General features: G+C 40.9%; 6 protein-coding genes and 1 pseudogene across 7 annotated transcripts; 6 read left to right on the top strand and 1 right to left on the bottom strand.

Moving 5' to 3' along the window:
• The first annotated feature begins 12,497 nt into the window (after positions 1-12,497).
• LOC131820836 (olfactory receptor 52M1) lies at positions 12,498-13,451 on the top strand. Its single transcript, XM_059156659.1, has one exon. It carries the CDS (start codon positions 12,498-12,500, stop codon positions 13,449-13,451), a length of 954 nt encoding a protein of 317 aa, XP_059012642.1.
• Positions 13,452-37,021: 23,570 nt separating this feature from the next.
• On the bottom strand, positions 37,022-67,080 carry TRIM68 (tripartite motif containing 68). 2 transcript variants are annotated; one of them, XM_059134254.1, is made up of 8 exons: positions 66,925-67,080; positions 63,637-64,110; positions 61,913-62,008; positions 60,820-61,080; positions 60,407-60,429; positions 59,740-59,840; positions 59,350-59,542; positions 37,022-37,913 (listed from the first exon to the last, which is right to left on the bottom strand). In XM_059134254.1, exons 2-8 carry the CDS (start codon positions 64,060-64,062, stop codon positions 37,835-37,837), a joined length of 1,179 nt encoding a protein of 392 aa, XP_058990237.1. In that variant the 5' UTR covers positions 64,063-64,110; positions 66,925-67,080; the 3' UTR covers positions 37,022-37,834. The 2 variants fall into 2 exon arrangements, with proteins under 2 accessions (XP_058990237.1, XP_058990228.1); XM_059134245.1 differs by lacking the exon at positions 37,022-37,913 and having other exon boundaries at positions 55,053-59,542; positions 66,925-67,079.
• Positions 39,289-39,806, top strand: LOC131808301 (large ribosomal subunit protein uL23-like). Its single transcript, XM_059134278.1, has one exon. It carries the CDS (start codon positions 39,289-39,291, stop codon positions 39,757-39,759), a length of 471 nt encoding a protein of 156 aa, XP_058990261.1. The 3' UTR covers positions 39,760-39,806.
• Positions 52,950-54,029, top strand: LOC131808295 (olfactory receptor 52I2-like). Its single transcript, XM_059134268.1, has one exon. The coding sequence runs from the start codon at positions 53,055-53,057 to the stop codon at positions 54,027-54,029; it is 975 nt and encodes a 324-aa protein (XP_058990251.1). The 5' UTR covers positions 52,950-53,054.
• Positions 67,081-79,180: 12,100 nt separating the features above from the next.
• Positions 79,181-80,223, top strand: LOC131820840 (AN1-type zinc finger protein 6-like; annotated as a pseudogene).
• Positions 80,224-99,728: 19,505 nt separating this feature from the next.
• Positions 99,729-100,703, top strand: LOC131820844 (olfactory receptor 51D1). The gene has a single exon (XM_059156686.1). It carries the CDS (start codon positions 99,729-99,731, stop codon positions 100,701-100,703), a length of 975 nt encoding a protein of 324 aa, XP_059012669.1.
• A 13,514-nt stretch (positions 100,704-114,217) lies between these two features.
• On the top strand, positions 114,218-115,327 carry LOC131820849 (olfactory receptor 51E1). The gene has a single exon (XM_059156697.1). It carries the CDS (start codon positions 114,229-114,231, stop codon positions 115,180-115,182), a length of 954 nt encoding a protein of 317 aa, XP_059012680.1. The 5' UTR covers positions 114,218-114,228; the 3' UTR covers positions 115,183-115,327.
• The last annotated feature ends 11,734 nt before the right edge of the window (positions 115,328-127,061 follow it).

A 127,061-nucleotide genomic window follows, 5' to 3' on the forward strand; every position in this document is an offset into this window, starting at 1 on the left:
GTACCCCTGGGGCTAATAATACATTATATGTTAATAAAAAAATAAAATAAAAAAAATTCAGTTCTAGGGGGCGCCTGGGTGGCTCAGTGGGTTAAACATCTGCCTTCAGTTCAGGTCATGATCCCAGGGTCTTCTCCCTCTGCCATTCCCCCTGCTTGTGCATACTCTGTCAAATAAATAAAATCATAAGTTCTCAGTTCTACAGGTTGGAAGTCTGATCGTGGTATCAGCATGGTTGATCTACAGTAAGGGCTCTCCTGGATCGTAGTCCACCAGTTCTTTGCTATGTCCTCATATGGCCTTTCCTCGGTTGTGCATACATGAAGAGAAAGTGAGAGCTCTCTAGTGTTTAATTCCATGAGACTAGGGCCCTACCTTTATAACCTCACTTAACCGTCATAAATTCTTAGAGGACCCACGTCCAAGTAGCCATGCTGGGGCTTTATGATATTTGGGGTGGGGTGGGGGAAGGTGGGGAAACACACATTCAATCCACAAGTTACTCCATGGATGCCTACAAGACTTTTTGCCCATTTACCTGATAAAAGAACTAATTCTATTACCTGGAAAGTCATTTGTCAATTAGTTGAAAGATTGCATACACTAGGAGATCTATCCTTGAACTTTGTCTTTTTTAAAAAATAAAATAAAATTTAATTATTTTTTCATTGTTCCAGGATTGTTTATGAACTTTGTATTTCAATGCCATCCCTAACAATGACCCTGAAAGGAGTCCCCTCCTGGGGGTATATGGCCTCAGTACAATTCTTATTTAGTGGTGGATGGAGAGAAACTTCGGGATTGCCTCAGATACTGAGTAATCACAGTGCTCCCATTTCTCCACACTCTGGTTTTGCATTTTAGTAACAATTTAACTCCTTTAAAGCCCAAATTGAAGTTGGCAGTCTATCAATTTATAAGGACCACTTTGGTTAACAATTATAGAAGTTATGTTGAATCATGATCTCTGTACAAATCAGTGTTCTGAAGGAATGCACTGCCTCCACACGCTTATTAATAGACAAAAGGTTGATATCCAGGATCTATAAAGAACTCCTCAAACTCAACACACACAAAACAGACAATCATGTCAAAAAATGGGCAGAAGATATGAACAGACACTTCTCCAAATGGCTATCAGACACATGAAAAAATGTTCATCATCACTAGCCATCAGGGAGATTCAAATTAAAACCACATTGAGATACTACCTTCCACCAGTTAGAATGGCCAAAATTAGCAAGACAGGAAACAACATGTGTTGGAGAGGATGCGGAGAAAGGGGAACCCTCTTACACTGTTGGTGGGAATGCAAGTTGGTGCAGCCACTTTGGAAAACAGTGTGGAGATTTCTCAAGAAATTAAAAATAGAGCTTCCCTAATACCCTGCAATTGCACTACTGGGTATTTACCCCAAAGATACAGATGGAGTGAAAAGAAGGGCCATCTGTACCCCAATGTTTATAGCAGCAATGGCCATGGTTGCCAAACTATGGAAAGAACCAAGATGCCCTTCAAGGGATGAATGGATAAGGAAGATGTGGTCCATATACACTATGGAGTATTATGCCTTCATCAGAAAGGATGAATACCCAACTTTTGTAGCAACATGGACGGGACTGGAAGAGATTATGCTGAGTGAAATAAGTCAAGCAGAGAGTCAATTATCATATGGTTTCACTTATTTGTGGAGCATAACAAATAGCATGGAGGACATGGGGAGATGGAGAGGAGAAGGGAACTGAGGGAAATTGGAAGGGGAGGTGAACCATGAGAGATCATGGACTCTGAAAAACAATCTGAGGGTTTTGAAGGGGCGGGGGGTGGGAGGTTGCGGGAACCAGGTGGTGGGTATTAGAGAGGGCACGGATTGCATGGAGCACTGGGTGTGGTGCAAAAACAATGAATACTGTTACACTGAAAAGAAATAAAAAATTAAAAAATTAAAAAAAATCTTGGAAATTTTAAAAAAAGGCATAAAAAAAAGAACTCAGTAAAGCTTCAAATTGTTAAAAAAAAAGAGAGAGAGAGAGAGAGGCAGAGAGACACACACACACACACACACCCTGGTCGTGATACTGGTTTTCAAAGTCAATAGTAGACTGGAGTAGTGAGGCAGGAAGAGTGGTTTTGTTTCTATAGGTCATATTTTCAGTTTGGTGGGGTTTATGGCTGGCAGAGTTTACTTGGGATATAGCAGCTAAAAATCAACTACAAATAAAGTCAGCAGAGAACACTTTGATCCCTACTCACATTCTCCAACATTTTACATTGCTCTTTTTTTTTTTGAATATAGATTTCTCCCTTTCTGTGCTTTCACCTAGTAAGTCTTCCTTACCCTAACTTTATTCATGGGAGGAAGAATCTGGCCTACTCCTCAAATTTTGGATTTACCACCTTCCTTAGTTATATAAACCAATTTCTTAAGATTACTCCTACACACACACACACACACACACACCCCTCTGGTTCTGTTCTAGAAATCCCTAAACTCAGCTTTTGGAAACTAGAAGAACAGACTTGTAAAAGTCAGTTTTCTAAATTGATTCTAGTGTCTAGAATTGGTTCTCTGATCTGATTATATTTAAAAACACTACTATTTTCAGCAGTAAAGAGTAAAGAATGAACAGTTCATGGCATGATAGGGCAATAGAGACACATGAAGTATTACCATGGATACTTGTAATCGAATACTTTTAGGAGGCAAGGTTATAAGTGACCCTGTAGGACAGCATCAAACATTTATCAAGGTAACAAGTAGAATGGAATTGGCTAGTTATTCCTAATGTTGCTGGACAAAGTGGGGGGGAAATAGATGAGCTCCGACATTTGAATTTCTAGTTCAAGAACTATATAAATGACCTGAAATTGTCTATGTGTGCCCTGTGGCCACAGGCCTGAGACTGCTGGGGGAAAACAAATAGAAACGACCACAGATTATCCTGGGACTGGCTCAATTACAGTGCACGTTGAACTCAGTCTTGCAGGGTCTCTAAGAAAGTAAGGGTCTTGACTGGGAAGAAATGGGATCCTGAAAGTTGGAATGGGGATATAGAAGAGCCTGATAATGCTGGGACATTGAGCCCTTTCATTCTGATGAATCTTCTTTGCCAGTGAAAGTGGCCTGTCTGAAGGGGATTAATCCTAAATTGGCCGAGGAACCTGTAGTGACTTCCCCTAAGGCAGTTGTCATACAGGATAATGCAGGCTCTCCTTGGGATCCACTTCCACTTTACTTTTAGGCCTATTACTATGCTCAAGTTCCAGGAAGAGCTCTAAAGATGGGGTATAAAGTGTCACCTATGAGAAAAAGCATTATACTCCAAGAGAACTCAACTTTTCTATTCATACAGACAAATCCAGAGAATATGTGTGGGAATGGACACTAAATGTGTTGGTTAATAGTGGAAGGAAGGTAAAATGGGATCTGGTTAAGTTTAATGAGGGGAGTCCAATAAGCAGAGATTCCAGATTTAATGTTGCAACTCAAGGAGTTAGAAAAGGTCTAACAGTATGGTTTATTGGATAAAACATGGACCAAAACATGGCCCACAATAAATTAACTTGAAATGCCAAATCTGCCTTGGAAAACTGTACAGAAAGGAATTCAGTGACTGGAAATGGAAAGTTAAGGTAGATTTGTCATTTAAGTTCTGTTTGCCCACCCTTACAGGGTCCAGAGAACATATATTTCACCACAACTGTGACAAATGAGTTTGTCAGGGGAACCCCAGTGTCTTTGAAGAGCTCTGTGATTGCTCTTTTCTGCAGGTCAGACCTTGGAGTCTACATGCAATGGGAGTAATCCTGCCATCCCAGTATCCAAGTGGCAGCACTTTGTCGTATTTTCTGTCTCCTGGTGTTAGCTCTAGGCCTCAGCGCTCAGCTCCACCTCATAAAAGCCATTTGTGAAAAGCCCACAGCAAATATTCTCAATGGAGAAAAACAGAGCTTCTCTCTTAAGGTCATGAACACAATAGGGATGCCCAGTCTCACTGTTGTTCAACATAGTACTAGAAGTCCTAGCATCAGCAATCAGACAACAAAAAGAAATATAGGCATTCAAACTGGCAAAGAAGTCAAACTCTAGTCAAACACTTTGTCTCCACCTCCAAATTACTAGAACTCATTAAGCAATTCAGCATTGTGGCAGGATACAAAAATCAATGCATTGAAATCAGTTGCTTTTCTATACACTAACAATGTAACTATAGAAAGAAGCTAGGGAATTGATTCCATTTACAACAGCACCAAAAACCGTAACATGCCCAGGAGTAAACCCAACGAAAGAGGTAAAGGATCTATACTCTAGAAACAAGAGAACACTTATGAAAGAAATTGAGGAAGACACTAAAAGATGGAAAAACATTCCACGCTCATGGATTGGAAGAATAAACATTGTTAAGTTGTCTATACTGCCCAGAGCAATCAACACTTTCAATGCCATCCCTATTAAAATATCATTGACATTTTCCAAAGAGCTGGAACAAATAATCCTAAAATTTATATGGAACCAGAAAAGACCCTGAGTCACTAAGGGAATACTGAAAAAGAAAAACAAAGCTGGGGCATCACACTGCCTGATTTCAAGCTATATTACAAAGCTATGATCACAAGACAGCATGGTATTGGCACAAAAACAGACACATAAATCAATGGAACAGAATAATATTTCCAGAAATGGACTCTCAACTCTATGGTCAATTAATCTTTGACAAATCATGGAAAAATATCTAATGGGAAAAAAGACACTCTAGTATATGGTGCCGGGAAAACTGGACAGGTACATACAGAATGAAACTGGACCATTTCCTTACATCATACACAAAGGAACTCAAAATGGATGAAAGACCTCAAGGTCAGATGGGAATCTATCAAAATCCTAGAGAAGAACATAGGCAGTAACCTCTTGGACATTGGCCACAGCAACTTCTTTCAAGATATATCTCTAAAGGCAAGGGAAACAAAAATGAACTTTTGGGACTTCATCAAGATAAAGAGCTTCTGCACAGCAAAGGAAACAGTCAACAAAACTAAGATACAACCTATGGAATGGGAGAAGATATTTGCAAATGAGAGTACAGACAAAGGGTTGGTATCCAAGATCTATAAAGAACTTCTCCAACTCAACATCCCCCAAAACAAATAATCCAGTCAAAAAAATGGGCAGAAGACATGAACAGACACTTCTCCAAAGACATATATTTGGCTAACAGATACATGAAAAATGCTCAATATCACTTGGCATCAAGGAAATTCAGATCAAAATCACACTGAGATACCACCAGTTAGAATGGCAAAAATTAACAAGACAGGAAACAACAAATGTTGGAGAGGATGTGGAGGAAAGGGAACACTCTTACACTGTTAGTGGGAATGCAAGGTATAGAGCCACTTTGGAAAACCTTATGGAGGTTCCTCAAGATGTTGAAAATAGAGCTATCATATGACCCAGCAGTTGCACTATTTGGTATTTACCTCAAAGATACAGATGTAATGAAAAGAAGGGGCACCTTACCCCAACATCCACAGCAACAATGCCCACAATATCCAAAATGTGGAAGGAACAGATATATCCTTCAACAGATGAATGGATAAAGAAGATATGGCTTATATATACAGAATATTACCTACCTCTTACATTAAGGTGGATGGAACTGGAGACTATTATGCTAAGTGAAATCAGAGAAAGAAGATGATCATATGGTTTCACTCACTGTAGAATATAAGAAGTAGCACAGAGGATCATAAAGGAAGGGGGGAAAACTGAATGGGAATTAATCAGAGGGAGACAAACCATGACAGACTCTCTACTATGGGAAACTGAAGGTTGCTGAAGGGAAGGTGGGTAGGGGGATGGTGTGACTGGGTGATGGGCATTAAGGAGGGCATGTGATGTGAGCACTGACGGTTATATGCAATTGATGAATTATTGAACACTACATCTGAAACTAGTGATGTACTATATGTTGGCTAATTGGATTTTTTAAAAAGATTTTATTTATTTATTTGTCAGAGAGAGAGGGAGAGAAAGCGAGCGAGCACAGGCAGACAGAGTGGCAGGCAGAGGCAGAGGGAGAAGCAGGCTCCCTGCCAAGCAAGGAGCCCGATGTGGGACTCGATCCCAGGATGCTGGGATCTTGACCTGAACCGAAGGCAGCCGCTTAACCAACTGAGCCACCCAGGTGTCTTGGCTAATTGGATTTAAATAATTAAAAGAAATCAATGAAGTTGAAATCAGGAAATCAATGGAGAACATCAACAAAACCAAGAGCTGGTTCTTTTAAAGAATCAGTATAAGTGATAAACCTATAGCCAGGTCAAGGAAGAAAGAAAAATTACTAATAACAGAAATAGAAGAAGGACCACAACCAGTGATCCCGTGTAGGATTAATAGTATTTTGAACCACTCTATGCTCATACATTCGGTAACCTAATGAAAGAGATCAGTTCCTTGAAAGACAGGCTACCAAACTCAAATAAGGAAAGTAATTAATAACCTTCCATAATGAGACACCTGGTCCAGATGGGTTCCCTGGGAAATGTCTCAGAAACAAAAAATCCGCTGCAAAAGGCTAGCAAACAAAATCTGACAATGCATAAGTATATGCTCTGTGACCAATGGATTTATTGTGTATGCATGGCTGACTCAACATTTCAAAATATTGTTGTAATTTATCTCAATTGTCTAAAGAAAAAAATCACGTTATCAATAGATGCAGAAAAAGAATCTGGCATTCATAAACTACTAGCAAACTAGGACTAAAAATGTAAAATTTAAGCCTACCCAAACTTTTGTTTTTCATTGCTACCTATGTAAGATTCAGGCAAATTAGTTAGCTTCTTTGTGCCTCAGTATCTTGATCTGAGAAGTGAGGACTCTAAGTAGAGCTCATATCTCAGAGTGTTGTTTAGGTGAGAAGAAGAAGGATTTGGGAATTGATAGCCAGAGGACCCAAAGTATAGCAGCACAGTAAGTAAGGGGATGAGAACATGAGACAGAAGAACAGTACTTGATACTGGCATAGCAATTTCATTTAATGAGTTAAACATTAAAAGAGCTTCTAATTCTCATTGGTATATTACAACCTATCATTTGTCAAATCATTCTGACACCTGAAGGAGCAGAGATTTCAAGTGGTATCTAGACTAATCTCATTGTCTATGAGGACATAGATCTGAAGGGGATTCCCTCATCCAGCTGTACATCCATAGTTGCTTCAGGCTCTAAGAGAAGCCTTCTACATACTGGAAAACATAGAAAAGAGGAGATTATTAATGGCCCTGTGTAGGGACTGGTTGAGGGAGGCTAGAGATTGGATGGTCCAAGCTGAGAAAATTTATTGGAATAAGGGATATACAGGGGGGGTGGTTCAAGACAAGGAAGAATGTGGGGAAGCTTAGAGTGAACCAGGTTTAAGGATAACTTCATCAAGGGCATAGATCTCGTTAGTGTCAGTACTGGCAATTCACTAGACAGATGTGGGCTCAGGTTATGCTCCTAACCACTATGGTAGACCAGTTCCCCCAGAAGTGAGCAGGAGATCAAATTTGATCCCAGATTCTAAATCGTGGTTCTACCACTTGTAAGAAGATTTGGCAAAATTCTTTATATTGAGCATCAGCATTCCCATTTATATATAAGAAAATTCACCTTTAGACTTCAGAGATGTATTCATGGTACCCAAATATTTATTCCTACATATTCTAATACAGCAGCTAGCCTAACAAGCTTAAGAGTTCTTTTCTAGAATTGCACATGAAGGATGGCTTATTTCAGAGCAAGAATAGTACAACTCATTGATAAAATTATAAACCAGAAATCTAGGTACTCTGGTAGCCTTAGGCCAGCCTGACCTCTACATTTCACACCTTTGACCTCCATGGTAAACCAAATTGTAATAAGACAAGGCTCACTGAATGAAAACAAGCCAAGTCAGCGCATTCAAATGAAGGATTATGGTATCTAATAAAGCTTGAAGTTTTCCTTTGTGTTGTGGAGCCCAGACTGTCCTGGTATCTCATCCTTGGGCCAGGATGCCCTCTCCTGGACAGTGCTAGAATCAATAGGGACCATTTTTTAAAAAAAATATTTTATTTATTTATTTGACAGAGATCACAAGTAGGCAGAGAGGCAGGCAGAGAGACAGGAGGAAGCAGGCTCCCTGCTGAGCAGAGAGCCTAATGCGGGGCTTGATCCCAGAACCCTGGGATCATGACCGGAGCCGAAGGCAGAGGCCTTAACCCACTGAGCCACCCAGGTGCCCCAAGACCATGTATATTCTTGATTCACCTCTGCTTCCAAGGCTGAATAGACACCGGACACATTTAACATAGATTTAAGATACTAAATTATGGGGGAAGTTAATACCTTTAATGTTTTTATACAGCCCATAGGCATACCTCTCACAATGTGAGTGGGGAGAGAAAATTGCACAGTATCTAATTTTTAGGGAATAGGCATTCATTTGTCTTAAAGTTAGAGAAATTATTATCCCCTCCACATACTGTAAGATATCAAACTTCATTAGAGATTTATAGCCAGGCTGAGCTCTAATTCTAAGGAGATTCCTCGTCCTTTCTCTAGAAAGACCTTTCTGATTTCTATTCAGTGTCCTCAGAATACCTGCAGACACCAGGGAGGCCGGATACAACCAGCAAGAGGACTTGGACCCTACCCAAGGGATCATGACTCAGTTAGAAAGTCTATTTTCCCTAGACCTCTCTGGATGAACTCTGACATGCTAAGCATAGCTGTGCTTAAGTTTAGATTTTACATTCATTCTTCTGGGAAAAAGCCTGCTATTTCCCATGTCCACTGAGGGAAGTGGGAAGGTTACCAGTCAAGATGGAATTCCCTTGGCCCCTAAACAGAATGATTATAAGTGCCAGGCCTCAGAGACATTTGCAGAGCCCTAGGCTCTTGCTCTGACACTACCCAGCCCAGGTAAGAGCATCTTGTAAAGGGGAATCTGAAAGAACAGAGATCATCAGGAAGGGTTCCAAGCCTTTTAGGATGAACAGCCTTGGGACCCTTAGGCATTCTACTTCTGATTATATTCCTGTAGAACTCTCCAAGACCAGACTCCAAGGGAAGGAATGCTCTTGCAAGGGGATGTGAAGTGTGGAATTTTCAGAGTCCCACTCAGGAAGTCTGAAGCAGCCTCTAGTTCAATGCCAATACAAGGCCCTCCAAAACACCTCCAGGTGCTTTAAATAAGCAGTAGTTTATTCTTATTTGACATATCCAGGTGCTGGGCTCTCACTAGAGAATAAGATAGGCATACTCTCTATTAAATATAGATTCTGTTTCAGGAATCATGCATGAGAGCAGGCAGCTCAGAACACTGTGTATATAGTACAAAGATAGGCACTGAGCACAGAGGGAGGGTTAGAGCAGGTTTAAGGGGACATCTAGACTATGGCAAGGAGCAATCATAAGGATTAGCTAGGTGAGGAAGAGGAGTATACCATCACAACACCAGGAGAAATCCTGGGTAATTCTCAGGCAAAAAACATGCTACAGTTGGGAAGTGGGAAAATTCAGCCTTGTTGGAAGGTTGTGGGCAGCGTGAAGAACAGTAAGAGCCATGGCTGGTGTTTTTGCATAGAGCTCAGGTGGCACGTTGTGACTCATACCCTCACAATCATTCTGAGCAGGAGCAGCAGTAGCCCTTTTCTATTGTATTTAAAGTGTGAAGGTTGATTCTGACTAGGGAGGCATAAGCTAAGGAAAGTTAGGATCTTAGGGATCGAATGGGGGTTGGCAGAGTTAACCAAGGCTCAGTCCAATCCCATTTCACATCTCTCCAGTCATGTGTAGCTTCTTGTTGTGATGGGATGCTCCTGGAGATGGATAAGAAGAGGAAGCTGCCATTGGGAAAACAGCTCTGTATGTTGTCAGGTATAGGATGAGGGGAAGAAACCAAATCTATCTTCAGGGCTTGAAACTAGTCTAGAGGAATGAAGACTTGTGGGTTGGCTTTAAGAAGGTCTATGATGTAGTAGAGGCTGGCTTGCTGGCTTTCAAGAGAAATTTCTCCCCATTTCTAGAGTTCTCTTGGTATATTTAGCCTTGTATGTACCTTGGGTTGTGAGATCCTCCTAAAACAGGAGGATCCTGCCCAAACTCAGAAGAAAACTGTTGATCCAGGTGTGACTCCGTAGGGCTGGGACTCAAATGGCATCAAAGCAATAAGATTGCTGAAACCACTTCACAGGAGAAGGGTAACTACTATGATGGGGGAGGAGCATGGGAAGAGAAGACAAATTTGCTTGGCAAGTCCTGCCAACTTTTCCATTCAAAGACTTTCCCTTTCTGGAGTAAAGCTTACTGTCCACTTGAATATAACTTTGCTTAGTATAACATCAGGTTATGAAGTCCAGTCAAGTAGAGGCAGGGGTGAAGGAGCCAAGTCCTCTCTTATTTTCAGTTTATAAGTCCTGTAGAGGTCATTTAGCCCTTGACTACCAGGAAATTGTTTTGCCTTTAGAACCAATTCAGTAAAGTTGACAACTTTTAGATTATGTGTCCTGCTGAGGACGCAGACTGCTTTGCAAAGACAATACTGAGTAAAGATTGTGCACTATTGGGATCTGGTCTGACCCAAACTAGTGGCTTGGTGAAGGGAGCAAATGAAGGGACTGTTTGCTGAGGCCTGGGAAGAGTTAAGGAAACTAAATAAGCGATGGCGAAGCACCAGAACAAACTTTGCACAGCATTACCTAACTCAGGCCTGATGACAAAAGGGAAGACACATTTGGTAGAACACCATGTCAGTGCCGTGTTTGGCAGGAAGGGAACTGGGGGAACAGATTCCTAATCTCTAGTCTCATTTTCCTATCTCCTAGTGGTCTCATTTTGGTGAGCCCACCCAGAAACCACAAGAGAAGGGAACCTGAGTGATGCAATCCATAAATATCAGTTTCTAGGGACCTAGGACAGAGCTTCAGATGGACAAATGGAGAATAACTAGCACACAGGGTGAGAAGACCAGGAAAGGCTTCCTTTATCCGAGCTCACCTGGTTTCTTCAATCATGGACTGATTCCTGTGTGCTTGTCTTGCCCAGCCCCACTGACTCAGCCTTCTTACCTTGCCTTACCAACACTGTTCACATTTGTACTGACCTAGGAGAATCTTGGGTTGGAGAGGAAACCCAGCTCATGAAGACTTTTGTGGGATCAAGTCACTAGTATGGTTGTCATCCTCCCTGTTCCATGGCTCCCTGCAGAGATAGGCATTCCAAAGTCTGAGCTTTCCTGGATGTATTTTTGGTTTTGAACATTATTCAACAACTAGAAAGAGCTAATAATGTTTAGTGTTAATGTGTCACACATTGCTTTCTCCTTTAATCCTCATGCCTCCTCTACGCCACAACGGTTTAAGTTTGTTTTCATATGAAGTCACTCATGTAACTGATAGGATAATAGCACTTGTGTCAGCTCCTACTGCCACAAGCTGAAACCAGATCTGGAAAATCCCAAAGCCCAGACTACTAACCCTGCTACACTCAACCCTACAACACCCAAGATCTAGGAGACAAAGCTTCTTATATGCTTTTCCATGTCCTTGACATTCCTCTAATATGATAGGAAACATTCCAGTATGATCCTTTAGATCCTAGAAAACAAAACTCCGAAACTGTTCCCACGTATTCTTTTCATACTAATCTGAAGCTGGTTGCCTTGGACTCTGAGTATGGTACTTTTTCTCTGACCAAATACTATCCTCTAGGCTTCTTGCCGCTAGAGCTTAATGTGTTTTCTTTCTTCCTAGGGATGGCCCTCTTCTCTTCTGCAATCTTCTCTATTCAGCCTCCATGAAGGGAGAAGGCCCTTACAAGGATCTGCCTTTGGGCAGACGCACAGACTGTGCTACATTCAGCAGCTTTCACCTTTCAGGAATCCCTTTGTTTCCATCCTCTGAAGTCCTTTATTGGCCCATGCCTCTGCTTTGTGATTTTTGGCCTGCAGGCTAAATGTTTCAACTCATGTATTAGCAAATGCTGGCCTCTAGCTTAAACTTCAAATTTACCATAGAGCCTAGACAGTCCCAGGAGTCTCTCACTGTATCTTTCAGCATCAACTATTTCTTCTTTTCAAGGAGCTTGCATTTTAAGACCTTCTAATATAATCCTGGGAGATGTCACATAGCCTACCTGCAGAGTTAAAAGAGTAAAAACTAGTACTAGTCTGTCTCATGTAATTTTATTATATTGATGCAAGTACATTATTCTGAGAGTCCTATTATAAAGAAATACTCCTACATTCATTTGAATATGTGTTTAGCTTTTACTTGGCAATTTTTCAATACTATGAAAGCATGAACACGACACTTAAACTAGGACATTGTTCTATAGTTTCTTCTAAGAAAGTCTGTGGCATCAATGATCTTATTCTTTATTATAGAACTTAATAAAATATTCTTGTTTTTTATTTCTAGAAAAAGTTTCTTCTGCATTTTGGGCCACAGGTGAGAAGGTTCATTTATGAATCATGCTCCCTTCTCACAATGTCTGTTCAATACCTAGCTCCTTCCAGCTCACCGGCATCCCAGGGCTGGAGTCGCTGTATATGTGGCTTTCCATCCCCTTTGGCTCAATGTACTTGGTTGCTGTGGTGGGGAATGTCACCATTCTGACTATGGTAAAGGTGGAACATAGCCTGCACCAACCCATGTACTTCTTCCTGTGTATGTTGGCTGTCATCGACCTGGTTCTGTCCACTTCTACTATGCCCAAACTGCTGGGAATCTTCTGGTTTGGTGCTGGGGACATTGGCCTAGATGCCTGCCTGGCTCAAATGTTCCTCATCCACTGCTTTGCCACAGTCGAGTCAGGCATCTTCCTTGCCATGGCTTTTGACCGCTATGTGGCCATTTGCAACCCACTCCGTCACACTACAGTGCTCACTCATAATGTGGTGGGACGCTTGGGGCTGGCTGCCCTCCTCCGAGGTGTACTATACATTGGACCTCTGCCTTTGATGATCCGCCTGCGGCTACCCCTTTATAAAGCTCGTGTCATCTCCCACTCCTACTGTGAGCACATGGCGGTGGTCACCTTGGCATGTGGTGACAGCAGGGCAAACAATGTCTATGGGCTGAGCATTGGCTTTCTGGTCCTGATCCTGGATTCCATGGCCATCGCTGCCTCTTATGTGATGATTTTCCGGGCTGTGATGGGGCTGGCCACACCTGAGGCCCGGCTTAAAACCCTCGGGACATGTGGTTCTCACATCTGTGCCATTCTGATCTTTTATGTTCCTATTGCTGTTTCTTCTCTCATTCATCGATTTGGTCACCAAGTGCCTCCTCCAGTCCACACTCTACTAGCCAACTTCTACCTCCTCATTCCTCCAATCCTCAATCCCATTGTCTATGCTGTCCGTACCAAGCAGATCCGTGAGCGGCTTCTTCAAATCCTAAAGACAGAAACTAAGATTAAATGACTTACTTTCTTTTCTTTCAAATAAGCACAGAGAGAAGGAATTGTAATACGGTAGGTAGCTTGCCAAATGGGAATTTCAACCAGTCTGAGATGTTGGGCCCAGTATTCTCTAGTTTGTGTGATTCCAAAGGAATGCCAAGACAGGACAACTCTAAATTCTAAGGGTAGTTGTTTTTACTTTTCTTTTCTTTCTTTCTTTTTTTTTTTTTAAAGACTAAAGGCTATTTGAGCTTTCAAGGTGAAATCATGATGACATCAGTAATATAAATAGCACTTAGTGTCTAGTCATCACTTATGCAAGTCTTACAGATATCCTAACATCTTTAGGAGGTAGCTAGTTTTGTTCACATTTTACACATTGGAAACAGGACAGAATAATCTTACTTTATAAACTGCATATGAGGTTTCTAAGATGCATAGATCAAGGGGCACCTGGGTGGATCAGTGAGTTAAAGCCTCTGCCTTTGGCTCAGGTCATTATCCCAGGGTCCTGGGATCTATCTCTGCATTGGGCTCTCTGCTCAGCGGGGAGCCTGCTTCCCACCCCCCCCCCCCCGCCTCTCTGCCTACTTGTGATCTCTGTCTGTCAAATAAATAAAATCTTTTAAAAAATGCATAGATCAAGTGCTTTGGTTGATAACACTGTTATATAATATATTCTACTCAGTCCGTTTTTATGTATGTTTTTAAAATAAATCCTAAAAACCTGGAATCATTTCATTTAGGTGGCCTTAGCAACAAGCAAAGTCGTTTTGATTTAAGCCTTTAGCAGATGCTACTAAAAACCACTTGTACTAAGAAAGCATGGAGTGTTCTAAAAGAACACGGCCTAGGAGAATGTCAGAGTAATGAGACAAGACCACCAGGTCTTAACACAACACTTGTACTTCCCCTGCAGGCCCACTCCCGTCAAGTAGCCTGAAGCATGGGAAGGGTCCATGAAGAAGAGAGCCTCCTCTTCATGGACAGGAAACAGGAGGTTTCTGTGGGTCTATCTGTAGGATCCCTGATCATGAGGTCTGTTCTTTTGACTCAATCACAAAATAAGGTGAAGTTATGGATTCTAGCCTGTCTAGGAACATTAATCTTACCTTCCAAACTATTAGTTCAGTATCTACAAGGTGACTACAAAGCACTTTGCTAGTTAAGTAGCTGCTGAAAGTTACTAATGGAATCCTTACAACCACCTTGTACAGGCAGAAATTATCTCTGGTTTGCAGAGGAGAAAAATTGACATTCCCAGAACTGATAGGATTGTCCAAGGTTACTCAGTTAAAATCAGGAATTTGGCAGTTTATGTATTTATTTATTTATTTTATTTATTTATTTTTTTTTTTATTTTTTATAAACATATATTTTTATCCCCAGGGGTACAGGTCTGTGAATCACCAGGTTTACACAACGCCAAAGCTTCTAATCCTTCTAACCTGCATTTTACTCTGCCATGGAAAAGCTGACAAGCCTCTTCCTCTTCCTCTTCCTCTTTAATGTTCCTTATACAGCAGACATACTCTTTACTCCCACCTCAGAATGCCCAGCTCAGTCTCCTCTCGCAAGGGTAGAGCTGGATTCAATCCAAGTTTGATTACAAATCCCTAAGTATAACTAGGCAGGGAGATGTTGTATATCCAAAGCCTAGTAGATACAGGTGATCACAGAGCTTAGTATAAAGGGAAGCAGTCAAGTACAAAGGAAAGATCACTACAGGACAACCTGAATAAAGGACTTCTCATTTTGCTTTGGCTATTCATTAATTGCCTCACGATTGGGGTATCTAAATGTGTGATCATTTAGGGTTCTGATTATATCCATATTTCTTCTAATCTATCTAACTTCTATCCCATCCCACCATCCCATCTTTCCATCATGGTGTTCCTTTTTCCTGAACCTTATGTCTGAATTTGGGAAGAGTCAAATATTCTCCGCATGAATGGAAAGCCAATCCAGTCATAATCCTGTTTTGCCTATCCCCACCGTGGTTGGGGACCAAGGGAAGAGGTTTAGAGGTAAGAGCCAAATACAGCCCACTGGCTCTCAGGGACCTCTTGTTGGAGTGCAAGGAAGGGTAAGGCTCAAAGACCCAGGATTACCTCTGAAGCTCTAGCATTTAAGCAGGTTAAGATTGGAATGTTAGAAACCTTGTTATTCTCTTTTAGTGCAGAGCATTTAAATTTTCTGAAGGAGAATATACTCAAGGGAGTTGGACATAAGCTTGGACCCAATTTATGGCACCTATACTTTGGAATTGAGCCTAGCATGTGAATTTCCCTCTATACTCCAAAGACTGAATTTTGTCAGACTGGCTATGGAGTACCACAGTCCCTCAATTCTACGGTCTTAATGTATTCTTTAAGATTTATTGAGATAGAGAGCACATGCAAATGGGGAGGGCAAGAATCTCAGGTAGAGCCACCACTGAGCACAGAGCCTGATGAAGGGCTCAATCCCATGACCCAGACATCATGACCTGAGCAGAAAGAGTCAGACACTTAAACTACTGAGCTACCTAGATGCTCCTAAGTTTTTTTTTTTAATTTTTTCAGTCTTCCAAGATTCATTGTTTATGCACCACACCCAGTTCTCCATGTAATATGTGCCCTCCTTAATACCCACCACCAGGCTCACCTAAATATTGTGAAACCTGCATGTATCCAAGAGGCATTCATTAGGCTACCTAGCCAGAAAGACTAAGGTTTAGAGAGCATACAATAAACCATGGAGATTATTGTGGCAACCTCTAAATATGCCTCCCTGATCAGTGTAGGAGTGTGATCCACTGATAGCCTTAGCTGTTGCCATCTAAACACCCATCACTTTGTTGTGCCAAGGTCACAACAAGCAGCTCATAGCTAATGAGTAGGCATTATAGGGATGTAAAAGTAGGCCCATTACTTCTGACAGGGAACTATGGCTCCAGGACTCCTCAATGGCCTTGCTGATGCTTTTACATGTACAGTGAAGTCTGAGACCTTTTCTTCCTTAAACTTCTTCAGTCTTCTACAGATGTCAGACTGGCATTGTGATCTGATAGCTTGCCCAGCGTCTAGCTCCCTCTGCATTTACCTCATAGACATAGCTTCCAGTAAATTTCACATGTGTAATCCCATCATGTGGTTCACTTCTTGGAGGACCAAGAGTGGTCAGAGCAAGCAGAAGATAAAATGGGTATCTGGATGGATCACAGCTCCAGCAGCAGCGAGAGATGGAAGTGGTTCATCCAGGATCAAACTTAGAAAGACCGGAGGGCTTAAATTGCAGGAGCAGGTATCCTAGATTCATGCCCTCTACAGCATTTTCACCAGTACTTCTCCCCCAAATCACATCAGTGGCTGTATGAAGGGTCTGTTAAACCAACAGAAAGAGGAAAAAAAAATCAGGGGCTGGTTTCCATTAGGAGTTGGGAGGCATGTGTTCTGCACAAGATTTTGTAACCATGTTTTGGCTTAGAAAAGGGAAGAAAGCTGTTATAAAAAACTAATAGAAAAAAGGAATCTACACATAACTGAAAGTAGTAGCAGGCAATAAATGAGAATAATGCCAAGTTACATCAAATCAGGTACTTAAAACAGCCAACCTCCTTAGCTGAGGAAGCCCAATGAAAATAATCAGGCTGGAGTCCTGATTTAGAGGCCTAGGTGGAGCATCCTCCCCTCAAGGGAGACATCCAAATGATCATCTCTGTAAGGGCTAGGATTTATAGGACAAATAATAGGGTTTGAAACTAAATATCTGCTTGCCTATGTGCAGTCTGGAGCGAGCTGCATTTTTATGTTAGCATGTTTCCAGAATCTCAAGGAGCCTGGGCTATGTGTGTCTGCCTCCCCTCTGGGATTCCATTCTGGGGTCCCAACCAAGCCTGGAGCTGGGTGGGAAACATGATTTGTAGCTCTTGGCATCCAGAACAGAAGGGCCAGTTCTGACCTGCAGGCCAGATAATACATAATACAACAAAGCCATTGAGGTGATTGTGCCAGTTGACATTCATCAGCTATCAGTTCAGAACTAGTATGATGGATTATTAGAGTGGCAGCCATAACAGCAAAGGATACTATGTGGGCCCATCCAAGTAGAGTCCCAAAGACCAAGTTTGAGTAGCTTCTACTGCCTGTGAAGTTCAGCAGTAGAGATCAATGCTGAAACCCAGACGTAATACTGTTCCTTAAGGAGGTCACCCGATGGCAAGTCAACCATGCTGAAGGTTTGTACTGTCAGTGCTATGTACTTCTGGATATGGATTTGCTTTTCTTGTCCACAGAGCCTTGGGTAGCAGTACTTTTAGGGCTTTGAATAGCTGATTTATGGGCAAGAGATCCTACATGACACGGTAACAAAAGAATGGGCATTCTTCACAGTAGGATATGCAGGATAGGGTTCATGGCCACAGGAATCCACTGCAAGAATTAACATTAATTCACACAAACCAGGAGCAGCTGGCCTCAGTATGCTGGAGCAGTCCTCTGAAGGCTAAAAAAGCAGCTCAGAGGCAACACTTGACAAGAATAGAGTATCTTCCTTTAGGATGCCACATTCGCATTAAATCAGATCTCTATCTGGTGCTTGGTACACAATAGGACACAGAAGTCCAGAACAAAAGGGTAAACACAGGAATATTCTACAGTCTCCATGATCTATTAGGGGACTTTGGTTTCCTGTCCCAGGAACTCTTCAGTTCTTCAATATTGGAAGTCCGGATCCTCCTAGGATACAGCAAGGGTTCTACTGAGCTACAATTTACAGATGCCATCAGGCTACTTTGGACTCCAGTGCTCAGGGACCAACAGCTAAGGAGTTACCTTACTGGCGGAAGTAACTGACCTAATTGAAAAGACAGCTGCTTATTACAATGGAAACAGGGAAGAATTTGCAAGAGAGAAGCCATTTGGGCATTTTCTGGTATCCATGCCATATTGTAAGCAGGAGTGTACATTTGCAACAACCCCACATTTGAAGAGTATGATTACCAAGTGTTAGCCTCCTCATAAATGAAGAATCATGTTACTCCATCAGGTAAGCCACCAGGATTGCAGTGGTGATAGTAGAGGGTGAAAGGGACTCCAAGTAGACAATGGGAGGAGAAGTAAGTGAAAGTTGTGGTTCTGATAGGAGTTTGAGACTGGAGCTGCCATTCTCCCATCAACCTTCATCTAATCTACCCTTAGCAAGTGCTCATGGAAACTATGAGGTGCTGCTACCAAAATCTGAATGACCGCCATACAGTGGAAGAATGCACTGTAGTCGCCATGCAAACATGCTGCTCAGATCTGACTGCAGAGAGCATGTTTGACTGACAGCCTCTATCACTATGCTCAGAAATCCACGGCACTGCCTAGGTTCCACAGCCAGTTAGTGGCTTCCAACCAAATCAATGAGCTTAATACTAAGAGGCACACCCGTTATTGAGGGATGCTGGAACTGGACTCCTCTTATGGATGCCTTTGGCACAGGGAATTTCTGGCCTTGACAAAGCTTTCTTAGAAATGCAGAGTTTAAGACCTTCCTTTCCTTAACCTCCCTCCCTCCCAGAGATCAGACCTGCATTGTAATCTCATATTTCTTCCCACCTCAGGATCCCTTTGTATCTTCCTTCAAGGGCATTTCCCCCTGAATGAAGAAACCTCTGACACATCTCATCCCATCTTGGCAACAGCTCCTTGAAGAACCTATTCTGATGCAATTATGGGGAATCCCACTGAAAAATCTTCAATTCATTTTCACAAGTTAGTCCTGTGGGAAGAGCTAATACCACATATGAATATAAAACCTTTTATGAAGACTGACTTTCCGACTGCTCAGACGTTTAAGAGAAAAAAAAGTCACATAGTCATCACAATCCTCAGTAAGCAGCTCAACAATGCCTTTCTTACACTAGAACAGAAGACCTGGGGGACATTCTAGTGCTGATCTAAATTTGTAAGACCTAGTGTCAAACATGTGTTATACCAACTAAGTTCAAAGTGCAGCCTTAGGCAGAGCCACTCTCTTGATATTACCATAGGCACTCCTCAGAATCAGTGGCACTTTATGGAAGTGAGAGAGCACAAGAATATCTATTAGTCCAGAGCAGTCCTAGGCTATTGTTACAACTCCATTTCCTCAATTTCTTTTTAGCAGCTTGTTTTTGTGTGAAGTTTACTCATAGACAGGGAATTTAGGTTTCTACTCTAAGCTACTTCTCTCTCCCTCCCAACTCCTGGACTTACAGTAGATGAGAATACAAAGGATATATTATCAACTGCCTGGTCCTTACAAGGGCAAAATTTCTGAACAGCTCTGGGTTCTAAGAGCAAGTTAAAAAAAGGAATACTCCTGGGGGAACTTCAGCCACTCAGCTGAATGTTCATTGTGTGGACTACCTGAGTTGCTAGGATCTCTTGTGTGGAGGTCCCATTCTCCATCTCTGTTCCATGAGGTGGTCTTCTGCTCAGCTCTAGTAAGCCCACTCTTAGAAAATATCTGTTATTTGTTACCTAAAATGGACATTTTTGGCCCCAAGCAAAGGATTTACTATTAGAACATTCATGGCTATATTTTTGCACAGACTTTGTGACAAACAGTGGGATTTGCTTCATACACAAGATAAAATAGCTTCCTACTCAGACTATACCTCTAACCACAGAGTGCTACTGAATGATAAGTTTTCAGCATGGTTATAAGTAGGTGTATACACAAATGAAAATATTTTTCTTTTTTTTAAAAATTTTATTATTTATTTGACAGACAGAGATCACAAGTAGGCAGAGAAGCAGTCAGAGAGAGGGGAGGAAGCAGGCTCCCTGCTGAGCAGAGAGCCCACTGCGGGGCTTGATCCCAGGACCCTGGGATCATGACCTGAGCTGAAGGCAGAGGCTTTAACCCACTGAGCCACCCAGGCACCCCTGAAAATATTTTTCAAAGTTCTACAGCACAGTATCACACACAAGTACCTCCAACATGAAGTCGAAGGCTAGCCTAATTAGCACCACAGGGGTAATTGTGAAAGATTAAGACACCCTCCTGAGCATCTGAGAAGGTCTTTCCAGGTGTGAGATCCACAGGGCTCTTAATCTTAAATGGTAGACCAGTATAACTGCTGGCTGCTTTCCAAGATTAATCTCAAAGGTATCTACCCTATATGGGAAACTAAGAAATTGAAACTCTGGGGGAGGTTGGGATGGGAAATAACCAGCAGGTTTGGGACAGTAACTTTGGCCTGAGATAGAAGATAGACCTCCTAGCATGGCTGTGGGAAAATGCAATCAATAACAGACAGCAGGATCTTGGGTCTTGTTCTTCCCCTGCATTGCCTTGGAATAAGCAGTGTCTAGTTAACACTTGTTTGCGTGGACTCTGTTGTCCTCAGAAGTCCCATCATAGAGCAGCTCTGTGCTGATGAGGTCACATGAGAAACAGGTAGGGTACAACTAACCTCAAGTACCTGCATCCCCACCCTCTGACGTTCTCAAAATTGACAAGTTACTCAAGGAGACTTCTCCTTTAAGTCTTCTCCCTAGGGAACACAGAAGGTTTAGACTTTTGTGGGAAAGGAAAAGATTTACTATCTAAATTTGCACCTTGGGCACTTGTTTTGGGGCGTATACACCTGCTCATTGGTTCTGGGAATCTGCAGTGCCATGTGAATCACATTGTTTGATAGTAGCCAATACCACCAGGGAAGTGAACTCACAGAGCAGAAGATGTTTAAGAAACAACTAATCCAGTAGGTAAACAACCCACTGAAGTAGGATTAGAGCAGATGAACCATTACTAGCAGCAGTCACACACACTTGATTAGTATCTTCATAAGGCAAAATAAATTTTAACCTGGCATAAAGCAGCTCACCATGCTCAATCCCACTGGTACATTCTATATCTGCAGCTTCTTGGATCCCATATACCCACAGGGGTATGAAGAGTTGTTAAGGATGATGCTGAAACGTTATATTCCATCTTGGTATAGATCACAGCATAGATTTCCTATGAGAGTCTTGTTACTTCAGCTATACAGGTCCAAGACCAGTCTCCCAGGCCCCCAAGTCCAGGTATAGTCTCAGACAGCATACTCCTAAAGAAGACCATCAGCTCTTTGTACACAATATTCTCTTAACTCAGTAAGGCCACTTACTGAAAGGAGGGCTATTCAATTAGTCCAGCTGGGGAAAAAAATCATTCACATAGTAAGTCGGATGACTTACTTTATTCCATATGTAAAAATAAGCTCCACATATTAAGGATTTATATATGAAAATAACATTTCAATTCTTGGTAATGAAATATGGATAAGTTTCAGGCCTTGGGATCAATGAACTTTTCAAAAAAGATCTACAAGAAAGTTAGAACTTCTGACTAAATTCTCAAGAACTGCCTTAAATTGAGAGGTTACAAATGGAAACTCAGGATATACACAAATGACTTACAAAGAACTACCATGAAGAATCAATATCAAGAGACAAAAATGACAAGTTATTTCACAGAGAAGAAAATCTTTAAATACATGAGAAGTGACTCATGCTCAGAAATATACATCAAAATTGTAGTGAATTAGTTTTTGAAAATTAAAGGTCTAAAATTAAAAGTTGGAGAGGATGTTCTGATTTTTTTTACGCTATACCTTGACTTCTAAGAGTGCCAAGAGGCCAACATGTATGGTAGTAGACATGTAAAGATGCTCATTGCTGCACTTTTCAGCTAATACTTGTCTCCATGTTGCAAATCTACTTCTCATTCTGAAGATAGAAATTTTTCCTTTGGATAAAGGCAATTAAGCACAGGTGGCTATCTTAACCACCAGGTGAATTTAGGATGAGGCGGCCAGAATGCTATTAAGTTCTTCATTATTGTCTATCTTGATAGCTAAGTAGATATACCCCATTACATGCATGCTAAGTGTATAGTATTTCTGTATTTGTAATCTCTAGTAATTTGTAATCTCTAGTAATTTGTAATATCTGTCTTTGTAATCATGACTGTTGCTTGTCATGTGCATCACATGCTAGTATTTATTCAGAACTTCTCTCTTCTACCTTTGTAGAGAGGTTCTGTTGCCAGGACATTGTGTTTTTCTGTTTTCCTGAGACTTCAAAGCAGAGTTGCAGCTAGACAATACAAACCCTCAGAATCCTAGCTGCAGGATGCTAAATTTATGGGTATCTCAGATTCTTATGGGTAGCTCATATTCTTCAACCAGAATCTCTCAGGAAGACTTTCCCAGTTTGGAATGGGTTTAATATTATCCATGAAAGATAACTTATCTGACATTAGGAAATGCTCTGATCCAATCTGGCAGTGACCCATTTTATTCATATTGGATTGCAAGGAGTTCTGGGAGATGGTATTATAATTGGATCACTTGTTTCAGGGTCATACAACCTCTTTCACAGAATTAAGCAAGCATCTCCTGCCATAATAAATGTTATTAGTTTGTAAAGTACTCTGAATATTGTATTGGAACAAGTTTGATTTAAATCACTTGACTTCCAGCCCCTGATTTGTTTTTAGACTCAGATTATGTAGTAGACCCGTGTTTCATTAAGGCTCTTGGCAAAATGCCACCTTTCTTGGTTTTAGTAGGTTTTTTGTTTTGTTTTGTTTTAACTTGACTCCCACCCTCATTACAGTCTAGAGCTTTGAAAATGCTATGGAGGACAATTTCAAGTGCAGCTTAAAGCACTCCAAAGACCTGTATGCTAGTTGCCCCAAGGTTACCTAGAGATTGTGGAAGTGTGAACAATGTGCCTCCCACAGGAGGACTTAAGCCATAAAAAAAAAATAAGTAGAACAAACAAGTGTGCTAAAGAGCAGCAGAGAGAGAATCTTCAAGCACACTTCTCCCTGCCCTCTGAGTATGGAACCCAAAGTGGGACTTGATCCGAGGTCCCTGAGATCATGACCTGAGCTGCGATCAGGAGTTGGATGCTTAAGTGACTTAAACACCTAGGCACCCCAACATTTATTTTAAATACCTTATCTGTGCTCCTTACACAATGTGTTTACATAGGAGTTCCAAGTCTTACCCTGTATGAATTCTGCAGACTACAGCAGATAGATAGCTTGTCAGAATTGACAATTGCGATCAATGCACATTTAGTTCACATGTCAGTGTTACCCAACTGAAGGAACTAAGAGGATATTCTTATATTCCAAGTAGTTAAAGCTGTATGTTCAGTTAATTAGCAAATATACATTTGGAGGACTAGTTATGCAGTTGGTATTTTGGTCAAGATTCAGCTCTCATACTAGCTAATATGTATGCACTAGTACATATAGTGGGGTTCTTTGTGTTAAGCAGGTTTAGAAGTATGCAAACCTGTTATTTCAGCTCCTGGCAGGGAGATTATGGCTTTGCCTAATTATACACCCAAACACGACTCCAGGAGACAAACAGTAATTTCCATATCCTTAAAGTTTCTTTTTCTAGAAAGCTAGAAGTTAGTGATACATTCCATATTTAGAGGGGACTCCTGGGGCTCAATTGATCTCTTGTCAGAAAACCAGAATTTTTAAAACTAGTTTTAGAAGACTTGCTTCCTCCATAAGCAACTTTACACAACTGCATTCTTTATAGGAGTTTGTGTTAAAAGCAGAGTTTGGAACATTGGATGTTAATAAATATCACTTGTTAAAGTGTAACTTCTGTTTATAAGAAAACCAAAATACCAAAAGCCTAGAATATAAAATTAACTGTAGCTCTTGTGTTGCTTATCATGGCTGTGTAAACACTTCAAGGAAGAAGTCAGTGTATCCTTTTCACTTGGAGCAGATCCCAGACTTGACTATACATACTCAGTAAACTTGTTGAAAGTACAAGTTGAGTACAAGTTGAGCTGGCTTAGGGGAGTCTTACATGGGTTGAGAAAAATCAATGTTTACTATAGATGCCATAGGTGATAATGGCTTAGCTGGTCTAGTTTTTGGTAATCAAAACTCATTTTCAAAGAAGGATACATATTTTTACAGTTCAGGTAGAAAACGCTTTCAGGAAGTAGCCATATTTGACCCTTTAAAAATAGCAATTACTTTTAAATGCATTTCAGTAGTGGGGTGCTTGGGTGGCTCAGTCTGTTAAGCAACGGACTCTTGATGTCAGGTCCTGAGACTGAGCTCCCTGACCACACACAGCACAGTGCCTGCTGGAGATTCTCCTCCCCCCTTCCTCTCCCTCTGCTCATGTCTAAATAAAATCTTTTAAATGTACTTCAGTAAAAAGCTCACAGAGGCCTTCATGTTGACTAAATGAAAGCAAAATAATCCTTTTAAACTAAAATCAACAAGTCAGGAAATGACAGATGCTGGCGAGGATGCGGAGAAAGGGGAACCCTCCTACACTGTTGGTGGGAATGCAAGCTGGTGCAGCCACTCTGGAAAACAGCATGGAGGTTCCTCAAAATGTTGAAAATAGAACTGCCCTATGACCCAGCAATTGCACTATTGGGTATTTACCCTAAAGATACAAATGTAGTGATCCAAAGGGACACATGCACCCGAATGTTTATAGCAGCAATGTCCACAATAGCCAAACTATGGAAAGAACCTAGATGTCCATCAACAGATGAATGGATCAAGAAGATGTGGTATATATACACAATGGAATACTATGCAGCCATCAAAAGAATTGAAATCTTGCCATTTGCAACAACATGGATGGAACTAGAGCGTATCATGCTTAGCGAAATAAGTCAAGCAGAGAAAGACAACTATCATATGATCTCCCTGATATGAGGAAGTGGTGATGCAACATGGAGGCTTAAGTGGGTAGAAGAATAAATGAAACAAGATGGGATTGGGAGGGAGACAAACCATAAGTGACTCTTAATCTCACAAAACAAACTGAGGGTTGCCGGGGGGAGGGGGTTGGGGAGAAGGGGGTGGGATTATGGACATTGGGGAGGGTATGTGATTTGGTGAGTGCTGTGAAGTGTGTAAACCTGGTGATTCACAGACCTGGGGATAAAAATATATGTATATAAAAAAATATATGTTTATAAAAAATAAAAAAAAAAAAAAAAAAAAAAAAAATAAAAAAAAAAAAAATAATAATCCTTTTAAACTTACCTTATTACATGTGTTTAACAATAGCTAGATTTCAAATTCAGCTAAAAATTTAACTTGAGAATCTTTGAGTATGAGATTTCACAGCCAGTTCCACATAATTCAAAAGCTCCCAGTTAGAATGGCCAAAATTAGCAAGACAGGAAACGACACGTGTTGGAGAGGATATGGAGAAAGGGGAACCCTCTTACACTGTTGGTGGGAATGCAAGTTGGTGCAGCCTCTTTGGAGAACAGTGTAGAGATTCCTCGAGAAATTAAAAATAGAGCTTCCCTATGACCCTGCCATTGCACTACTGGGTATTTACCCCAAAGATACAGATGGAGTGAAAAGAAGGGCCATCTGTACCCCAATGTTTATAGCAGCAACGGCCACGGTCACCAAACTGTGGAAAGAACCAAGATGCCCTTCAATGGACTAATGGATAAGGAAGATGTGGTCCCTATACACTATGGAGTATTATGCCTCCATCAGAAAGGATGAATACCCAACTTTTGTATCAATATGGACAGGACTGGAAGAGATTATGCTGAATGACATAAGTCAAGCAGAGAGAGTCAATTATCATATGGTTTCACTTATTTGTGGAGCATAACAAAAAGCATGGAGAACATGGGGAGTTAGAGAGAAGGGGGTTGGTGGAAATTGGAAGGGGAGGTGAACCACGAGAGACTATGGACTCTGAAAAACAATCTGAGGGGTTTGAAGTGGCGGGGGTGTGGGAGGTTGGGGTACCAGGTGGTGGGTATTATAGAGGGCACGGATTGCATGGAGCACTGGTAATGATACTGTTACGCTGAAAATAAATAAATTTAAAAAAAAAGCAAAAAAAAAAAGCTCTCGTTTTAGAAAAATTCTAAGAAATTATTCTAATTTCTTAGAATAGATTCTAAGAAATGAGTGAAGAATTGATTACCCAAATTGAGGGCCTGCCTTTCCCCTGGGCTCTTGGCAAGCCATGCCTGTGTCTTTGTTTACCAGGTGAGGGAGGTGGGATGGGGGGACATTTTGGACCTCACTTGATAATGTGGCTTAGGGTCGGGTTTTGGATCACACTTATCTTGATCTCAAGAGGGACAGGAGACTGAATTTGGTCACATTAGCAGTCAGTCTGATCTATGTGACTAAGCTCTAATAAAATCTCTGGACACAAGTTTCCGGGAAGTACCCCTGTATAGTCAGTCACATTGTTGCCATGAAAGTTAGTGCTGTCTCACTCCACTGGAGGGGGCAACTGGAAGCTCTGTGGGTAGCCTCTGTGCATGTAATTATAATTCTAGGTTAGAGGACAGCACTGAACCATTATTAGGTAACAGAATATCCTGGCTTTGTTCCCAGAAACTCAGTGACTGTACTTCAAGTGTCTTGGTTAACTTCATGGGGGATGAAGCTAAAGAAGTTACCCTTACCTTGTGGGTGAGGGAGAGTGTGGAGGAATAAAGCATATCCTGGGGTCAGAATCCTCTCTTCTTCAGACCTTGGATTGAATGGGCAGTCATACTTTCCTAGGGCCTTGAGTCCCACATGGAGTGTAGGAGCCTAAAAACTTCAGTACATCTGTTTTAAGGATTGGCAGAAGGATTTTTGCCAACAGCATAGTTCTCCTTACCGCTTTTAAGCCAGGATTGCATTTTCAAACAAAACATTTTAAAACATTTTAAACAAAACAAAAAATCAACTGAGTTTCATGTGCTCTAGAAATCAATGGTGTATGGGACTCCAAGTTTCTAGAGCTATGCACAAGTAGGCAGCATTATGTTAATTGGTCCAAGTTGTTTATTGATTTGAGAGGTTTTTTAGGAACAAAGGAATCAAACATCACTAGTTTGAATATATAAAAATAATTGTTTAGGAAGTAGACAACTACTAAACAACTAAACAAGTTGTTTAGTATATATTTATTTATATAATATTTATATATTATTTATATAATATTTATATATTATAAAATATTTATATAGTATTTATATATTTAGAATATATAAAAATAGTTGTTTAGGAAGTAAACAACTACTAAACAACTAAACAAGTTGTTTAGTAAGTCACGTTAGAAATAGGAGTATCCGATTACCCAGCTGGTCCCTTCTAGAGAGAAATAAAATGGAACAATAATTGTTATTAAGCTCAGTAGTTGGAAAAACAAACAGCTTTGGTCAGGAGAGCAGGAGGAAACCCCTGTTGCCTGTCTTTTGTGCTTTCTCCCGTGAGGGTTTCTTTCCCAGAAATGAACATTTTTGTTCCTTCTTGGACTTATTCCTTCCCAAGAGGAAAATATTTGATTATATGTTCATAAAGCTGATGCTCTATTCTGATCTGGTTGCTTGTGCTGATTCCATTGTCAATGACAACCTCTGGAAGGAGAGGTTTTGTGTTCTGGGAGGGCTGATAACCTCTATTCCCACCTGTTTAATGAGTTACTCTGTGCAACATCATGAAGTCTGCTCAGCTGTTTGATTTCATCTGTTCCTTTCAGATTATGGAGCACAGAGAGCTTAGAATGGCAAAGAGGCTGATTTGCTCCATTCTTATGTGGCAGGAATCACAGGATCCTAGACATGCCTGATGAAGGGCCATCACAGCCTGACACAGAAGATTTCATTTGAGTTACTCTGGATCCAGAGAAGTTTGCTAAAGGAAGGTAGCTACAGGTGAGGACAATCTAACCCTGCTGGGTCAACAGTCTCCGGAAGTGTGGAAAGCCATTTTTGAGCTGCTGTATTTAGGGATGAGGGGGTTCTGGAATTTCTTAACAAAATACAGTTATGAATCTGTTCTGGAATTTGAGTCTGATGACCTAGGTCAACCTGTAGGGGCCTACTTAGCCAGAGCGACTCCATCTTGGTTAAACAGCCATTTTGTTGTTTGTGCAGTAAAACTTAAACTGACCCTGCCCTCCTACCCCCAGACGAACTTACTTAAAAACAAGTCTGGGAAACCAGTAAAATATGGTCAACCAGTCCCTGATAACAGAGCCCAAATACAAGGACAGGTCAGGTCAGGTAGAGATAACAAAGCCCAGAATGTAAGGACAAGTCAGGCCAAGTGGAGACAATCTCATTGGCCAGGCTCGACCACATGGCCTTTGCTCTATAAAAGCTAGTCTGTGAAGCTGGGGGTGGTCGCTCTCTCTGTAAGAGACGGCCCCAAGAGACAGAGTGGTTGGATCTCAGACCTTCCCGGACCTTCCCCTCCGATCCCAAACTCTGTGCTGCCTCACTATCCCATTAAACAAGGTGTCATTCTTGACCTCTCATTTCCGGTCTTGTGGTGAGATACTCCTGCATTCGTTTTCACTCAGCCAATATATTGAAATATATTCTGCCACTACAAGGTTTCAGCTATTGGTCATATAGAGGTGAACATATCTCACAATAGGAATTAGTCTAGCAGGAGAAAGGGCCTCAAAAAAACATGCTTCAAGCAAGATTCCTTCAAGTGATAGCTGAAGGCTAAGTGATAGAAGACAAAATTACACCTATTAAGAAATCTTCCAGACTGAAGAAACTGGAAGTGTGAAGATATGGAGAAGGACAGAGCTTGGTAACAGAGTTGGTGTGGATAAACTATAGAAGAGCCGGGGTTCCCAAGTGATAGTTACATTCCTTCTCCTATAGGTGCTTAAACAATTAGCAGCTGTGAACCAATATTTTAGTGCCTGCTATCATTTAGATACTCTAAGCTCTTTATATCCATATACTCCCTTGGTTTTCATGACCATCTTGTAGTCTAAGTACTATCACCCTGTTTCACAGGCACTGAGGAGCAGAGGTTAGTTTCAGAGGACACACAAGTCCTAAGTAGGAGAGCTGTGAATCAAGCCCAGATAGTCTGGCACCAGCATCCAGGCTTCTAACACACAACTGCCTCACCATAGGAACTGAAGTATTGGTTTGATGGATTCACCTGAATTGGAGTATGGGAACAAGACCTAAAGCCATTCACTACCCGTCTGCTTCTCAATCCAAAAGGATAGTTGAGCGGGCTGAACAAAACACTAGTCCACTTCGTGAAGAAGTCCTTTTATTTAAAAAAATATATATATATATTTATTTATTTGACAGACAGATCACAAATAGGCAGAGAGGCAGGAAGAGAGAGAGAGAGGAGGAAGCCGGCTCCCTGCTAAGCAGAGAGCCTGATGTGGGGCTCGATCCCAGAACCCTGGGATCATGACCTGAGCCGAAGGCAGAGGCTTTAACCCACTGAGCCACCCAGGTGTCCCAAGAAGTCCCCTTTTATTGCAGGCTACAGATGGCACCAGGATTAGATGTAATGGCTTAGAACAGTGTGGACCAGTACTTGGCTTTTGCCATCTCCATGAAGCTGATGGATTGATAAGCATCTCTTGTGAAAGGGCCAGTATGGTAGAGAGGAGTCACAGGTGGTTTCCAGTGCTGCTCTCTTCATGGGGGTGTAGAGGTCAGACTTCAGGGACATGGAGATTAAGTGGTCATCTTTTCATTGATCCAGCAGTGGAGGCAAGCAGGAATGGGATTCCCGTAGTACACCAGAGTTTGTGCATTCAGAAGACTATAGACTTAAGCAAAGTTCCAATTTCAGGAACCACATGCAAAGTTCTAAAAGAAGACATCCAGATGGCCAACAGACACATGAAAAAGTGCTCCATATCACTCGGCATCAGGGAAATACAAATCAAAACCACAATGCGATATCACCTCACACCAGTCAGAATGGCTAAAATAAACAAGTCAGGAAATGACAGATGCTGGTGAGGATGCGGAGAAAGGGGAACCCTCCTACACTGTTGGTGGGAATGCAAGCTGGTGCAACCTCTCTGGAAAACAGCATGGAGGTTCCTCAAAATGTTGAAAATAGAACTGCCCTATGACCCAGCAATTGCACTATTGGGTATTTACCCTAAAGATACAAACGTAGTGATCCAAAGGGGCACGTGCACCCGAATGTTTATAGCAGCAATGTCCACAATAGCCAAACTATGGAAAGAACCTAGATGTCCATCAACAGATGAATGGATCAAGAAGATGTGGTATATATACACAATGGAATACTATGCAGCCATCAAAAGAAATGAAATCTTGCCATTTGCGACAACATGGATGGAACTAGAGCGTATCATGCTTAGCGAAACAAGTCAAGCAGAGAAAGACAACTATCATATGATCTCCCTGATATGAGGAAGTGGTGATGCAACATGGGGGCTTAAGTGGGTAGGAGAAGAATCAATGAAACAAGATGGGATTGGGAGGGAGACAAACCATAAGTGACTCTTAATCTCACAAAACAAACTGAGGGTTGCTGGGGGGAGGGGGTTTGGGAGAAGGGGGTGGATTATGGACATTGGGGAGGGCATGTGCTTTGGTGAGTGCTGTGAAGTGTGTAAACCTGGTGATTCACAGACCTGTACCCCTGGGGATAAAAATATATGTTTATAAAAAATAAAAAATTAAACATGCAAAAAAAAATAAAAAAAAAAAGAATCTCGTTAAGTCTGAAGATGATTTTTGTGGGCAAGGATAAGAAATATTTTGAACATTAGGCGTCCATCACTGATGAAGGGACTGCTTATAAGAGCTACTGTTAAAAGGATGGGTGTTTGTGTCTTGTGATTTGACAAAGTGATAGAGAATGTGCATTATTAAAGTAATTGCAGGATTACGAATATGACAAAGCAACAAGTAACAGCAGCTGGAAGGAAAAAAAAGTACTACATTTGTATTAACCGTATGTTCCCACCAACACATCCTTCATGGTTGTTAATGCCATTAGCTCTATAAAAACTTGGAGTAAAGCACATAATCACAAGTCTGCTTTTAGGAAAAGAGAGGAGAAAAATAACTTGCATTATGAGTTTTTCTCCTATGCTAGTTGAATATAACCTGAAATCAAGCATTTTTGAAGGTGAGAAGAATGGGTTCAAAGATACATGTACTGCAGTCATTAGTAAGGGCTACAGGAAATTCAGGTATCTCACTGCAGAAAGGCCTTTAGTGTAGGTCAGTGAAGGGAATCTGGGATTACCTGTTTCCAGAAGGACTGCTTCCTATCTCCATCTACTCAAGTGAAGTCTTAGTACAAATGCAGGATATGCAAACCCTGGGGAGCCTTTGAATGGGATTTGGGATTGTCCATGACAGAACACAGCAATGACAACTGAAGGAAGATGCGGTCACCATGGCCATGTTTTCTGAAACTGACCATTCACCTTGCCCTGACCTTGACTGTTGTCATAAGACCAAACAGCCCAGGTGTAAGAGGGCTTTAAAAAGCATTCTAGGGGGGCACCTGGGTGGCTCAGTGGGTTAAAGCCTCTGCTTTCGGCTCAGGTCATGATCTCAGGGTCCTGAGATCGAGCCCCACATCGGGCTCTCTGCTCAGCAGGGAGCCTGCTTCCTCCCTCTCTCTCTCTGCCTGCCTCTCTGCCTACTTGTGATCTGTCAAATAAATAAATAAAATATTTTTTAAAAAAGCATCCTAAATTGAATCCAGCTCAGGAGCCATCAAGTCAGAACTATAAACAAAAAACTCCCAGGGGACTGGAATAATTTTCAGCTGAAGACATTACTCAGGTACAGAAATCTTGTGAACCACCAATTAGACCATCAACCTTCAGTTCATAGGAGGGGAAAAAAAATTCTATGGTAAGACCAAAGCAATACTGGGAACCAGTGCGGAAAACAGGAAGATCTCCACTGGGATGTAATGTCTCTAAGTGTCAGCACTAGGATGTGTTAGGTTGAGCAGCAACTCCAGGTGCTCTGCTGCACTTCCCCAAGGGAATCCTTGAGACACCGACAGCCATGGTGCCCCACTACCAGGAAGACCTCCTGGAGCCAGAGGGTTGTCCCCACCCTTGTCTTCCCTGCTCCAAACTCCTTCAACATTTGATCCAGGTTTTTAACACCTTCCTTCCCCCCCAAAGGTCAGCTTGCACTTTCTACCACTCTAATTGCCATTGTTAGGGGGTAGTTTGTCTGCTGTAGGACATCTTTAGATCCAAACCTCTGACAATTACTAGGAAGTAGATCCTAAGATATTTCTATCATGAGTCACAAAACAGGAATTTTCATTTTACACTGAATCAGCATAAGCTCTCCAGGGAAGCAGCCACAGTGAGGTGATCCAACTCTGCTGGGTTGTCTTGTTAATGAGTGATGAACAGCATCTAAGTTTCTGAATTAAGGACACAGCTCATCCCTCAGACAGGAGTAAGTGCTTGTATAATTCAAGGAAAAAATAACCTTAAAATGCCCTATAAGGGACAAAGGATTTCTTCTATAGGAAAGGGCCCTTAGAGTTCACCCCTCAATAGGTTCTCAATGCATTTCATGGCTACTTCTGCTTGTATCAGGATTCATGCCCTGTGTACAGAAGTAGCATGAGGGAACGAGCGAAGTTTTAAGATCAGCATCACAATCCCATCTCCTGGTTCAGTTCCATCATCTCTACAGCTCATAAACATTCTGGGAATCTTGTTGCTTAAATTGGTGTTAAGTGGAGACCCTTTAGGCTGAGCAATGTCTGAATACAAAGCCCTAGGAGAAAATGGAGTTCTCAGGCAGATTTTTGAAATATCTGTAGGTTCAACATGAGGAAGTAGGAAAGGGAACTCTTGGGTCTAGGATCCCACAAAAACACTGAAGACTGGACTTTAAAGGACTATTATGATCTACTGTCATCTAAACCCCAAGGGCAGGAAAGATTGAAATGAGGCCACTTAGGACGGAAATAAAATCTCAAGGACTAGAACAGCTAGGGGCCCAGGAAATACACAAGAGGGACCATATACTTTTATGAGGACAAAATAAATACCAGGTCAGGAGCTTCAAAGAAAAGGAGAACTGAACAGGAATAGAACAAGGTCCCAGTAAAAGCCAAGGCAGTTATCCTATAGCTTTCTCTGGACATTATGGATCATTCCTCAAAGAAGGTTAGGATGGCTTGGAGGCAGAAAGTAGCTATAAAGCCAGCCTACTGAAAGCACCAGGAGGATAATGGGCTACAAGTAAAGCGCTCTTCTGACATGAGATATTTTAAGTCAGAATAGGAAAGATAACAGCCAGTATCACTATCAAGAATGAGGGAGGGTTGCTTTAAGAGATTATGCCAGAGTTAGAACCAAAGATTGAAACAACTAAAGAAAGTCCTTCCTGTAACCTTGCATTGTAAAACACAGTAAATCTAGGAGTTAGAAATACCCTTCCTAATAAAAGGGAGGTTAATTCTCTTATCCCAACCAGTAGCTAGCATCAACCTCTAATATTCTTTAGACACTGTTCCTGTCCCAGGTTTTCCAGCAACCCCACAACAGCAAAGTAAAGGAAGCCCGGATAGGAAAATGAGCTCCATCTGGTCTAAAATGGTTTCTAGTATTTGATCAGCTCAAAGCGCTCCTCTCAACTCAATACCAAATTTTGCTCCGATGTTAGTGAAAATAAAGTGCTGTTTACTGCTTAGGTCTCAACTAAATTTTGTGATTTAGTGAGATAAAGGGAATTAAGTCTAGGTGTCTCGTTCATCTTGCTTATCTTTCCCACAGCCAGGCAGCAGGAAATTCCCGGTCTCTTAAGGCAGAAAGAGAAAAGCAGAGAGAAAGACACTAACAGAAAAGAGAAACTAACTGATAGATCCAGTCACCCACATTCAACCTTCACCTTAGTTAGCCCACAAAGACCCTAGTGGACTCTGGAAGTCTCACTTAAATAAAAGGTGAAAGGACGTGATTAGGCAGAGTTGGAAGCTGGAGCCAATGAGCCAATGAGCTTCCTGTGTCTTTTTAGCCTGTGTCTTTTTTTTTTTAAATTGGGAGACCCCCTCAATGTGTACACCTCAAAAATAATTAACTCTCCAGCATTTATTCTCAGGATTCACATGGAGGTAAAAATGTTGCAACTATCAAAAATAGGATTGAATCTGAAATTTGGTAGTAAAGAAAATAAACTCAATAAATAGTGATAGGACTCTATTCCACATGAAAAACCATAAATATTTTTTCCTTATTACTTCAGATGACCCAAGTCATATAACTTTCTGCGTAAACAGAGACCACTGCCAACACCTCCTTTTTAAAGTCTTTTCTAAGAAGACTAAACTTCCTCCAGAAACATATTTGGACAAAACAAGAATGTGGAAGTAGTGGCCATCCAGTCACTTTGCGGTCTCAAGCAGATGGCTTCATGTCTGAGACTGTTTCTCAACAATAAATCCACATCCTCAGCACCGAACTTAGGAAAATTGGTGAAATCTCTAAGGAAGGCAGCAGGAGTACAATTATTATCTGTACTTATTCATGCAATTCATTTTTCTAAGTATTCCTGGCAGGTTTCAGACAAGAATAAAGAGATCTCAGGGGTGGTTACTATATGGTTATTTTAAATCTGTGATTTATTTTTCCTAGGTTGCAGAAAGTTATCAGAGGTTAGGTGTCTACCCAGAGAAGATGTAGATGCATCATATTTCAAAAGGTTTCTGTGGGGGGGGGGGCTCACAGCTGCCAGGGATCCTACTAGCAGTACTTAAAATTTCCCATATATGGAAGCATAAACATTGCTGCACCTGCCCTCTTAGATTGGGGAATTATGTCACCACTCAAGAAAAGTTTAAAGGGGCACCTGGGTGGCTCAGTGGGTTAAAGCCTCTGCCTTTGGCTCAGGTCATGATCCCAGGGTTGGGCTCTCTGCTCAGCAGGGAGCCTGCTTCTCCCTCTCTCTCTGCCTGCCTCTCAGCCTGCTTGTGATCTCTGTCTGTCAAATAAATAAATAAAATCTTAAAAAAAAGAGGAAAGTTTAAAAAGTAACAAGCACTAATTTTATGTGTGTCCTACAAGGGAATGTTCACAGGCATCAGCTCCTCTATCTTCTTGAACCAAACTCCATGCGAATTAGGCAAAATTTTCATTCATGGGTAGAAAGCAGAATGAGTGCCCATGAATTTTTTTTTTTTTTTGCCTGAATCTTTAAATAACATTTCCACCTCCAGCTTCTTTAATTCTTAAAATATCATTTCCTTTCAATTATGTTAATAGAATTAACACAAAATTACTATTTCTTTCAGTTATTTAACTCCTGTTTAACTGTCTATTACTTGATAAGAATGTTACTGAGGAAAAAGGGGGCAAACCAGAAAGACACAGTACCTGCCTGTATAGAGGACAATTCTAGAGTAGAAGCTTAAGAAAAGTGTTTTTGCCTGGGTTCCACTGGAAGGAAAGCCCAAGTCATTAGCATATTTACTAGTGCTTTATTGAGGGTTGTAATTTCAGGCAAACAGGAGAGACAGAAAGGGGAAATGATTAGACAAAATAGGCAAGTCAGTATAATGTTATACCAAGCTGGTTACCATTTTGAAACAAGTGTGACTGAATGTTACCATCATGGTACCATCTTGTCATTTTAGAAAACCTACTCAGAATAAGGAGAGAGGGAGGAGAATTTATCTGCTAGCTTCCATATCTTGTTAAAAAATAAAGGTTGGTTGTTTTAGGAGTTAACAGATGCTGCTCTGCATTGTCCCTGTATGAGCACAAAGCAGATTTTATAGGATCTTAGGACTTAGTGTCAATAAGAAAAACCAGAGATGAGAAGTGAGAGATAGGTTCTTTTGGGCAAGAACTGTCTGCTAGTGTACACATGAACTTGATCAGGCTCCACATGGAGAAGCTGCTACAGCTGGGGATGGAAGGAAACAAGCAAACAAATTTCCATGGGACAGCTGATGATGAGAGGATCCAAAATGGTGTGTACAAAGAGTTAGATATGTTGCACTCCTTGCACCATGCATATCTACCCATGCCCCATCATATCCAGCTCCTCTACCACAGTGAGTACAACAGGAATACTGCTAGTATGTAGGAGAATGTCCTTATGCTTAGGAGATGCACGTTGGAGTAAATGTACTCTGTCTTCATATGTGTATCAAGCGTATGTGTAAGATATGGTTTATATATAAATACACTCATACACCTATCCATGTGTGCATTTAAAACAAATATGGCAAAATGTTAATTTAATCTAGGTGGGGGGTTTACTGATATTCATTGTACTATTTCAATGATTATGCATATTTAAAATGTTTTATGGAGTTGAAAAAATTGTCCTACCACTCCATCAACTTCGCTTTCATGTTTGTTTAAAAGTGAATACTAATGAAACATTGAACACCACATCAAAAACTAATGATGTACTATATGTTGGCTAATTGAACTTAATAAAAAATACATAAAACATTCAAAAAGAAAATGAATGACACTATTTTTAGAGACAGATGTCTTTGAAGTCAATTTGTGAGGAAATACAGTACTCAGTTATCCACTACTATCCTAACCCCAAAGCCATGTCCTTTTTATATGATTCCAAACATGCAATTTATCACTAGATTCTGGGGCTCTATGCTTAGCACTTGATTTGGAAAGGCTCATATTAATAGGGCTAGGGGAAAGTATACCGTAAGAAGTATCAACCCTCTGTTTTAGTTACCTATTGCTGTATAACTAACGACCCTATATAAATGTAATGTTTATTCTGAATTGAAATCAAGATCTTCAAGTTATATCAGCACCCTTTTGTTCACTGCAGCACTATTCACAATAGTAAAGATATGGAAACAACCCACCTGTCCATCAACAGCTGAAAGGAAGAAGAAAATATGTATATACACAGAATGGAATGTTATTCTGCCTTAAAAAGAAGGAAATACTACCATTTGTGATAAATGGATCAACCTAGAGAACATTACGCCAAGTGAAATAAGAGAAGGCATGGAAGGATAAATACTGCATAATTTCACTTATATGAGGTATCTAAAATAGGCAAACTCACAGAAGCAGAGAATAGAATGGTGGTTACCAGGAACTGGGGGGAGGAGAAATGGAGAACTGGTGCAGGATAGATACACAATTTCAGTTCTGCATGTTGAAAAAGTTTTAGAAATTTGCTGTACAATATAATATTCATAGTTAACAATGAAGTATATGTCCCTTTAACGCATGTTAAGAGAACAGTTCCATGTTAAGTGTTTTTTACCACAAACATACAGATATAGGGAAATTTCTGGAGGTGGTGGATATGTTTAGTATTTTGATTGTGATGATGGTATGACAGGTATATGTACATATCCAAACTGAAGAAAATGTATACATTAAATAGATATAAATTTTTGTCAATTATAGCTCACTGAAGCTTTAAAATTATAGGTTTAGTAGCTTAAAACAAATTTTTATCATGTCACAGCAGTCAGAAATCTGGACATGACTGAGCTGGATGGTCTGCAGTCAAGGTGTCATCCAGGCCTTAGTCATCTCAAGGCTCAACTAAGGGAGGATCCGTTTCTAAGCTCACTCATCTAGCTCAGCCTCAGGTCCTCTCTGGCTGCTTGCTGAAGACATCAGTTCCTTGCCACATGAACATCTCCAAAGGCCTTCTCAAAACATGGAAGTTTGACTTGATTCTCCATAAAAGAGGTTCTGAGAGGGAGAAAATAAGAAGGTCAGAAAGACGGAAATCAGTTTTTCGGTAACCTCATCTTCAAAGTCAATTTCAATGCTTTTGGCACATTCTACTTGTTAGAAATAAGTCACTAGGTATTTTCACTCTCAAGGAGAAGTAATTGCACAAGAGCATGAATACCAGGGGAGTAGGGATCACTGGCCCCCATTTTAGAGGCTGCCTACCACATTCTCCTGCTTAAACCCTAATGTCCATGATCAGATTTAAAACCAACTCAGAATAAAGACACACAACTCATATTAGTTAACTTTTATTTCTTTTTTTTTTTTTTTTAGTAGGTTCTATGCCCAGCATGGAGCCCACTGAGGGGCTTGAACTCATTACCCTGAGATCAAACCTGAACTGAGCTAAGAGTCAGATGCTTAACAAACTGAGCCACCCAGGCACCCCCATGTAATTAAAAAGTTAATTTTTAATTAACTTTTCCTACTCTTAAAAAAAGTACTTTTTAATATAGAAAGAGAAGAAGAAAAGGGAAGCATATTGTGCTATATATTAAGAGCTCCAACTGGAATAGTGTCCAGGCCAGCTGAGAGGGCAATCTGTGGGCCTTGTTTTCAGCCTGCCAGCTTGTAATCCCAGTTGAATCTACTTTCTATGGCCATTCTTGCCATCAACCGTCTTGGACTCTGAGAGTTTTTCATGTCCAAAGTTTTTCATGGAATACGCTCAGGATGAACACCTGGTGTGAACTATGCAGAGACAGAAGGTGAATTACAACAGGTTCACCAGACTTCTCAGCTGATCCTATGAGGTAGTTTGGAATGGAGATAGCCCTGTACACTTGTCTTGATTGGGTAAGGGGGACAAATCCTTATACCTAGGATCAAGCAGACATTGGATATAGTCATTGCATTAGGAGGGTGCATAATTTAAGGTGATGGAGTATCCTCTGGCTGAAGGTAATTTTTGGAAAGGAATGCAGCTGTGAGCCTTCAGTGGTCAACACTCCTAGCTACTGAGTGAAATGCTTCAACCCTGCAGGGGGATCTGTGTGTTGCTCTGCAGTCTAGAACTAGGGAATGTTCATAACTAAGTAGTCTTCTGAGGGGACTTGGAGGTGGGTGAGGAAATAAACCCTTAAAAGTTTTCCTGGTTGGAGAATGGATTCTTCTACTGTTGCTTCTGTGCTTAATATCATATTTCTTCTTGGTTAAGAAATCATGAAATAGATACCATAAAAGTGAAAACAGTTTTTAAAGATATTATTAAGACCAAACAAATAGACAAAAATCCCAGAGAAAGAATGTAAACAGACATTATAACAACAATACATCCACCTCAATTTTGATTGTTACTTTTAAGATACAAATAAATGAGCCTTTTACAAAGATGGCACCGAAAGCTAAGAAGGAAGCCCCTGCCCCTCCCAAAGCCGAAGCCAAAGCAAAGGCTTTGAAAACCAAGAAAGCGGTGCTGAAAGGCATCCACAGTCACAAAAAAAAGAAGATCCGCACATCACCTACGTTCCGACGACCCAAGACTCTGCATCTCCGAAGGCAACCCAAATACCCTCGAAAGCACGGCCCCAGGAGAAACAAGCTTGACCACTATGCCATCCTCAAGTTCCCCCTGACTACTGAGTCAGCCATGAAGAAAATAGAAGACAACAACACACTTGTGTTCATTGTGGATGTCAAGGCCAACAAGCACCAGATCAAACAGGCTGTGAAGAAGCTCTATGACATTGATGTAGCCAAGGTCAACACCTTAATCAGGCCTGATGGAGAGAAGAAGGCATACGTTGGGCTGGCCCCTGACTATGATGCTTTGGATGTTGCCAACAAAATTGGGATCATCTAAACTGAGTCCAGCTGGCTAAATCTAAATACAGTTTTTTCATGATAAAAAAAAAAGATACAAATAAATGAGATATAACTATTACAACTAAAATATGAGAAATGCATAAGTTCAGAAAATAAAATCAAATAATTTCTTTTGTATTGATTGGTTAACTTTCTTTTGTTTTAATTTAAATGAAAGATTGTGGGCTCTGAGAAATAAATTGAAGATTTTGGAGGGGAGGATAGAGGGGATTAGGTGAGCCTGGTGGTAGGTATTAAGGAGGGCATATATTGAATGGAGCACTGGGTGTGGTGCATAAGCAATGAATCTTGGAACAGTGAAAAAATTAAAAAAAAGATTTTGTATGATAATATTCACTTAAAATTAATAAATTTTGTCAAAAAAATTAAATTCAATTATCCAACATACATCATTAGTTTCAGATGTAGTGTTCAAGAATTCATCAGTGTATAACACCCAGTGCTCATCACATCACATGACCTCTTTAATGCTCATCACCCAACTGCCCCATGCCCCCACCCACCTCTCCTTCCACAACTCTTTTTCCAGAGTCAAGAGTCCTTCATGGTTTGTCTCCCTCTCTAATTTCTTCCCATTTAGTTTTCCCTCCTTTCCCCTATGATTCTCTCTGCACCATTTCTTATATTCCACGTAAGTGAAACCATATCATAATTGTCTTTCTCTGCTTGAATTATTTCACTTAGTAAAATAGTCTACAGTTCCATCCACGTCAAAGTAAATGGTAGGCATTCATCCTTTTTGATGGCTGATAATTCTACTGTATATATAAACCATATCTTCTTTATCCATTCATGTCTTGAAGGACATGTCGGCTTCTTCCACAATTTGGTTATTGTGGACATTGTTGCTATGAACTAGGGGTGCAGGTGCCCCTTCTTCTCACTTATCTGTATATTTGGGGTAAATACCAAGTAGTGCAATTCCTAGGTCATAGGGTAACTCTATTTTTAACTTTCTGAGGAACCTCCAAACTGTTTTCCAAAGTGGATGTACCAACTTGCATTACCACCAACAGTGTAAGAGGTTTCTCCTCTCTCCACATCCTTGCCCACATTTGTTGTTTCCTGTCTTGTTAATTTTAGCCATTCTGCCTGGAGTGCGGTGGTATGTCATTGTGGTTTTGATTTGTATTTCCCTGATGCCAAGTGACGTTGAGCATTTCTTCATATGTCTGTTGGCCATTTGTATGTCTTCTTTATAGAAATGTTTGTTTATGTCTTTTGTCCGTTTCTGGACAGGATTGTTTGATATTGGGGTGTTGAGTTTGAGAAGTTCTTTATAGATGTTGGGTACCAGCCCTTTATCTGATATATCCTTTGCAAATATCTTCTCCCCTTCTGTAGGTTGCCTTTTAGTTTTGTTGACTGTTTCCTTTGCTGTGCATAAGCTTTTTATTTTGATGAAGTCACAACAGTTCATTTTTGCTTTTGTTTCCTTGCCTTTAGAGATGTCTCTACCAAGAAGTTGCTCCAGCTGAGGTTAAAGTGGTTGCTGCCTGTGTTCTCCTCTAGGATTTTGATGGATTTCTCACATTGAGGTCTTTTATCCATTTTGAGTTTTTCTTTGTGTATGGTATAAGAGAATGGCCCAGTGAGAAGCAAGACAGTGGAGGAGTAGGAAACTGAAATCACATTAGGTCCTGGGAGTTCAGCTAGCTAGTTATCAAACCATTCTGAACACCTACAAACTCAACAGGAGATAGAAGAGCAGCTATTCTAGGAACAGAAAATCAACCACTAAAAGAAGTCCTAGCCTCAGCAACCAGACAAAAAAAGAAATAAAAGGCATCTGAATTGGCAAAGAAGAACTCTCACTCTTTGCAGATGATATGATACTTTATGTGGAAAACCAAAAAGACTCCACTCCAAAACTGCTAGAACTCATACAGGAATTCAGTAAAGTGTCAGGATATAAAATCAGTGCATAGAAATCAGTTGTATTTCTATACACCAATAACAAGACAGAAGAAAGAGAAATTAAGGAGTGTATCCCATTTAAAATTGCACCCCAAAACACAAGATACCTAGGAATAAACCTAACCAAAGAGGTAAAGGATCTATACTCAGAAAACTATCAAGTACTCATGAAAGAAATTGAGGAAGACATGAAGAAATAGGAAAACGTTCCATGCTCATGGACTGGAAGAACAAATCTCATGAAAATGTCTATGCTACCTAAAGCAACCTACACATTTAACACAATCCCTATCAAAACACCATCGGTTTTTTTTTTTTTTTCAAAGAAATGGAACAAATAATCCTAAAATGTATAAGAAACCAGAAAAGACCCCAAATAGCCAGAGGAAGGTTGAAAAAGAAAACCAAAGTTGGCAGCATCACAATTTCAGACTTTAAGCTTTGTTACAAAGCTGTACTCATCAAGACAGTAGGGTACCGGCACAAAAACAGACACATAGATCAATGGGACAGACTAGAGAACTCAGAAATAGACCCTCACCTCTATGATCAACTCATCTTCAACAAAGCAGGAAAGAATGTCCAATGGAAAAAAGAAAGTCTCTTCAGCAAATGCTGTTGGGAAAATTGGACAGCCATATGCAGAAGAATGAAATTGGACCATTTCCTTACACCACACACAGAAATAGACTCAAAATGGATGAAAGACCTCGATGTTAGAAAGGAATCCATCAAAATCCTTGAGGAGGACACAGGCAGCAACCTTCTTGACCTCAGCCACAGTAACTTCTTCCTAGAAACATTGCCAAAGGCAAGGGAAGCAAGGGCAAAGATGAACTATTGGGATTTCACGTTTGTTGTTTCCTGTCTTGTTAATTTTAGCCAACAAACCAAAAGACATCAGACAGAATGGGAGAAGATCATTGCAAATGACATATCAGATAAAGGGCTAGTATCCAAAATCTAGAAAGCACTTACCAAAACTTAACACCCCAAAAATAATCCAACCAAGAAATGGGGAGAAGACATGAACTAAGATTTCTGCCAAGAAGACATCCAAATGGCCAACAGACATATGAAAAAGTGCTCAACATCACTGGGAATCAAGGAAATCCAAATCAAAACCATGGAGATAATACCTCACACCATTCAGAATGACTAAAATTAACCAGTCAGGAAACAACAGATGTTTGCGAGGATGAAGAGAAAGGGGAACCCACCTACACTGTTGGCAGGATTGCAAGCTGGTGCAGCCACTCTAGAAAACAGCATGGAGGTCCTCAAAAAGCTGAAAATACAGCTACCCTATGACTCAGCAATCATACTACTGGGTATTTACGCTCAAGATACAAATGTAGTGATCCAAAGGGTTATGTGCACCCAAATGTTTATAGCAGCAATGTCCACAATAGCCAAACTATGGAATGAACCTATATTTCCATCAACAGTTGAGTGGATAAAGTGTATAAAGAAGATGTGGTATATTATATACATATATATGTATATGTAGATATATTATATAGATATCTACATATATTATATATCTATACATATATGTATAGATATAGATATCTTCACCAAAACTGTCTCTTTGTATAGAAAATGAAGCAGAATTAGAATAGATATAGATTCCTATAGATATCTATATCTATAGGTATCTATATCTATAGATATCTACTATATCTATATATATAAAATGTAGCCATCAAAAGAAATGAAGTTTTGCCATTTGCAATGACATGGATGATACTGGAGGGTATTATGCTGAGTGAAATAAGTCAACCAGAGAAAGACAATTATCATATGACTTCTCTATAGGAGGAATTTGAGAGGCAGGGAATGGGCTTGAGGGGAGTACAGAATGAAAAATATGAAACAAGATGGATCAGGAGGGAGATAAACCATGAGACTCTTACTCTCACAAAACAAACAGGGTTGCTGGGGGTTGTGGGGTAGGGATAGCATGGCTGGGTTATGGACATTGTGGAGGGTAGGGGCTACAGTGAGTGCTGTGAAATCTGTAAGCCTGATGATTCGAAGACCTGTACCCCTAGGGCAGATAATACATTATATGTTAATAAAAATAATTTTAAAAAAAGAATGGTCCAGTGTCATTCTTCTGCATGTGGCTGTCCATTTTTCCCAGAACCATTTATTGAAGAAACTGTCTTTTTTTTCCATTGGATATTCTTTCCTGCTTTGTTGAAGATCAGCTGACCAGAAAATCAATGGAACAGAATAGAGAATCCAGAAACACCCTCCATTCTGTGGTCAACTATTGGTTAGCTTTCTAGCAATGGAAACCTTAGGGAGGGATCCATACAGAGAGCTGGAAATAACAGATTCTCATAGCAGGAGCCAAAGATCTTTAGTAATTGATGTCTCTAACTGCACCCTGACCTCAAGAGACTGATTAAACTGGTCCAACTCTAAGGAGGATTATTTTGCTCTTTGGAAAATTCTGCTTCATTTTCTATACAAAGAGACAGTTTTGGTGAAGAAACAACTGAAATCTTTATTAGGTGGTATTGTGGTTGGCTCCTAATGCCACAAACTGAAATTCCTCCCTTGGAAGGTACAACAGGGTCCTAATGAATAGTATCTCGAGCAAAAAGAGCTGTGTGATTGAAATGGGATTGTGTATCAGTACTTATTTGTCAGTATACACATATGCACACACAAACACTCCTGCACATATACACCTGACATTTGCCCTTATGCCTAGGTTTTATGTCCAAACAAAGCTTTGGCCTAATGAACTGTAGACAAAATTTCCTAGTTCCTCCAACATAACTTCTGAGGTTCAATGCCTGCAGTCCGTGAAGATTCCCACTACTGCCTAAAAGCCATCCACCTGTTGACTAAACCCTCTCTTCCTTTCACATTCTACTTTCTTATTTTATGTATCCTAGGCCAGTTAAGTGTTAGATTTTTATTTTTGAAAAGACCATAGGGTAATACTCCATTGTATATATACCACATCCTTATCCATTCATCTACTGATGGACACTTGGGCTGCTTCCATAATTTGGCTATTGTAAATAATGGTACAATAAACATAGGGGTTCATATATCTTTTTAAATTAATGATTTCATTTTTGTTAGTTAAATATCCAGTAGTGTGATATTACTGGATGACATGGAAATGCTATTTTTAATATTTTGAGGAAACTCCATACTCTTTTCCACAGTGGCTATAGAGTTTGCACTCCCACCAACAGCGCATGAGTGTTCCCTTTTTCCTATGACCTTGCCAACACTTGGTATTTCTTAGGTTTTTGATTGTAGCTATTTTAAAAAATTATTAGCTAAATCATTAGCCTCTACATTCTCCTTCCTGGCTGCACTCTGGGACTTAAAGCCATACCCCTGATGTGATTTTTATTTTTTAAAGATTTTATATATTTATTTGAAAGAGGGAGAGAGAGCACAAAGGAAGAATGAGAGGGAGAAGCAGACACTCCGCTGAGCAGAGAGCTGGATGCAGAGCTCCATCCCAGGCCTCTGAGATCATGACCCAAGCCAAAGACAGACATCCAACTGACTGAGCCACTCAGGCACCCTGATGAGATTTTTCAAAAGAGTGGGCCATACTAGAGCTTCTCAAATGTTAATATGCATGTAAATCACCTGGAAGGTCTTATTAAAATGTAGACTCTGATTAAATGAGTCTGAAGTGAGGATGCCTGTGTGGCTTAGTTGGTTAAGCATCTACTTCAGCTCAGGTCATGATCCTGGAGTCCCAGGATTGAGTCCCATGTTGGGTTCCCTTCTCAGTGAGAAGAAGTCTGCTACTCCCTCTGTCCCTCATCCTGCTCTCATGCTGAAATAAATAAATAAAATCTTAAAAAAATAAAATAAAATAAACGAGTCTGAAGTGGAAGACAAAATTTTGTTTTTTTTTTAATTTATTTTTTATTTTTTTATTTTTTATAAACATATATTTTTATCCCCAGGGGTACAGGTCTGTGAATCACCAGGCTTACACACTTCACAGCACTCACCAAAGCGCATACCCTCCCCAATGTCCATAATCCCACCCCCTTCTCCCAAACCCCCTCCCCCCAGCAACCCTCAGTTTGTTTTGTGAGATTAAGAGTCACTTATGGTTTGTCTCCCTATTTTTAACAAGCTCCCAGGTAATTGTACTACTGGACTAAGGATCATACTTTGAGTAGCAAGAGTTTAATAGACCATGATAATTTCTTATAGTATAAAGACTCTTCTACTGGGAAATTTAAAAATTCCTTATTAAACAACTCTGGGTGGAAAGGAAGAACTAAACAAATGTAGAATTTCAAAAAAAAATGGTATATACTGAAGATACTTCACATTAGAATATATGTGATAAAATAAAAGCAGAAGTCAAAGAAAAAACTTCACTTTTTAAAAAAATTTTATTTTCTTTAGACACAGAGAGTGAGACAAAGGGAAAGAGATAGGGGCAGAGGGAGAGTGAGAGAATCTTAAGCAGGCTCCACACCCAGTGCAGAGCCTGACAAAGGGCTCAATTTACCACCCTGAGATCATGACCTGAGCTGAAATCAAGAGTCAGACACTTTATCAACTAGGGTGTCCAGATGCCCCAAATACCCATTTTAATAAAATAAGAAAATGAAATTTATAAGGTTAGAACAAATTAAGCTAAAATAAACCAAAAAGAATAAAGATTAGTGAATAAGTAAATACATATAGTTTAAAAACAATAATAAATAGAATACATAAAAATCCTAGTTATGTAATACAGTGAACACAGCAGAATAAACTAGCTGAAATAGGGACACTGAAGGACTCCATTAAAAAGTCTGCGTTTTTCTTCTTTTCCTGCTTCTGTTCTTGCTAGGACCTGCACCCCTACTTTACACATACAAGCAATGTATATCCTCCTTGTAAGAGACAAAGAGTTAATGATTTCTTTGGAATCTTCCAGCAAAATAGATAACATCCAAAGATGACCATCATATGCATATTCCAGACCACTGGCACTAGACATCTTGATGTTCAGACCCCCTGGTTCCAAGGAAATAAATGACTTACAAAAGACACCTGGACCATTGTCCTTGCTGTAACTGGTTTCTGGAAGCCTGAGAGGACACACACAGCAGACCACCATCCTCAAAACAAACAAACAAACAAACAAAAAAAAAACCCAGACCCCAAGCAAAGATGAGACTTTTTCCTTTCTGAGTCTCTTAGGTGCTCTGTCTGGGTCTACACTCTCTCTATATCTTCAGTAAACTCTGCTCTCACTCCGTCTGGGCTCATGTTTGATTTCTACCCTGTTATGTAGCCCAAGGATTCTCCTAGCGGGTTCTGTGGGACTCCCTCTGGGTCCTTGGACTCAGCCTGCCCACATCATAGCTAATCAAATCAAGGATAAAAGGGATAGCCCAAAATATAAAATAAAAAAAAAGGACAAGAGGAAATAACAACTTAAGCTGATTAAAGAAAATAAAAATGACTAGAGAACATTTTGCACAATTCTATGCACATAAATTAGAAAACCTAAATGAAAATGATATAGTATAATGCAGTACATTCTATCAAAATTGATCTCAGTATGGGTGCCTGGGTGGCTCAATGGGTTAAGCCTCTGCCTTCGGCTCAGGTCATGATCCCAGGGTCCTGGGATTGAGCCCCCCATTGGGCTCTCTGCTCAGCAGGGAGCCTGCTTCCTCCTCTCTCTCTCTCTGCCTGCCTCTCTGCCTATTTCTGATCTCTCTCTGTCAAATAAATAAATAAAATCTTTTAAAAAAATGATCTCAGTTGAAAGCACAAATCTGCACTTAAAAAAAAAAAAAAAAGTTAAGAATTACTCCTGATACCGAACTGGGCCCTTGTGCCCTCTAAACAATGGAAATTGGCAAGAGACCAATTGGGAGTTTCAGGCAAGGCTTTTTTGGGTTTATGCTAGCACACAAGGGAGGCAGCACAAAGGAAAGGATCCTCAGACTGACTGCCCAAGGAGAGGTAAGGGAGAGTTTTTTCAAGAAACACGGGTGGTAAAAGGATGATGTTAAGTCTGGAGAGGTGGGTATTTCTTAGCACCTATGCACTTAAATGTCATGCTTCCTCATGTGCTGCATGTCTAATTAATATGTTAAATCTCCACGCCTGGGCATGATGTTTAGTGTTAAAATGATGGGAAAGCGTTGGTGATAGTTCAGCAGTGGGGTCCATCTTGGGAGAGATTCATTTGGTCAGGTCTTCACCAGTCTTTGTAGTCTAGTCTCTCCTTTCTATAAGCCTGCTCCTTTTAGTAAGCATGGTGCCCCCACATTCCTGAAACATATGCTATGTAAGAGCATGGAGTTTTAGCTATCCTGGAAGATCTATTACTCGGGACATACAGCTTCAGCTACCAAGGATTGCTGGACTTGGTGGTTAGGGTTGAGAGGACCAGAGTCCAGTCCCTGCTCTCATTTCCACAAACCAAAAACAAAACACAAAACCCCACTAGATTCAGACAGTTTTATAGGAGACTAGCAGAAAAAGAGAGAGAGAGAAATTGTAGAGAAAGAAAAACAGTCATATTTTTCCTTACAAAGTATTACACTGATGGCTGTACCTGATAAAAGCTGCACAAAAAAAGGGAAACTAAAGACTAACTTCCTTGCAAGTACTGACATAAAATTCTATTATCAGCAATGCAGAATTCTTGTACCACACCTTTATTCCTTTTCAGGATATGTGTGATAGCTTTGTCCAATAATTAGTGGTATAAAAAGCTGGGTATCCTTCCATATTATGCAGGCTATGACATTCTGAAAGGAAGAAGAAAAAAAAGATGCTGAAAAGTCTTGCTTCTACATAGAATACCTTTCCTTTATCATTATTCCCTTGGGTCTTTGCCCTTTTGGGAGTGCCTTTTCTTCCTCTTGGAACTCTTCTGCGTGGGTCTGGGTGTGGTGACCTAAAAGCCACCCCTTGTTTGTGAGAATCCACCACTGCCACTTATGCCTCTGCAGTGGCCAGGGTGAACCCCAGGGGAAAGCAGTCCATCTGTCCCAATTGGCACTGTTGCAGCTTAGCTGCCTCATCTCACATTGGGGCTACTTGGGTTAGCAGTCCTTTTGTCTCCTGCATTTCACTGCCTGCCTGCTTTTCCTACCTGTATTCCACATTGTTGTTTAGGTTTACATTCTGGCCTGTTCTCTGAATTATCCTGTAGACAATAGGGACCCACAAGTTTTAAACTTTTTAGCACAGCAGTTTTGGGGATTAATTCTCTTGCAGGTGTGAAGACTGGACCTTCTAATAGATGCTAAACCTAGTAAATTGAACTTAAACCACCCTGTGTCATCATTAGGAATATGCTGTCAGGCTGAGAAAGACATGAAGCACCCTTCCTCCTGTCAAAGGCAACAGAATGCCTTCACCATTCACATCACTGAGAACTCTGTCTCTGATGAGGAATTAGGGAGCTGGGAGCATGCAGCATTGTCTCTTGATTTTTTTTGGATTTCCAATATCTCTATATCCTTTCCCACTAAAAAAAGAGAGAGAAATTTTAACTGTGCTGGTTGGGCTTCTCTTTTTGTCTTCTTTCTTCTCCTTCCTGCCCCATCATGATGCCCAGGCAGAAGTCACAGCCTTTAAAATGTGGTCTATTCAACCCTCTAGCCTCATCTACTGTCATTCTCTTTTAAGTACCCTGCATTCTATCTTCTCTGGTTTATTCTCTGCTTGGAGAATATTTTGTCTTTTTGTGCTGAGGTCCATGCCCTTCCCCCAGTTTGAAAAGCTTATCTTCCTTGGTCTACCTTATACTCTTTCCCTTCTCTGTCAAATAAGATTTTATAACACAATGAGGTGAGATATATTTAGCCCAACCTAAAGGCCCAGGAAGAACTGAGGAACAGTGAAACGAACTTTGAGAGATTAAGTATACTATCAGCATGAAGAATTCTACAACAAAGTAAAATGAATTATGACTACTAGAATTTGAATCCTGATTCTCTGACTTAGAAGCTTCATGACCTTCTATGCACTTCAGTGTCATCTATAAAATGTTGATGTGATGATCATTTAGAGGGTTGTGAAAATGCAACAAGAGATCACCGTTGTAAGTCGTTAGCAGGGCACTTGGCACAAAGCAGGCTTTAATAAATCTAACTCATTGTGGGCCTTTTGTTTTCTTTTCAGGATTCACTCTATATTCTCTTAGGTATCTTCTGAGCACTTGAAAAAAAAAAAAAAAGACTCTTCATCCACTAATCATCTGCTTCCTTCTGTAATCTGGAAAGCCCCAGAGGCCAGAACACAGAGGGAAATAACAAAAAACAAAAAACCAGTCTCTGGAGGAGTTGCAGTATTTGGCTGTTGGCAGAGGCCAAGAGAAGCGGGGGTGTCCAAGTGGAAAGCAGGATGATAGAGATTCTAAAGGGGAAAAGAGGACTCCAGTGGGAGATCTTTGAAAGTGATAACACTCCTCATTGTGACTCTGTTGTTCATCTTTGATTTTATGTGGCTCTTCCTGCTCCTCCTGAAGGGTACTGAATAAATCCCTCTTCTTTTGAGTGAAAAGAAATGTGGACACATCAGAGGAAGCTGAATAGAGAATACAACAGCAATGTGGGTAACTGACCTGGGGACTTGGTGTGGGGCTGATTTGGAGTTTAAAGGCCAGGATCAACCTAGAAAGGAAGATATAAGTCCTCCATCACACTGTAAAGGGCTGGCCAGGTCTGGTGGGTGGTGCTGATATGAAGATCATCACTTGGAAATGGTGAGAGGGGGGGAAGGAGAAAGAAGGAATGGGGAACACTTTACTTTGCTTCAAAGCTGAGAAAGGAAGGAGTAAATCCAAACTTTCGATAAGGGAGAGCCGGTTTTCAGAGTCCAAGGGGGAGTTTTGAGAAAAGAAACTGAGCAGTAGGATTGATTGGGAGCACATTGATTTGGTTGTAGAGGGGAGGCACAGGGTTATTATAAACACAAAGGCTCCATTCAAGTAAGTTACGCATTATTGCCTTTTTCTTTAAGACAATTTAGATTTGAACTGTGTATTTCTGACACTTAAATAGGAATGAAAAATCCCATGTATTTGTGATTTAGTTACTGAAGTTGACTTGTGTAAACTTTTCTTTAGTGATTGGCCCTCCAGGTTTTCACGTAAATGTCTACAGGATTGAAGGAAGAGGCAGATTCTGAGTTAGAAAAGTCTTAGAAGAGCTTGACCAAAGCTATCTTAATAGTACACCTCAACGATCAGGAAGCAATTTTATCTGCATGTTGCTCTAGGTAGTAGCTATGTGGGTGTGTTCATGTGCTAACTTTATAAAAATCTATCAAACTGTACACCTGAATCTGTACACTTTACAGTATGTTGTTACACTTCAAATAAAAATTTAACAAACTTGGGAACAAACAGTAATGTTAAATGTTTTGGGTAGGGCAAGTAAAATAAATAATGAAAGAAACTACTAGATCGGCCACACATCATTGATGGGGACCACCACTGATCTTAGCAAGAAAATTTTCAGTAGCAATAAAAAATGAAATAGAAATGAAAAGACAACTAACCTGTCCTGTCATTTGAAAAGATTAATAAATTATACATAAACCTCCAGCTGTACTAATTAAGATGTAAAACATATGAGGACAAAAACCCTCAAGGGAAGGAAAGGTATGCCCAGCGAGAAGTTGCCAGGGCTGGATAAAGGAGGGATGAGCAAGGAAAGCTGGGACAGCCCTCAGAAGAAAGGTGCATATAGGGCAGGGCCAGAGGAGGAAAATCCTGGATCCGAGGTGAGTGGGATGGTGGGGGAGGCATTCTCATCTCTCAGGTTCCTCTTCAGCTCTTTAAGCAATGATGGGTCAACTCTGAGTTTGTGGCATCCAGAAAACACATGACAGTCTTAAGGATATGATGAATTATTTTTTCCCCCATTCTTTACTATCATCCAACTTCAAAAAGCTTTCCACTGTCTTCTCATTGTCTATCACTGACAATGTCTCACCCAGTGGCTATACACAGCAAAGTTCTTTTAATATGACCATGAAGCAGAGCTCAGTACTTTATCCAACCTGTTCCATTATAAGGCATTTCTATGTTAGGGATTTTTGTTGTTGGTGGTGGTGGTGGTGCTGGTTTGTCGGTTTCAATAAAGACCAGTTTGTAATCATCGTAGAAATTTGGAATTTTAGAAAACTTCTGAGGACTCCCATCAAGCCTGTGTGTGAAGTCAATTAGTGCTAGCGGCTAAATAGAAGGAGCAAATATATGTTCTATGTTAGGATTGGGAAACAGGAAGAGTGTCTAGTTGGTTAACAGAGAAAATGTCTATTGTAGTCTGGGATCCTGGGGCAGTCCTTTCCACCAATCTGACATAACCAATTATTTAGGGATATACTCATGACAAAAAATTAAAAGGGAAAGTGGGGATCATAAATATTTCTGGACAGTTTATTACCTCCCACAGAAAGCACTAATATTGTTCTCTTCCTGAATCCATCAATTTATTTCTTCAAGGATGCTTTATTCATCTATTGTCAAGGCACTGTACTGAAGACACAAATGTGATGTGTTCAATCTTAAGAAGTTCATTGTTTCATTCAATAATTAAGGATCAGAAACTTAACATAAAAAGTTCGAAGACAAATTCCTCTGTTTTCTTATTCATTTTATGGAAACTGTTTGCTATGATCTTTTTTTTTTTTTTTTTTTTTTTTTAAATAGACTTGTGTATCACAGCTTTGGGTCACACACTTGGTATAAGGCCATGAGTAAGACACACGTAGTTAACTGAATACAATAAAGTCATAGGTAGAGTATTAGGATTTTCAGTTTACGTCCTTCAGAGGTCAACATGGGAGATTCCATGAAAGCTCAGAAAAAGATACCTAATTTAGCCTCAGCATGGGATGGGGAATGAAGTAGAGAAGACTCCTCAAAGAGATAAGCCATGAGCTAATACTTGAATAATAAACAGAAATTAGGAAGGTGAAGAATACTAAGATGGAAGGAGGAACAGGATAAATTGTCAGATTTCAGTTTTCTGATCTTGTCCACTGAGTTGAAAATGCCACCAGGTGGTGGCGCCTGGGTGGCTCAGTCGGTTAAAGCCCCTGCCCTTGGCTCAGGTCATGATCTCAGGGTCCTGCAATCGAGCCCCACATCGGGCTCTCTGCTCAGCAGGGAGCCTGCTTCCTCCTCTCTCTCTCTGCATGTCTCTCTGCCTATTTGTGATCTCTGTCAAATAAATAAATAAAATCTTAAAAAAAAAAAAAAAGAAAAGAAAAGAAAATGCCACCAGGTGTCCCTAGCACTATACAGTGGGGAATAAGTCTTACAGGACTACATCCATTTCTTACATTGTTTTATGTGTTAACAGGAAAGCAGTTTCATCTGTGATGCTGGGGATACCAAATAACCACACAATGGAAAACCCTGACACCTTCTTCCTTGTGGGCATCCCAGGTTTGCAGTCTTCACATCTTTGGCTGGCTATTTCACTGAGTGCCATGTATGTCATCTCTCTGTTAGGAAACATACTCATAATGACTGTAATCTGGATGGATTTCACTTTACAAGAGCCCATGTATTGCTTTCTGTATATTCTGGCTGCTGTGGACATTGTTATGGCCTCCTCTGTGGTACCCAAGATGGTGAGCATCTTCTTCTCAGGAGACGGTTCCATTAGCTTTAGTGCTTGTTTCACTCAGATGTATATTGTCCATGCAGCCACATCTGTGGAGACAGGGCTATTGCTGGCCATGGCTTTTGACCGCTATATAGCCATCTGTAAGCCCCTACACTACAAGAGAATTCTCACACCTCAATTGATGCTAGTAATGAGTGTGGCCATCACTGTCAGAGCTGTCATATTTATGACTCCACTGAGTTGGATGTTAAGTCATCTGCCTTTCTGTGGCTCCAATGTGGTTCTCCATTCCTACTGTGAGCACATAGCTGTAGCCAAGTTGTCATGTGCTGACCCTATGCCCAGTAGTCTCTACAGTGTGATTGGTTCATCCATTATTGTAGGTTCTGATGTGGCCTTCATTGCTGCCTCCTATCACCTGATTCTCCAGGCAGTATGTGGTCTCGCCTCAAAGAATGCTCAGCTGAAAGCATTAAGCACATGTGGCTCTCATGTGGGGGTTATGGCTCTGTACTACCTACCTGGGATGGCATCCATCTACGTGGCCTGGCTAGGGAAGGATACAGTGCCCCTCCACACTCAAGTGCTGTTAGCTGATTTGTACCTGGTCATCCCACCCACCTTAAACCCCATCATTTATGGCCTGAGGACCAAACAAATACGGAAGCGAACATGGAGTTTGCTAATGTACTGCCTCTTAGACCACTCCAAACTGGGTTCATAAACACACATTCTGTTCAGATCTTGAGCAATCAAGATGACTCAAGATTAAGCATTCAAAGGCATCTCAGAAATCTGTAGAGCTGGTTTGGTGTGCCTAGCACCATAAAGAGTTCTAAGATGAAGCTATAGAGTGTATTCTTCTCCAATTTTCCGACTTCTAGCAAGAATGCGTATGAAATGATTAATTTTCTGACATTTTTAATGATTTCAATCAACTAGTATCTGTGTTTAAGTCTGGGCAGAGAATATAGATTTGGGGTTTTTCTTTCCTTAGCTTCTGACTCTTATTTTCAAATGAGTATCAGTTGAACCAACTCTTTGGCCCCTCACACCTGACTGATTTTTATCAGGATTATTAATTTACTCATGTGATTATTATGGAAGCAACTATTAATATGTAACCCTGCCTTCTGGCCCAGTGATGAATCCACTCAATCTGGGTCTACTTGGGTCATGTGCTTATACATGGACCAGAGTCCTCTAGTCAAACTGAGTCCCAGTTTATCTGAGGAGATATAAACTTGGGATCACTGACTATGGTCATTTTCTAACCTGTGAACTTGGGAAGAGAAATATGTTCCACAGCAAGATAAACAGATTAGCAAGATGAGATGAAGAAATGGGAGTCTCTGGTTCTCTGATTCCAATTCATTTTGGGCACCTAGGTGCATCCCTGCTATTAAATTCTGTAAGATACTTCTATATTCTTTCAATTGATCCCTATTGTTAATCTAATTGGAGTCAGGATATTAATCACCAGCTTTTTGCTTTGAAGTAACAGAAGCTAAGGCAATGTGAGTTTGATTGTGGACATCTTTCTCTTTGCTTCCCAGTCTGGTTCTGTATAACTTAACTGCAAGGCATAAAAGAAAGGGATCAGATATAATATACGTCTTTTTTCAACTGGACACCACTATGGAAGTATGCTCTGGGATGAGATGGTTAATAGAATATAGGTCATGTCATGATCTTCCCTTTCAGAAAGTCTTAAAGTGAATAACCAGTATATATTGAAAGAAAAAGATTTCAAATGTAAAAGATACATATATTTGACTCTGGTACATTTGAAAATCTTAATAAAACATAATTTCCTAGTACTGTTGATAACAAGTTGTTATATCTGAGTCTTACTATTTCCTTGCTATTGATGGAGGATACAATGTTAACTCAAAGATAGTAAAGATTAAAGAAATGATTGATAGAAACCACATACACAACATCTGACATATTGTCTGTACTTAAAAATACACCAAATAAATTTCTAATTCCATACTTTTAAGGAGTAGTTCAAGGCACTATTGAAAGTGTATTCCTTTGTAGGTTAACATTCATGTGATAGCTGTTCCAAACAATCTGCTTAACAACTTGGCATCCATACCTTTTGCCAGTACTAAACTTATTTGCCTACCTAGAATGTATTCTATTTCTGAATACCAGTGAAGTAGGAATCAGCTTCTAAAAACCTGGTAGTGATGCACTGAATTCCCAAAGAGTATGAAAATGAAACTCCTCCTCAACGTAAAAACAAATCAATATCATGAGGTGGTTAAATGCATTTGATAAGATTTCTATTTTGAAAAGTCACACTTTTGTTTCCCTATAAGCAACCTAAAGAACTGTTGTTTTCCTATAAGCAACCCAAACAACTATGTTCATCAAATACAGGAATATTAGAATGTGATGTAGAGCAACAAAGGCATAGTTCAACCTGCACTCAAAACAGTAATTTCTCCCCAGCATTTCCCTCAGAAGTCTGCCCTGCTTTGTGTTTCATTCACACTGGTATTCCCTGAAACTAACTGGGACCCACTGTTGGTACTCAGATATTGAATTACATACTTCCAAAGTGGACTAGTTTCCTGCCATGGCTACCCCCAAACAGGAAATCCCGTGCTTCTCCTAATAGATCAGCTATGACCCATGTCCTCTCACACTAATCAATATATGCCATTTAACTAGTGCCTAGGACCCACAAAGAGTCTCAGTGTTTAGATCTTGAGAGATTAAAATACATCCTGCTTGAAAAATGGGAGACTGGACTTCCTGTAGGGAGTCCAAGAATTCTCCCTGTCTCTCTGCAGGACTATTTCCCCCTTTCAGTCTTTTGCCTCAAGGCTCATTGCACCCCTTGTTTCTCCTAGTAGAATAAGGATGGGCAAAGCTTATACCTGCCTTGCAGTAAATGATCTTACCTAGATGGAGGAGATATCCTAGACATTCAAGGGAGTGGCACAGACACTCTTCTCTGCATGACCCCCTGCTTCCTCCTTTTCTGGGCCACTTTTGTGATTATCTATTGAATCATGTTTTTTTTTTCAACAGAATTATAATTAAATACCATATAGTTGTTCACACCCCTAGGACACAAAAGCTTACTTTTGTTTTGATTCTAGGCATATGAATTAAAGTTCCCTCATTTAAATATTTACACACACACACACACACACACAGTGCTAGGCTGGGCTAAAATTGTGAACCAGACAAATAAGGTTCTTGTCTTCATGGCGTTCTTAGAAAGGAAGTATAAGCAGTTATCCTAGAGAAAAGGGTTTTCATATACTTAGGAGTCAAGATTCTTGCCTGGTCTTAAAAATCAGACAATATGAAATAAACAATGTGTACTTCTCACAGGTAATCATAGCCCCCAAATCAGCTTATAAAAGTAAAAACAACAACAACAACAAAAAAACCCTTCCCAAAACAGCATGTTAACAATGAAGTCATTCCACTACTCAATTCACTCTACCTTTAAATGATTTTATCAGCTAAAAATTCTTTTTCTAAGAGACTTTCAGGATTAGTCCTAATAAAACCATTGTAAAAGAACAACACTGGTTTGTTTCCTAGCTTCTTCTGCTAAGGATCAATGGACATAACTGGAAGAACTTCCTAAAAATGGATTTCTCAAGTTTATAAACAATTCCCCAGGGAGTCTCCCTATACAAAGACATATGGTCCCTTTAATGTAGGTCAGCTCAATCCTTTGCCAAGACCAGGTCTGTAACTTACCAGATCATTCCTCTCCAAGCAGGGAGCCAAGAAGGGAATGGAAACTTCTCCCCTTCTGCTAATGCTTGAGGAGTGACTTAGAAGCATGGTGGGCAGAATGAGTTTATTTCTCCATTTTAGCCTGTTTTACCTCTTCCATATGTGAACAACCAACACAATTAAAGTAGAAAGACAATATTTACTCTTCTTTATTACAGGAATTACTTTGCTTCTGCCTATACCTGACCTGGTAATTATTTTGCTGCCCAATCCTGATTCAACAGTCACTACTTTCAAGCTTCCACTACCTCAGAAGTTGTGTTCCACAGCACCATGGAGACAGTGTTGATGTACACATCAGAGCCCCTTGCAACAGGCAAGGCCAATGGTTTCCACATGCTTGCCTTGCAATTTATCTCCAGGCACAAGCATTCCCACATCATACTCTTAATCCCTGTAATGTATTATTTTTGGCACATATAACCATCACTCTAAGGTCAACAGCCCAGATACATAGTTTTACTTCCCTTTCATTATAACGTATGGCTCCTAAGTTGGCTTTTCATGCCCTTTCCTTCTTCTGTCATAGATTTAAAGAAGAGAAAGGCAGACTATTATGTAGTTACCAGATCCATGAAGAGTCCCTTGGTGACAAAAAGATCCAAACTTTAGCCCAACTAGCTTGTGGGTGAGCCTTCTTTCCAGTGCATCTGTTTTAAATTTTTCTTATTATTTCCATTCTCTACCCTGATGTCACAGTCCCCATTCTAATCCAAACAATAACACATACAATAGATGCACAACATATCACGGTGACCCAGAATCTGCCATTGGCAAGAGACCTTTCTGTCTAACTGGCTGAGATTATCAGGAGAGGCTCTATGAAACAAAGGCACTGCTGTACGGATGCTGGCTCTAAGCAGGCAAGGCAGGAAGGTTACTGCAGGCAAAATCCATGGCCTGCTTTTCTCCATGCCTGAGAAAGGAAAAATACAGGATGGATCTGAGATCTTCAAAACAACCCTGTGAGGTAGGAGAGTCTGCAATTTCTATACCCACTTTTCCATTGAGGACGCCTAAAACCCTTCCTACACTGGGATGTTTCAGACCCAACTGTAATGAATGATATGCAGACAGGTGACCTGAGAAGCAAGTCTGTCCATCTTGTTTCATTTGAATGTGGGAAATACTTTATAAGCTTTACAATCTTTTTTCAACCGTTTCATGAGAAGTAATTTACTGCATTTAAGGCCACTTCAGTTTTTTCATCCTTAAAATGAACACAAGAACAAAGCTCACAGGTTTTCTGATCCTGACGCTTGGAGAAAAGGCAGGACCAGGACACAGATCTCCTTAGGTCTGAGACAGAGTGACTTTCCCGGCTTATGCTCAGAGAGGGGTTATGCATATCGGGGTGGCCTGTGCAATGCTGCTAGGCACTTCTCTAGTTAGGGGGTCAGAGAGTTGGGGTCAAATATGGGTTACTCAGTAGCAGGAAACCTCAGGCAAAGCATCCTCTACTAGTATCAGCACAGCAACCAGCTCTGGACATGAACAAGTATCTTTTGGCTTTTTGGCAAACCCTATGCAAAGGGTTTCCTGTAGGTTGGATCAACTTCATCATCCTTGCTGACTTAATTATGGCACCTACAGGGACTGGGGAAGAGGAACACAAGCTACAGAAAGAACAGAGTCCTGACTCTCACAGCAACACGTTAGCTTACAACTGCTCAGATCCTTGCTCTTAGCCCTGTCATGCTTCCCTCACTGGGGTGCCATGCTCATTTGACTGAACCTCAGCTTTTTTATATGAGTAGGTTAGTGAGAGACCTTGGCCCAGTAGCAACAGACTACTGGGTCAGGCGGAGGGCTCCCTGGATCTTAGACTCAGCATAGTTCAAGGGGATCCTTGGTGGTGGTGGACCCTCCAAAAGCAGGTGACACTCCATGGCCTCTGGCTAAGATGGTGGCCCTCTTAGTCCTCCCCGTCTAGGGAGCAGATGGCCAGAGGAGCCGTGTTGTTCGCTCCAATGCTGTAGCAAGGACTAAAGTAGGGCAGGAGGCGCCCGGGGAAGGGATAGTGGGGGAAAGTGAAAATATGGGAGCCATTGTCAGTCACATTGTAGAAAGAGATATCATGGGCCTCATAATCCAGGAAGACCCCCACCCGGCGGGGAGGGACAGGCAAGGACAGGAGTGGGTATTCATCGGTGCCTGCTCTGTACTCATTTCCCTTCCGCAGCCTGATCACCCAGAATCCATAGTGGGGGGATAAATAGACCACCTCCTTCCGGTCTACATTTTCCTTACACACTCCCAAGCCCCATTCCGACCTGTCTCCCACTTCCACCTCCCAGTAGTGCCGGCCTGAGGAGATGCACTGGCTTCCCAGGACGATATTGTAGCGGTAAAATCTCTCAGGATTGTCAGGCAGTTTCTGCTTCGTGTCTCCATAGCGCACGCATTTTCTGTCCTCAGACACAATGAGACGAGAATAGGCGGTGTCTGGATCCAGGCGCACGTCAGCTGGGAATAAAGATCCTGGTTGGAGACACTGACATGCAGCAGAGGGTGTGGGCATGGTCTGATAAACACAGCCACAGGTTTCTCAGAGACGAGCAAGACGGGGGAGAGTGGGGGCATCCAGAAGGCACTCAACCATTTTCATTCTCTAGGAGGGGTCCCTCCCACTGCCCACCATAACCTCTCCTAGCATTCGTTACCTGCATAGGTCTTCAAAATCTCTCTTAGCCCCAGCACACAACAGTCTGTCTTTAGCTCCAGGGAGACTGGTTCTGGCCTCCGCAGACTCCAAGACTTGCTCCTGGCAGAGAAAAGGTAAACTTTGGGGCCAGAAGTCCTGCTTTGCTATATGGGCATTCCTTACTATAGGAAAGACAGGCTTGGCCAGAGATAGTCAGTGGGGTGCTCCTCCCCAGCAACACCAGGCAAAGCAGAGATGTGATTATTTGACTGAGCCTGAACGGTTTGTGGCACAGAGAGAACCCTGGCATCCCCGTGCTGGGGGGAGAGGCAGATGTGCTTTTGGCACTGGGAGAGGAAGCAGTGTGCCACAAAGGAGGAAGGCGGATACTCAGGCTGGAGCACAACTGGAGACATCTGTGGTCTTAGTTCCTTTTTTGGGCAATTCACCTGAGACTGCGTAATTTATAACTTTGTCTGAAATTCTTAACACTTGAAATGAACTTGACTGAGTACAAAGGAAAAAGAATGAGGAACAAAGCTTCTTTAGCAAATATAATGAAAGATGATGCTTATGAACCACTTTTCTGTGGGTACTGGGTCTATGTTCCTTTCCCACTTCTGCCTCTGGCCCGGGCCCATTATCCCCTTATAGGGCTGCTTAGGGGCTCCAAGGATGGAACATACCTGTTTAAGACTTCCTGAATACCCTAGAAGGAAGGACAAAAAAAGCAGCATATGAGTATGTGTTATTCCTCAGATGGACCAGACAGCAATGAGCTCTGGGAGGGGGTTTCTCTGAGGGAAAGGGAGGTAGAGAGCAAGGCTGGACTTCTTAACTTCAGGCTCCACCTTGGTTCCCAGGCCAGAGGGTAGGGGTGGGTATTATGCCAGAGCTGCCCAAGTGCTGTCCCACCTACCAGGTGACAAGAGGCCATGCCAGGGGTAGAGCAGCAGCATAGTGGAGGGGGCAGTATATGGGATCCACGTCTGCTGGGCACAGTGCTGACAGGTCCCACTGAAGACTAGCTAATCCTCTCCTAGAGCCCCACACCATCTTCAGTTCTCTTTTAGAGTGCCCAGAAAAATCCGCCACTCACCTGCAGCATCCAGCGGACAGGCCTCTGAGACCTCTCTTCCAGTTCTGCAATCATCCTCCACAGCACCTGGCTCTGCTGGACGAGCTCATTATGATTCTGCTCCAGTTTTTGCACAGTCTCTGCCTCTTCCTGCTCTAGGCTGGCCAGAGCTGCGGCTGCTTCCACCTCCAGCCGCCGACCTGGAGGCTGTGTTTTTTTTAGTAATCGCCGGTATTTCTCAAACTCCCACATGATACTCTGCTTTCGGGTTTCCACCTGTATCTGGAGGGCCAGGCAGGACCAGAAATCAGCACTGATTCTGGTAGGACCCCCCAGGACTGAGGGTACTGGCACATGCATATACACACTCTGGAATGTGTGGGTGCCATGTATCAGGCACTGCAGAAGCCACAAGAAAGGAGACTGTTTTACCTACCTCTCTGTTCCCAGAGCTCCAGCACATGCTTCTGGGTCCCTATCACTACTCTTACTGGGCCTAGTTGGGCCTAGAATATTATTTTGGTACTATATGCTCTAGACTATTTTCTAGTCTCAAAATAATATATTCCATTTTCAGAATAATGACCAGAGGGATTGCACTTAAGCCTCTAAGACAGTGTAACTTAACTACAATGTGAGTTTCACTCCTTACTGATACCCTATCAGTTCACTATGCTTTCTTAGGCAGGCAGAGTGTTACCCTCTGTGGATCAAACATTCTTGTCCTCATATTTATTACAGGGATGATTTTCTAATATTTTAATAACTTTTAGTAAAAATGCTCTACCTGGGGAAAGTGAAACAGAAACCAGGCTTTACTAAGCATTATATAATTCTTACCACTGTGAACTAACAACACATACCTGAGTCACATGGTTTTCCTTTCTCACATACGCAGACATAAACCCAGAGATTATCCCTTTATCACTCCCAAGAAACTGGAATTGGGAGGGTACATAGCCTGCCTACGGTAGAGCATGCTGGTTGGAGACCCCCAGGCTCTCTGACTTCAACGCCACATTCTGCCTCACAGAGACAAGGAAGAAGCGACCACAGGCCAGCTCCCGGACAACACAGTGACCATCCAGCCTTCCTTCCCCAGGTGGCAACCTGCCTTCCAGGTGGCAGTTCGTTTCCTCTCACCAACTTCCAGCTTCCAGGCCTCATCTTGCTCTTTCCTCAGATGCTCCAGAGCCTCGTGGAGTTTCCACTGAAAGAAGTAAAAACCTTGTGAGGACACATCAGGCAGCCCAGGTTGATGATGAGGCTTCCTAGTGTTGGCAGGTGATCGGAAAATAAGCATCCTTTGGGCAATGGGCCAGAATGAATGTTACAGGGGGAGTGATTCCTGCCCAGCTGACGTCCAGGGCAGTTTTCCAACCCACAATCCTGTCAACTCCTACAGTTTCTAAGTTTCTGTGAAGTATAAGAAAAGGTCCATCTCCAACCTTAGACATTCCTATCCATGCTTATTTTTATCCGTATCTGCCTTGTTATCTCAAAGCATCTTAAAACCTTATTATTCAAAGTGTGGTCCAAGAGGGTTAGCAGTAACCACATTACCACAGAGCTTGCCAGAAATGCAGAACCCCAGCCTCACCCCAGGACTACTGAATTAGAACCTGAATTCTAGCAATATTTTCAGGTGGATTGCATGCAAATTATAGGAAAGAAGCACTATCCTAAAATACTGCAACAGTAGTATATTGTTGGAAACCATAAAGTGTTCTGATAAAAATATTAACCATTTTATTAAAGATTTACCAGGTGCCATATGTGGCTTCAGCACTAAACTTACATTTAGTACTTATGACCCTTTAAGTATTATCCCTATTTTATAGATAAGAAAACTGAGGCTTAGTGAGTGAACTACCCAGTCATTCAGCTAATAAATGGTCGGGCTGGGATTTAACCTAGTTCTCTAACTGCTACGCCTATATTTCATTGCCTCCCTGTTTTAAAACTCAAAGTAAAATGAGTGAGTAAATACTTGTAATTTTTTAGAAATTATTCATGCATAGAAAAACACCTGATTCAGGGGATTTGTCATGCACTCTTAGTTTCTAACCTTAACTTCAGGAAAGAGAATTAAGACCAGTACTAGATCAATAGATCACAGTCACTGGAATAATGAATCTGATAAAGACATGTCAGCGTGGACATCTGGAAGCGGATGAAGGTAACAACAGAAACGGAGTAGCAGGTGTGACAGAAATGACCCCTGCCCCCCAAAAAAGAAAAGGTAGGGAGAGGAGAAAGAACACTGGCTGAAGAGAAAGACCTGAGTCCTGGCCCTTGATCTTCCTTTACTTAATTTAACTTAAAGTCAGAGGCATCTTATGAAGTTAGATTATTCCCATTTAATCCTAAATAATTCAGCCACAGTCCCTTCCAGCTCTAAAATCAATTATCATGCCCTCAAATTTCTAAGCTTCAGTTTTGTTGATAAAAGAGGGAATTGAAGTGACTGCCAAATGACTATTGGTGGTAGAGTGAGGAGTCTGTGGGTTCTGCAGGTTGCAGCCTTGACTATCTCATGCCCAAACTCCTCCAAGGCATTTGGGGGAGCTAACTCAAATTGGCCTCCTTCAAATTCTTGGCATTGAAAGCATGCTTGAATTAGGCATTAGCCATGCTGGGATCAGGGAAGGGGTGTGGACATGGGAGATTCCCATGCAAGGAGAGGTGTGGCTAAATTGCATCAGGGCCCCAGGATCTGCTGGTGGGAGGAGCCAAAGGAATCAGCTTTCATTTAGTCTCTGGGGTCAAGTTCTAGATCTGGAGATAGCCAAGAATGGAGAAGGGAGAGACTGGGATGCCTGGCCTCCCATCTCCCACCTTATATTCCCAGGTGACATCCTCCATGGGTACGACACTGTGGGCCTCATGCTCAGGAGACTGGCTGCAGGCCTCACAAACGATCAGTCCATCCTCTTTGCAGAACATCTTTAGCTGTTCCTTATGGAGCTCACACACATCACCCTTCAGTCCCATTCCTGGATGCAGCCCCAGCAGACGAACTTTTTCTACAACATTGGCCAGCTGCCAATTGGGTCGCAGGTTCCTTGGCTGGACCGGAGCCCGGCAGAGGGGACAGGTGTAACCCCAGTTCTGGGATTCTCCTGGGACCTCCCACAGTCCAGAGAGACAGCCATGGCAGAAGCTGTGGCCACAGTCGATGCTCACAGGCTCCCTCAGGAAGGTCATGCAGATAGGACAGGCCACTTCTTCCACCATGGCTTCCACCAATGCTGCAGGATCCATGGCTCCTTCTCACTCTGTCCTCAGACAGCCAGGTAGAAGTAGTCAAGGCTGAGAAGAAGAAAAAGAAGAAAGAAAGAAGATAAAAATGTTCTTATGTTAAAGAGCACAGAGATCAGCAAAAGGGAGAATTAGTGACTGAGGAAAAAAAACAAAACCCAACAACCCAACAACTTCCTCCTTTGGGTCCTTTATTGACCTTGGTTAACATAAGTGGTGGCCTTCCCAACTGAAGTTCCGACTGGGTCACATTACCCATACCACTGTAGAGACATCTGGGGATGCCTAAGTGAGTGGATATTGGGAGTTTTCCGTTTTCATTCATTTGGACATCTCTGAATCTCCTCTGAGTTTACTCACCAGACCATTTCCACCCTACTTCAATCACACTCTCCAAATCAGTATTGTTTCTCTTGAGCTTGGGAAAGGTCCCACAAAATGTGGTGTTTTAGTATTCAAAATAAGGCCAGAAATACCCCTAGCCTTATTCTCTAGTATGTTTATATGTATATATATTTCAAGGTGCATAAGAGGTAATACGCTGGAAGACCATTGCCTATATGCTGTTTGTTCTCCTGTGTTGCACACTTGAGTATAAATATAAAATATATGTAAATTTCTCCACAGCCTCTAAACCCCTGCCCATTTCTCTAGCACTAGCATTCACTAAGTTGCCAAGACACTCTCCTTCACCTTCAGTGATATGTTTAGAAGCAGAGATGAAACAACACCCAATGGAAGATAAAAACACAGCTCATTTGATGATAGTCAAACCCATATTGATGGAAGTCACTACCTCAGCAAGAAACCTGAGATTTCTGTCTGGACCAGATATGAGATATGGAACTTGAATGATCAATGGCAGGCTCTTGGCTCAGTAGACAGTATTTCTTTGTTTACTATCCAAGTTTGTGCTACTGGCTAGAATCTATAAAGGGAAGAACCCTGTAGCTTAGTCATGGCTGTATCCTCCACACTTAAACGGTACCTGCCATGCTGCTGCTGTTGAATAAACAAACTAGCCAGACAGGAAATAGCTCCTAGACCTAAAATCTTTTTATAATTTGTTAGGTAACTGAGAGCATATTATACAGTAAAAATAATAGCAAACACTCCTCAAGCACTTACACTGTGTGCCAGGCAATATTCTGAGCCCTTTACACAGATTAACTCAGTTTATTTCACAACTCTAAATCAAAACCATTATTCTATTATTTTCATTTTACAGATGCTTGGTCCTGGGGCCCACCATTCTATCTTGGGCAAATTACTTAACCTCTCTACCTTTGAGGTAGAATAAAAATTCAAGAGAGAGAAACTGGGTGCCTGGGTGGCTTAACTGGTTAAGCCTTTGGCTCATGTCACCTCAGGGTCCTCAGGGATCAAGTCCTGCATCAGGCACCCTGTTTAGTAGGAAGTCTGCTTCTTCTTCTCCCCCTCCCCCCTGCTTGTGTGCACTCTCTCTCTCCTAATAAGATCTTTTTTAAAAAAGAGAGAGAGTGAAATCACTGTGATTTAGGGTAGTCCAGTAGGCTTCCTGAAGAACCTGGAGTAGTATGCAGATTTTGCAGGACTCTCTGTAACAGGCTAGCAGCAGGCCACACCTTCTCATTGGACTCCGTGCCTCCTGACTGTCCACCTCCCACTATCACTGCCAAAATGCAGGACCCAGTATCCTCAAACCTAGTTTTGTGAAATCCCTAACCTATGGAGGTCCTCTCCTGGTTCCCCACCATCAGTCCAATAGGGAAGCTCTCTCTTTAACCCTGAAACAGCAATTGTGCCCAGTTAAGCAAAGAGAGAAACTTTCACTTTCTTACAGACCCCCATGTCCATTTATTCTACCTCACTTGGTTCCCTGCTGTTTTCACAGCTTGGAATGACTTCTCCATGATCCTACTCTTAACATCATCTGATACGCCCACGTTTATCATCTTACTTTCCACTCCGGAAGCTTGACAAGGATAGGGATATTCTCTTACTTTGTTCCCCACTATATCCCCAACATAAAGGAGAGTGCTTCAAATACAAACATTTTTTGAATATGAAAGAATTAAGTGTAAACGCTGAGGTCTGATAGTAGGTTGGGAGTGGAAGTATCACCATCCAGTGGGGGCACTAAGAGCTGCCACCTAAGGGTGACACAAGAAATTGAGATCTATGATTTAAAGCCACAAAGATCAACAGGAGAACACCAACAGAAATTGAAAATTGAGATGGTGGCAGTAGGAAGGTGAGGTAAAGAAATATCAAAACGATACATCAAGAAATGAGGCAAAAGCATATTTTAGATTTCTGAGTCATAAAGATTTAAACGTGAAAAAGTTCAAAGTGGTGGCCTCCGCAAGAAGGACTTAGGGTCACGTAGCTACTTTTGCTCTTCCATATAACACCGGCTTTATTGATTTAGTTTTTATTACACATGAATTGCTTTGACAAAATTTTAATTATTAAACGTTTGATTGCTTCGACCTTGCCTTTACCAGGGTGGGGAGCCAGTGTGAGAAACACATTTCAGGGCGTGGAACCAGAGCGTGGAAAAGCCTGGGGAGGAGAGGCCAGAGTGAAGCGAGGGGCGAGGGCGGCCGTGACCCGCGGGGAGTTCTGGAGCGGAGGGGGATGGTGACCTCCCGGCCACCAGAAGGCGGAGCAGGGCCCGCGGACCGCCGGACAGCCGACGGGTGCGGACGGAAGAAAGTGAGCCTGCAGGACTTCCGACTTTAGAACAGGCACAGCTGTCCACCCACCTCCCTCCTCAGCCGGGTCTAGCGCCCCGTGGCGGAAAGCGAACGTGGAGACTCCCGGTTGCCACCGCCGAGCGCTCCCGGCGGCACAAGCGCCCGGTCAAGCCACCGCAGCACTTACCGCCCGTGGAAGATGAAGGCCCCAAAACGCCCGGTTCCTCTGCTCCCGCAGGGCTCCCAGGCCCCGCCCACAGGTCCGGAGCCAATGAGCGGCGGGCAGGGCCCGTTCGCCGGAGCGCACGCCGCCGGCGTCTTTGTGGGAACAGCCAATCACAGATAGGGATCCAGACAACTCTGGCCAATCGGAGATAGGGTCTCGGCGTGCCGGTGTTTTTTCTCTGCTACGTCGTTTTTTCTGGCTCCTTCCACTCGGAGTCATTTAAACTGTGAAGGGGTCAGGAGTCATTCCCACGTTAGTGGGAGGAGTGTCGGCTCCCGAACGAGACCGCTGGAGCCCAGCCTTAGCAGAGGCCCCGCTGACTCTCGACCCACGGGACACACTCAGTCTCACGCTTCTGCTCTGACGACAGAGCGAGCCTTGTTCCTTCCAGGTAATAGCACCGGAGACCTAACGCTACTCCGTTCCCAGTTTTCTGTGTTAAACTCAGCCTATGAGCTCAGTCGCGTCTGGTTCTGTGACCCCAATTTAGCGCGGGGCTGAGCGCTCAAGTGCAGTTTCTTGTAAGATGAGCGACCTCTCCTGGCTCCAGCTGCAGATACTGGGTTCTTAGTGAAAAACAAAACAAAAAAACACGCCCCCCCCCCCCCCCAAAGCCCTCCTACGTTTTCCTGGCAAACTCTTGTCCTTTGATATTTAAGCAGGCAGCTTCTTATTATTGCCACAATCCACTTTAAAGTTAGAAACAGAAATGGGAGTTAAGGAGTGCACTTTTCTTTTCTTTCTTTCTTTTTTCTTTTTTTTAAAGATTTATTTATTTGACAGAGAGAAATCACAAGTAGACAGAGAGGCAGCCAGAGAGAGAGAGAGAGAGGGAAGCAGGCTCCCTGCTGAGCAGAGAGCCCGATGCGGGACTCGATCCCAAGACCCTGAGATCATGACCTGAGCCAAAGGCAGCGGCTTAATACACTGAGCCACCCAGGCGCCCCAGGAGTGCACTTTTCTGATGAGCATCCCGTGCTGTATGGAACGGTTGAATCACTGTCCGATACCTGAAGCGATAACATTGTATGCTAACTAACTGGAAGTGAAATAAAAACTTAAAAAAAAATAATAAAAAAAAAGAAACATTCTGGGATCTGGTAGAGTCGAAGTGGAATCCCTGGTTATAAATTGTCATTATTATTACTATTTTGTAAATTTTAAATGACTGCCGCCCCCCCCACCCCGCACCCAGAGACATAGAGTTGGTCACGTGCACACACAAACTGCTACTTAAGGCAGTGATTTGGGTTTTTCTTGGCACTTACAGCACCTGTCCTCCTCCTGATATTTAGGTGTTTATGGAATAAGCAAATAAGGGCATATGTAGTGTGGACATGGAATAGAACCAGGAAATGCTGCAACTGAAGCCCAGCTCCAGATGATTTCATTGTTGGGACTCCTTGGATCCTCATGCCAATGTCCGGACTCAGACCATAGTTAAAATTCTGAAGAGTGAGGACCAGAAAATTCCTGAAACAAATGGGGCCATGAGCAAAAAAACAAAAAAGAAGAGGTAACTGATGTCTCAGTTGGATCATCTTATTCACCAGGATGTGGACAAATTGCTGCCATAACAGAAGAGTCAGTGGGTTGAGTTAACCAAGCCACTTTAAACATTTATTGAGCACCAGCTTTTTGTAGCATTTTGTACTGGGTGCTGGTATAATATGAGCCACATAGTCTCTGTTCTTCAGGAGCTAAGAATCAAGTTGGTTGTATTTTGAACATTCTGTGAAGTTAAAATAGTTAATGGGGAGATCATTTTCATTTGTAACTTGCAATTGTCCATGACCATGACTGACTCTCAAGGGCCCAGGCAAAGCGGCACCTTAGGGTTGCTGGGGGAGAGGGCTTGTGTTCACCAAGGGAAGGCTGGACAGAGAGCTTTTGAAGGCCTATCAGCCCATCACCCCTCCAGAGAAGCTGTCCTTCCCAACCTCACTCAGGGTGCCTTGTTTGCTGTGAAAGGCAGACATGTGTTTGCAGGCGAGGTTCTGTTTCAGAGATATTCCATGGCTGTAAGTGCAGACCACAACCCTCTGCCTGAATCCAGCACAGACCAGTACAACAAGGTGAGTGGCTACCTGTGAGATGTTGTCTGTGCTGTGGGTGAGGAATGTTACCATAAAAGAAGTAAAGACTGAGAACTGACTGGGGGGCAAGGAGGAAGGTGAGGGCATTGAGGAAGTGGGGCTAAGGAAGGGGTAGGAAGGGGTAGGAAGCCAGTGCAATAAGCTCAATAAGCTTCATGCAGACTTAGGCTTGAACTTCAGAAGAGAGCTGCCCATGATAGTGGCACAGAAGTCAGAAGAAAACCTGTGAGGGGTGGAGGCTAAGTGGAGGCTAAGAGGAGTGCACCCCAGACAATGGTTAGTTGCCCCACTCTACGTCAAAAGTCTCTTTCTGGACCTTTTATATAGAATAAAGGCTCCTGTTCTTCCAGTATTCTAGATTGTCTTTGGTTTCCAGAAAGCAAGGCTGATATTTCTTCAGAGTCCCAAGGAGGGGAAGTTAGGTCCTCTTCCCGCATCCCTTCAGTGTTAGCCCAAGCTAAGAGAGAAGTCCCGGCTCAGAGCAGCAAAGCCGCAGACCTTTGTTAATACTCTCACTTAGGCAGGGAAAGAGCTTAGAAGCTAAAACCTAGAGTTCTGTCTAGAGGACATGGAGAGCCTTTCTGGAAGTGTTCCTGAGTCACTGAAGGCCTCTGAAACTGACTGAGGAATCATTGAGAGTGTATATTAGTTATCCCAAGATACTGAGAACAGGGAGTAGAGAGAAGGGAGCAGCTCTAGAGGCAAAGGAAAGGAGCAATAGTATGAAGAAGACCTACTTCAATGTGAGATGCCACGGCTGGGAATATAGGAGTATGGATGTGTGTGTGAGATGTTCTCAAAAATAAATATGTATTTCTATTTTTTTATTTATAGTTACTGAAATATGTTTATATCTTCATTGTCTATATATGAGAATATAACTATATATTACAATGGCAACTGTTAATATAACAATATATACAAATGGCAAGGTGTTTGGATGGTTGGCTGAAGAACGAGCCAGACAAATACTGTTCTTGGTTTTGATATCAGTGTTGTGTTGGATTACAAAAAAGAAGAAATAGCTTTACATTCATTGTATTGGTATTTATTTAGATTTCTTTCAACTTTAATTTGTTTTAGTAAGTTATTATCTTCAAAATGTCAGTGTTAACATAATTTATGAGTGTGTAATTATACAAAGTTGTGATATTATGGTTTATAATAAGAAATACATATTTGGTCTTCTTCCCTGCATTTGGCACAGAGCTCCTGAAACCCTCGGAATTTTGTGTGTAATGAGAGCCTTAAAGGTGTCTTTTGTTATGTTAATGAGAAGACTTTTGGACCTCACTGAAGGATTGAGGGGGGCTTGTAGCCAGGAGAACTCATGTTATGAGTAGAGGGTTGTGACTTTTAGTCATACCCTCCCCACTACCTCTGATATCCAGGGGAGGAGAAAGGGGTTGGAGGTTGAATCAGTCACCAATGGCCAATGATTTGATCAGTTGTGCCTACATAATGAAGCTTCCATAAAAATCCAAGAGGACAGGGTTGGGAGAGCTTCTGGTTTGGTAACTGTGGAGGTCCTGGGAGAGTGGCAAGCCTAGAGAGGTCGTGGGGGCTCTGCACCCCTTCCTGTACCTTGCCCTCTGCATCTCTTTCACATGGCTCTTCCTGAGTTATATGCTTTAATAATAAACCAGTAATCTAGTAATGGTTCCCTAAGTTTTGTGAGCTGCTCTAGCAAATTAATTGAACCCAAAGAGGAATCTGTGGTTTATAGCCAGTAGGTAGAAATACAGGTAACAACCTGTGTGTAGGTGGTGGTTGGGGGGCAGTCTTGTAGGACTGATCCCTTAACCTGTGGATCTGATGCTATTTTCAGGTAGACAGTGTCAGAATTGAGTTGAATTTTCACCCTGCTCATGTCTGGGAATTGATTGTTCCTGTGGAAAAACAACCCCCACTCCTTCAGAGGTTGAGATTGGGTCCAGCAATCTAAATTAAAATAACTTTTATTTTTCTCCATTTCTAGGCTTTTTCTTGATTATGATCTCTAATAGTATGTGCTTACCACTACTTTTTTTTCCTCCCAAGGGACTTATGTTTATTGCCAAATGTCTGTTTAATTTATGTTCATTCAAGGTACCTGTTAATTTATGGCTATTTTAACTTGCTTTTTTTCCCGATTTCATCCCTACTGTATTTTCCTTTTGCTCATTCTCCTCCCCCCCGTTTTTCTTGCATTACTTTTTATTTATTGGGGAGTGTAAAGTTTTCTCTAAATTAAAATATGTCAGACTATATTTCATACATTTAATGATGTATTCATTGTCATTAAATAAACTGTAACTACAATTTTGGATTTAGTTTTCTCCAGAAATTGTTGAATTAGGTATTGTTTTTTTAAACTGAATATAGTTGACATACAATGTTACATTGATTTCAGGTGTGTAACAGTGATTTGACAAGTCTTTATATTATGTTATGGTCACCATAAGTGAAGTTTTTTTTTAATTTAATTTTATTTTTTTTAATTTTTTATAAACATATATTTGTATCCCCAGGGGTACAGGTCTGTGAATCACCAGGTTTACACACTTCACAGCACTCACCAAATCACATGCCCTCCCCAATGTCCATAATCCCACCCCCTTCTCCCAAACCCCCTCCCCCCGGCAACCCTCAGTTTGTTTTGTGAGATTAAGAGTCACTTATGGTTTGTCTCCCTCCCAATCCCATCTTGTTTCATTGATTCTTCTTCTACCCACTTAAGCCTCCATGTTGCATCACCACTTCCTCATATCAGGGAGATCATATGATAGTTGTCTTTCTCTGCTTGACTTATTTCGCTAAGCATGATACGCTCTAGTTCCATCCATGTTGTTGCAAATGGCAAGATTTCATTTCTTTTGATGGCTGCATAGTATTCCATTGTGTATATATACCACATCTTCTTGATCCATTCATCTGTTGATGGACATCTAGGTTCTTTCCATAGTTTGGCTATTGTGGACATTGCTGCTATAAACATTTGGGTGCATGTGCCCCTTTGGATCACTACATTTGTATCTTTAGGGTAAATACCCAATAGTGCAATTGCTGGGTCATAGGGCAGTTCTATTTTCAACATTTTGAGGAACCTCCATGCTGTTTTCCAGAGAGGTTGCACCAGCTTGCATTCCCACCAACAGTGTAGGAGGGTTCCCCTTTCTCCGCATCCTCGCCAGCATCTGTCATTTCCTGACTTATTTATTTTAGCCATTCTGACTGGTGTGAGGTGATATCTCATTGTGGTTTTGATTTGTATTTCCCTGATGCCGAGTGATATGGAGCACTTTTTCATGTGTCTGTTGGCCATCTGGATGTCTTCTTTGCAGAAATGTCTGTTCATGTCCTCTGCCCATTTCTTGATTGGATTATTTGTTCTTTGGGTGTTGAGTTTGCTAAGTTCTTTATAGATTCTGGACACTAGTCCTTTATCTGATATGTCGTTTGCAAATATCTTCTCCCATTCTGTCAGTTGTCTTTTGATTTTGTTAACTGTTTCCTTTGCTGTGCAAAAGCTTTTGATCTTGATGAAATCCCAGTAGTTCATTTTTTCCCATGCTTCCCTTGCCTTTTGCGTTGTTCCTAGGAAGATGTTGCTGCAGCAGAGGTCGAAGAGGTTGCTGCCCGTGTTCTCCTCAAGGATTTTGATGGATTCCTTTTGTACATTGAGGTCCTTCATCCATTTTGAGTCTATTTTTGTGTGTGGTGTAAGGAAATGGTCCAATTTCATTTTTCTGCATGTGGCTGTCCAATTTTCCCAGCACCATTTATTGAAAAGGCTGTCTTTTTTCCATTGGACATTCTTTCCTGCTTTGTCGAAGATTAGTTGACCATAGATTTGAGGGTCTATTTCTGGGCTCTCTATTCTGTTCCATTGATCTATGTGTCTGTTTTTGTGCCAGTACCATGCTGTCTTGATGATGACAGCTTTGTAATAGAGCTTGAAGTCCGGAATTGTGATGCCACCAACGTTGGCTTTCTTTTTCAATATCCCTTTGGCTATTCGAGGTCTTTTCTGGTTCCATATAAATTTTAGCATTATTTGTTCCATTTCTTTGAAAAAGATGGATGGTACTTTGATAGGAATTGCATTAAATGTGTAGATTGCTTTAGGTAGCATAGACATTTTCACAATATTTATTCTTCCAATCCAGGAGCATGGAACATTTTTCCATTTCTTTGTGTCTTCCTCAATTTCTTTCATGAGTACTTTATAGTTTTCTGAGTATAGATTCTGTGTCTCTTTGGTTAGGTTTATTCCTAGGTATCTTATGGTTTTGGATGCAATTGTAAATGGGATTGACTCCTTAATATCTCTTTCTTCTGTCTTGCTGTTGGTGTAGAGAAATGCAACTGATTTCTGTGCATTGATTTTATATCCTGACACTTTACTGAATTCCTGTATAAGTTCTAGCAGTTTTGGAGTGGAGTCTTTTGGGTTTTCCACATATAGTATCATATCATCTGCGAAGAGTGATAATTTGACTTCTTCTTTGCCGATTTGGATGCCTTTAATTTCCTTTTGTTGTCTGATTTCTGAGGCTAGGACCTCTAGTACGATGTTGAATAGCAGTGGTGATAATGGACATCCCTGCCGTGTTCCTGACCTTAACGGAAAAGCTTTCAGTTTTTCTCCATTGAGAATGATATTTGCGGTGGGTTTTTCATAGATGGCTTTGATGATATTGAGGTATGTGCCCTCTATCCCTACACTTTGAAGAGTTTTGATCAGGAAGGGATGTTGTACTTTGTCAAATGCTTTTTCAGCATCTATTGAGAGTATCATATGGTTCTTGTTCTTTCTTTTATTGATGTGTTGTATCACATTGACTGATTTGCGGATGTTGAACCAACCTTGCAGCCCTGGAATAAATCCCACTTGGTCGTGGTGAATAATCTTTTTAATGTACTGTTGAATCCTATTGGCTAGTATTTTGTTGAGTATTTTCGCATCTGTGTTCATCAAGGATATCGGTCTATAGCTCTCTTTTTTGGTGGGATCCTTGTCTGGTTTGGGGATCAAGGTGATGCTGGCTTCATAAAATGAGTTTGGAAGTTTTCCTTCCATTTCTATTTTTTGGAACAGTTTCAGGAGAATAGGAATTAGTTCTTCTTTAAATGTTTGGTAGAATTCCCCCGGGAAGCCATCTGGCCCTGGGCTTTTGTTTGTTTGGAGATTTTTAATGAATGTTTCAATCTCCTTACTGGTTATGGGTCTGTTCAGGCTTTCTATTTCTTCCTGGCTCAGTTGTGGTAGTTTATATGTTTCTAGGAATGCATCCATTTCTTCCAGATTGTCAAATTTATTGCCGTAGAGTTGCTCATAGTATGTTCTTATAATAGTTTGTATTTCTTTGGTGTTAGTTGTGATCTCTCCTCTTTCATTCATGATTTTATTTATTTGGGTCCTTTCTCTTTTCTTTTTGATAAGTCGGGCCAGGGGTTTATCAATTTTATTAATTCTTTCAAAGAACCAGCTCCTAGTTTCGTTGATTTGTTCTATTGTTTTTTTGGTTTCTATTTCATTGATTTCTGCTCTGATCTTTATGATTTCTCTTCTCCTGCTGGGCTTAGGGTTTCTTTCTTGTTCTTTCTCCAGCTCCTTTAGGTGTAGGGTTAGGTTGTGTACCTGAGACCTTTCTTGTTTCTTGAGAAAGGCTTGTACCGCTATATATTTTCCTCTCAGGACTGCCTTTGTTGTGTCCCACAGATTTTGAACCGTTGTATTTTCATTATCATTTGTTTCCATGATTTTTTTCAATTCTTCTTTAATTTCCCGGTTGACCCATTCATTCTTTAGAAGGATACTGTTTAGTCTCCATGTATTTGGGTTCTTTCCAAACTTCCTTTTGTGGTTGAGTTCTAGCTTTAGAGCATTGTGGTCTGAAAATATGCAGGGAATGATCCCAATCTTTTGATACCGCTTGAGTCCTGATTTCGGACCGAGGATGTGATCTATTCTGGAGAATGTTCCATGTGCACTAGAGAAGAATGTGTATTCTGTTGCTCTGGGATGAAATATTCTGAATATATCTGTGATGTCCATCTGGTCCAGTGTGTCGTTTAAGGCCTTTATTTCCTTGCTGATCTTTTGCTTGGATGACCTGTCCATTTCAGTGAGGGGAGTGTTTAAGTCCCCTACTATTATTGTATTATTGTTGATGTGTTTCTTTGATTTTGTTATTAATTGGTTTATATAGTTGGCTGCTCCCACATTGGGGGCATAGATATTTAAAATTGTTAAATCTTCTTGTTGGACAGACCCTTTGAGTATGATATAGTGTCCTTCCTCATCTCTTATTATAGTCTTTGGCTTAAAATCTAATTGATCTGATATAAGGATTGCCACTCCTGCTTTCTTCTGATGTCCATTAGCATGGTAAATTCTTTTCCACCCCCTCAGTTTAAATCTGGAGGTGTCTTCGCGCTTAAAATGTGTTTCTTGGAGGCAACATATAGATGGGTTTTGTTTTTTTATCCATTCTGATACCCTGTGTCTTTTGACAGGGGCATTTAGCCCATTCACATTCAGGGTAACTATTGAGAGATATGAATTTAGTGCCATTGTATTGCCTTTAAGGTGATTGTTACTGTATATGGTCTCTGTTCCTTTCTGATCTACCACTTGTAGGCTCTCTCTTTGCTTAGAGGACCCCTTTCAATATTTCCTGTAGAGCTGGTTTGGTATTTGCAAATTCTTTCAGTTGTTGTTTGTCCTGGAAGCTTTTAATCTCTCCTTCTATTTTCAATGATAGCCTAGCTGGATATAGTATTCTTCGCTGCATGTTTTTCTCATTTAGTGCTCTGGAAATATCATGCCAGCTCTTTCTGGCCTGCCAGGTCTCTGTGGATAAGTCAGCTGCCAATCTAATATTTTTACCATTGTATGTTACAGACTTCTTTTCCCGGGCTGCTTTCAGGATTTTCTCTTTGTCATTGAGACTTGTAAATTTTACTATTAGGTGACGGGGTGTGGGCCTATTCTTATTTATTTTGAGGGGCGTTCTCTGAACCTCCTGAATTTTGATGCTCGTTCCCTTTGCCATATTGGGGAAATTCTCCCCAATAATTCTCTCCAGTATACCTTCTGCTCCCCTCTCACTTTCTTCTTCTTCTGGAATCCCAATTATTCTAATGTTGTTTCGTCTTATGGTGTCACTTATCTCTCGAATTCTCCCCTCGTGGTCCAGTAGCTGTTTGTCCCTCTTTTGCTCAGCTTCTTTATTCTCTGTCATTTGGTCTTCTATATCACTAATTCTTTCTTCTGCCTCATTTATCCTAGCAGTTAGAGCCTCCATTTTTGATTGCACCTCATTAATAGCTTTTTTGATTTCACCTTGGTTAGATTTTAGTTCTTTTATTTCTCCAGAAAGGGCTTTTATATCTCTCGAGAGGGTTTCTCTAATATCTTCCATGCCTTTTTCGAGCCCGGCTAGAACCTTGAGAATTGTCATTCTGAACTCTAGATCTGACATATTACCGATGTCTGTATTGATTAGGTCCCTAGCCTTCGGTACTGCCTCTTGTTCTTTTTTTTGTGTTGAATTTTTATGTCTTGTCATTTTGTCCAGATAAGAGTAAATGAAGGGGCAAGTAAAATACTAAAAGGGTGGCAACAACCCCAGGATAATATGCTTTAACCAAATTAGAAGAGATCCAAAATCGTGAGTGGGGAGAAAGGGGATAAAAAGAGGTTCAAAAAGGAAGAAAGAAAAAAAAAAAACAAAAAGAAAAGAAAAAAAAAAAGAAAAGAAAGGAATTTTTAAAAAAAGAAAACACCTAAGAAAAATGTAAAAAAGAAAAAATATATATATTAGATAAACTAGTAAAAAATCGTTAAAAAAGAAAAAGGTAACAGTTAAAAAAATATATTTTACCCGAAGGCGAGAAAAAAAAAAAATGAAAAAGAAAAAATTAAAAAAAAAAAAAAAAAAAAAAAAAAAAAAAAAAAAAAAAAAGAAAAAATTAAATTAACTGCAAGACTAAAAAAAATCACAGGAAAAAAGCCATGAGTTCCGTGCTTGGCTTTCTCCTCCTCTGGAATTCTGCTGCTCTCCTTGGTATTGAAACCGCACTCCTTGGTAGGTGAACTTGGTCTCGGCTGGATTTCTTGTTGATCTTCTGGGGGAGGGGCCTGGTGTAGTGATTCTCAAGTGTCTTTGCCCCAGGCGGAATTGCACCGCCCTTACCAGGGGCCGGGGTGAGTAATCCGCTCGGGTTTGCTTTCAGGAGCTTTTGTTCCCTGAGCGCTTTCCGTAGAGTTCCGGAGGTCGGGAATACAAATGGCGGCCTCCTGGTCTCCGGCCCGGAGGAGCCGAGAGCCCAGGGCCCCACTCCTCAGTGCGCCCTCAGAGAACAGCGCCCAGTTACTCCCGTCTGCCTGACCTCCGGCCGCGCTCCGAGCTCACCGAGCCTGCGACCGGTTCAAGGTAACACCGAGCTGTGAGCTTACTGTCGGCTCTGTCTCTGTAGCCGGCTTTCCCGTTCCAATACCCGCAAGCTCTGCGACACTCAGACACCCCCGATCCTTCTGTGATCCTGCGGGACCTGAGGCCACGCTGACCCCGCGTGGGCTTCGCCCCGGTTTAGCCTCTGGAGCGATGTCCCTCAGCGGAACAGACTTTTAAAAGTCCTGATTTTGTGCACGGTTGCTCCGCTGCTTGCCAGGAGCCGGCCCCTCCCCCCAGGGTCTATCTTCCCGTCGCTTTGGATTCACTTCTCCGCCGGTCCTACCTTTCAGAAAGTGGTTGTTTTTCTGTTTCCAGAATTGCTGTTCTTCTTCTCTTCGATCTGCCGATGGATTTTCAGGTGTTTGCAATCTTTAGATAAGCTATCTAGCTGATCTCCGGCTAGCTGAAGCAGTCTCAGCTTGCTACTTCTCCGCCATCTTGACTCCTCCCCCAAGTTTTGTTTTTTTTAAAGGTTGTATTTATTTATTGGACAGAGACACACATAGCAAGAGAGGGAGCACAAGCAGGGGGAGTGGGAGAAGGAGAAGCAGACCTCCTACTGAGCAGGGAGCCTGATGTGGGGCTTGATACCAGGACCCTGGGAACATGACTTGAGCTGAAGGCAGATGCTTAATGACTGAGCCACGCAGGTGCCCCACAAGTGAAGTTTTAATTATATAAATAAAGCTGACCCTTGAACAACACAGGTTTGAACTGTGTGGGTTACTTATACACAGATTTTGTAAAGTACAGTAATGTAAATGTATTTTCTTTTCCTTATGATTTACTTATAATATTTCTTTTTTTTTAGCTTACTTAATTGTAACAATGAAGTATATAATACATATAACATACAAAACGTGTGTTAATTGACAGTTTATGTTATTAGCAAGGCTTCTAATTAACAGGAGGGTATTAGTGGTTAAATTTGCTGGGAGTCAAAAGCTAAATGTGGATTTTTTTTTAAGATTTTATTTATTTATTTGACAGACAGAAATCACAAGTAGGCATAGAGGCAGGCAGAGAGAGAGGAGGAAGCAGACTCCCTGCTGAGCAGAGAGCCCGATGTGGGGCTTGATCCCAGGACTCGGGGATCATGACTTGAGCCGAAGGCAGAGGCTTTAACTCACTAAGCAACCCAGGCGCCCCTAAATGTGGATTTTTGACTACAGGGTATATGTGGGGTGGCTAGTGCCCTTAACTTCCATATTATTCAAGGGCCACCTATAATTTTTTTATACTGGCTCTTATTTTATGTCCCCATGGCATAAAAATTTATTTTTAAAATGCCCTTACAACCTGCCTTTGGGAAAATATTTTATGGCCAACCATATAAATATAGTATTATTCAGTAGGTTTTGGAAAAGGAAGTATATTTCTACAGTAGAAAAGATTAAATTGATAGAGTCTCCTTATCAGAGTGTGGTAGCGTTTAGAGGTATCTGGCCAAACTCATTGCCTTGGATGTGGATAGTGGAAGACTGAGTCAGGAGCTAGCCAGTAAAATGCTGACTAATAACAAGAGTTTAAAGTTCCAGGAATGTATTTTAATCAGAAAAAGGACTTACTAAGGAATATTAGGTAGCTCATGGATGATGCAGGCAGGAATACCATCAAATTACTCTGTAGGTCCACTCTGGTAGAGATGTCACTACTACTTCCATGGTGTGTGGTTAACTTGGATCTCACTCTCAAACATGGGCACTAGAAGCTGTCACTGTGATAGCTTCAAGTGAAGTTAATCTGAGGGGAAGCAAACAGAAAACTGGAGGTTTTGGTGGTTTGCAACAGAGGAACATCGCTCAAGAAACTAAGCAAAACCAAGTGCCTCTGCTTTGTTCTGCTGGCTGCAGATTTTATGGAAAACCTTGTACAAAGGGCATGTGTTCAGTGTGCTCTAAAGGACATCCTCAAAGACGGAATAGCACTAATGGTAGAATAAGCCCACCCACAGCTTCTGTCAGTAGTCTGCCTCAATTTTTACCCATCCCAGTGCACAGATGGCAGTGTCACCTATGCTCAGTCTCCGCTAGAATCCACGTCTGCATCTGTGCAGCCAAGTGCTGTATCAAATTAGTCACCTTTATCGTAATCTGCAGCATCTTCCCAGGTGGACAGTGCATCTGCGGACAAAGCAGTACCTGAAACAGAAGACCTACAAGCATCAGTGTCAGATATGGCAAGGCGACCATCTGAAGAGCAAAGTAAGGCTCTTGAAAAACCAAAACAAAAATATAATCACTGTTTCATGTATAGGAAGAAAGTGCAACTTACTGGGTTTCAATGCTGGTGTGGAAATGCTCAGTGGGGCGTACACCGTGACTCCAGTGTACACAGTTGCTCTTACAAAGCTGATGCTGTGGAGAAAACCAGAAAAGAACATCCAGTAGTTGTTGCTGAAAAGATCCAGAGGATTTCAACTTCTGCTGGAATACAAAATCCTTTGATCATCTGCAAACTAAAAATTGACTTAAGGTTTTTTCCCCCTGGTCATTAGGAATGTAGAGCAGTGTATCTTGCATAGACATTTTAATCATGCATGTTATCAGAAGAATAGATGTTGTTTTTGTTTTACAAATGACTCTTGACATTTATTTCCATTGCAGTTTCTGTGGCTAAAAAGACTTAAGTAAACTTTACAAGTATTATCCTTTAAAGATCATTTTAATTTTAGTTGAGTGTGGAATGCTTTTATAAGAAACATGGAGAAATTTTGGAAGGCCATGATTTTTCCAGTATTAAACATGCATGCATTGATCTTGCTGTTTATTTTCTGGTTGTGTGTGTACATAGATTTTTTTCCACAACACAATCTCTGTTGATGGTGCCCCTTCAGGACACAACTCATTATGAATCACTGAACATATCTTCATCCTTATGGCTGCTTCTGGGTTTTCATTAACAGAGGTTCTACATGTATCTGTTACATGTGTCTTTTTTGGAGAAGTGTCTGTTCATGTGTTCTGCTCATCTTTTGACTTGACTTTTTTTTTTTTTTTTTTTTTTTTTTTTTGGGTGTTGAGTCTGAGACATTCTTTATAGATCTTGGATATCAGTACTTTATCTGTAATATTAGTCAGCCATCAGAAAGGATGAATACCCAACTTTTGCATTAACATGGATGGGACAAGAGGAGATTATGCTAAGCAAAATATGTCAAGCTGAGAAAGTCAATTATCATACAGTTTCACTTATTAGCAGAACATAAAGACTAACATGGAGGACCTTAGGAGAAGGAAGGGAAAAATGAAGAGGGGGAAGTCAGAGGGGGAAACAAACTGAGGTTTTTTTTAAGTTTTTAAATTTAATTTTATTATTATTTTTTAAGATTTCATTTATCTGAGAGAGAGAGAGAACATGAGAGAGGGGAGGGTCAGAGGGAGAAGAAGACTCCCTGCTGAGCAGGGAGCACAATACAGGACTCAATCCCAGGACTCCAGGATCATGACCTGAGCCAAAGGCCGTCGCTTAAGCAACACCCAGGTGTCCCCAAACTGAAGGTTTTAGAGAGGAGGAGGGCAGGAGGATGGGTGAGCCTGGTGACAGGTATTAAGGAGAGTAAGTATTAGATGGAGCACTGGGTGTTATACACAAATAATGAATCATGGAACACTACATAAAAAACTAATGAGGTACTGTATGGTGAGTAACATAATAAAGAAAAGTAAAAAAAAAAAAAAACAACCCAAAGGTTCTACATATGTTAGCATATAGTTTCTTTGCACCCATTATTTATGTCACAGGAGAGTATGTGCTGATAAATTCTAAGTTTGTGCATTTTTAAATTTTTTTGAGTGGGGGAAGGAAAATCTGTATTCATTTCATTGCCAACTGCATGTTTCTTTCTGATTATGTTCATTGGCCTGTGTATATACAATACGAAGAATGATCTGAATTAATTGTGCTGTATTTATGTTTATCCACCAGTCTTTGATTAGATAAAAGGGCAAACCACAAAAAAAGAAGCTGTCACTATAATCTCTACCTCTGCTTTCTCTAGAAGATGGAGTCGTCTTTTTTATTTTTATTTTTTAAAATTTTTAATTTTTTTATTAACATATAATGTAATATTAGCCCCAGGGGTACAGGTCTGTGAATCGCTAGGTTTACACACTTCACAGCACTCACCATAGCACATACCTTCCCCAATGTCCATAACCCAACAACTCTCTCCCTCCCCACCCCCTGAAACCCTCTGTTTTGTTAGATTATAGTTTATCTCCTTCCTGATCCCATCTTGTTTCATTTATTCCTTTCCTACCCCCCAATGCCCCCATGTTGCCTCTCAAATTCCTCATATCAGAGAGATCATATGATAATTGTCATTCTCTGATTGACTTACTCACTAAGCATAATACCCTCTAGTTCCATCCATATCGTCACAAATGGCAAGATTTCATTTCTTTTTTTTCTTAATTTTTAATTTTTTATAAACATATATTTTTATCCCCAGGGGTACAGGTCTGTGAATCGCCAGGTTTACACACTTCACAGCACTCACCAAATCACATACCCTCCCCAATGTCGATGACCCCACCCCCCTTCTTCCAACCCCCCTCCCCCCAGCAACCCTCAGTTTGTTTTGTGAGATTAAGAGTCACTTATGGTTTGTCTCCCTCCCAATCCCATCTTGTTTCATTGATTCTTCTCCTACCCACTTAAGCCCCCATGTTGCATCCACTTCCTCATATCAGGGAGATCATATGATAGTTGTCTTTCTCCGCTTGACTTAGTTCGCTAAGCATGATACGCTCTAGTTCCATCCATGTTGTTGCTAATGGCAAGATTTCATTTCTTTTGATGGCTGCATAGTATTCCATTGTGTATATATACCACATCTCCTTGATCCATTCATCTGTTGATGGACATCTAGGTTCTTTCCATAGTTTGGCTATTGTGGACATTGCTGCTATAAACATTCGGGTGCACGTGCCCCTTCGGATCACTACGTTTGTATCTTTAGGGTAAATACCCAGTAGTGCAATTGCTGGGTCATAAGGTAGCTCTATTTTCAATTTTTTGAGGAACCTCCATGCTGTTTTCCAGAGTGGTTGCACTAGCTTGCATTCCCACCAACAGGGTAGGAGGGTTCCCCTTTCTCTGCATCCTCGCCAGCATCTGTCATTTCCTGACTTGTTAATTTTAGCCATTCTGACTGGTGTGAGGTGGTATCTCATTGTGGTTTTGATTTGTATTTCCCTGATGCTGAGTGATGTGGAGCACTTTTTTATGTGTTTGTTGGCCATCTGGATGTCTTCTTTCAGAAATGACTGTTCAAGACCTCTGCTCACTTCTTTCTTTTTTTTTTTTAAATTAAATTTATTTATTTTCAGCATAACAGTATTCATTATTTTTGCACCACACCCAGTGCTCCATGCAATCTGTGCCCTCTATAATACCCACCACCTGGTACCCCAACCTCCTACCCCCCACCACTTCATTCCCCTCAGATTGTTTTTCAGAGTCCATAGTCTCTCATGGTTCACCTCCCCTTCCAATTTTCCCCAACTCCCTTCTCCTCTCCAACTCCCCTTGTCCTCCATGATATTTGTTATGCTCCACAAGTAGGTGAAACCATATGATAATTGACTCTCTCTGCTTGACTTATTTCACTCAGCATAATCTTTTCCAGTCCCATCCATGTTGCTACAAAAGTTGGATATTCATCCTTTCTGATGGAGGCATAATACTTCATAGTGTATATGGACCACATTTTCCTTATCCATTCGTCTGTTGAAGGGCAGAAAGATTCCCTTCTTCTTCTTTTTTTTTTTTTTTATAAACATATATTTTTATCCCCAGGGGTACAGGTCTGTGAATCACCAGGTTTACACACTTCACAGCACTCACCGAAGCACATACCCTCCCCAATGTCCATAATCCCACCCCCTTCTCCCAAACCCCCTCCCCCCAGCAACCCTCAGTTTGTTTTGTGAGATTAAGAGTCACTTATGGTTTGTCTCCCATCCCATCTTGTTTCATTGATTCTTCTACCCACTTAAGCCCCCATGTTGCATCCACTTCCTCATATCAGGGAGATCATATGATAGTTGTCTTTCTCTGCTTGACTTGTTTCGCTAAGCATGATACGCTCTAGTTCCATCCATGTTGTTGCAAATGGCAAGATTTCATTTCTTTTGATGGCTGCATAGTATTCCATTGTGTATATATACCACATCTTCTTGATCCATTCATCTGTTGATGGACATCTAGGTTCTTTCCATAGTTTGGCTATTGTGGACATTGCTGCTATAAACATTCGGGTGCATGTGGCCCTTTGGATCACTACGTTTGTATCTTTAGGGTAAATACCCAGTAGTGCAATTTCTGGGTCATAGGGCAGTTCTATTTTCAACATTTTGAGGAACCTCCATGCTGTTTTCCAGAGTGGCTGCACCAGCTTGCATTCCCACCAACAGGGTAGGAGGGTTCCCCTTTCTCTGCATCCTCGCCAGCATCTGTCGTTTCCTGACTTATTTATTTTAGCCATTCTGACTGGTGTGAGGTGATATCTCATTGTGGTTTTGATTTGTATTTCCCTGATGCCGAGTGATATGGAGCACTTTTTCATGTGTCTGTTGGCCATCTGGATGTCTTCTTTGCAGAAATGTCTGTTCATGTCCTCTGCCCATTTCTTGATTGGATTATTTGTTCTTTGGGTGTTGAGTTTGATAAGTTCTTTTTTTTTTTTTTTTTTTTAATTTTTTATTTTTTATAAACATATATTTTTATCCCCAGGGGTACAGGTCTGTGAATCACCAGGTTTACACACTTCACAGCACTCACCAAATCACATACCCTCCCCAATGTCCATAATCCCACCCCCTTCTCCCAAACCCCCTCCCCCCGGCAACCCTCAGTTTGTTTTGTGAGATTAAGAGTCACTTATGGTTTGTCTCCCTCCCAATCCCATCTTGTTTCATTTATTCTTCTACCCACTTAAGCCTCCATGTTGCATCACCACTTCCTCATATCAGGGAGATCATATGATAGTTGTCTTTCTCTGAGTTTGATAAGTTCTTTATAGATTTTGGATACTAACCCTTTATTTGATATGTCCTTTGAAAATATCTTTTCCCATTCTGTCAGTTGTATTTTGGTTTTGTTGACATTTTCCTTTGCTGCATAAAAGCTTTTGATCTTGATGAAATCCCAATAGTTCATTTTTGCCCTTGCTTCCCTTGCCTTTGGTGATGTTCCTAGGAAGAAGTTGCTGCGATTGAGGTTGAAGAGGTTGCTGCCTGTGTTCTCCTCAAGGATTTTGATGGATTCCTTTCTCCCATTGAGGTCCTTCATCCATTTTGAGTCTATTTTCACATGTGGTGTAAATAAATCATCCAGTTTCATTCTGCATGTGGCTGTCCAATTTTCCCAACAGCATTTGTTGAAAAGACTGTCTTTTTTCCATTGGACATTCTTTCCTGCTTTGTTGAAGATTAGTTGACCATAGAGTTGAGGGTCTATTTCTGGGCTTTCTATTCTGTTCCATCGATCTATGTGTCCATTTTTGTGCCACTACCATACTGTCTTGATGATGACAGCTTTGTAACAGAGCTTGAAGTCTGGAATTGTGATGCAACCAACTTTGGATTTCTTTTTCAACATTACTCTGACTATATGAAGTCTTTTCTGGTTCCATATAAATTTTAGGATTATTTGTTCCATTTCTTTGAAAAAAAAGTTGATAGTATTTTGATAGGGATTGCATTAAACGTGTAGATTCCTTTAGGTGGCATAGACATTTTCACAATATTTGTTCTTCCAATTCATGAGCATGGAACATTTTTCCACTTTTTTGTGTCTTCCTCAATTTCTTTCATGAGTACTTTATAGTTTTCTGAGTACAGATTCTTTGCCTCTTTGGTTAGGTTTATTTCTAGGTATCTTATGGTTTTGGGTGCAATTGTAAATGGGACCCACTCCTTAATTTCTCTTTCTTCTGTCTTCTTTGTATATAGAAATGCAACTGATTCCTGTGCATTGATTTTATATCCTGACACTTTACTGAATTCCTGTACAAGTTCTCGCAGATTTAGGGTGGAGTTTTTTTGGTTTTCCACATAAAGTATCATATCATCTGCCAAGAGTGATAGTTTGACTTCTTCTTTGCTGATTTGGATGCCTTTAATTTCTTTTTGTTGTCTGATTGCTGAGGCTAGGACTTCTAGTATTATATTGAAGAGCAGTGGTGATAGTGGACATCCCTGCTGAGTTCCTGACCTTAGGGGAAAAGCTTTCAGTTATCCTGCATTGAGAATGATATTTGCTGTGGGTTTTTAATAGATGGCTTTGATGCTATTGAGGTATGTACCCTCTATCACTACACTGTGAAGAGTTTTGATCAAGAAGGGGTGTGGTACTTTGTCAAATGCTTTTTCAGCATCTATTGAGAGTATCATATGGTTCCTGTTCTTTCTTTTATTAATGTATTGTATCACATTGATTGATTTGCAGATATTGAACCAACCTTGCAGCCCTGGAATAAATCCCACTTGATCATGGTGAATAATCCTTTTAATATACTGTTGGATCTTATTGGCCAGTATTTTGGTGAGAATTTTCGCATCTGTGTTCATCAAGGATATTGGTCTGTAGTTCTCTTTTTTGATGGGATCCTGGTTTGGGGGCCAAGGTGATGCTGGCCTCATAAAGTGAGTTTGGAAGTTTTCCTTCCGTTTCTATTTTTGGAACAGTTTCAGGAGAATAGGAAATAATTCTTCTTTAAATGTTTGGTAGAATTTCCCTAGGAAGCCATCTGGCCCTGGTCTCTTGTCTGTTGGGAAATTTTTGATGACTGCTTCAATCTCCTTACTGGTTATGTGTCTATTCAGGTTTTCTATTTCTATTTCCTAGTTCAGTTGTGGTAGTTTATATGTCTCAAGGAATGCATCCATTTATTCCAGATTGTCAAATGTGCTGGTATAGTTGCTCATAATAAGTTCTTATAATTGTTTGTATTTCTTTGGTGTTGGTTGTGATCTCTCCTCTTTCAGTATATATTTTCTTCTCAGGACTGCCTTTGCTGTGTCACACAGATTTTGAACTGTTGTGTTTTCATTATCATTTGTTTCCATGAATTTTTTCAATTCTTCTTTAATTTCCTGGTTGACCCATTCATTCTTTAGAAGGATGCTTTTAGTCTCCATGTATTTTGGGTTCTTTCCAAATTTCCTCTTGTGATTGAGTTCTAGCTTCAGACCATTGTGTTCTGAAGATGTGCAGGGAACAATCCCAGTCTTTTGGTACTGGTTGAGATCTGATTTGTGACCCAGGATGTGATCTATTCTGGAGAATGTTCTGTGTGCACTAGAGAAGAATGTGTATTCTGTTGCTTTGGGATGGAATGTTCTGAATATATCTGTGATGTCCATCTGGTCCAGTGTGTCATTTAAGGCCTTTATTTCCTTGTTGATCTTTTGCTTGGATGATCTGTCCATTTCAGTTGGGGGGGTTAAATTCCCCTACTATTATTATATTATTGTCGATGTGTTTCTTTGATTTTGTTATTAATTGGTTTATGTAGTTGGCTGCTCCCATGTTAGGGGTATAGATATTTGAAATTGTTAGATATTCTTGTTGGACAGACCCTTTGAGTTTGACATAGTGTCCTTCCTCATCTCTTATTATAGTCTTTGGCTTAAAATCTAATTTATCTGATAGAACAATTGCCACCCCAGCTTTCTTTTGATGTCCATTAGAATGGTAAATTGTTTTCCACCCCCTCACTTTAAATCTGGAGGTGTCTTTGGGTCTAAAATGAGTTTCTTGTACACAACATACTGATTTTTTTAAATTCATTCTGATATCTGTGTCTTTTGATTGGGGCATTTAGCCCATTTACATTCAGGGTAACTATTGAGAGATATGAATTTAATGCCATTGTATTGCCTGTAATGTGACTGTTACTGTATATTGTCATTGTTCCTTTCTGGTCTACTACTTTTAGGGTTTCTTGTTGCTTAGAGGACCCCTTTCAATATTTCCTGTAGAGCTGATTTGGTGTTTACAAATTCTTTCAGTTTTTGTTTGTCCTGGAAGCTTTTTATCTCTCCTTTTTATTTTCAATGATAGCCTAGCTGGATATAGTATTCTTGGCTGCATGTTTTTATCATTTAGTGCTCTGAATATATCATGACAATTCTTTCTGGTCTGCCAGGTCTCTGTGGATAAGTCTGTTGCCAATCTAATATTTTTACCATTGTATGTTACAGACTTCTTGTCCTGGGCTGCTTTTAGGATTTTCTCTTTGTTGCTAAGATTTGTAAATTTTGCTATTAGATGATGGGGTGTGGACCTATTTTTATTGAATTTAGGGGGGTGTGGGCCTATTTTTATTGAATTTGAGGGGGGGTTCTCTGTGCCTCCTGGATTTTGATGCTTGTTCCCTTCTCCATATTAGGGAAATTCTCTACAATAATTCGCTCCAATATACCTTCTGCTCCCCTCTCTTTCTTCTTTTTCTGTGTAACTGTCCCTCAGAACAATGTGTTACTTAAAGTATAACTCATGAGAAATTATACTATTTACCAAGCACATTTAGATATAGCCTTAAAAAAACATATACTGGCAACAGGCCTCTGGGGGAGAGGACAATACATGTTCTTTTTTTTTTTTTAAGATTTTTATTTATTTATTTGATAGACAGAGATCACAAGTAGGCAGAGAGGCAGCAGAGAGAGAGGGGGAAGCAGGCTCCCCGCTGAGCAGAGAGCCCAATGTGGGGCTCGATCCCAGGACCCCGAGATCATGACCTGAGTTGAAGGCAGAGGCTTAAACCATTGAGCCACCCAGGTGCCCCATGATATACGTTCTTAAAGCCAAGCAGGTGGGGATGCCTGGCTCACTCAGGGCAGAATGCCCCCTGCTTCATGGAAGCCAAGCAGCTAGGAATACCCAGCCCACTCAGGGTGGAATGCTGCCTGCTTCATTTTTCCGTTATTTTCCCCCTTACCCTCTGCTTCATTTTTCCATTATTTCCCATTCCCCTGAGAGCACCTGTGGCTAATTAGATGAGCCCTTTGAATGTGCTTTCTCAACTGTAAACTTTATACTGCTTGACCAGATATATTTTGCCTTCCTTCTTGCTTATCTACAAGGCATATGTTTAATAGTTAGCCTTCTTCAGCTTTTTTGGTGATTACTGTCTATATCTAATAAATATGGGACTGAGGAGTTGTTCAGGTCAACAGTCTTTCCTACTGTTGTCCCCTGCTTCCTTTCTCTTGCAGGTGACTTGTTTGTGCCTCATTATTCTCTTGTGCATTGTCAGGAAGTAGCATTCTGGAATTCCAATTATTCTAATGTTGTTTCGTCTTATGGCATCACTTATCTCTTGAATTCTCCCCTCGTGGTCCAGTAGTTGTTCATCTCTCTTTTGCTCAGCTTCTTTATTATCTGTCACTTGGTCTTCTATATCACTAATTCTCTCTTCTGCCTCATTTATCCTAGCAGTAAGAACCTCCATTTTTTATTGCACTTATTAATAGCTGTGTTGATTCCAGCTTGGTTAGATTTTAGTTCTTTTCCAGAAATATCTTTTATTTCTCCAGACAGGGTTTCTCTAATATCTTCCATGCCTTTTTTGAGCCCAGCTAGCACCTTGAGAATTGTCATTCTGAACTCTAGATCTGACATGTTACCAATGTCTGTATTGGTTAGGTCCTTAGCCTTTGGTACTGCATCTTGTTTTTTTTTTTTTTTTTTTTTGGTGGTAAGTTTTTCTGCCTTGTCATTTTTTCCCAAATAAGAATATATGAAGAAGAGAATAAAACACAAAAAGGGTGTCAAATACCCCAGAAAAATGTGCATTAACCAAGTCATAAGAGACCCCATATGATGGGGGAAACAAAGGGGATAAAAAGAAGTTAAAAAAATTTTAAAAAAGGAAAAAAAAAAGAAAAATAAAATTTATATATTAGACTGGTGAATAGAACAGAGCCACTCACTTAATTTTGGGAGTATTTTGTCCTCTTAGAAGAAACTACCTCCAAAAATTTTAAAGGAAGAAAAAAACACACACACACACACAAAATATGGGTAAACACAATGACGGGAAGTCATATTCTGACTGTAAGGATGAGAATTTTTAAAAAATTCTAAAAAAGGAGTTGATAAGTTGGCTGGGAAAAGAAAGAAGAAAGTGGAGATAATTTGCTTAGGCTGGAGACTAGAACAAAGCCCTGTGCTAGATTTAAGGTATATTTTGTAATATTAGAAGAAGTTGTATCCCAAAATTTTTTAGAAGAAAAAACCCTATGTGTGTACAAAAAATAAGGTTAGATACAATGAAGGATAAAATATGACTATAATAATGAAGGTTCAAAAAGATTTTTTTAAATGAAAGGTATTGTTAAGGTAAACTAGTTAAAAACATTAAAAGAAGAAAGAGTAAAGTTAAAAAAATTAGAATAAGAAAAAAATAAAAATAAAAAACAATTAACTTTGCAAGACTAAATAATCATGGGGAGAAAGCCATGAATTCCATGCTTTGCTTTCTCCTCCATTGGAATTCTGCTATTCTCCTTGATAAGTGAGCTTGGTCTTGGCTGGATTTCTTACTGATCTTCTAGGGGAGGGGCCTGTTGAAGTGATTCTCAAGTGTCTTTGCCCGAGGTGGAATTGCACTGCCCTTGCCAGGGGCCGAGCTAAGTAATCTGCTCAGTTCCTCTTGGGAGCTTTTGTTCCCTGAACGCTTTCTGTAGAGTTCTGGAGGCCAGGAATGACAATGGCGGCCTCCAAATCTCCAGCCCTGAGGAGCCAAGAGCTCAGGGCCCTACTCCTCAGTGCACGCTCCGAGAAGAGTGCTCTATCACTCCCATATCCCTGTGCATGCCAAGCTCACCCAGCCTGTGACTGAGCATCTCTGTCTCTGGCACACAGCCCTACCTGGAGTCTCCAAACCCAGCAGATCCCTGCCACTCTTCCAGGGTGGTCTCCCTGGATCTGCCACTTGTGGAATCCCTGCTCAAAGAGCAGTGGTCTGACTGTGCCACAGATCACAGTTTAAGGTAACCCCGAGTTGAGAGCTCACTCCTCAGCTCTGTCTCTGTAGCCGGCTTCCCCGCTCTAATACCTGTGAGCTCTGCTACACTCAGACACCCCCAATCCTTGTGTGATCCTTCTGGACCTGAGACCACACTATCCCCAGAGGGATCCACCTCTGCTTAGCCTCTGGAGTAATGTCCTTCAGTGGAGCAGACTTTTAAAAGTTCTGATTTTGTGCCCTGTTGCTCCACGGCTTGCCAGGAGCTGGCCCCTCACCCTGCAGTCTATCTTCCCATCACTTTGGATTCACTTCTTTGCAGGTCCTACCTTTCAGAAAGTGGTCAATTTTCTGTTTTTAGAATTGCTGCTCTTGGGGCGCCTGGGTGGCTCAGTGGGTTAAGCCACTGCCTTCGGCTCAGGTCATGATCTCAGGGTCCTGGGATCGAGTCCCGCATTGGGCTCTCTGCTTAGCAGGGAGCCTGCTTCCTCCTCTCTCTCTCTTTCTGCCTGCCTCTCTGCCTACTTGTGATCTCTCTCTGTCAAATAAATAAAATCTTTAAAAAAAAAAAAAAGAATTGCTGCTCTTCTTCTCTTCAATCTCCTGTTGGATTTGTAGGTTTTCAGAATGGTTTGATAAACCGTTTAGCTGATCTCCTGCTACCTGATGTCATTTCAGCCTGCTACTCCTCCGCCATCTTAACTCCTCCCAAAGATTGAGTCTTCTCAATCTTAATGATTTTTTACCAGCACAATTTAATGTAGCATCTGCTTTTTTATGTTCTTAGCTTCCATGTCTGCTTCTTGCAAGTTTACATGATTGACAGCACTAGATCATATGTTTTCACCCATGGTAGTAGATTGGATTATTGTTCCCATTGATTTTCTTGTAAGGGCAATATGCAACCCCATCCATGGCCTTATGACCCAGAGTGCCTCTATATAGGTGGAGAATACTTCCCCAGGCCATTATCAGACTTGGCTATATGACTGTCTTGGATCATTGGAATGAGAGGTAAGGGTGTGTTTCAGTTTCCTACAGAAGATTGATGAGACATGCTTGCACCACTTCTTCATATTTTCCCTCTGCTACTGTAAAGACAAGTCTCAAAGAAGAGCTTCTCCTTCAGCTAGGGTCCTAAATTAGAAGACCTATGGATCAGAGTCCCAATAGTCTACCTGCAGCTGAGGACATGACAGATGAATGAAAAAATGTTTGTTGTAAGCCCCTGTGATTTTGGAGTTTTTATCATGGTAGAAAAATTGATTATATAGCCAGGAAGTTGAGTTTATGGCTTCCATCTTGGAAGGATGTAGAATCATAAGGAGGAAAATTCCTCAAAGAGGAAGACCAATCCAAATGCTGAGTGGCTACAGTGAATGACAAATATCCACTACATATACCAACTCTACATTCATAAAAATCAGAAAACACACATAAGTTTTCAGAGCAAAATGTGGCCACCACATTGTATAATAGCATTTTTTTTGGTCAAAGGATGTTCACATGAATGTTGCCATCACCAGCCATAGTCCTTACAGAGAAATATAATGTCATCTATGGAGGGGTCAGAAAGGAAAAACAAAGGATTGATGATTTCACGTTTTTGAAATTGCTTTTTGTCAATCAGTGCCCATTGTTTGGTGTATACAACCAGACTCAGGATTGTCCCTAATTAAGAAGTTAGAAGAGTGATGCTATGATTTTCACATAACATGAAACAAACAAACACTCACTCACTTACTTAAACAATTTTCTTTTGAGAATGGTTTATTAAAAACTTCTCAATTTAGGAATTTTCAATATTCCATTCTTCCCTTAGGTTTTATTATGTGTATTATAAAACTACTATATTTTCCTATCTCCTTTGTCCCCATACTTTCCAAGCATCCCAGCTGCAGAATGGAGAGTATGCTTTTTCTGAGGATACAACATCTACTTTCTTTTGAGCAGGATGCGTGACATTCAACAAAAACAAATTTCAGTCAAAGGTTAAGACCCAACATTTTCCACAATCCTGATTAACTGCTTTTATTAATTTATTTATTTTTTGGTATTTCTCTGTAGCTACTGTAGGATTACAAGGACTCCAGCTCTCACCAAAGTGGCTAGTGTGCTGCTGGACTTCCTTAGATTTGTGAGTTTGACTTTCTTGTGTGGTTCCCCATTATTGTTTATATTCATATGCATATTCATGACCAGCTCATTCCTGAACCAGAGCTGCTGTTTTCTTCCAGAGCTTAAGTCTTCAGGAGCCCAGAATGGCCTATCTTGGTCTAGCTATGTCTTCCTGTATTCTTACTTTTTCTCATTGAGCTCTTATATTTTCCAGAACGTCTGTAAATGTTGTTACCTCTTCCTGGTTAGTAAGATATGACTCTATTCCCCCCTTTTTTCCCCTGTCAGTTCAAGCAAGTTCAGCATTAAAAAAAAAAAACAAAAAACTTCTAACATTAACTCTATATTTTCTCTACCACTTGTAGAAACAATGCATTTACCAGATCAGAATGTTTCCTAGGGTTCCCTCACTTGCTTTTTCAACTCAATTCCAAAGGAGGATCCTCTCCTCCTTCAAATTATGACACATCCTTACTTTGTCTATGATCACTTCTAAAGTTCACAGGTATCCCTCTATCTCATCGTTAATATATATACCATCATTATTTTACCTGCTGAGATGAGCATATAACTGCCACTGTGGTTTCTATGCCAATCTGATTACCAAAGCAATGATATTCCTGTTATAGATTTCCTTTAATTATTTATTGACTTGAGGATTTATAATGATTTTATTCACACCTCTTGCCCTCCAGGAATTTAAAATGAGGCTGCTTCTTATCTGCTTATTAATGACATTTATTAATCTTGGAACCACATTCCAGGTCTCTGAAATCAATAGCTTTGATCAGGGCTTAACTAATGAATGAAACCAAATATGATTTTTGATACATAGACAATGCCCAGAGACAGATTTTGGACAAGATACACAGTTCCTTAAAAGTTAGTCCTACCTTAATCCTGGATATAGCTTAAAGAAGAAAACAACCAAAATTTGGGGAATTGTATGTAATGCTGTTTGCTAATTCATAGTAGAAACATCCTAGAGACCTAAAATGACCTCACTAAATCAAAACTGACTTTGGGATTAATTCATTCTTAGCCTACTTAGAGTTATTCCATTCTTACCATCTGATCTAATGAAAAAGTTTCCTGCCTTCCAAGGTGATTTCTTGGCTCCACAACCCTGCATCCAGGAAGGTTTGGGGAATATGGAAACTTAACTTTGATTTCTGCTTTCTAATTTCGTGTGTCCAGAAGTTCAACTAAGAGGATAAAATTTATCAAGAATTTACAGTCTTGTCATGCAAAAGAGAGAAAAATTCATTCTCACATTTGTTAATCCTGTGAATCTATTGAGAATAAGATAGAGGGAAAGCTGTCATGAAACCATACAAGGAGTCCCTCACTTCAGAGCCTCCAGTATTTGGCACCTGTGGAAAGAACTCTGACTCATGTCTCTATGGGTCTTAGACTATTGGTGGCCAGATCACCTGAGATGTTCCTCATAACCCTCCTAGAAAGAAACCCAATCTACATTCACTGAAAATGCAGAACGTTATGAGAATATATGTCAGCTATGAAGAGTGATTTGTCAAAACATCATTCATAACCAGGAATAGAAAGCTAGGAATGTGGAAGAATATCAGAGTTTGAAAAAAAAAGAGAACAGACATGAGAAATCAAACCAAATAACCCAGTAAAAAACAGGGAAGCAGTGAGAGAAACTTAAAAGATGAAAGCATAACATTAATGAGAGGTGATAATATCCTATTGTCTTAAAACAAGAAGATGACTACAGAAGAAATGCAATGTGCAAACAATAGCAAATTATTAGAAATCATAACAACAAAGTATAGTGTGCAAATTTTGTGGGGAATGTTTGGTTGTTTTGAACCAAGAAAGAGAAGAGATGGGAACATTTTCTTAAACCCCTGAAACTCCAAGGTGTAAATTAAAGAGAGAGAGAGAGAGAGAGAGAGAGAGAATAGAAACAGAATAGCCATTGTCTTTTGGCACAGTGTTTTGGGAAATATCTCTCAAATTGATCATGCATAGTTCTTTGTTTTTCAGTGAATACATAGACTTGAGAAAGAAAAGAGAAGAGACATGGGGGGCAAATATAGACATTCCAGAAGGAAAGAAAGGCAGGGATGGAGATGGAATGAAATCAATAATCAAAGAAATAGCTAGGAAAAAAATTCTATAAAGACCGAAGTCTTAAGATTCTTGCTCACTCATAAAATGAAAGCTCCATACCTAGATAATTTCAGATAAGATTTCTGAGATCTAAGGAAAGAAGACTATTTGGCATACATTTAGACAGATAGATCTATAAAGTAATGTTAAGTCATAGTGGGTAGTATGTTAGCTCCACAAAAGCATTTATTTGTTCTGTTCACTGATATATTTTCATCAATTATATGAGTGGCTGTCACATACAAATAAATATTCATGAATGAATTAGCCGGCATTAAAAAATCAGTATTTACCTGAGGCCATGGAAATACTCTTTTGTATTACTTTGGAAAGTTTAATTGCTTTGCTTTTTATAGTTCTACTTATAACTTATGAAGGATTCATACTTGTGAGTGATATGAGTTTGAGCTCAAATTTCTTTTTTTCCCTATAGATATTCAGCAGTTCCAGTATCATTTATTAAAAATATCCTTTTCTCATTGCTCTGTTGTGCTACCATTGTCATATAATAACTGGTTGTTGGGGTGCCTGGGTGGCACAGTTAGTTAAGTGTCTGACTCTTGATTTAGGCTCAGGTCATGATCTCCATATCCTGCAGTTGAGCCCCGTGTTGGGCTCTGCACTCAGTGCAGAGCTGGCTTGAAATTCTCCCCCTCCCTCTAACCCCACTCTGGGTTTTGTGCTTTCCTGTACTCTCTTGAATAAAGAAATAAATCTTAAAAAACAAAAACACAAACAAAAAACCCAACTGGCCTTAAATGGGATTTTATTTCTGTTCATTGGCCCAGTTGTCTGGGCACCAATATCACACTTTTATAATTGCTGTAGCTTTATAATGTCTTGCTATTTGATATATCACATTTCCTCATGTTGGTTCCATTCTTCAAGAAAAATTTTGGGGAGAAAATTAAATTTTTCACATTTTTGAGTTTTCCTATAAAAGAACATAGTTTTTTCTTCTGTTTTATTCTTCAGTTTCTCTTAAAGATGCCTTCTTTTAAAGATGCTTTTCTGTATAGAAGGTCCTCTGTATCCTTTGTTAGATTTACTCTTAGACATGTGATTTTTCTATGCCATTGTAAATGTTTTAAAAAAAATCTTGTGTATTTTATAAAGAAATATGGTAGAATTTTGTATATTGACTTTGTATTTACCAACCTTTATATATTTACTTATTAATTCAAATGATCAGTATTCAGAAGACTTTATATATTTTCTTATTAATTTAAGTTACTTATCAATGGGTTCTTTTGGATTTTTATATATATAAAATCATTAATTCACAAATAATTACTAATTTTTTTTCTAAATCTCATAGCATACCTTTCTTTCTCTTGCCTTATTACAGGTTGTTAATACAAGAAATCATTTTTATCTTCAGGTAAAACCATGCTTTCCTTTCATGGTGGGTGTTTGTGGCTTTGTATTGACACATCCGTTAGTATATTCTAATGAAAGACAATGGCATTATTCATCTACAAATGGAATTTGGATACCCTTGGAAATAAGAGAACATTCTTTTTTAAAGATTTTGTTTATTTTTTTTAGAGAGAGAGAGACAGAGATAGTGTGCACCCACGTACATAAGCAGGGGGGGAGTTGGGAGAGGGAGAAGCAGGGACCCTGATCTGGGGTTCGATCCCAGGACCATGGAATCATGACCTGAGCCAAAGGCAGACACTTTACTGACTGAGCCACTCACGCACCCAAGAGAACATTTTCTTACTGGAGAGGTTTTCTTGTAGAAGCAACACCTAAAATGGAGTGGTTACTACTGGGTAACAGAGTCATTTTGTGACAGGCAACAGAAAACATAGATTGGGGGCATAGACATAGACTGGGGATCAGAGATAATGTGCTTAGCTGGAGGCACTGAGTTTGAGGTGCCTGAGGAACACCAAAATGGTGATTTCCAGTAGAAAATATGCAGTTCAGAATATTAGTCAGGCCTGTTTTGGTAAAGAAGCTATGAGCACAGGTAAGATTTCTCATGGTTACTTTATAGAGGCTGAAGGGTCATAGCCTTAAAGATCCCCACCAGGAATGTTAAGAGCAGGGAGCTTCCCTACCAAGTCCATATACTTGTGTTCAATCTCCTGTAGGTCAAATACACATTTAAAAACTCCTTAGAGCTATCAGTGTTTCACATAGTTCCCATTTCATTCCTTCTCTTCACATGCAGACTTACTCCAGGAGTTGTCTACATCCACTTTCTCCCTTTCTTCCCAACCCCCTTACTCCTCACTTGCTGAATTCAAGATTCTTTTCCCATACGACTTTCTCAAGGTAACAAGTGATCTTTTATTTTCAGTCCTGATAGTGCTTGATCTCTCAGCTGCCTTCTGTACTACTGTCCATTCTTCCTCCCCAATGTGCTTTCTTCCTCTGGTTGTTGTAGCACTATCTCAACTGAATTTCTTATTTCTTTTGTTCTTCCAGTTGTTTTGAGTAATAATAATGAACACAGACATTCACTGGAGAATTGCAAATATCTCATTTTATTTTTCACATGAGGCTAAAGGTGGTCACACCATGAGCAAGTGGTTGTACTCCAATTTGGACACAACTGTTTCCTGACAGAGCCCCACATTTAAATAGCCTGTGTACACTGTCCCATTTCTGGTGTGACAGGTGAGCTATGATTAATGGCTTAAGGAGGAAAGAGTTGTCCCGAGAGGGATGGTGAGCCAAGGGGCAGCATACTGCAATGGAAGGAGTTCAAATTCAAGACCACTGAGTTAGGTCCTTGGGCATCCTTAGAGTTGTGGCCTGGTTACCATGAAGCTGCAGGTTTCTGGCATGACCATAAGGGGGCAGCATCAAGAAGCATTAGGCTGTCAAGGAGCACAGTCGGGATCCGCTTGGATAATGCCTTTGGGAGTGTGATTTGAAGTATCCATGGCTGTGCACTTTCTAGTACACACCCACACCTCCATTCAGGGCTCCTTTTCTTCCAGCAGGTCATCCCTCTTCTCTCCGCCCGATGGCACTCGCCTTCCTCTAGTCTTCTGAAACTTAGAACAAGTATCAGCACAGCCACTTTGAGTAGGAGTGCCTGAGTGGAGTGTAGGTCCCAGGGAGCCCAGGCTAATTTACTCTTCATTATCCTCTCACTCCCTAGGGTCGGGAAGAAGTTATAAACTTGCTCTGGCTTTGGGCAGAGGCTCTGTTGTTGAGTGAGCCAGGCTCAGCCCTGGTGAGGGAAAGGGAAGGGTGGGGAGGGTAGACTCGACAGGGAGTCTTGGCCACATATCCAGGCAGGAAGCACTGCAGGAGGAAACCTGGCCTCTGCTCTGTTCTCTTGGTTTCTTGGAGAAGTCTGTCTGCAAATGCACTTCCAGACTACAGTGCCTGGGATCCCAGACCTTGTTCAGCAATCAGCCAAAGAGGAGTTTCTTCAAATGTTGTGAGGTCCATTCCAAACTATGTTTATCCCTTGAGCCAGGAAGGACTCCCCAGTTCCAGCCTCCTACCCTTCACCTAAGAAACAAGGCAAGGGAAATGAATTTATCCAGGGAAATTATATGTGGGGGACAAATAGATGTGTGGTGGTGGTAGCGGTGGTGGGTGATCCATAATGAAAAAGGAAACTGAGAAGCTGGGCTTTAAAGTTACGTATGAACCACCTTATGAAGGACCTTGAATGCAGACCACACGGTTTCAACTTTGAGCACTATGGGAGTCAACAGTAACTTGCTAGACAGGAGCCTGACATGTCTAGTTTTGCTGTTTAGATAACAGTGATGCAGAAGTTGCACTGAAATATGTGGGTTTGGAGGCAAGGAGGTGAATTAGGAAGCTCCTTTCATAATCAGAGCAGAGTGGATAATATAATGAGGTTGGGAAGAAACTGCCCTGACCTGGATGACTTGGATGAGTGGGTGGTACCATTTGGAAGGGGTTCCTTTTGGGGTAAGATAAGTGTGAGGTGCATAGGCTATCCAAGAAGAAGTACAAAGAGGCAGCAGCTTATAGGGTTGGATCTCAGGACAGAAGCTTAGAAAAGAGTGTATGTGAGCCAAAGGAAGTTGAGCCTGGTGGTTATATGATCCCCAGGGAGAGTGGTGGTGGAAGGGGGGCATGCCTGTGGATATCACAAAGTACCAGCTTCAGTATGGACTGCTTTTCTCTCCATATCTCAGGTGTATGTCCTTTCCATGTCACACCGCAGCCAAGCCACAGTCTGGGACTGACTCTCATGCAACTTTCCAGAGATCTGATGAAAAATTCTGTTCTATTCTTCATTGGGGGCTAGAAATTATAATCTTTCTTCACCCCCATCTCTCTACCTCCCAGAACACCAGAACTGCTTTTCACAAATTTCCCTGATTAAAAACAAAAATCACCTGGGGAGAAGGGAATTACTCTTTTTAACCAGAATCCTGGACCCCCCTGTCCTGGAAATTCTGATTATCTGGGCCTGGAATCAGACTTTGGGTATAGGGTTTTCAATAACTACTTCAAATGAATCTATCAGGTAAGTTTGGGAAATGCTCTTCAGGCTTAAACACAAACTTGTCTCTTGAAACCCCATACCAGACCGAACCCCTGCTTTTTGCCCTAAATCAGATTAGAGTGGAACTTAAAAGTAATCACAGACTGAGCCTTAGGCTTGGGACCCAAATGAACTTTAACCTTATATGCACCAGCAGAGCTGGGGTCAGTGTGGAACATTCTGGGCAGGTCCACTATGTTGGAGAAGTGCTTAAGAGCAGTGCCTTGTCCACAGCTTTAGCTCTGGAAAGAAGAGCTGTTGCATATTTTCTGAGTGGATTGTCACACACTGAGATTAATGGGACCTCTAGGAAATGTGTATAAGGGGACACAGAGCACAGAGAGACTGGAGTTCAGAATTATAAGTACTTAATCTTCTGTTTGCTACTGTCATCACGACTCCGGTGCTCTTTCCTGGTAAGTCCTTAGTCTCCTCTGAACCATGACTAAATGGTGTTTCTCCTTTTCCCCTTCATAGACCCTGGTCTTGGAATGCAGAAGCCTCAGTGCTTGGTTCCTGTCATAGCCACTCCAAATGGAACTCTGGTACACCCAGCATATTTCCTACTGGTGGGCATCCCTGGCTTGGGGCCTAACATACACTTTTGGCTGGCTTTTCCACTGTGTTTTATGTATGCTTTGGCCACCCTGGGCAACCTGGCCATTGTCCTCATCATCCGTGTGGAAAGGCGCCTGCATGAGCCCATGTACCTTTTCCTGGCTATGCTTTCCACCATTGACCTAGTCCTGTCTTCTGTCACCATGCCTAAGATGGCCAGCCTCTTCTTAACAGGCATCCAGGAAATAGGATTCAATATTTGTCTGGCCCAGATGTTCCTCATCCATGCTCTGTCAGCCATGGAGTCAGCTGTCCTGCTGGCCATGGCTTTTGACCGTTTTGTGGCCATCTGCCATCCACTGCGGCATGCTTCTGTGCTTACGGGGCCTACTGTGGCTAAGATTGGACTAGCTGCTCTGACCAGAGGATTTGTTTTCTTCTTCCCACTTCCCTTCCTCCTGAAGCGGTTGTCATACTGCCAAACACGTACCGTCACACACTCCTTCTGTTTGCACCAAGATATCATGAAATTGTCCTGTACTGACACCATAGTCAATGTAGTGTATGGACTCTTCATTATTCTCTCAGTGATGGGTGTGGACTCCCTCTTCATTGGTCTCTCCTACATTCTCATCCTGAAGACTGTGTTGGAGCTGTCTTCTCGGGGGGCAGCACTCAAGGCTTTCAACACCTGTGTCTCCCATCTCTGTGCTGTACTGGTCTTCTACGTGCCCCTCATTGGGCTATCAGTGGTACACAGGTTGGGGGGCCCTACTTCCCTGCTCCACGTGATTATGGCTAATATGTATCTACTACTACCACCTGTGGTCAACCCTGTTGTTTATGGAGCCAAGACCAAGGAGATCCGTTCACGGATTCTCCATATGTTCTCACAGGGTGGTAGGTGAGCAGAATAACCTCCCTAGTGCCTTCAATCCCTGCCAAAGCTGAGAGGATTATGACCTTGTGAAAGTCTTAGTGATTGGAGCATCCAACCTACTGGGCTGTCTGTTTCCAGATATCTGGAATGTGTCAATACAGAACTGTGGATTTGAGAAAGTTTTGGCTAGGCCAAAGGAACAGCCCCAAGCAAAGGTTTCTCATCAGAAGGCTCCTACATTAGCAAGAATGGGTCAGTACTAAGTCATTAGTGGGGTAGGCTGGACAAATGTGGCCTTGCTGCTAACATGGAGGTAGAGCCTGAGAGGCAGTGGCTGGCACTGTCAGTTTGCTATGCTCCCTGCAGCAGGCTCTTGTGAAGGAGATTTGAATATCACACTTCCATGGCTGCCACAGCATCTGACCTTAGACATTTCAGCCACGTAAGGCCCGTGGTATGGGGACTTAGGTATTTTCTGCCTCCAGCGCTTCGGTGTATTTAGTTTAATCTTTAATAGTTTATGGTGTATAATTGATATACAACAAATGGCACACATTTAAAGTTCACAGTTTGATAAGTTTCGACATGTATACACCCATAAAACCACACCACAATCAAGATATGAACATATTTCTCATTCCCCAAAAGTTGCCTTATACCCTTTTGAAGTCCCTCACTCCCATATCTCCTGGTCACTTCCTGCTCCAATCCCCAGATAACCACCGAAATGCTTTATGCTACATCAGTTTGCATTTCCTAGAATTTTAGATAAATAGAACCAAACACTATGTACTCCTTTTCTTGTCTGGCTTATTTTAGTCAGCACAGTTATTTTGAGATTCATCCATGCTATAGCATATATACTTATATTAAGTAATATTAAGTTACTTAATTCTTTTTATTGCTAGGTAGCATTCTATTGTGTAATTATGTTATAGTTTGTTTATCTGTTCATCTCCTGATGGACATTTAGAATGTTTCCAGAACTGACTTGTTTAACTTTTTAACTGCCTAAGTGTTTTCCACAGTGGTTGTACCACTTTCCAAAGTGGTTGTGTCATTTTACATTTCTACTGATAGTGTATGAGAGTTAAAATTTTTTGGCATCTTAGCTTACTTTTGATATAGTCTGTATTTTTATTTTAGCTATTTTAGTAGGTTTTTAATAGCATCCCATTGTGCTTTCAATATGACCCTAATAAATAGTGATGTTTCATATCTTTTCATGTGCTTATTTGTCATCTGTAAATCTTTGCCACTTTTCTGTTCTGTTGTTTAGTTATTACTGAGTTTGGATTTGTAAAAATATATGTTGTATATAAGTCCTTTATCAGATATATACTTTACATTTTCCCCCAGTCTGTGGCTTGTCTTTTGCTTCTCTTAATGGTCTTAAAAAAAAATCAAATATTCTTAATCGATGAAGTCTCATTTATCAAGTTGTTCTTTTATAGCAACACTTTGATGTACCTAAAAACTCATCACAATTGCACAAAAATCCATGTTCTTTTTATTCTCATAAGCAATATAGTTTTGGGTTTTATATTTCACTCTGTGATCTGTTTTGTGTTAGTTTTTGTATATATAGGTGTAAGGTATGGGTCAAAGTTAATTTATTTCCATATTGACATCTGGTTATTTTGATGCTACTGGACTATCCATGGTCAACTGTATTGTTTTTGTATCTTTGTAGAAAATCAGTTATCTATGTATGTGTGTCTTATTCTAGAATTTTTTTTTAATTCACTGACTATTTTGCTATTTTTTATGACTAATGTGGCTTTGTAAGATGTCTTACAATTAGTATTGTTAATCCTTTTACTTTGTTCTTCATTTTCAAAGGTGCTCTGATTATACTTTCTTAGGAATTTTAGCAGCAGTTTTAAAATTTATACAAAATAGTCTTTTGGAATTCTGACTTGAATTGTATTGAATTTATATAGGTCAGTTTAGAGAGAATTGATATTGTTGAGTTTTCCAACTCATGAACATAGTATATATCTTCATTTTTAGGATCTCCCTCAATTTCTTTCAGATGTGTTTTGTAGTTTTATTGTATGGGTTTTTCATGTCTTTCATCAGACTTATCTGTATTTCATATTTTGATACTATTATATAAATGGTATTATTTAGTTAACTTTTCTGATATTCCATTATGCTAGTGTACAGAACTATAACTGACTTCTTTACATTACTCCTGAATCTTGAACTTTGCTAAACTCAATCATTATTTCTATAAGTGGTTTTTTTTTTTTTGCATTAGATTTTCTACATAGATGATCATGTTGCTTGTGAGTAAAGATGGTTTTACTTCTTTCTTTCAAATTTGGATACAATTAATCAATTAGTTTGTGTTATTGGATTGGCAAGAAATGCCAGGATATCGTGAATAGAAGTAATAAGCGTCACGTGATCTTAGGAGGAAAATATCTACTGTTCTACTATTGAATATGTTCTATTAATTTTTTTTAAAGATTTTATTTAAAGACTGAGAGTGAGAGAGTGAGTGAGCACAAGAAGGGGGAGCAGCAGGCAGAGGGAGAAGCAGGCTCCCTGAGGAGCAAGGACCCCCATGCAGGACTTGATCCCTGCGCTCGGGGATCATGACCCGAGCCAAAGGCAGACACTTAACAGACTGAACCACCCAGATGTCCTTGTTCTATTAATTTTTAAGAAAAATAATTTTACATTTGTCTATTGCTTCATGTAGTTATGTCACTTTATGCTTGAAATATTTTGAAGTTTTCTTAACAGGGATTTAAGTATTTAGCATTTTTAATTTTCTTATAATGAATTATCATTATGAAGTGGCCTTCTTTATTTGTGGTAATATTCTTTACTCTGAAATCTACATTGTCTGGTATTAATAAAGCCATTTTAGCTTTCTTGTAATTAATGTAACCGTGATGTATCTTTTTTTTCATTCCTTACTTTTCGCCTATTTGTGTCTTTTGGTTTGGAGTGCCTTTTTAAATAGAAAGGATATTGTCACTTCTTACATTTTTATCTGATTTGATGATATCTGTATTTTACTAGGGGTATCCCATTTGTTTTCTATTTGTACTACCTGTTTCCCCTCGCTTTGCCTTTTTTTCTTTATTTTTGGATTATTTTTAATGGTTCCATTTTATCTCCTTTTATAGTTTGTTAGCTATCACTCTTTTGTTATTTTAATGGCTGTGTAGGGTTTAAATATATATTAACTTATTACAGCCTACCTTCATTTAACCATTTAATGTGTAGAAGAATTTTGTAGGACTGTATTCCCATTCCTCTCCTCCCAACCTTTGTGCTGTTGTTGTACATATTGCTTTTATATGTTTTATAAACTCCACACCACATTATTGTTATTTTCATCTAAACAATTATCTTTAAAGAGGCTTGAATCATAGGAAAACACCTTTATGTATGTACCCAGGTGGTTACAATTTTTACTGCTCTGCATTTTTTCTGTAGATGTATATTATTTCTATCTGGTATTGTTTTTCTCTACTTGAAGAGTTTATCATACTTTGTGATGTGATATGATAATGAATTATTTCAGCTTTTGTATACCTAAAATATCATTATCTTGAGCTGCTTGCATCTATGAGTTTATAGGTTTATAGTGTATATCAAATTTGGAAAACTTTTTGTCCCCCACCCCACAGAGAGGACTCCAGTCACATGTAATTAGGCCACCTGAAGTTCTCCCACTCCTCACTGAGTCTGTGTTTGTTTTTTATTTTTAAAAATTTTTTAAAATATTTTATTTATTTATTTGACAGACAGAGATCACAAGTAGGCAGAGAGGTAGGCAGAGAGAGAGGAGGAAGCAGGCTCCCTGCCGAGCAAGAGAGCCTGACCCGGGGCTTGATCCCAGGACCCTGAGATCATGACCTGAGCTGAAGGCAGAGGCTTTAACCATTGAGCCACCCAGGTGCCCCTGTGTTTGTTTTTTAAATATTGCTTTTTATCTCTGTGTTTCCTTTTGAATAGTTTTTAATTCAGTGTCTTCAAGTTTCCTAATCATTTCTTCCATAATGTATCTCCATCTGGAGAGTTTTATGTCTCATTCCTTGGAGTTTTTATCCCTAGAAGTTTAATTTCAATTTTATTTTATTTTTTCTAAAGGTTTTATTTATTTTTTTGATAGAGAGATTGAGAATAGGGGTGGAAGGGGGGAGGGGCAGAGGGAAAGGAAGAAACAGACTCTCCACTGAGCAGGGAGCTGGACACAGGTCTAGATCCCAGGATTTTGACCAGAGCAGAAGGCAAACACTAAACCTACTGAACCACCTAGGCACCCTGATTGCAATTTTAAAAAATATCTTTCATGTCTCTACTTAAGTTTTTATTCTGTTTAATGCAGTTGTAATCATCTTTAATATATAATATCTTTATCTTGTAGTTCTAATATCTGTTTCAGTTCTAGATCAGTTTAAATTATTCTCGCCATTATGGGTCATTTTTCTTCTTTGCATGTCTGGCAATTTGATCACATGTGAGACTGCAGATTTTACCTTGGTTTTGCGTATTTTCGTATCCCTATAGATATTCTCCTGTTTTGTTTAGGGACTCAGTCAAGTTACTTATACTTAGTTAGGTCATTTGGGTCTTGCCTTTAAGAATTGTTAGGTTGGGGGGGGGCGCCTGGGTGGCTCAGTGGGTTAAGCCTTTGCCTTCGGCTCAGGTCATGATCCCAGGGTCCTGGGATTGAGCCCCACATTGGGTTCTCTGCTCAGCAGGGAGTCTGCTTCCCCCCTCTCTCTCTGCCTGCCTCTCTGCCTACTTGTGATCTCTCTCTCTCTGTCAAATAAATAAATAAATAATCTTTTTAAAAAAAAGAATTGTTAGGTGGGACTAGAGCAGTGCTCAGTCTAAGGTTCATTATTCCCCACTACTGAGGCAAGATCCTTCTGCATTCTCTACTTAGTGCCCTGTTAATCTTGAAGTTTTCCAGTCTGGCTGGTGGAGACAGTCACTATCCTTGACCCTGTGTGAACACTGGATAGTGTTCCCTTTCATCTTTTCAGGTGGCTCTTTCCCCAGCTTTAGGTAGCTTGTTCACGTGCATGTGTTGATCAGGACCTCAGTTGAAGGAGGATCCTCTACATCTCTGGGGTTCTCTCTATGTGTAGATCTCTCATTTTGATATTCTCTCTTCAGATCTAGCTGGCTTGATCTGAACTCTTCATCTTCATTGAACTCTTCATCTCCATGTCCTTCACTTAGGGTGGGGTGTCCTCTGGACTCTTCTTGGGTTCTCCTTGCCTGCACTGCAACATGGAAACTTCCTTAGGGCAGGAAGCTAGAGAATCCACAGGGTTTCACCTTATTTGTTTCCTGTATCTCAGGGCTCACTGTACTTCATTGCCTGATGCCCAGTCTTGCAAAACACTGTTTATGTATATAGTCCATTTCTTGGTTTCTTCAGAGGGATATTCCTTCTTGCTACTCCCATTTTCCCAGAAGTAGAAGTCCCTTGGTTGTATATATTTTTGAAGTCTTCACACAGCCTAAGTTCGGGAGGCTTAGGGAAACAGCAGAGATGGCTTGAGGGTGATGGCAGTGAGTTCCTGCACTCATGGTCTACAGGTTCTGCGGGTAGCTGGAGCCCTTGTCATCACTATTTTTGATGTGGTTTGAGATGGAATGGCCTGATTTGACACGATTTATTTTTGCACAATTTGAGTTAGCATGCTCTAGGTTGTATATTTTAAACTTAAGAGTTGTAAAACTGGTAAGTAGACAACAAGGAGAAGCCAACTAAAATTCACTTTGCTTTATTTATGCACTTTGGAAAACATATTTAAATATGTAAGGCATTTAGTTTTACATTAAAACTCTAGCTCTCTAGCTCTCTAAAATGTTCTCTTACTATTTTTGCCCTTAAGAGAGAAACCAGATGGCATTGGTCTTTTATGGTTGGTATTGGAGGTAGGAGAGGGTTAAGGAAACCACATCCTCCTTCTTCAGCCAGAAGTTCAGGAATCCAAGGCCAGGGAGTGGAAGATAGCATGTTCCCCAGGGATCCATGCTATGAGTTAGCTAGACACAGGGCCCAGAGCCTGGTAGACAAAGAAAATGTAGCCCTAGAGCTTTGGGGGAAAGGCGGATGGGTCCATTGGGATCCAGACTCAGCAAGGATCCAACAGGGGCCACAAACAGGAAGAAGGCAGAGGATAGAGAAAGCTCCAGGAAGAAGAGGGGGTGGTACTTAATTGTGGGGCCTCAGTGAAAGCTTATTCTGTTTTTCCTCTGTCTGAGTTTACTGAGCCTGGGAAGAAACGTGGAAAAACGCTTCTCACAAAGTCCACAGCCACACAAATGAGTTTCTTCTAGCCTTTCCTTACTCATCCGCCTGTCAAACTTTACATTGGGAACTGGCCAATATCCTGACTGGCACAGGGCCCATCTGGAGAGTACTCTAGAGACCCTCTCTACCCACTTTCCCTCCTTCCCCATACCCGGGGTGTACTTTCCCAGGACACAAAAGCCAAGAAGGACATCAGACGCACAGTTGGCTACTGAGGGGGTACTTGCTGATAGACCCTCGGGGCAACACGCCTGCCCCCCAGGAGGGGAAAGCAGAAGGAGGGAGGAGGTAAGACAGAATAAATAACCTTGATCAGGGAGGCACAAAGAAGGGGGTGGAGACAGAGAATGCAGAACTTCAGCACAGTCTGCCAGACATCTTTGGGAAGAGGACTGGAGAAAAAGACACACATTACTTCCAGGCCATTGCGGTGAGTGCAGGAGACCAGGGGGTATGCAGAGATGTGTGGGTTTCTTGTAAGTAGGGAATTCCCGTTAGACCTGCCAAATCTAAGGGAGGAGAAACCAGGGTATGATGAAGTATAGGGGTGGAGCCGGGGAACATGAAGGAGGCTCCCGACTCAAAGGACAGTGTTAGCAGTTTCTGTGTGGGATAAAGGGAAGTGTGGACAGTGGTAGATGTTGCCTATGGGTAGTTTTCAAGCAATTTTTAATTATCGGTTTCCTGGGGGTGCCCATCTAGGGCTTGGCAGGAGTTGGTCTAAATGAAGGTGAAGGGACAGAAAACAAACTGGGTTGGGGTTGGGTTAGAGTTAGGTTGGTGTTTGTGTGTTAACAGGACAGTCCCAGGTGTTAGTGTGTGTAAAGCTTAGTTTGTGATTGGAGGTTTAGGCCTTGTTCTGTCATCTGTATTGGGAGTTAGACTGTGGCTTATATTGGGACTTAGCAGTCTTCCTGGAGCTCTGGCCCTGACTCTGTCTATGCCGGGTCAGGCTCCAGTCTTCATCCCATATAAAAAGTGCATTATTGCCACACTGTGACTTCCTCTGCCATGCACTCTGTTCCCCAGCTTCACTAAACCACTCATAGCTTTCCAAACAAGGTATACTCTCTTTCTAGGTCTTCAAATTTGCCAGTGTGCACTTTTTTTTTTTTTTTAAGATTTTTATAGTTATTTATTTAGAGTGAGACAGAGTGAGAGAGAGCTCAAGCTAGGGTTGGGGGTACAGGGAGAGAGAGAAGCAAGCTCTCTGCTCAGGGGCTGGATTCTAGGAACCTGAGATCATGCCCTAAGCCAAAGGTAAATACTGCTTAACCATTTGAGCCACCCAGGTACCCCACCAGTGTGTGTGTAATTTTAACAAATTACATCCAGTCTGTTGGTTTAGTTCCCCCAAGTCACTCAGAATTAGATGAAGGCCCTTTGCCATGTCCTGTAAGCCATTACATGATCTGGCCCCTTTCTTCCTTTCTGACCTCATCTTCTAAATCTCTCCTGTGCTCTCTGTATCTCTGGCTCCATTGACCTTCTTTCTGTTCTGTGAATCCTCAGAACAGAAGACCTTCTCCTTTTGTTTCCTCAGCTCCTTCCCTAGATCTTAGAATGGCTGGCATGTTCCTACACAGCTCTTGGTTCATATGTCACCTCCTCAGAGAGGCTGTCACTGACCCCCTCTCAAATATGGGTGCCCTACCTGTCCCCTACCCTCTTCCTCCATCTTATCTTGGTGCATTTATCTTTCCCTCACATGTTATTGCTTATTTGTTTATTTTTTGTTATTTCCTTTATAGTGTGTGAGCTCTACGCACTATGATCTTTTCTGTTTCATCCGCTGTTTTATCTCCAGTTTTGGTACATGGAGCCAAACATACTCAGTGTTTTTACTGTCTGTCTGAATGATGCTGGCCCCATACTCTCCATCCTGTCTGGTTAACTGACTAACTCTGTAAGTCTTGGCTCAGAGGTCGCCTCCTCAGGGAAGTCCTCTGGGACTGACAACTTGGTAACCTATTGTCTGCTTTGCTTCTGAGGTCTGTACTTACCCCTATGCTAGCATTTAACACAACATGTTGTGATAGCTTCATGTTTTGTCTCAATTTCTCCCCACCCCTGGAGTTCTGAGCTGTGCCTTGTTCACTCTATGTCTCATTATCTCCAATGCTTAGCACAGGTTCTGGTACATGGCAGCCAATAAATCAATAATTACTGGAAAAAGATCAATAGATCAATCAAAGTCCAAGATCAGGCTTTTTCACTGCACCACATTTGCCTGTGTGTAGGCAGCAGAGTAGCTCTGATGGGCACTGATTATTGGGTCAAGCTTTGCAGGTCTGTGGGACTTTTACTGACTCTGGTCCTATATGTGGGATGTGGAGGGGCAGGGACCTGAATCCCTGGAGCTCTGTTTGGGGGTGACTTTGGAGGGCCAGGCTGACTAGAGTAAGTAAAATGAGGCTCCCAGCTGTAGTAAGGCTCTAAAAGAAGAGCCTCACTCTAGTTTTTAGTTGGAAAAATGAGAGAATGCAACTTCTACTCTCATTTTGGCCATTCTAAAATGAGTGGCCAAGGCTCTGCAAAGGTTCATCTGCGTTATCAAATCAAGGCAAAGTAAGAGGGGCAAAGGATGTGGATGATTTGGGGTCAAAGTGATTCTGGGGCTACCACACCCATGGGGTATTAAGGAAAGTACCCCCCTCTAATGAAGTGAGTGATTAGATCTTACAGTTCTTGTCCACCACTGAAGTCTGCCTTCCCTCTTTGGGCCTACGAGTAGGAGCCAGAGGCTCCCAGGTATTCTGGATTCTCTCCAAGGACATTGTCTTCCAGATGTTCCCACAGAGACTGGCAGGGGCACCAGAGGTCCTTACCCCACTGCTCTCGGCATGGAGCATTCTGTGTGTTTAGCCCAGACAATGGCAATGACTATGAATCCCATCTTCCATTCCCTCCTTACTCCCCTTCCCTGCTGCACACAAGTGGGGAGAGTTGGTCAAGTGTTCTGAGTCCTGGAGAGGCCCTCTAGACTCACAGGTCCTCAAAGTTTGGATTTCTTGGAGATTAACATTAAAATAGTCCTTATAAAACATTGGTCCATTCTGAAGGAGACTGAGAGAGGGCAGGGCAGTAGCTTGGCTTATCGGAAAGCATATGGATTTGTCACTAAGAGCTCTAATCAACCCTCAACATCCTTATCAGTCAAATGGGATTAATAATACCTGCCTGACAGGTTGATGAGAGGCTCTAATCATATAAGAAGGAAGTACTGGGTAGAGGATAAAGTTTTTTAATCTCCACTATGGGACCAACCCAAACTTACTACCAGAGGAGTTGGGGCTGAAAGGAGAGTGCCTGAGTCCTGTTCTGGGGGTGGGGGGTCTCTTCCCTGCCTCTTGAGTTGCCTTCTAAGGATCTACCTGGGCCTGGTGTCCTACTTACCTGGCCATTCTACCCTGCCTCTTGGGAAGATTTGATTGCTTTCAAAAGGTGCAGCACAATTAAGGGCAGCCTAGAATAGTAGAAAGTGTATGGGTGTTGATGTTAGTTCAGGTTAAATTTCTGCTTTTCTATTCATCTGTTAAACTCTGTTTTCCATTCATCTGTTAAACCCTAAACATTATTTAATCCCTTGGGACCTGGTTTTCTGAGCTATAATATAGAGAAGATACATAAGAATTCCAATCATGCAGAATTGTTCTAAGGTTAGAGATCTTCTTTTTACAGTGTCCCATGTTTTGTAGACACTCAGTGATTTCTGTTATCATAAAAAGCAGTAAAATTAGCATTGGGAATGACCTCATTACTCTTCTCTTGGATCAGAAGAAATAGAGCTTGTAGTCCCTGGTCTACTTCTCTGACTGCCTTTCCACGGGTCTCTGAGAAACAGGGAGTTCGGAGAGCTATGGGAAGAATGCAAGAATGGGCTGATGGTGCGAGCTTAGCTGGCAATGGGGGATGGAGTCTGGAAGCCAGGAGGAAGGAATGAGGTTGGAAGGCCTCACAGTGTGTTTCTGCTCTGTGTCGCTGGCAGCTTCTGCTCCCTCCATTCTCAGGAGAGGGCCAAGATGTACTTCATAGTTCTCCAAAGTACATGGCTGGGACTTGCTGAGATAGTGTGACCTTTTCAGAGAAAATCCCAGGCCTATTCCCTAGGGCTAGGATAATCAGGCTTTCAACAACAAAAACAAACAAACAAACAAACAAACAAAAAACAAAAAGGAAGGAAGGAAAGAAAGAAAGAAAAAAGAAAAAAGAAAAAAGACTTTCTTTCTTTTGTTTCCCCTGGAGCTCCAAATGTTCTCTCTCTGAGTAGATGCAAATGGTTTTAATTACCAACAGCCCATTCAGGCAGGATGGCACAGGTTTCCTCTCCCCACCTCCTGGCAGGACTGTGGGAGATTGAGATGTTTTAGGGCTTGTGCCTTCTGGCTGGTCCCTGTAACATTCCTTCATTTTCCTTTTGCTGGGGTGTTCTGTGTCCCAGCCTGATGTTTTCTACCAATAGTAGCTACCCACTTTATACTGCTGAGGTGCCTCCCTTCCTGGACAGCTGTGTCCTCTTCTTGTTGCCATTGTGGGAGATCGTCTGTTACTGTGTCTGTGTGTGTGTGTGTTTGTACTTGCACATGCGTGCACGAGTGTGTGCTTAAGGTGGAGTGGCAATTTAGGTGACAAATAGGGGGAACTGAAATTTTTTGGAAACTTTCTACGTATTGAGGAGACTTGTTCCCCATTTTAATGGAAAAAATTTAAAAAGTGCATCATACGAAGTGATAGGTGTTTTATACCCTTTGACAGGTCTTACCTCATAATTTTGCAGGAACACTGTAAGGTTCTTACTGTCTTCTACATTTATTCTGAGCTTAGACTTGAGTTTCTAGCTCCAGAATTCTGCTTACCACATCACTTGGCCCTGAGGGGTAATAGGATGGAATATGCCAATCCAGTGTTTCCTAAAGTGGCACATTGTGACCCCATTCTACCATGTCTGTTCCGTGGAATTTTTGGATGGTGTAGATATCTGGCTCTCTGGAGTAGCAGAGCCTTCTTGCTGATGTCTGCAGAGGAAGGATCCTGGGTCACCCTGTCTCTTGGACATAAACCGTCCTGTGTGCCTACTTTCCATTTGTGTAGAGCCAAGGCTTTGTACCTGCCCCATACTCCATGTATTCTCTTGTGCCTTCTGGATCCCGGGGTAAGAAAGGCCTTTTCTGTTTGACCCTAAAGATTCTTGTTCTAAAATGAAGACTATCATACACTGACCTTCTAAACATTCTTCCATTCTTCTTCAGTGTCTCTGTAGCTCATACAACTGGCAGTCCTTCTTACCTCCTTGGCCATGCTATCCTCATTAGATGTGTATTGAGGGATTCTTCTTTTGATAAAACTCACTTTCACTTTCAATAAATGTTAACTGAATACTAATTAAAAAATATGGTAGGGTTCCTGCCATTCAGGAATCCATAATTCAGGGAAAAACAAATATAGCAATAATTATATAGTTCAGGACTATACATGCTGGAAAAGAGACCTAAACACAGTTCTTTGGGAGCAGAGGGCAGGAAACATTTTATTATAACCAGGGGTAGAAGCTTAGCAAGACAGCATAGGAGAGAGATAGTAAACTAGGGTGTGAAAGATGAGTAAGATTTTGCTCAGTGGGAAGTCAAGGAGGGGGATCTGGGAAGATCTTGATGAAGGGATGAGAAAAAAGATGAAAAAAACATAGAAGCATGGGAATCAATGCCACCTTCATAAAATGGCATGCATTCTAATGTGCTAGAGCACAGGAGCCATGGTCAGCAGTGGTAAGAGAGAAACCTACGGCCAGATGCTGGAAGACAGACTTTTTTGCCACAGCCTAACAGTTTGATCTTTTTTCTAGAATTAATGTGGAACTTTGAAAGGTATTTTCTTTTTCTAAGCAATAGATAGTGATCTGAGTTCATTTGCTTTGAAGATTATTGGAATTGTGCAGATAAACAAGGAGGCGCTGGAAGCATGGCAGACAGACTCAGAGTCTCTGAGCTTGTGTGGCTGTTCAGGCCATCCTGCAGAAGAGAGGACATAGTAGAAGAAAACAGTTAACAACAGCAACAGATGTAATTTTTTGCCCATTTACTATGTGTAAGGCATTGTGTTAAATACTTTATACTTATCATCTTACTGAATCTTCATAATGAGCTCTGTTAGGCAGCAAATATTATCCTCATTTTAATGATGGGGAAACGGATGCTTAGGAAGGTTAACTGGTTTTCCCTGGGAAGTTATTCACTGGGATATGAATCCAGGATTGATTTCAAAGCTCGTAGTCTTAACAACCATACGATACAGCCTGTAGAAGAGTTTGTTTTTTGGACAGGGCGAGTTTGATGTGCTTGAGAGACACACAGGTGATTCCTTTCAGTAAGGCTTTAGAGTTATGAATCTGGATCACAAGAGACAGTTCAAAGCTTACTAAACAGATTTGGAATCCGTAGTTTAGGCATAACAAATGGACTTATAGAAAGGGACAAGATGCTCAGGGTAGAGGGTGTAGAATAAGAGGAAAACTAAGGATAAATTTCTGAGAGCATTATTATCTAAAAGTATGCTTAAGGGTCAAGGATAGGAGGCTGAAGATCCAGAAAGGAGACCAAGAACTGGTGATCATAGAGTGCTTAGGAGCAGTAGGAGGAGAAGAGAGAATTTTTAAGAAGAAGGGAACTCCTTGTAGTGTCATAGGTTATAGAGAGGTCAGCACAGAAGGTTTAAGACACTGATGACTTTGGCTTCTTTGCCTGAAATTCTAAGTTAAATATGGCTCCTTATGCCTTCTTCCTCCAGCACTTTGAATTAAACTTTCATTCTCTGCCCTAAATCTCATGCTTCCAGTGTTTTGCTCTCTGTCTGGTCTGAGGGAACCCTCGTGGAATAGCTCAATGATGGAACAAAGATTCCTGACACAACCTGAGCCCAGTGAATGGTATAAGTCCTTCCTGATGCTGGCCATGAGCTCTTCTTCACACTCAACCGCTCTCTGGCAACTTGTCTTAGTATTTCATTTGTTTTCAGTATTGACTTTAGAGGTGGGATTAGTGATTAGAACTGGGCCTTGAGTTGCAAATGGTGGTTAGGCTGAGTTTAGAATAGAATCAGAGCTTGGATAGTCAATGAAGTTAGATTTTGGGCTAGAGAACAGACATCAGGGTAGAGGGGAAAAAACATGGCATTGGGATCCTGGAGGATCTGACAATGGCTTGTGTTTTTATTCCAGCCTTTACCTGCCTGGCACTGGTTGAGTCTCAGCTTCTTCACTATGGTGGACCCCAAAAGCAATGAATCCAGTGCCACATATTTTATTTTAATAGGTCTTCCAGGCTTGGAAGAAGCTCAGTTCTGGTTGGCCTTTCCATTGTGCTCCCTCTACCTTATTGCTGTGCTAGGTAACCTGACAATTATCTACATTGTGAGGACTGAGCACAGCCTACATGAGCCCATGTATATTTTTCTTTGCATGCTTTCTGGCCTTGACATCCTTATCTCCACTTCGTCTATGCCCAAAATGATGGCCATCTTCTGGTTCAATTCCACTATCATCCAATTTGATGCTTGTCTGCTACAGATGTTTGCCATCCACTCCTTATCTGGCATGGAGTCCACAGTATTGCTCGCCATGGCCTTTGACCGCTATGTGGCCATTTGCCACCCATTACGCCATGCCACTGTGCTAACATTGCCTCGTGTTACCAAGATTGGCATGGCTGCTGTGGTACGGGGTACTGCACTAATGGCACCCCTGCCTATCTTCATCAAACGGCTGCCTTTCTGCCACTCCAACATTCTTTCCCATTCCTACTGCCTACACCAAGATGTCATGAAGCTGGCTTGTGCTGATATCCGTGTCAATATCATCTATGGCCTCTTTGTCATCATCTCTGCCATTGGCCTGGACTCACTTCTCATCTCCTTGTCATATCTACTTATCCTCAAGACTGTATTGGGATTGACACGTGAAGCCCAAGCAAAGGCATTTGGCACTTGTGTCTCTCATGTATGTGCTGTTTTCATATTTTATGTACCTTTCATCGGATTATCTATGGTGCACCGTTTCAGCAAGCGGCATAACTCCCTTCTACCCATCATCATGGCCAATATCTACCTGCTTGTTCCTCCTGTGCTCAACCCTATTGTTTATGGAGTCAAGACAAAGGAGATTCGGCACCGCATCCTTCGTCTTTTCCATGTGACGACCCCTACTTCAGATCCATAGGTGTCAGTGAAAATTCCTTTTTTACTCAAAGTTTTTCAGTTCAAATTTTAATATAACATTTTAGAAGACAGTATTAGAAAAAAAAATCTTCCCTACTTAAGAAATACAACTGATTCTTTAAACATGAAACTGGTTGAAGAATCTCTATAAGATAGGGGTAGACTCATATCCTACCAAGCCCCATTGTAAAATGTTATTTTCCTTTTATAATTCTCTCTATATAATTATTAGAACCATGAGGTGGTTATGGCTGGAGGATTATTGTTTCCCATTTACCTATTTAGCCCAAATCTCTAATTGCTTGCACTGATACTCTACAGCATTCTGAGATGAGAGTGACACATCTAAGAGATATTGAAGAAAGGGTTAAGCATGGCAAAGTAAAATAAACACAAGAGTGAAATACAATCAGATAATCTGGCTTAAAACTGTGATTTCCTTTTCAGAATCCCTAATTGTATTGGATCCCAGGAAGAGATATACTTGGATCTTCTTCTTTAAAATAATCTCCACAGAGAATAAATAATTTCTGTTCTTCTGGACACCAGCCCTTAAGAGAAGGATTAGAAGTAGAACCTTGAAAAGTCTATAGTTACCTACATTAATGAAAGAGAACATACTCTGTTTTGAGAGTTTCACAGCTTGTGGAGACTTTTACTTATTTAATTTTCTGATCAACCTTTTGTATGGGAAGGAATATGATTAGTATCACTATTATACCAGTGGGGAAATTAATGTTAATGGGGATCAATGAATTATATGAGATCACAGAAAATTGTCTTTTGATGCCCAATGCCATATTATGAGGGAGGGTCTGTTAGGGAAACCTGTGAGTTAGTGAATTAGACATTTCCAGAGTCTTTCATTTTTTTAGGGGAGGTATTTAATTTTCTTCCTCACTCATTTAATATTTCATATAGGAATTTCTTGTAAATGTTGCTGATGATTTTAATCCCAATAGTTCTGGGTCCATTTGCCACCATACCTGAGTAGTAACAACATAAGTGTGTTTGGGTCACTCCCCAAAAGTGGCTAGTTTGGAAAATAGTGTGGATAGCAGTAAAGGCACTCACTGGATACCTGGAGAAACACTTCATGGAGAAATGCAGCTCAGAACAACTAGAAGCTCATGTCAGAAATGACAAGTCTCCCACAGACCAGGAATCAAGAGCAGGAAACATCATGAAGCTGAGCAAGGTCAATGGCCCATGTGGCTAGTCAGAAAGCAAGGTTAAGGCAAACATGGCTCAAAAGAAACTGAGAGGCTCACATAACTGGGCACCACATATCTCTTAGACTCTGAATGGCCCTGCAGGGGAAGCTGACAGGATTAGTGCTTGTAAAACAAGACCGTAGGAGAGGCCAATAAAGACTACACCCCTGCCAGCTGTACTTAGCAAGAATATGATCCCAGAGATCTACCTAAGAGCCTCACAAGGTAGACACAACACTTCTAGAAGAAAGCAGAATGGGAAAGAGAGGGTGTGGGCACTCCAGGAGTGCAGTGGGAATAGACAGAGCAGAAATGAGACTACCACCCATGGTGGAGGGGGTTTATCAGGCCCAAAGAGAGGTACATGAGTGTGAGAAGTAGATAGTATAGCAGAAAGCATGACACAGAGCCAGCCAGAATTTTCTGGCTATGTTTATCAGACTTCTTGGTAGAGAGGGCATGGAGAGAGCATTTCTGATTCCTTGGACTGGAATCCAGAAGATAAGAATTGTGAGCAGTATAGAATCTGGTATGTTCAGCTAGGTGGTGGCCAGCAGAACTAGGAGCATAAACTAGAGTCAGTACAGTCTTTGGTCATTTTGGATGGAGGAGCAGCCTCTTACCCAGTAGTACCCTGATACAGGGATTGGGAGAAAGAGAGAATGAAAGAGGAAGATGTTCGTTCTTAGTGGGAAAGCAATATATGATCACTGTAAACAAACTTGTCCACTCTCAAAATATAAAAGAAAAATATAATAAATTCAGTAAACTTTCACATAAAATGACAAACACTGTTAGCATCTTGGTGTTTATTTGTCCAGATTTTTTTTTAAGTAGGCTTCATGCCCAGTGTGGAATCCAGTGAGGGGCCTGAACCCACAACCCCAAGATCAAGACCTAAGCTGAAATCAAGAATTGGATGCTTAACCAACTGAGCGACTGAGGAGCCCCTCTCCAGACTTTTTATTAGTGTTTGTATGCATGCTTCTGTATGGGCATATGATAAATGTGTATATCTGTTTTATAGCTGAAAATATATATCTGAAAGCCTAAACAGGAGGGACAAGATGGCGGGGAAGTAGGAGGAGGCGCCTTTTTAGCCTGTACCCCAAAGTGAGCTGATTACCTACCAAAGAACTCCGATCACCTATGAAATCAGCCTCAGATCAGAATTATACACGTCTGGATCTCTACAGGAGCAGAAGACGCCAGTGGGCAGGTAAAGCGGAGTGGGAACGGTGACTGATATCAGAAGATAAATAAAGGGGCACCTGGGTGGCTCAGTGGGTTAAAGCCTCTACCTTCAGCTCAGGTCATGATCTCAGGGTTCTGGGATCAAGCCCCACATCGGGCTCTCTGCTCAGTGGGGAGCCTGCTTCTCCCTCTCTCTCTCTCTGCCTGCCTCTCTGCCTACTTGTGATCTCTCTCTCTGTCAAATAAATAAATAAAATCTTAAAAAAAAAAAGAAGATAAATAAAAGGGGGGAGGGAGCCACCAGAGGCGACTGGTTGGAAAGTAATACCCCAGTATGAGCAAGAGTGCCCTGCATCTGGATACCAGCATTAACTTGGAGACTGGTTGAAAGCACTCCAAAAGAGCAAAGGATCGCGGTGCGAGGGGGGGGGAATTGTGGGAATCAGGGTGGCTAGGAACAGGGGCTTAAGTCCCCAGCCCCAGGACAGACTCCCCTGGCACTGAGGCAGAGAGAGTGCGGCAGAGAAACCAGGTCTTGGTCCCTAAGCCGCCATCGCACCTGAGAACCCGTGGGTTCCATTTCCTGTGAGGGGATGGGAGCCAGGCTGGGCAACAGAACACAAGAGCCCTGCTATAGAGCCTGAGATACTCCCCTGAGAGAGGTACAAATGCCCAGCCGGCGCCTTTTGAGACGTGCCATTGTTTCAGAGCCTAAGACGCCTGCACAAACCATGAACCTGTGCCTCATTCTCAGACCCTGAGACCCGCGCACGACCCACAGCCTCCCCTGAAATTGGTGCGCACAAGCCGGGCACTCTTAGACCCAGAAAGACCAGGCACTCCCAGCCGGGGCCAGCGGGAAAATCTCAGTGTGCGATTGCCGCTTGGAACCTCTCTGGCGGTCTGGAGCTGCCCAGAGAGCCGCCACTGCCTTGGCTTTGGTATAAGCAAAAAGATCCTGCGTCCCCAGGGACCGCGACTTGGAACCTGCTCTGCCAGTGGCCAAGGGGGATCTTATTCTCTGAGAGGGTGATTAGGGTGCAGTTTGTTTTCCTCTAAAACTACAAAAACCATCAAAAGCGGTCAAAGTGAGAGAAAAAAAAAGTGAACAAACATAAAAACCGCCAGAGAACAAAAGCCTGGAAAAAAAAAAAAAAAAAAAAAACAGTTTCCTCAGAGCCCACCCCCTTGAGAGGCGGGTGGGAGGACTTAACTCAGGGAACATCATTGACTGAAAACCCACGTGGCAGGCCCTTCCCCCAGAAAACAAACCAAGAAAGAAGAAAAAAGAGAAAAAAAAATAAAGGACTACAAGAGAACAACCACTACTTCATAGGAAAACTTTTATTTTTCAGTCATTCCCACTATTCTGGTTCATTTTTTTTTTTATACATAGGTTTTTTTTTTTAAACCTATTTACCATCACAGAGAGCTGTACAGTACATCAAATTCCATAATAACCTTCTACCATGAACTTTTTTATACATACACCTATGTTTTTCTTTTATATTTCTATTTTTTGAATTCCTTTTTTAAAATTTTAGTTTAGTCTAGTTTATTCCTTTTTATTTTTATCTTCTAATATTCATATAGAGTTAAACTTCAAAGTAATCCCTTTCCCCAATCAATACTACCCCTACAGGTAAACCAATTTTTAATCCCCCTTTATCTTAGGAAAGTTGAGTCCTTTAACAAAGATATCAAGATACATCCAGGAAGAATCAAAACAACCTTCCTCGCACACACTGAGAATTTATAACCACTCTCACATCCTTTTCTTCCACCAGTGTTTCTGTGTTTTTGTGTTTGTCCTGATAGCATATAAATCTTACACTTGGGGTTCTTTTTGACGAGGTTCTTCCTTTATTTGCATATATATATATATATTTTTCACTTGTCATATACTTTTATCAGTCTTTTTGTTTGTCTGTTTTTGTTTGTCTACTTCATAAATCTTATGGAAGCCGAAACAGATGAATCAGACACTTTATATATTTTTTATAAAGATTCAGCCATTATCCTAGATTTGAGAAGTGATTCCTAGTCTGTGACAGTTAATATGCTCAGGGTAAGTTTCATGGGTTTGATCTTAAGTGACTTAAACATTTTGTGGGTATAAACACACACACACACACACACACCCCACCACAACCACCACAAGTACACCACAACTACACCACCACTACCACCACCACTAGCACTACCTTCCTTATGTAATTTCTTAATAAATACTAAATGCCAGATATAGAGACAAAGCTATTGAAGGACTCTTTTGACTTCTAGATTAGATTTCTGGTCACTTATTTCATGAATACTCACTGCGTCACCTGGAAGGGCCTGGAGTTAAAGACTAGAATGAGAAGGATAGGCTGCCTCTTTAGGAGATTTGGCTGGAAGTTAAGGTATGTTCTGGAAAAAGACCTTCATCATGTGCCTTTCACACAGGTATCTTTTTACCTTCCCCATTTCCTTTGTTTGGACATTGTTGTCTCTGTCCCTACCATCTCAGTCATTTGGATTTTTGTTGGGTCCTGGAAAAGTCTGAATAATAGTAACTCTCAGTCTGTAAGTTACTCATTTTTAAAGGTTTATTTAGGAATGTTTAATAAACATGACTTGTGTTCTCCATTTTGACTACTAGTGCTCTAGTCTCTTGCTTAGAGGAGTGCCATACCTACACATTTGTCTCCTTACCTTGAACATCTTTTGCACTAGCCCAAAATCCCATGTAGTTTGCAGGAGTTTTTCCAAACACAATTCCAATTATCTTGCTCCTCTCCTTAAAATCCACTGAGGGTCTTTTATTGCCTTCCATATAGCATTACTTCTTAGAATGACAGTAGGCCATTCTTTTTCACTTTTATACTGGTCCCCATCTTATTTTTTTGTGTAATATTTCTAATTTTTCCACGTAGTGTTTTTTAGCTACTTTATAGTACTTGCTCTCAGTGGTTTCTTGCACTTTTAAATTCTTTCTTTCATTCTGTTTCCTTTGAATTGCCTTTTGCTGTTTTCTCTTTTTAGTAACACCTTACAAAATGAATCTCTTTATCAATATGTCAGGCCAAAAGAAATATTTTCTCTTCAGTGTTCCAGACTTTTTGGCTCATACTTTGAAACAGGATCATTTATAGTTCATAAAAGTTTGGGGTGAGACTTCTGAGTCATATATGTTCAAATTAGTAAGATACCCTTTATTACTTCTTTTTTTTAAATTTTTTATTTTTTATAAACATATATTTTTATCCCCAGGGGTACAGGTCTGTGAATCACCAGGTTTACACACTTCACAGCACTCACCAAATCACATACCCTCCCCAATGTCCATAATCCCACCCCCTTCTCCCAAACCCCCTCCCCCCAGCAATCCTCAGTTTGTTTTGTGAGATTAAGAGTCACTTATCGTTTGTCTCCCTCCCAATCCCATCTTGTTTCATTGATTCTTCTCCTACCCACTTAAGCCCCCATGTTGCATCACCACTTCCTCATATCAGGGAGATCATATGATAGTTGTCTTTCTCTGCTTGACTTGTTTCGCTAAGCATGATACGCTCTAGTTCCATCCATGTTGTTGCAAATGGCAAGATTTCATTTCTTTTGATGGCTGCATAGTATTCCATTGTGTATATATACCACATCTTCTTGATCCATTCATCTGTTGATGGACATCTAGGTTCTTTCCATAGTTTGGCTATTGTGGACATTGCTGCTATAAACATTCGGGTGCATGTGCCTCTTTGGATCACTACATTTGTATCTTTAGGGTAAATACCCAATAGTGCAATTGCTGGGTCATAGGGCAGTTCTATTTTCAACATTTTGAGGAACCTCCATGCTGTTTTCCAGAGTGGCTGCACCAGCTTGCATTCCCACCAACAGTGTAGGAGGGTTCCCCTTTCTCCGCATCCTCGCCAGCATCTGTCATTTCCTGACTTGTTGATTTTAGCCATTCTGACTGGTGTGAGGTGATATCTCATTGTGGTTTTGATTTGTATTTCCCTGATGCCGAGTGATATGGAGCACTTTTTCATGTGTCTGTTGGCCATCTGGATGTCTTCTTTGCAGAAATGTCTGTTCATGTCCTCTGCCCATTTCTTGATTGGATTATTTGTTCTTTGGGTGTTGAGTTTGCTAAGTTCTTTATAGATTCTGGACACTAGTCCTTTATCTGATATGTCGTTTGCAAATATCTTCTCCCATTCTGTCAGTTGTCTTTTGATTTTGTTAACTGTTTCCTTTGCTGTGCAAAAGCTTTTAATTAAGATGAGATAAGACTTCCTTGGGTGTGATGCACATGCATGTGGAGGGTTAACCTTTCCACTGTCTTGCCTTTCAGATAGACCTGAATTTGGGAAAAGACCATATTATACCATTGGCTTAGCATTTCAGAGTTGATATTTATTGTTTATCTCTTAAGGTACAGTAGTTCCTGCTTATCCACAGAGCATACATTCTAAGACCCTCAGTTGGATGTCTGGAACTGCAGATAATATCAAACCCTATATATACTCTACTATATTTTTTTCCTGTATATACATACTTATGATATAATTTGACTTATAAATTAGGCACAGTACGAGGTTAGCAACAGAACTAATAATAAAATAGAACAATTATAATATACATAATAAAAGCTTTGTGAATGTGGTGTCTCTTAAAATATCTTATTGTGCTGTATTCACCTTTCTTCTTGTGATTATGTGAGATGATAAAATGCCTACAGGATAGATGAAGTGAGGTGATTTCTGTAGGCATTGCGATGCAGCACTAGGCAACTATTGACATTCTGATGTGTCAGGGTGAGATTCATCTGTTTCCAGATGTGGTTGACCGCAAGTAGCTGAAGCCATGGAAAGTGAAACTGTGGATAAGTGGGGGGATACTGTATTCTCAAAACAACTTCTTATCTATTGCCCTCACATCTCAGAGCTTTCTTTATGTTAAACTTGATCCAAAGGGAATGTAGCTGATGCAGAATCAGATTGTAGTTTGCCTTTTTCCACTCCTAAGGAAGCTAATGGGAATAAAGGGCTTTTAATTCTAAGAAAGTTAAAGAATGGGGGGATGGAGAATCTGGATATCTGAAATGGGGACAAAGAAGAGGACACAACTGTTGGTATTAGACTTTACCATGAAAACTTCCAGGCAATGCTTCACCAAGGAAAATGGTAGGCAAAGAAGCCTCTTGGAAAAGTGGACATTCCTGAGAGAGGTTATAGGGAGAATCAGTGCTGAGGCAGGTGAAACCATATCACAGTGTCATGAGCCCAGCATCACATAACTAACATATTTATGTATTCTTTTATTCAATGTAAAGTAAGAACTATTTTAGTGGGGGGAGGTAAACAAATGGAGAAGTATAAGAGAGAGAACCTGATCTTAGAGACTTTTCATTTACTACTCTCAGCAATAGCCATGTGAGCTTGCAAAGTATCCTTTTTTTAAAAATTTTATTTTTTTATAATGTCTGTTACTTAGAGCAGAGTTGGGATGGATGAGAGAAATTCAACTTTAGACCAGAGGTCCTAGGGTAGTTTATATAGGAGGTAGAGTTTCTCTTCGTCGTCTTCCCAGACATGTCTGGAGCCCTGACTTACTTCTAAACTGATTTCCTCCTCCTTCTCGTATTCTTCCTTTTCACCTTTTTTGCCACCATGATTGACAGGAAATCTGCTCCCTACCTTTATTTTTAAACTGTTCTTGTGAGTTTTTGTTCTGTATTAAGATATAGACATACAAATATAAAGAGAAGTCATGCTTTCAAAGGTAAAGAGTGTGGAATTTGGAAGGTAAACATTGTTTCTAGTGAAAATCACCCAGAAAAAAATCTTTAGAAAAGGGGGTAATGGGAAGGAACACTTTAAGAAGGAGTAGAAGATGTATCACCCTTTCTTGATCCTGACTTAAGATTTTTTTTTTTATAAACATATATTTTTATCCCCAGGGGTACAGGTCTGTGAATCGCCAGGTTTACACACTTCACATTAATAATCTTTTTAATATCTGCAGCATCTGTAGTGAGGTCACCACTCTCATTCGTGGTATTGATAATTTGTGTCTTCTCTCTTGTTTCTTTCCTGTTCAGTTTGGCTGGAAGCTTATCAATCAATGCTTTTCTTAATGAAAGAGATTTTGGTTTCATTGATTTTCATTATTGCTTTCCTTTTTCTGTTTTGTTGGTATTTCTCTATTATTTTCTTTCTTCTGCTTATATTGGTTGTAATTTCCTCTTATTTTTCTAGGTTCTTAAGGTGGAAGCTGAGGTACTGGAGTCTTTTTTTCTTATATAGGTCCTGTAGTGCTATACATTTCCTTCTAATTACTACTTTAACCTGCACCTCACAAATTCAATATATTTCATTTTCATTCAGTTCAAAATAATTAGTGATTCCCCTTTTCATTTTTGCTTTGACCTATAGTTATTGTAGATTCTGAGTTAGGAGGTCCTGGCATAGGGCTCAGCAAGCTATAGTTAGCAAGGTTTTGGATCCACGGCCTAAAATGGGAACTGTGAGACAGCAGATGGAGATCACATTGGCCATTTGAAGGTAACTGGTAGCTGATGAGGGATCCTTCAGGACTGTGCTTTATTTGGGGTGTTGTGTGGTATGGAACAAGAAGACAGTCTGATTATAGAAGCACAGGAATCAGCTCATTTCTGAGGGTACTATCCAAGGCTTAACAGGTTTTGTCTTCAGTATGATGTGAAAACAGTCTTAATTAAGAAATTCAAATAACAACCTCTGAAACATGTGATTTTATATGTGATTGAGATTCATTTCTGCTTTCAATCCTCAGGTTCCCTGATAGGTATTCCCACAACACACCTTCTTCTTCTCTTATAATACTCATATGTTTGGGAAGTGCTTATTTAATACTTGTGTTTACTGCTGAGCTGTATGTGAGTGTCTGAGGGCACTATTTCATTGAATCTCTTCATCATTGCACCCTCGGCATTCTGCAGTGTGCCTGGGGTGTAATACATTCTTATGGCAGACATTGACTATTGTTCACCAAACCTAATTCTTTCCCATCCTGGACACACAGTGAGGCATTTCCTAGCCTCCTGTGAGTTGGGTATGATTAAATTCTAGCCATTACTTTCAGTGTGAGTGGAAGTGACCTGTGCCATGTCTAGGACTGGCTCAAAAACCCTCCTATGTGTGGTGTTCTATGTTGACATCACATGTGACTTAGAAACGTGTGTGTTGCATGTGGTAAACCACCAGTAGCCTGAGTTCTTGAAAAGTTATGTAGAGCCTCAAACTTCTCCCTACAACTCCCCACCAACTCATATTTATGCCAGTTGAAGAGGTGAAAATGGAATGTGTTGTCTCTGAACATATTTTTGTTGTTGTTAAAGTAGTCTAGCCTTGTAAATACAACACTGAATAAATAGTTGTTGAATAAAAAGAAAGTAATGGAAATAAAACCTGGAAATGAGGGACTCAGTTTAGATTAGGTCAGACTGCTGCTATCCTGCCAGACAGAGAAGACACTGGAGGTCTGAATTTATGAATTTAATATAAGGAAACTTACATTATTGTTCCTGCTTCCTCTTGGTTATTCAAATCTACCATCTCATTCATTTCTAGCATTCATTATTCATTATGTTCAAGTCCCTTCTATTTTAAAAACAAGTATAAACCTGCCTAGATTTTATATTCCTCTTTTATCTCTTTCCTTTCTTAGTCAAATCTCCTAGAAAAGTTATCTATCACTTATCTCCAAATACACATCTTTCCTCTTTCATTGCTCCAATATAACTTTGGCCTCAGTCAAACTACCAAAGAGCATTCACTATCATCATTAAGGATCTCTGTGTGTTTGAGGTTTTAAGTCTTTATCTTCCTTGACTTTTCAACAGCATTCAACACAGTTGACCACTCCTTCTTTCTTGATACATTTTCTTCCTATGACCTCAGTAGCATCACATTCATGGTTTTCCTCTTACCTCTTTCAGTACCTCTCAGTTTCCTTTACCACATATATTTTTTTCTGTCTTATGAGAGAACATGGTATTAGAGGGTCTGGAATCAGCCGTCAGTTGTTTTGTAGTCACACTTGGGTTGATGGTTTCTATTGCCTTCTGTATATCATGACCTAATTTTTATCTCTATACTAGATCATTTGGCTAATCTAGATCTCCCAGGCTATAAGTCCAATGGCCTGTGTGGTCTAGCCATTTGGATGTTTCCAGGGGAGTTCAGGCTCAGAGTGTCCATAATCAAGCTCATGATATTCTTTACCAAACTAAGTTTCTCTATTCATGTTTTATATTTCAGTTAATCATACCACCATTTACCCTGAAGTGTCCCAAATTAGCAGTCACCCTTGGCCTTTCCTTTTTCTTTTCTTAGCTTCATATTTGATCCAAAATCAAGTTATACAATTTCCACTTATTTAAGTTTGAACCCATCTCTTTTTCTTTATTTCCACACACCCAGTCCAAGTTTCCACTAAATCTCATCTCAACTATTTTAGTGCCTTCTGATAAATTTGCATGCCTTACAGCTTTAACTTAATCTGTTCTCTACAACATAATATAAAATGCTGTATTAAAAATAAATGCAATTGTGTCAAAACTACCCTCATCCATGATTAGCACATTATTTCCCATATTTCTCATTTATGTTTTCATACTTGTCTTGAACCATAGGTTCTTTGCTCTTTGAATTCAGTCATACTGCTTTTCATTCCATTCCTTTACTGCACCATGCTTCACCTTCTACAAGCTCTTTGGAGACAAGGCTTTCTTTGCCTAATATACCTTTCCCTAAACACTCTATTTTTTCCTAGTGAATTTCTCTTCAAAATTTGGACATCTTCATAATTATATTTTGAGAAAAGCCATTCCTAATCCTTTGAACAGGTTAGATACCCTGATTGTGTACTTCCATAGAAACACCCATTAATTAATCCATTTATTCAGTCACAATGGTAGGGAGAATTCTAAACACCCCATGAAAACATCTTGTTCTAATTCCCCAAACCTTTGAATACGTGAAATATCACTTCTGGTATTATGTTACTATATGGCATAGCTGACCTTAAGATAGATGAATCCTTAGAAGAAGAGACATTTCTGCAACTAGCTGATAACAGAAGAAGTTAGAGATAGTGAAAATATGAGAAGGATGTGATGCATTGTTGCTGGTTTGGTGATGAAAGAGGTCATGTGAGCAGCCTTAAGGAGCTGAGGAAGGCCGATAGACAACAATTGAACAATCTCAAGGGACTGGCTTCTGCCAACAGCCAAATGAATATGGAAACAGATTCTTCTCCAGGGCTTCCAGATAAGAAAGACACACATCCCCTTTCAGCATCACTTTGTAAGGTACACTTGAGGTGTGCCACTGTGGCTCAGTTTAGTATCTGACTTGTGATTTTGGCTTAGATCATGATCCCAGGTCCTGGGATCAAGCCCTTCACTGGGCTTCATGCTCAGTGGGAGTCTTCTTGGCATTCTTTC

Source organism: Mustela lutreola, chromosome 1 (assembly GCF_030435805.1).
Source record: "Mustela lutreola isolate mMusLut2 chromosome 1, mMusLut2.pri, whole genome shotgun sequence".
Taxonomy (NCBI): domain Eukaryota; kingdom Metazoa; phylum Chordata; class Mammalia; order Carnivora; family Mustelidae; genus Mustela; species Mustela lutreola.

Bases quoted from the DNA above. Each gene is read 5' to 3' on its own strand.
- LOC131820836 (XM_059156659.1), top strand. From the start codon at position 12,498: ATGCTCCCTTCTCACAATGTCTGTTCAATACCTAGCTCCTTCCAGCTC.
- LOC131808301 (XM_059134278.1), top strand. From the start codon at position 39,289: ATGGCACCGAAAGCTAAGAAGGAAGCCCCTGCCCCTCCCAAAGCCGAA.
- LOC131808295 (XM_059134268.1), top strand. From the start codon at position 53,055: ATGCTGGGGATACCAAATAACCACACAATGGAAAACCCTGACACCTTC.
- TRIM68 (XM_059134245.1), bottom strand. From the start codon at position 64,062: ATGGATCCTGCAGCATTGGTGGAAGCCATGGTGGAAGAAGTGGCCTGT. The intron at 62,009-63,636 runs GTGGGAGATGGG...TACTTCTTTCAG, and splicing joins ATGTCACCTGGGAATATAAG to TGGAAACTCCACGAGGCTCT. The intron at 61,081-61,912 runs GCAGGTTGCCAC...CTGGCCCTCCAG, and splicing joins AACGAACTGCCACCTGGAAG to ATACAGGTGGAAACCCGAAA.
- LOC131820844 (XM_059156686.1), top strand. From the start codon at position 99,729: ATGCAGAAGCCTCAGTGCTTGGTTCCTGTCATAGCCACTCCAAATGGA.
- LOC131820849 (XM_059156697.1), top strand. From the start codon at position 114,229: ATGGTGGACCCCAAAAGCAATGAATCCAGTGCCACATATTTTATTTTA.